Source organism: Tympanuchus pallidicinctus, unplaced genomic scaffold (assembly GCF_026119805.1).
Source record: "Tympanuchus pallidicinctus isolate F22 unplaced genomic scaffold, pur_lepc_1.0 scaffold13, whole genome shotgun sequence".
NCBI classification, from domain to species: Eukaryota; Metazoa; Chordata; class Aves; order Galliformes; family Phasianidae; genus Tympanuchus; species Tympanuchus pallidicinctus.
The window spans coordinates 13,725,810-13,851,311 of NW_026294648.1; the positions used below are offsets into that span (position 1 = coordinate 13,725,810).

The 125,502-nt window shown below is 45.3% G+C and overlaps 1 long non-coding RNA gene across 1 annotated transcript; it reads right to left on the reverse strand.

The window, feature by feature from the left end:
• Nucleotides 1–19,012: 19,012 nt before the first annotated feature.
• On the reverse strand, nucleotides 19,013–106,735 carry LOC128075780 (uncharacterized). The gene is made up of 3 exons (XR_008204109.1): nucleotides 106,546–106,735; nucleotides 22,319–22,444; nucleotides 19,013–20,479 (listed from the first exon to the last, which is right to left on the reverse strand). It is a non-coding gene; the product is annotated as an uncharacterized LOC128075780 (long non-coding RNA).
• Nucleotides 106,736–125,502: the final 18,767 nt, after the last annotated feature.

Genomic DNA, 125,502 nt, shown 5'->3' on the forward strand with positions numbered 1-125,502 from the left:
AGGCAACTGAGATTTTTATCAAAGCTTTTCTGGGCAGTGAGTTAACATGGCAGTCACAGTAAGATAAAACACGGTAGGATCTTTGAGGAGGAGTCTGTTATAATTTGACAGTTCTATGGGGTGCATTGTCCAAGAATTCAAAGCCCCTCCATTACGTTTCATTGTGCTACTGCGAGGCAGGTGAATATGATTAGATCCATTACTATTAGATTGGCAAAACGAAACACAGAAGCGATACGATTCCTCCGCCGTGCCGTGCACACTACTGGTGGCAACCCAGTGTTCTTCTGTTGTGCGAGCCCCGCGAGGCGGCGGCAGGATACCTGATCAGCCCTTTGTGCAGCTCCCCAGCCTCAGGTGCAGCTGTTTTTCTAGCGCCGTCTGTTCCCGCTCTCTCAGAGACTCAGCCCTGTAGTGATTATTTTACATATTTCACTTGATGTATCTGAAAGCAGAGTTCATTAAGCAGTCCTTGAAAAATCCCTACTGCAGCTCAGCTCCTTTGTTAGCGTCCATGTGCTATCTGCTTTCATCGGCCCCCACACGCACCTGAAGTTTTACCCCCACTGAAATCAGTAATCTGCGCTTTGCTCCCACCTGGTGCATCGTGGCTCACACCATCCCTTCTAGCCACTCTCCACGTCCTAGATTCTGGTAGCCCTGATGTTCTCATGTGCCTACCGCAGCTCCTTTTGATTACTGAGCAGCAGCAGCTGCCCTCCTGGGAACCCACATGCGTGCAGGTACAGACCAGAACTTCCTCTGAGCAGAGTATTTTTATTAAAAATTACTCCCATAGGCTGATTGTTATTATTACTCTTTTTAATCCTGTCATTACCTCCCTCAGGCCAGTCAAACTGAGAAGAGACAAACTTTAATCTGCAATTGTTTTTACACTTGCTTGTGTTTCACACCTACTGGGAGGTGCTAGGCTCCTGTGTCACTCTCCCAGTGTGCTGCTTCATTACATTCCTGAGATTCTTTTTGCAGTCGATTTTCTCCTTTTAAAGTCAACCTGTGCTCTAAAGGGAAAAACAACTCTTGCTTCATCCTGCCTTCCTTGTATTGTTGCTCTCTTAGTCACGCATGGGCTGTGCATGGTCTGAGCCCTTCCAGAGGTATGGTTTGGGATGGAAGCAGGACAGCTCTGTCTTGCTTTAAAGCCAGCTCTGATGAGATTTGGCTTTCTCTGGGATAAGGCCAACTGCATTATTTTACATTTGAGTTCATTCCAGCTCTTAGATCTTGTCTAATCTGCAGACACAGGGAGCTCAGCACAGTAGGGAGTAGTGATTGTCCTTCCAAGGGAGCCTCGGCCATCACTGCTCAGTGCCAGCCAAGGACAATGTCCGGACCTGCAGCTGTGCTCTAGAATATAGTCCAGAAACTGGTGAAGTGTAAATGAAAACTGAATTTGGAGTTGTGCATAACAGGAGGCTTTCAACTCAACCCTGCAGTCTGCTTACCTGGAACACGGGTGCATAACTCTGGCAATGGGAGTGTACATGTGAGCATAAGTGCATTGTGCGCAGGCCTTTGGGACTGCAGGACAATGGGCTCTTCGTGTTCTGTCTCAGAGGACAGAGAAGGGGAAAATGCAGTATGTCAACATTTTGGCTCGTAATTAAAACTACTAACATTGTTAGTGGCTTTATCCTTCAGAGCTTATACTACTCATCTTCTTATTTCCTCAGTTAGTGGCTCCATGGTAGGTCACACCTGCTGCCATGTTCCTAATGGCATCCAAAAGTCCTGGCATCGAGCAAAACATCCCCCTTCTTGTTTCCTCTTGCCATGGCATCCTGCTAACACAGGCATCTTGTCTCGCCCTGTCATCCCAAAAACTTTTTGCTCAAACCTTCCCAACCTCCCCTTTCTGAGCCCTTCCTCTTACAACAGCTCCTGTAAGAACCCCATCCTTTCCCGTGCTTCATTTCGTAATCCCTTACTCTGATCTCAGATATTCTATTATGGGTCTTGCTGTTTCACTGTTAAATTGAGCAATAATTTGGATTTTTAATAGTACTCACCTGAAAATAGTATTATTGATTAATCTCTCACATGGACCTGGTTAGGTATTTTCTGAGAGGGGAAAAAAAAAAGCATTTCTTCTGCTCTTTTTTTCTGACTTTTGGCTTTTGTGGCAGCACAATATTTGACTCTCTGCTACTTGTCTTGCTCTGAAACAGTTTATCAAATCTCCTTCAACAATTACTGTCTGTTCCTCTATTATTCACTTTCACTAGCTTGATTCTTTCCTATCAATCAGTGCTCCTTTCCCTCTCCAGCCTGCATTCTGCCAGCATAAAAGTCTCCTGCCTTGAAGTGCAATTCAGGTTAAATGCAGACTTTTAACCCTTCCCATGAGTGCCCAGTCCTCTGTACTTAATACAGCAATTAATTTCCTATCTCCTTGGTTCAATTTCATCTGTTCAAGCTTTCCATCATCTGCTCACTCTTTCTGTCCATTTTCTGAGACAATACAGTGGCCTTCTGCAGTTTTTGCTCACAACCCCAGTGATGTTCCATTGGCGTTTTCGTGGATGTTATAGGTTTTTATGGCTAAAGCAAACCCTACTGCAGTACTGTAGCTTCTCTCTGATTTCTTTCTGAATGAGTTTCTGTCAAATAACTCACTGCACTATGAGTATCTCCTCAATCTGTGTAATTGGTTTCAAGTTAGACTGTGGGGAGGCTCCTTTGCTCCTGAAAATGAGAGCTGCCTGTTCCTTCCGACCATGGAATTGGATTCTGCCTCTTGTGCTCCTGCAGCCCACTGTGTTCTTGTTTCTTCTACCTCAGAGTCTCTGCACCCTCCTCCCTTCACTCTGTTCCTGCAGTGCCAGCAGCACCAGCTACATTCACCTTCATGTGTTTACCTTGTAAAGGTTCTCAGAAAAATAGGTTTTTATAAGTAGGACACAAAATTCTGGCTTTATCATAATCATTAATAAAAGCAATTAATTTGGTCTATGCAGTACAGAATTCAAAGACCTTTGGTAGGTCATGCTTAGAAGTACGTGTCTTTTGTATTAGTGAAGTGATAAAATTCAAAGGGAAATGAGAAATGTGGGAAAAAATTGCTAGTATTTTACTGGATTATTAAAGGAAGTATGTTGTCAGAGTCCTGCTTTTATAGAATCATAGAATGGCTTGAGTTGGAAGGGATCTCAAAGATCATTTACATGCAACCCCCTGCCATCAGCAGGTTTGCCAGCTTTTCCTCAATGCTATTTCATCTCAGAAGAATATCTTGGTTTTGTCTATGGCAAAAATAAAGTTTTGTTAAAAAGCACTACGTTTATTTAAGATATAATCATTCTTGCAGCAGCTTTGCCACCACTCTGTATGTAGCAACATAAAACTAGGGTGAGCCCATGAGAGATGAATTCCTACACTCTAAACATTAGTGTCCACCCATATTGCTTATAGGGAGGGAACTGGAGAGGGAGTGATTTATCTGTGCTTCTTATCAATTAGAATCAAAGCTGCTTAGTTGGCTGAGCTGTGCTTCTTCTGAACCCTCTTTCTGGGTTTCTGTCATGCTTCTCTAATCTTCTACAAAGTTACATTTCCATAAAAAAACATTTTCATTCTTCCTGCTTATTTTTGTTAACTAAGTCTTCTTAATGATGCTTTTTTGGATTCAAAAACTCTTCATCTAGGTCAGCATTTTTAGAATGCCAGTTTCCCAGTTGTTATATTGCTACGCCTAAAATTCTTAATTTTAAACAATAAAAGTCTTGGAACAGTTCTTGCTTTTCTAGTTTCTTTCCTTCTGAGAGATGATTTTTTCCTCTCATCACAGTCTCCATCCCAGCTTCAACTCATTTATCAATTTATAAGTCTCGCTTCTTCCAGAATAGTTTTTCAGATACGTATTTTTAGATGAGCTGTTCCATCTTTCCAAAATGATCACTTCAACCTCAGCAACTGGAGCTCAGACATACAATATTTAAATTATTATTTATAGTACAGGAACATGTGGAGACTTTCATTAAAGATAAGGCATTAGGCATGTGCCTTGATGAGTGAAGGCACAATGAATGATGGTGCCTTTACTGCGAGCAGTTTGTTCTTGAGACACAGAGGACTTGCTGGGAGAATTTATAAAGATGTGTCACCCAGGAACACATTAGGATCACTCAGATGGGGTACTGTCTTCATGTCTTGTCAGTTAGCCAGCCCTGCCTTCCCAACCAGTACCAGTCCATCTCGGTATGGTCAGATAGCAGGATAGCATCAAACAGAGGGAAAAAGGGCTGAGTGCCAAAAAATCATGACCACTCAAGAGAGAAGCCAGGTGAGCACAGGTGGGTGCATTTGCCTCCACCATGCAGCAAAGGATCCCCAGAGCAGTACCTATAGCTTCAGGGCATGATGAGGAAATACCATCTTGAGATAACAGATTACACATACAAACATAACCAGACAACTCCTGATGCCAGGGTTTCTTCCAGTCATTGCTAGAGATCCTTTTTCTCCATTGTGTCCCTAATTTTTTTGATTCCTCATCTACTACCAACTTCTGATCTGTTGGGCTTAAATAGTCCAGTGTATTTCTGTACGGAAAGAAACCTTGCTACTTGGATCACCATTTATAGCTCCACTTTTTTTTCACTAAGTGGTGTATATTAGTTCTCTGCGACTTAATGGATTCACTCCCTCCCCCTTGACAACAGTGATAAAAGATCTGACCCCTTTCTGAGCATTTGTAAAACCAAACATACAGAATCTAATTTGTTTACAGCCAAGCTTTTAATTGCTTTACCATCACAATGCAGAACTGAGTGCTTTAGCAGTCTTGGGCATTGATCGACTGATTTATAACAAGGGACTTGACCTGAGAGGGGTTATCACCCTTAGATGTAATAATACTTTGGAGATGGCCAGGACATTCATACTGACCTCTGTGGGCCAAGATTTTGGTGCACAGGTTTTAAATCCTGCTGTGGTTGCTGCTAAAAGTCCCAATAAAATATTCTTCCAAGTTGCATTTCTTATCAGAACTGAACATTATAACGGAGAAACAAAAGTTTCGGCCACTGTTCCCCTCTGCTCCCAGAGGAAATCAGGCCGTTTTCCCTCATCTAAGGGGGTGGAGGAAGCCCTGTGCATGTTTGTGGGTTGGTTTTGGGTTTGGCATTTGACTGCTTAGCATTAGATTTGTAAAGCAAAACCAATACTTATGCACAGAACATTTGCTGTCTCAAAGTGTGTCTAATTAATTAAGGGCTCTTTGCCCTGGACCATAGATCATAAAGCCTTCTATAGCCTTTCAGAGGCAGCAATGTTTTAGCCGTCTGTGCTGATTAGTATCAAGTCAGAATAATTCTTTTTCCCCAGAGAAATCCCCTGTGTTTTACTCATAAATAAAAAAGAAAAGGAAGAAATATTCTTGATGGTATTTTTGCAATTTGACTTTGCCATCAGAATAGAACAGCACACATACAGCACTTGTCGTGCCTAAAACTTACATTTTGAAAGTTCTTTGAAGATGTAAATTACAGATCTTTCATATGAAAAGTTAATGAAGGACTCCAAACAAAATAAAATAGAAATGATGACATGAAAGAGCCTTCTTATGGCTTCAATGGCAAGATAAACAGTTTAATATTCCACATACTGCATTAAAAATAACAGCTGGGCTCTGTGGAGATGAATCCCCTAACTCAACCACATTGACTTTCACAGTAGCTGAGGACAGTTAAGGGGAGTGATGACTCTCCCTTAATTGCCACCTTCTTTTGGCCCCCAGAAACACTGAAAGCAGACAACACCTGCTAAGTTTTAGCAGACTCCAGAAGTGCACTGACAAACACAGCAGTAAAGTGCCATTACCACCACCACTTGAGTAGCATCCAAAGTGATAGACACATACGGTATTGACAGCCTAGAATTTTAATGAGCAATAGCTGTTTCAGGCCATATTGATTGTCCCTTTTTTCCTCTTCTTCCGATTCAGACAAGAGGAAACACGAACCAGCATTTCATTAGAAGACTTTGTCTGGTGATTCATATTTCATGAACACTTGCGAGCGAGCATGTCCTCTAAAATAACCAATTAATTCAGCCATGTTAGGACTGAGGCTGAAAGCTGAAAACTACATCACTGCATTTACAGAAGTCCAGATAGGCATAAGGTTCGAAACAGCCTCCCATATAAAACGTTCCCAGACAACACTTTGATCCACATCCCTTGGTTCACGTCACTTTCTCCTTCTCGTCTTCCCGACAGCCGCTCCTGTGTATTCAGCTCTAAGTGACTATTGCACTGTGCTCTTGGCAGCTCAGGATGTGTAAAGATCCAATGCCCTTTTCTCCGTGCATGTATTTTGGTGGTGTTGCTTTTGACAGCATCACAGACTCAAATCTAAAGTGACCACGAGAATAGGGGAAGGAGTAGCCCGCAATAATGATTTGCAAATTGTGTTAATTTCATAGTGGGACCCTGCTTTTTGATAGGATTTAATGCGTAATGAGCTCCTGAGACGTTATTTTTGCTTCAAAGCTTTGCTGAGTACTAGATCCTATTAAATTCTTGCAGTGAACACACCAAAAAAATACTTTGAGCTAATTTTAATAATTTTTAATTGAAGGAGTATTTTTATTCCAATTTGAATATTCAAGCTGTTTAAAAGTTAACACATTCTCAAAGTATTCATCAGTCTTTTCCTCCCATAGTATCTTTTTTTAGGCAGCCTGTGCCTTTTTTTTTTTTTTCATTCGGCTTTTTTTGTCCTGGATTTGTTTGTCAGACCAACTGGAAACAAACTTAAAATTTTTATTATTTTATTTATTTATCTTAAATTGCCTGCATGCTGCAGTTCAATCTCCATTCTTTTTATTGCCGTTTTATAGTCTACCATTACAGTTTGTTTGTTTCCTTTTTCCTCTTTGTGACAACAGAAACAAAATCTAATTTTTCCACTGGTCCTTTCTTGTGTCATAGCAGGAGCTGGATTTGTGCGTGTGTGTCATGCTCAGTAACATATGTATTTTGTTACGGGTATTTCTGCTACATTACATTAAATCTTATGGACCCCAGCAGAGACTGGCATCCCAGGTTGCATGACAGCTAGCAGGAGACCAAACAACACCATAGCCTACATACATAAGCAAGAAGAGTGTTTTTCTGCCATGCTGCAGGAAGGCAATATATCATAGAATCGTCACAGAATTATGAAATGGTTGGGTTGGAAAGGGGCCTTAAAGCCCACCCAGTTTCAACCCCTACCCTGGGACGGCTGACCCCCACCAAGTCAGTGTGCCCAGGGCCCATCCAACCTGGCCTTGGGCACCTCCAGGGATGGGGCACCCACAGCTCTCTGGCAGCAGTGCCAGGGCCTCGCTGCCTTCTGAGTAAAGAATTTCCCCCCTAACATCTAAACTAAATTCCCCCCCTTTTAGTTCAAAACCATTACTCTTTGTCTTATCACAATCTGCCCATGTAAAAAGTCTGATGTGCATCCACGTAGATGCAGAAAAATCCAATGAACTGTTTCAAGACTTCCTAAAGATCTGGGATTGGTTCCCATAGCCACAAGAGCGTTTCTCTGTTTGATTTATCCTCTCAACCTTATTCCTGTGCTTCAAAATCACGTGGAAAGCTGGAGGAGAGTGGGAAGTCATATGACAAATGAAACACAGCTGTGCCGTTTGTTTCATATGCAACTCTGCCTCCTTTTAAGCATGGTATTGACTCAGAAATTGATGTTAAAGTGACAGCTGTGCTGAAGGTAAGCCTTGACTAAACAAATTCTGTGCCTGAAGTCCTCCTGCCTGGTGGCCTCTCAAGATACATAGGGATTGAAGAGGTCCTGAGTCCCACACGTACCCCCAGCAGTGTTCGTGGCTAGCAGAGGTGAGTGCTGGTGAAGCTGCATGCGTGATCCCAGCCTGCCCATCATTTCCTTGCACAGTGCAGCTGGCCCAGGTGTTTTTTTCTGGTAAATGAAAGTGACCCTAATGAGTCCGTCAAACTTTCTCTCTCCGTATCCATATTAATTTTTAGGAATCAGAGAGACAGATGGTTAAGAGCTTTGAGACGTTTGGGGTGACCTTGGAGAGACTGTAAGTACAATGCAAAATTGCAAATGGCAAATGCAGTAAGCAGATTAAGAGTCTGGCACTCTGGCAAATCTCAAGATCTACTCTTATGTTGCTATTTTCCCCCTATGGCAAACTTACAGATTCCAGAATGACTTTGCTATGGCAGTGACTTGAAAATTATAGTGAGTGAGTGTTCCCTTTTAAATAATGGATTATGAGGCAAAGATTAATTTTTGCTCAATTTTCACACTAATTCAGTGCCTTGCTGCCAGCAGAAGCACAAAGAAGGACATGAATTCACAGTGGCTTTCATTTCTTTCAAAGTCTCGTCGTGTATTATAAGAGGGGACTGTTTGCAATAAAGTCCCATCATTCACATCTGGCTGCCTACCTAACCACAGGACTTTGATGTCTCTGGAACATCATTTGGTTAATGTCATCAGTGCAGATAGTCAAACCACTTCTCAACTTGCTTGACGCCTGTCTAAGGGAAACCAGTCCTCTTCTGCTACAGACAGAAGGTCATATACCAATAATCCCTATGACAGCCAACGTAGAAGCTGCCAGGCACTGCTTATTTTTAGACCAATTGAAAAAGGGTGGGGGGAGAGGGGGAAAGAAAGAGAAGGAAAGAGAGAAAGACAGACAGACAGCTGGGAAGAGGTGAAACCAGAAATGCTGTGTCCCAGAGGCATTTATCAGCCCAAATGAAATGGAAATAGTGAAAGGGAAACACTGCTTTGCTTTTCTCAAAATTGTATTTCCAGTTGAATGAGTCAAAAAAGAAAATATCCTTTCCTTTTCCCGTGATTTTGAGAGATCTGTTTGCTAAGGCTGCAAGCTTAGTCAGGGGCACAAGGAGTATTTATTTTCAGTGTATAGTGGTAATTTATGAGGTTACTATAAATGCAGACTCTATGGAAGCAAGATTGAGCCATGAAATAAAAAGCATTTTATTCAAATATCCCAGCCTATTAATTCTTTTTAATTCTTCACAGAGAAGGAGATGAGTGAGGATGCACACAAGGTTTACTGAATTTTATGAGGAAAGAAATCCAGAAAAGGAGCAAATGGAGGTATATTTTAAAAATAAAAAAGGGGAAAGATAAGTGAATTTTATTAGGGTGGAAATGTAATTGAATTTTTATTTTCCTATTTTGCCATCAAAGATGTCAGAAACAAGTTTACTGTTCTGGGAAAGAGGCTTGCATTGCTAACTAGCCTGCATAAAGTGGCTTCACCTTCTTGTGCAGTAGGGTGTGACTGATGGGATGTAAATGCAACTCTTATCTATGACACATGAATGGGTGGAGTGGAGGCTTAGAGCCTTGAGCAAGTAATAAGATGCCACAATTGCTTTCACTGAGAATCAGCGTCCCACTGGGAGCAGAAAGGGGGCAAACATATTGTTCTTTGAGAGCAATATTAGGTACAAGTTCCACTGAACACCCATCAGTGTGCACGGCTGTATTGTGTTAATGTCTTGCCTTGGCCTCCTAAAGCCACCAGGAAGATGGAGTAATTGGTTGGAGGTCTTCACCAAAACAAGCTTCCTATTCCCTCACTCTGGAAAAATGCAGATTGCCTTCTTGGTGTAGACAGCCCCTGCACTGCCTTCTCCCACCCCTCCCTCCCAGGTTTTGTAATATCTAAGTATATTTATTATTCCCTACTAGTTTCTAGGGTTTCTGTCAGCTTTTTTTTCCTTTAATTGCAAGTCCATATGCTTTTGGACAGTAGGGAGCAGGGTGCAAATAAATCCCATGGCCCTCATAGCTGAGCTGTTTTCCTGATAAGCCCCAGAGTGTCAGAGCAGCTGGCGACTGCAGTCACCGTTCAGCTCACTGGGCAACATCTAAAATGATTTTTTTTTTTTTTGAATTAAACTCATTTGGGCTCTGTAGTAGAGGCAAATTGAATGAAATGAGGAGAAGGTCCACTGTGATGGCTGTAAATGGAAGTATAAGCCTTCTTCTGTCTTGGCATCTCCTTGACCTTGTATGTCTGTCTCTGCTACTCATCTCTGCAGGGGTGAGCTGTGATCCCCAGTGCCCACGTGAGCTCAGCTCTGCCAGAAGGCGTATGAAAGCTGCTGGTGAGCGGCAGAGGGGCAGTGCTGCTCCCCTAGTGTCACTTGGCTGGATGACACGGAGCACTTCACTAGGCAGGAATAGTCTGGAAGTCTGTGATGAGAGCGTGGGACAGAAGGATGTAAGGGAAGAGTGGCTCTGGAGTTCCTAGTCCAGTGGTGCCTGCGGGGGGGCTGTGAGCAAGGCTGTGATGGCGAGATGAGATGGGCCGCGTCATGTAGTGCAGGAGGGCACTGGTTGTAAGGCAGTTGCTGATGCTTTGGTGTCTTTTTTTGGAATGCTTTGGAGGTGGCATATGACCTTCTGCATGAGAGATCTGATGCCTGAGGAATCTCCAGCTATAATGTTGGCTATCAGTCCCTATTCTCATGTACAGAACTGTTAGAAAGCCAAGAAAAGCCTTAGAGAAAGCTGGGTTTTCTACAAAGCAATTCCCATTGTTATGTTCACTAAGATTTTGGGATCCCTAAGGTATACAAGGGAGTGTCTGAGTTGTAAGTATCAAAAGAAATTAATTATTCTATATTCTAATTAAGACTTTTTAATTAGCTGAATAATTGGAAATTTTCTTGCACTACAGTGCAGCTTTTCACTTAACCAGATCATCGAAAACTTTAAAGCTATTTACCTGAGTAAAAGAAATTTCTAGCACCAACAATTCTTTCACCGTAATAAAAAGTGGCAAATAACAGCTCTACTGTAGCTGCAAGAAAGGCAGTTCACTTTAAAAGAAGTCTGTCAAGACAAACTTGTCCCTCAAAATGTATGTTTTGTAAAAGCCTTCAGAAGATGTTGGGTCGAACTGTTTAGTGTTATTGCGAGGAAATCAATATTTCCCTGCAGTCTTTGCAACCCCTGAATTGTAGCATGTTGTTTGTGCAGAAGCTGAAAGTGAAACTGTCTGAAAATGAGAGTGAAGAAAACTGGCCTGCTTCTATAATTTCAGCAGAAAGCACCCCAGGTAAACAAAATGGCACACTTGTGAAATCAGCAATGAAGAATTCTCCCTATTTAAATGGCAGTGAGACAAGTGGAGAGAGGTTGGTAGGATGTTTGTTTGTTTGTTTGTTTGTTTTTCTCTTTTTCTTTTTTACCTTTTGACTTTACTTTCAGCCTTTATCCCTCTTCCTTCCTCATTCAATGCTCCCTTACTCATAGGCTTGTACTTGATATTACTATGCCTTCCAGTGAAGGCATGCCAGTTCACTATTCATTTCAACACAGAAATTATTGAATTACCTGCAGTGACCCATTCACAAGTGGAAAAGAGGAAAAGCTTTTCTTATTGCTTAGAAAAGCCAGCAAAGTGTATCACACAGAGGTAGTAGCCATCCTACCTGTGGGGTAGGGGACCATGCTGTTCCATGGAAACTATACCTGTTGGATGGGACCAACATGATGCATTCAGGACCCGTGGGCTGGAAAACGTATCAACAACGCTCCTGTGCCTGCCTGATCCCTGATAGGAGCTGTACCACATGATGTGGCTGTGGGTCAACAGCTGTGCAGTATTAGGGCTGGCCAGGTGACACCAGGTGGAACAGAGTGGTCTGACTCTCAAACACTTTGGCTGTAGATGGGCGTTTTAAGCTTCTAAGTGTGATTTCAGAACACAGCCCCACTGGTTTGGGGAGCTTGGCTGGGACCTATTTGAAGAAAATAAAAAGGAATCTAGGAGACTTCTTGTTCACTGATATGCTGGGCATGGATGCACCAGCTTCAGAATGTCATATGTTCACTTGCATCAGAAAGAAGAAAAGGTTGAGCCAGGTTGTAGGAGCAGAAGGGCAGAGAACCACGAGAAAGAAAATTCTGTGCTGCCTGCCAAAGAGACTGCTCTTTTGTGTTCTTTATGATTGGACTGAAATATCTTCATAAGAATTTTTTTCTTCTACTCTGGAAATAATTCTGATTTATTTTAAGCCTTCTGTAAAAGCAAATCACACGGCACTGCCTGGCTGGCAGAAGGCCGTGCGTGTGCATGCAGTGGTGTGTGTGGTTCCAAAGGTGCTGCCTGCCTTCTTTAGTTGACACCACAGTCAATTACTGTGTTTTCAGTTATATATAAAATGCGGTGATGGCGTTTTCAGACTTTATAGCACCACAAATCCTAGGGTTCTTCAATGTACAGCAGGATTGCTGCCACAGTGTAACATAGAATATTCCTATGCAGACCTGCAGAGGAACCAGTGTTCCCAGATCCTGATTTGGACTGTGTGACTGGGGGTGTTTTCCTTTGAAACTGAACAATGACTGAGAATGTAATAATAGGTCATGGATATCACAGCCCTTGTGGGAAGCCAGATTTCTGAACTCACCACACTCAGCATTAGTGTTTGGGCATGTTAATGCACATATAAATGCTAAAGCATTGTCTAGTGCAGGGACAGCACTCTCCAGTTTTGTTAAGTAGAAGAGATATTCACCAAGCCATTTTTATTCTGCTCTGTGCTGGGGTGTCTGTTCGCATCATCAGATTGCATTTTACTTGTGGCAGATTGGTGGTAACCCAGCAGTCAAGTCCGTGAGAGTGAGTCTATGAGAGCCTGAGCAATGCAGGAACAGAAATCAAATCATTGCCACATAGAGTGAACAAGAGCACTTGAATTCTGGGACTTCAATAAGAAAGTAAGTGAAAAAAATAAACAGAAGTTGTCAGCTAACCTGGAGACATTGGCTGCAGTACAAAGTGGAGAAGTAGTGACCTGATGAATGGGATTGGGATATTTGGGATGATCCCATTTCACTTATCCATGCCCTCAAAATTAGCTTCCTTTGCATAATGAGCTGTAACCATACAAGTAAGGGAGATGCCATCACAACAGAGAATACTGTTTGTTCAGGGAGGTGGGGATCAGCATGAAAGAAACCACTGAAACAGTCACTGCTGAAATGGAGTTGGTTGACACCCAAGCTTAGATTTTGATATCAAAATGGTATCTTTAATAGGGATATTTGCATGGAAATGAATTGTATACTAACATATTAGTCTAACTGCGCAGGTAGACCAATTCAGATGAAAATACTGTGGCTAGGGCTGGATGCCCTCTGACTGGGTTCCATGTGCTGTGGAGCTCCAACAGCCCGAGGTCCTGTTGGTAATAACCTGGGACTGAGAATTGCAGTGCTGGAGGTTGAGTACAGTGGTGGGACCTGTGAACTCTGCTCACGTAATTGGGGGCTGGAAATAGAAGGATATGATGGAAGGGCTCTAGAAAGAAAAGAAACTAGAAATAAATCTAGCCAAAGCAACTCCTACCATTAATTATCCCTTTTTCTAATCAGTGTCCTAAGGTCAAACAAACCCAAAGCTCTTGAGGATGAAAGGGACATTTGACATTCTGCAGCCTATAGGACTCTGCCTGTGAGAAGGCAGAGGAGTTTTCTCTGAAATGGATGATTCCTGGAAATGGCATTTGAAGCAGACACGAAAAAGGGTTTGGAACTAGAGAGCCTGGGAAAAGATAGAGCTAGGTGGAATATAAAATCCATTAGTGTCTTAATGCATAAATTGGCAGAACTGCACAATGAAAAACAACATACTGAGAGACCAAACTCATTAGATTCTGGTGCCTTGGTGACTGTTGAAATTACTGTTTTGCAAGAGTGTGGGCGCCTGTGAGGTACATGATACAGGCAAAGGTATAGGGTGTGTATTGGCTCTGCTCTATACCTATTCCCACTGCAAATTGCTTACTGCAGAGTGAGGTTGAGTTTTGTTTTATTCAGCATCATGTGCAGGAAAAAAAAAGTAAAAAAAAAGTAGTTTTTGACAACCTATTCCTTAAACAAAAGAGATTATTTTAGATCTAGCTGACTGGAAGGATAATACAGAAATCTAAGGACTCATGACTGTCTTACTTGAACAAAGATTCCCGTAATTGTTCCAGAAGTAGTCAGAAGACCTCAGGATGAGGGTGAGTTACCTTTTTGTAAGTATAAGCTTGAGATAAGTTGGAGCACAGAAAGATTAATGCCTTTTCTTTAATAACAGGGCTTGATCCAAGACTACAGAAATGATGTAAGTAGCCAGGCGAAGCCCAGAACAGATTGTTGTCCACTATTAATAGCCTGGTAGATCAAGGAGTGCCAGTGCAATGACCCAGTGTGTGTAATTCCCCTGAGTGGCTGGTATTAAAGGGAGATAGAAAGATGCATCTGACTATGGATTTCAGAGCATTAAATGCTGTAACTCTACAAACATCACCTCTTCTTGTTAAAATGCCAGAAATTATGGCTGCAGCAGTACAAGGAGCTAAGTGGTTTTCAGTCATAGATCTAGCAAATACATTTTTCTTCAGCCCTCTAGCAGAGCGTTGGTAAAAGCACCGGTAAAAGCTTGGTTTTTACATCTCAGGAAACATAAAACTTCACATGAGTTCCTCAAGGATTCACAAGGTCCTGTGATCTTCCATATTCACATCATCCAATATGTGAGAAATTAGCCCACGTTTACACGAAACATGTATCGTCATACATGGATCACACCCAAATTTGTGGGATTCTGAGAAACAACTGTTTCAGCAGACAGGAATTTCTGGCTGCAATCCAACAGGAAGGATTGAAAGTCAACAGACAAGAAGTTCAATTAGTACAACAAGAGGTAAAATATTTAGAAGCAATTTAGGCACTGAGGCCAAACTCCTGATAAACAGAGTGTGGAATTAATTCAAATGTTACCCAGCCCCACCGCTCAGTCTAGCTAAGAGCACTGTAAGACCCATTTAATTGTATGCAGGATTTTATTTTGATGTTCACTGAAGTGAGTCGTCCTCCAGCTAAGCTTTTGAAGAAAGCTCGGCAGTGGGAGCAGGGCACAGAAAGGCAGGCAGAGCAGTTGAGCTGAAGGCAGCCCAAGGTGCAGTGGGGGAAGGAATCTCTGCACCTAGGAAAATGTGTGGTTTACCCCTCTTGGCCAGGAAGGAAGGACCAATTTGGCACCAAAGAGAGATGGTATTGGCTATTGTTTGATCAACTCAAATCTTAGTAATATCACAACTTTTTCTCAAAGGGAATGAGCAAATTTCTAGTAAGAAAAACTGGAGCAAATAGAAGTGAAAGATTTCGTTTTACTGAACAAGCTCCATGCTTTGCTAGGTATAAAGCCAGAGCTATATGTAGCATAGTGCCCACAAACCTCAGCACAGGGAGAATCTGGCTTCTAAAGAAAGCTTTAAGGAAGGTAGCAGAGATGAATGGCAAAAAGTGTGGTGTTCCCATCTGAATGGCTCTACAAATGAGTGCAGCCACCCATTACTACATTCATTTTAAGGCCACGACATGAAGGGAGATGTGACTCAGTGTCTGTGGTTAAGCACTTCCATATCAAATGAATAGCAGTTGAAAGATCTCACAGATTAATGGATAAAGGAATTTGACAGAAAACTGCAGACGAGTAATTAACAAATAGCTGAGAAATTAAGGAAAAATGTCCATAGAATAGATAAGAGATAGAAGATGGTAAATAATCAATGAAGAATGGCAAGCAGGGTGTCAAGTAGTGTATCATGAGTTTCCTGGAAAGAAGCACAACTTGGGCTCTAAATGGGGTGGATCTGGCACTCGCACAGATAAAGTCATTCCCATTATTTATTAGTTCCAGTAAGTTCTGACAAGGTGAGGTGGTGTCATCAATCTTAGCCAAAGCTTTGGAGAGCAGGAAAAAAAAATAATCCACAGGAAAAGTTATGTTAATTTTTCAGATAGCTTAAAGGAGTGCATTAACCAGTCCCCAGACCTGGATGAACACAGAAACACTGATTTACTGTGGTGTGTAAGAATAGCTCGTTCAGCTATGATATCAGGCATAAATATTCCCAAAATTGGAAACAATACTGAATAGTGTTGGACAATTTCTGTTTTGCCTGCTCAGTAATGGCAAGGTCTGCATGTAGCGTTGTGTTGCCTGTGTTTTGCAGAAGGGAGAACAACAGCAGAGCTATCAGGGAAGCTGCCTGAGTTAGGCACATCCATCTCCATGCTGAAGACATCCCACTTCATCAGGCCAGCATGCAGTGAGAATGCTGTAGACCAGCAGTATCGTTCTTGTCACCTCTAAGCATGCAGCGATCACCATCCCATGAAATCCCTTCCTTCCATCTGCCTTTCTCTGGGTTGTATGAAACCATTCCTCATCCCTCAGTGCAGCCTGAACCTCTCTCTGCTTTCTTAATCTTTGGCCCTTCCCATCCTGTGTAAGTAATCCACTGGTTTCAGACAGGGAAACTGGCTCATCGTGGCAGAGGGTCTCTAACTCGTGACATTTTCTCTTACAGAGGCTAGTTTCTTCTGCCATGAACTAGAATCCCCCGAGAAAAAGCAAGCTAAAAAAGTCTTTCAGCAGCCTTTTCTGTTTTGCCCTCCTGGTGCAGGTTGAAAGTAAGAAGAAAAGGGGAAAAAGATATTAAAAAGAAATAAAAAAAAAAAAAAAAAGGGAAAGTTTTCAAAAGAAAGACTTTTCCGGTGTCCAAACAATCAGTCGGACAATAGGCGGTAATGATTCCACCTCTGTGCTCTCCTGCTGGATGGGGATTTCAAAACCTGTTTCTGCCAGAGGTGGTGAAAGACCTGAGTGATCCTTCTGGGCTGTGAACGCGGAGCCTCGGTGATGAGCTCAAAAGCTTGTTGCTCACGTTACAAACAAAGACTTAGCAGAGGGCAGAGGTAAAGCCAACTGGGGCCCAGCCTTCTAATCAGGCCCACGCTGTGAGCTCATGGTATTAATCCAGAGCCAACGACATCAGGGCAGGAGGCCGACATGACCCCGAGCCCGTCCGACGGTGGCTCACACTGCCCAATGCCGTGTGTTCCACTTAATAAACTCCACTGATATATTTAATAAAGACACCACACACTTCCACAGTTTCATGTGTGACCTCTCAGTGGTTGCTACCAAAAACACAAAGCGAGGGAGTCAAGGATCATTAGCTGACGAGGCAAAACTGCCCCTTCCTTGCTCTTCTTTTTTCTTCTGAATATCAGCTGCTTGGGAGGCAGTGATTGCCTGTAATCCTCTCTGTCACCATTATAGAAAGTACGGCTTTCTGTGAGAGCTGGGGAACAAATCACAACGTAATTCCCCACAGCCTCCAGTCGCCTCATGACCATGCTCCTATCCTGCCCTGACCCTGTGCTGATGGGCTTCTGAAAGCCCACAGGGGCAGGGTGCTGCATCACCCCATTGCCACCTCTTTCCAATGGGCATCTGTCCACATCAGTGGCTGCAGGAGAGCCATCAGCAATCCCAGAGCACCTCTTCGAGTTCCCCTGTCTGTGCTGCCAGGGAATTTAAGCTTCCCTCAGAAAGGGCAGGGTTTGTACCTCTGTATATTTTCACTGTGCAAGGCTAATGAAAACCTTGTCAGAAAAATGTCTGCTTTAAAACAAACAGATAACTGGGTTTGTTCAGTAGGTTTTCTGTTGAGTTTTGGGCTTTCTGGATTTTTTTTGGTTTTGATTTTTTTATTATTATTATTTGGTTTGAGTTTTTTTGGTTGTTGTTTGTTGGAGTTGTTTTGGTGGTTTTGGTGGGGTTTTTTCACCTTATAAACAGTGCCAAACAAGACTTCTGATTGATTGGTCTGCTTTTCTTTTCTGCCTAGCTTTCAACATTCTCGAAGTCATCTAATTGTTCAGGACATACTGAGTACTTCTGCACTTACAGAAATCAAGCTCAGATGGAGCTCACTTGAAAGCAAGGCACTGGGAAGCCATGATGACTTTTCAGAAAGTAAGCCATTTTCATTTTTTGGTTTCTCGAGGACTTTCAAAGGACTTTTTCAAGCAGATGGCTATGGGATCCACAGAATGGAAACCTGCAGTTCTAATGGAGATGGAAAAGTGTGTATAGAGGGGGTTATTCATTTGGGACTTTTTTAGTTAAATAATCTCTTTGTTTGACAGCTATTTGTTCTCTTTATGCAGCTAAAATGCCAGTGCATTTTTGTGGACTCTTCATTTTCAACAGAGAGCTGAGGAAATCACGACACTACTTTTCTGAGCTTCCTAGCAGCTCTTAAATATAGGCAAAAGAGCAATTTCCAACTTTAAAATACAGAGGCAAACAAAAGAATAAAAGCATGCTCAGACCGGTTCGGTTCAGAAATCCCCCGGAAGCTCGAAGCAGCTATGGCTGTGTTCCCATGGCATTCAGAGTGGGTGCTTGGGCCTGTGCTCAAGACCAAGCCCTCCTCAGCTGCCTTATTGATCTGTTATGAAAACAGGTCTGCAGTAAACTTCCGTGCAGCCTGGAGCTTCCATCAGCCTGTGAAGATGGACAGACTGGCTGTGCCCAGGCAGTAGGAGTATGCATCTGAGAGGCTCTGCACTCTTGTGCATCTGAGAATCAATGACCACAGTGCGGCAGAGCACATGGGCATCTCCCTTGAGCACGGGCATTCCCAAGGCATCCAGCTCTGAGCCTGGCCAGCCAACGTATGGCACAGCCACACACCCAGCTCCCAGCACAGCCCAGCCTTTGTACCTTGGTAAGTGGAAACAAAACTAGACACCAGCAGATAAAGTCTTATCTAGTGCACACCATCTGGACTCAGCAAAATGCTTTGTTGCATTAGAAAAACACTACCAGCCTTGCATCTCCAAGATGGGAAACTGAGTCTTAGCAGTTAGGGGTGGTCCTGCTGGTTGGGTAGCCCCAGGCATTCCTCAGGGCCTTGCATCTCTGGGGAAGTGCACACACACACACTCAACCCCTCCATGTCTGTGTTTGCATGGATTTGCTGTATGGTTGTCCCACACACTCTCCTTGCTAGCCCGTCATAACCATTACTAAAATATGCTTATCTCATATATGCAAATAGCAGGATATTTATAAGGTTCTTTGAAATTTCCATAATTGTGCTGTAAAAAAAATCTCTTTGCTTATCTCACAAAGTGTTGTAGCCACAATGTTACTTTTATTGAAATCCAAAAATCACTCAGCAAAATAAGGATAGTTAAAAACCAACAGATTTTTATATTTTTAAAATGGAAAGAAAAGAAAGAGCAAAACGGATTTTATTATTTTAAATTAGAAAGTTTAATGCTCACCAAAAAGGATATAAGCTGTAAATGTGTTTTAGCAGTTCCCAGAGAAAAAGGAAGAGGCTTTAATAATAACACTGTGTGCTCCTATATCATTTTCATTAGAAAAATCTCAGAGCACTTTCTGCTTATTAAAGAATGCAATGCCTCAGAACACTCTTGGGATATACTATAGAAAAGTGAAGTAACAGATATAAATCCACATTATGCTCCATCCTGTGACTACCTGGAACTTCCTACATACAGCTCCCTGCTGTGTTCTGGGATGACAAGTCAACCTGGCTGTGGCTGCAGCAGTCTGCAGGCAGCAAATGCAGTGCAAGGGACTCATGTATGGGCACCTTGCTGGGCCAACACCTGGAAGGTATTTCATGGAATCATGGAATCCTTAAAGTTGGAATAGATCTCTAAGATCAAGTCCAACCATCAACCCATGCCCACCATGTCTTCTGACCGTGTTCCTCCATGCCACATCTGCCCTTTGCTTGAAATTTCTCAAGGTGATGAGAAGGAGCCTTGAGCACAAGTAGGCCAAGCAGTACACCGTGCTCATGTTGGCTCCTGTCACCTGATGTCTTGCCCTTGGGGACCATGTGAAGAGCTCTGTGGAGAGCCTGCTCTGGGGAGCCCTGGCCTCACACGTGTGGGTTGCTCAGCAGATATGAGAGCGTCCCCCATGCATCTTGGACATAGTCTGGAGAGGACAGGAAAAGAAAGATCTTATCCTAAATTTAGCTGGAGTCGTAAAATGTACACTGAAATAACAAAAGGAGGAAGAGAGGATGTAATGGTAGAGGATATTCCCGGGGCTGATGAAGAAAATAATGTTAAAAAATCTCTGGTGTTTAATTTCAGAAAATACAATAGGCTGAGTGAGTGCCCAGAAGAGGAACAGCGTGTTAACATATCTTAGATAAACAGGAGCCAAACTGTTAGCCTGACAGAAAAATGAGAAAACCCATCAATGCAATGGGGGAAAATAATAAATTAAAAAACAGATGGTTCGAAGATGTGATTGCATCTTCAGCTTCAGCGAGAGGAAAGAAGGGGAATACACACGTAACGCACGCAGGCCAGGAACACAAAAGCTGGAAAAATATGAACAGAAAAGCCAGACTCATCATAATGAAGTTAATTAATATTGCAGGACTTCAAGTTATTTTTGGTCTCCATGGTAGGGACCCCAGAATTCAAAGCCTCATTCTTCATTGATATGAGAAGTTTCCTATTTCATCCATGCTCAGAAAAGAGACTTCTTCCTTTATGAGAGTGAGTCAAGGCAGATGGGAATTATTCTGAGCTTGGAGAAAACAAAGAAGCACAAATTAATGGATTACTGGCAGAAAGGCAGTTAAAGCATTCTGCCAAGGCACATTTCAGCTCTACACTTCTTGTGCATACATATTTTTTTTTGTAATTCTGTTTAGATCAAAAGTACATGACCAAGCAAAGATACAAGTCTATACTATGGGAGTGGGCATTAAAACAAGCAATACAAAAACAAAGGAAACAAGTTTGAAATGACTAGTAAGGTGATTTACAATCAGTACGTGAAAAACAGAACAACTCCAGTTCATCCCAGAAGTTCTGTGTGGGTATATGTGCATCCGTACTCCATCATACATGCACACATCTATACATTACTGTTCCATATGCATGCATTCTGTATAGTGCTGTCAGTTGCATGGGGTCCTTACAGCCCCAGGGACCTCAGCCAGGATCCTTGTTCTATCAGAATGAGAAGTTTTGCTTTTGGGTTCAAAAGTGGCAGGGTTTCACTAGATTCTTTTGCAGCATGAGAGCCTAGAACCTGGAGCTTCCTCCTTCCGTGACTCTGTGAGAAATCTGCAAATGGCTTAACTATGCAAATTAATTATGCACAAATGATACAAGATATGATAGCAATATTTATTTCGGTCATAATTGGGCAAGATGATGGAGGCAGAAGCCTAAGCTGTACTTGTGTTTGTATGCTTTGACTCTTTTGTAACTCATAAGACCTCAATTTTATATCCCTGGGGAACAGAACCTCACTGTGCTTGGGGATTAGAAACATGAGACGAGGAGGTTCAGTTGTTATGTGACTTTCAACTGCTTCCTTATCTTCCTGACGCTTTTTTTCCCCTTGTGTAAAATTAGAATAATGACATTTCTTCATATGACAGCAGCTTAATGCATTTATGCCTAAAATACTTAGGTGAAAGGTGCTATAGATTTCAGAGATTATTGTTTATTATCATAACTGTTATTACTGCTGTTTCTGAGAGTTTCACTCTCACATATATAAGGGCAAAATATTATGAGCATTTTGCCTTATTTTGAATTTAACACCAATTTTATTTCAAATTAATTCCTTTGAATAGAATTATTCCTGAACTGCATCAACAGGGGACCAGCTGCTGACCCCAAGTGTTTAAGAACTACAGATAATCATGGATGAAAAGAGGCAAAAATACATTTTATCTAAGAAGTATCTACTGTTGTGATAGAGACTGAAATTAAAGTATAATCCAGAGAGAGAGAGAGAGAGAGAGAGAGAGGGAGAGAGTATTCTTTAATTAAAATCAGCTACCTCAAAAGATGGATATTCTCAGGAGTGAAATTTGCACTGTGCTGAAGGCTTCCCACTTAAACCCTTGATGATGCAGGGAAAAAGAATTCTCAAGGAGAAATATTGGCATTAGCTGATAGCCACTTGCCACTGCACAATACAGCAAAATTTGCAGAAAAAAAATATGTGGACAATAGAACGGAAACATGGACAAAATAGGAAGCTATCTGAAACACAAAGCCGTGATTATCCAGCAACAAATGAATAGTTTGGCAAAGAAAGAGACATAAGATAGGAACTCGGAGATAGAGAAAGAAAAATTAAACCCAAAGCAGTGGAGATCAATGAAAACAATCAGCACTTTCTGCCAGGAGATATGTTAAAAAGGCTGAAACCAAAGTTTCAGATAACGTGTTCAGAATGATCCATCGCCCCAACCAGCATCTCCATAGCAATTAATGTCCTAGGCAAAGACAGAGTATGACTGAAGCAGCGGAGGTTGCGTGGACCCCAGTGGCAGGCAGCAGGTGAAAGGCACAGCAGCCGTTTGGGTAGTTTGGGGCTCACAGTGTAATGGCCTCACCCTCGGAGATGGACTGCTTCTGGCAAGGCAGGAACCACAGCGCATGCCCTGAGGGAGTGCTTGTGAGGAGCGTTTCATAGCGAGTCCTCTCCTGTTCCCATTTTAGCTACCATCACAGATGGCTTCCTGCAATACAAAGAAGGCTTCTGGCAAGGCAGTTTGCTGCATAACGTTTGGATTGGATGTGATGGAAGTATAACCTTACAGAAACTCCCTTTCACCAGCATTTATTTCTTTGTGCTCAGCAGCTACTTTGCACTGACACTGCCTTCCTCACACTGTACTCACGAATCTCTCTTGCACGAATTTTACCTAATAGTTTTCTGCAAACAGGTGGTCTCTGTGCAAAGTGGTAATGCCACAGTGAAGAAAAAGATACCTTTCTTTTTTTTTTTTTTAATATTCTCTGGAAGAGTGATTCATTGCTGTGGTGGGATCAGAGCTCTTCAGCTACATCTGGGAGGAGAAGCAGAGCACCCTCCCTCTGCTGAGAGCACCCTATTGCTAGAAAGGATGCACACATCTCCACTGACTGTAAATTCACAGAATCACAGAATGACCAGGGTTGGAAGGGACCTCAAGGATCATGAATCTCCAACCCCACTGCCTCATGCAGGGCCACCAACCTCCACATTTAATGCTAAACCAGGCTGCCCAGGGCCCCATCCAACCTGGCCTTGAACACCTCCAAGGACGGGGCATCCACAACCTCTCTGGGCAGCCTGTTCCAGTATCTCACCACTCTGCATTTTTGCTGTATGTGATGCATTTATTTATTTTCAGAAACAGCTTAAATCTAAATTGTATAATATTGACCACACCATATCACAGCCAGGCAGGATGGGACATGTAGCAGGGGACTTCTTAATGTACCAGATTCAAAACCATGTATACATCTTGGCTGAGTCCCAGATCCCAAAGGGTCACTGTGGATTCAGAATGAGTTTCAGTTCAAGCAGAGCAGTTGGTTGGCCAGTCATGGGAGTACATTGTGCAGGTACTCCTTCTCCCAGACCTTTGAAGGTATTATAATATCCATAGTAATTCAAGTGTCAAAATATCTTAATCAAGCCTGATATTAGTTACTAGTGTTCTCCCGAAAAGAAAAAACAGTTTGAGGCAGTAAAAGAGCAAGGCCCTCTTGGCGATTTCTTACAGTGGAAATTGATGGATCAGTATACAAGCTGAGTTTCAAGTCTCAAAGTTACAGCTTCTCATAGCAGCTCTCATCACTCCTCATTCGCCCAGTTTGCACAGATGCCACAGTCCTGTGGAGCACCCTTGGGCACTCAAGATGGCTGTTCTGTGGGAGAAGACAAGTTCTGAAAGTCCAGCGATGGTGGAACATGCTGGCGAGCAGTATTCACATGTTAACAGATTTCCACTCAAACTGGCAAATAGGAATGTCTATGTTAGAAATGCTGTGTGAAAGCCAAGGCAACAAAAGTCAAAATGTGCATATGATAATATGTGGTACACACAGTATATGTCACAATGTTTACCATCACTTCAAAACATGCACCCACCCACAGTTCTTCACTAGCGGCATCCTGGAACTCCTCCAATTGGGATTAGCTATATGCAGCAAAAGTCAATTAAAATCAGCCATTATTGTACAGATCATGAGATCCATAGTGCAAGATACCATACTCATCCCAGATGCTCATTAGTAAAAGTGTGCTGCAAACAAGTCCAGGACAATTGCATGGGTTTTGTGTACTTTTCTGATTGCCTTATTTGCTCAGTTAGCATATAACATTTTCAAATGGGTTGGATTAAAATTTTTAGCAAATAGCAAACTCCCCAGAAACACATTCTGTTGCAATTTGGAACTGTTGTAAATGTAGGTCAGAGTCAGTAAGTAGGTTTCCATTTAGCAAATGGAAACAGAAAGGGAGAGACATGTTTGGGGAAAGGGGAATTGTGTCTACCCAGCTTGCTGGACAAAGACCTGTTAGCACCAGCTCACCTGTTAGTACCAACTTCTTTTACCAAGAGGCCAGCTGCCATACAAAACATGGTGACTCATCTCTGCATCATACTTGTCCTACATTTTTAGCTTCTCTTTAACCACCTGCTAAAAGCTTGGTGCGCTTGGTTGGGTTCCTTCCACATCTTGCAAAGCTCTTCCACGTTAAGAAAATGTAATTTGTCAAGGAGGTAAGCTGTGTAATCTCGCGTACAAGAGTCACACAGTCGTACAACTCCAACAGTTCTTCTGTTCGTGCCACACTTTTATTTAAAATAGTATTCACTGGCTCAGTTCAGAAAAACCTGCATGAATGTCCTTGAGCAGAGATCATTCTCCTGGGAGTGTGTAGGCTGCAGCTCCTGTAGGGAGAGCTGATCATGAACAAGTATCTCAGCTCCCAGGTAAGGGCTCACCACAATTACAGACCCACTGTGAACTGAGCCCTTGGAAGGGCACAAACAGATTTCTATTGAATAAAGCTTTGACATGAAACAGAAAGATTTCTCAAGCCGTGCATGGACATATACATTTCTAAGGCTGTTTTATAATATAAAAAATCTGTAAAAAGCACTATTTTATTTGTAATTAGCAGGAATAAATTGCTTGCTTCAGTGCTGTTACCAGGAGCAGTAGAAGCATACTCTTTGTTTTCTTACACTGCCTTTTCACGTTCAGTTGCAAGGTGAGATTAGTATCTGGAAACCTGATGCAATTTGTGCTGTTGTCACTTCACAGACTTCATCAAATCTACTCCAAGTAATGTATTATAACTATACTGATGATCAGAACTGAATTTGAGAGTGCACAAAGACTGGCATCAACCGCCACTGTGCTTCTGACCGGATCAGAACACTAACACAACAACTGCTGGCATCTGTTGTCAGAGGAGCTCCAGCACCGTTTTGCAGACAGATGTGGACGGTAAAAATTAACACATTGCTCGTTTTGTATACATACCAGACTTCTGAAGGTTTTGAGAACTCATCTCTCAATCTCTGTTGTATTTGTTCCCATTTGATTGTTTCAGCAGTACCCCTTTAAAAAAAAGCTTCCCTACTTTAAAGCCAAGTGCAGTCCTCCCCATTGTGATGGATTCCTTCTTTTTCCTTCCTAATTGGAGCCATTTCATCAGATCGAATTTTGACAAAGATAGTAATTGTCATCCAATTTTAAGGCAATGACAAGATCAATATGAATTCTCCAATGACAAGTATTATTACTGGCCAAGCACAAAGAAACAAAGAAAATGAAAAATCCATGTTCTGGGGATCAAAACAGTTTGAGGCACATGCTTGCCTTTATCCACGTGTGCGTGAATCCTGTTGACAACAATAGACATTGTGCATGTGGATGGATGGGTTAGAACAGATGGCCTTTGCCAGTGAAATAGCAAACGAAAGGCAGCACCCAGTGCTTTAGTGCATCACAGTTTCGATAATGTGGGAGTCAATTAACTTACCAAATAGGCTTGTGGGGAAAATTACCCACAGCCCCATCTCAGAGGATTCTGCTTCTCCTTAACATTTTGTTCTCCTTCTGTTTCCTGAGCACCAGGAATAAATACTCAAGAAAATCTGAGTTCTTTAAGGTAAATATATTCAATCTACTTATTTTTATGTAGGCAGAATTGCTTGATTATTTTTATAACGCTGTTTAAGTGAGATGATCTGATTAGTTAATGGCCCAGAAAGTTCAGATAGCATTCAACTGAGGATCTAAAATGTGTTGCAGCATCTTTAGACATTTCCCCCACAATAGTGGGGTAGATCCTCCATTTGTGTGTGACTATTGCCAGATACTGTCATTAAACATCAGTTGGTTTACCCTGGAACAAGAAATTTCTCCAAGGCGTTTGACCCTCAGCGCTCAGCTCTTGTTCCACATTTTCTGCTCAGTGTGCATTCAAGTTACCTCTATACACACATTCATTTTGCCAGGAAACCAGACCTTCTGCTTTCCCACCCCCAGAATGCTCAAAGGAAATAGACACTTTCTTTTCTTTTGCAGTATTTATATTCAAAATACAATTTAACTGGGGAAAGGGATTTTGGCAAAATAATACATGATTGTAGTACTAATTGGCAGCTGCAATGATAACAACCATGACAAGTTTTAGCTCTGTCCACTTCAATCCAGCCAAGTCATTAAAGGTTTCTAAGCAGAGGATTGTGTTATGAAGCCTCTTACACACTGGTAGCTACATCAGCATCCCTGGGTTGCTAAACACATTTTTACCACCCAAATTCAGGTTTAGAGGGATTTTGATCCATGGAGGAAGGTCTCAGCCAAGCACTGAAAAGATGCTCGTTAGCCTCCAAAATATAAATAAAATATTTACAAAGAGAATAATTGACTTTTGATGTTTACTTCAGGCTATGGTTAAGCAGGCAGTGTCTGTGCTGAGCAATGCAGTGACCACCTGCCACAAATGCTGTGATATTTGACAGATCCCTTTCTGCCAAGAACTATAATTCCTATTTAAATCTAAATAGAGGAGCCATGAATGCAGATTTCCCATCACAAAGACGCTGATGTTAATCCCCGGTACAGAAAAATAAGAAAAGCCAGAACGTTTTATTGGATTTTATATGGAAGATAATTAAACAGTATTTCTTCTTTACTTGTTATACAGCATCCCATCAACTTTCCTGAAATTTGTTTATAAAGGAAACCAGAAAGTTTCATTACATTTATATGTAAAAGAAAATTAGCATTTTGTATGTTTGGGCTCACATTAGAATAACAAAAAGGCAGGTAAACAAAAATGGCCAAAAAATGAGACCAATAAATGGGAAAAAAAAAAAAAAAAGAGAAAAGTAAGGCAGGCACAATGCTGTTCTCTATGTACAGCTTTATATTCCAAGCATGCTAACAGAATGAATGTTTATGTGCATACATACATATCATATATATTCCAATACCGAGCAGTTCTGAAAAGCTAAGCTCCCAGACGTTAGGAAATGCAGGAATTGCATGTGCTTGCACACCCCTCATTTGGCCTTTTTGCTTGTGTACACGGACGGGTGCTATTTTTTTCACACACGCATCGCACAAAATGGTGCAGTGTAGGCAGAAAATTGGCTGGCAGCATGATGTAATCTCTGCGAGCTGCTTTGCAGAAGCCTGCTTCTTTCTGCCCACAAGCCAGTTTGGTATTTTGGATGTACCCAAGGAAGTTCTCTTAGCATGTTTCCCAGCAGGTGGGTGCTGCCAATCTGAGTCTGCTAGCGACTGTGTCTAAGTGTGCATTTAGAGCGCGTATTAATAGGGGGAAGGGGGGTGGGGGGAGCTGTATCCAAGGTTGCATCCTCGGCATTTAAAAATGTTTCAGTTCAGGCTGTGCTGCCATTTACTGCATTATGTGATGTGTGTGGATTTTCCAAACAAAAGATGTTTATGAGGAGAGTATATTTTAAGATCCCTTTCATGACTGCACAGACCCCTCTCCAAGCAGATGGCCTGACAGTTGCAAGAAAACTATTCAGAAGCCAAAAGTGGCATTTATAATTCCTTTTAAAAGGCAGTTTGTTCCCCAGACACATGTACAGGGTAAGGAGGTATAACTTCATCTGCGGCAGCACCTTAACCTGCTTCCTGTGTACCTACTCTGTGTACTTGCTCTGCAGCACAAGCTGAGGGCTCCAGGCACATCCTCCATCAGCGCAGCTCAGCAGTGCCGTGCTGCATGTCCCAGCCACGTTCTCTGAGCTGCATTCAGCAGTGGTTGATGGAAAGAGGACCGTAAAATTCAGACTCCACTCACTGCTCTCTCAGAGCAGTACTGGAGGTCCAACAGTTCGTCTTTTCTACTCAAAATCATCTGTATCCACAGAGAAGATGTTTACTTTGCATCTACAAGTGCATAGAAACAAGTAGGATTAGTGAAGAACTTTCCAAGGACATGGATAAATTTAATTTCATTCTCATTCACAGCCTTGACTGTTACCTAGCTGTAATTGAAGTTCATTGGGGAAAATAGCCAGCTGAGAACAAAATACCTAACCCTGAGCCACTTGACCATTATTACATTTATGTTTTCTGGAAGGAATCTATTGGCAGTGACTTCATACAGATGCATTTACTGACTTCTTTAATTGCCTTCTACTGCTCCTCCTGCTCAAAGGAAGAGAGTGCTCCCTTATCATACACATGATAAATAAATAATGTCGTTCCTCTGGAGAGAAAAATACCATCCCTAACTAATCTAAGCACAAGGACAGGGACTCACCATCCTTAGAGTTTGATGGGATTGTTTGTTTTTGCTTTTCCTTAGCCCAGGTAACTGAGGCTTATTGTTTGTAGCATCGAAGACATTCAGAAATATTTCTGAAACATTTGCCTATTATCCTTCAGCAATGAGTTGCAGAGTTGGTTATACACTGCACGAACTGTTTGCAGAATTTTTCATTCACCTTTCAGTGCATATTTGTTCTTAGGAGAAAACAGAATAAATAGCCCCTTCTCTCTGCTTCTGTTATATCATCTTTTACTCCTGTGCTTTGCAAACTAAACAATGCTAGTCTTTTTAATCACCTTTTAAATGGAAGCTTCTTTCCTCATGTGTTTAATCATTTTTGCTGCACTTTTTTTGCAGCGGAGGTACCTGTATATGAGCATATTCACCTCCGGAGCAATCAATAAGTCTACAAAAAACAGGTTTTAAGGCTTAGCAGAGTTTTGAGCTTTGTTCCCAAAACGATTCCTGTTCATTTCATTTTAAATTCACTTTAAGAAACGGAGTCCACCAGTGCAGGTACTGAGGTGTGTGTACAGATGTGAAGTGAACAAGCAAAGAACAGGACAAGGAGGGCAGGGCTCCTGCAGTGGCACTCAGCAGTGTGTCCTCAGGCCAGTCCTTAATGGGGTGCAGAAGGGAAAGCAGAGTCTGGGCTGGTCAAGGTAGATGTAGGTTAGACAAGGACCAATCAATACTGTTTTGGCTTGGATTCTCATCATCTACTCTTAGCCTTCTGAAATTGCTTATCTAGTTCAAAGTTTTTCCTTAATATTCTCCTGCGGTCAAGAGGGGAGGTGGTTCATCCCACCATAAAACAGGGGTCTGTAGTAGGAGGGATGTCCTGAAAGCAGACTGTAGATTGAAAGTAGATTCTACCATGGCAGAAGATTGCTTAGTGATAATCAAGGCGATTACCTTTAAGGGTAGCAGTGCTGCATAACTTAAAAAAATCAGAAGTACTTCCTCACACATCCCATTTCTTGGGCCAGATAGGTCTTTGGTATTGATTGATCTTGGTATGAAAACCAAAGAGCTTTGGGGCTCTGGAAGCTCTTGCAGACTCAAGCTTCCTTTCAGCGGTGGCTGCAAAGACTAAGTATGGCCACTGCAAACACACACCCATTGCAAAGCAAGCTACAGCAGTTATAACATTTATAATGGTGATATTTGGTTATTAAATAATATATGCAATATTCAAAAAGGGGCTTGGGATTGAGGAGAGGGAGGGCTGTTTCTTCCCCTCGCCTAAGTATAGCTCATCTCTCTAAAGCTCTGTAAAAAAAGGCACCAGACTTTCCTTTCAGTCTTAAAATTGATTCAAATATATCTTGCCCTTGGAAAGTTCTTTGTTAATCTGTTTGTATTTTTTAAATGCTATGCAAACATTTTCATTGTGGATTAATGTACTGTTTCAAAGCAATCAAGGTTAAGATTTTAAGATTGTCGCTAATTCAGAGTAAGAGACTTCTGCTCCTACTCCAGTCCTTTTGGAAACCATTTCATTCAGTGCCCTTTCTGAAGCTTTGCACTACAGCTCCAAATGAATACTATAAAAGGCCATACTAAAGAGGATTGTATATAGTTGACCAAAGTTCATACCAGAGACTAGTTTTAGATAATGTCTTACATTGAAAATGTGATTCCTCAATTATACCTCCTATTGCCAAAATGAAATTACTTTGAATGCTTGGTCTAGTGGGCTTATTTCTTAGAATACAATAGTAAGTGGTCAAATTCCTCCTCACAGTAAAGCATATCTGATTTAAAAAAATGAAGTGTATCGAGAGAGAAATGTGAAAAGCAAAGTCAGTCACAGCAGCCCTCTGATCAGCAAAAGCACAGTGTGCACAAAGCCTCTACCCATGTGAGTAGCTCCAGTAATTTCAGGACATTCTGAATGCTTCCAGCAGGAACGTCTGAACCACCTCGTGTTCTGCCAGCTGATTCAGGGCACTGCAAATAGGGGTCAATGGGCCAAAGTGAGTATGCAGAAGCTCTTAAACACATTCACACTGTTCACAGATATTAATCAAAGTGATTTGCAAATACAACTCCTTAGAAAAATGTAGCTTCTTTGAGATCACAGTCATAAAAAATAATGATACAATTAGGGGTCCAATGATACATTTGGAGTGACTGCAGCAATTTATATTTATTACATTTTTAAGTGTTTTCTTGTCCGCTTTCCCAAGTCATAACATACATCTGATTTATTTGGCGAATAGGAGTGATTTATGGTCCTTCCCTGTTTCTTTTTCTATCTCACGATCTGTGCAGATGGTTTAGTTGTGGCTTCACGGTGCATGGGATGTGGCCGTGTGCCTCTTCTGAGGTCCACCCTTGTTGCACAGCTCCAGCTGGCAGTGCTGGCAGGTTGTCCTCGGCATTTATTGAGCTGAGAGCCTGCTGCTGCCGAAAACACACGCAACCTCAAGGCTACCTACTGTGGTGTTTCTAAACAGTCTGCTCTTCTAATTCCAGGATTACAGCGCTTAAAGGCACATAAGAATGATGAACATGTGGAAAGGATCTTATGTCCTTACATCCACAGGGAATTTTGTGCCTCTGTCCTGTTGGCATTAGTCATGTAAACCTCTTGTTCGTCTACCTTGGGAAGAGTGATTTGCTCAGCTTTTGGTGTTTTTAGCTGTTTTTGATGTGCTAGCTGAACTCAGTGATTGCTTATGTGTACGAGAATTAATTATAAATTTTGACTGCATAAAGCAGTCTTGTGGACTCAAGCTTCATTAGTAATCTGATCAGTCAGCCACTGCAATGCTAACTGACATCATTGGCGCTGCAGATATCATAGCCAGAAGGCAGTGGACATTTGTGTGGAACACAGGAGGCAGAGTCTCACCAGCTCCTTGCACTGAATTCGTAATATCTCCCTCGTACCAGGGTAGCATGTGATGAGAGGACAAGGCTAGGCATTGTGTGCCCTGCTGAAACCTTGGTATATGACAAAAATAAGTGGCTTTACTACACTGGGAAAAGCAAACTACTTGGACTGCAGTGGTGTATTGCTGGGCATAGACATGCACCTTGAGACTCCTGTTTCCTCACTTTCTTCATAGCCATAGTAAAATGCTCCAAGAGCTACTGCTGAAAAGTATAACACAAGAGCGAAGTGATTATTTTCTTCTTTTAAACACTCTCTTCCTTACTTTATGTGTAAAATAATTAAAATTATGCTTAGGAATACACAAAGCATTTTGAAACCTTGACCCACCACCTGCAGGAATCTCATTGTTTGCTGGAAAAGAATCTTTTTTTTTTTTTTAAACGAAAAACAAAAACAAAAAAAAACCACTAAGGAGTACAAAGAAACATTTATTTGCTGTCTGCATTAGTAAGAAAGATTAGACAGGCTGTAATCTTGGTCACTCTGACTTCTGCAATTATGGAAATTACAAAGATTGATGTTAGTTGCAATTTATCTTATTGCACAAATTTGCACAGGATGAATCTTCTCTTTTGAAATACATATTTTGCTAAAGCTAGCTCAGATATGAAGAGATTTCTATTTCTTTCTTTCCCCCATCAGATTGATAATAGACTGTGTAAGAAAGTGCTGAAGAACACAAAAAGAAAAAGTTGGAGCGATTTGAATTGTCATGGCAATATCCTAGATTTTTCAAGAAGTTTGGTTCTGTTTAGCTAGTCACTTTAATTTTCCTTCACTAACTTGTCTCCATTCTCTACCATAATGATAATTCTTTACATGACTGTCAGCCCTTTGCATTGTGACAGCTTAAATTAATGTTTTGATATTTCTCCCTTTGTAAGAATACAACAAAGAAGACAACTGCCAAGGATAGGACAGAAACTGTATGAATGTAAAACAGACATTGTGCACCAATAAAGCCAGAAGGAATAATTTTCATTTTATTGCCTTGTTAATAAGCTTTTGCAACAACTAATCCTGAGGACGGGGTTCTATAGGCTAGCACAGCCCTTCTGCTTCATCTGGATTGCAGTAAATTTCTTACTGCAGACCTTGGACTCTTCTGGGAATACTTCAGCCCATTTAGGTCAGGAGGTTTAATACCCAAAGCAGGCTGATTCAGCCTCTACTGCTACACCAACCATACATGTAAGCTTTGGTGGATTAGCTTGTTTTACAATCATAATCACAACAGCACTCGTTCGCAGCTAAAATCTTTTGCAAACTAATGTATGTTCATCTCATTCTTATATACCACTGCTCCAAAAGTTAAGAGGATCAATACTATGAATTCCAAAAAGAAGATGCAGGAGGAGTTGGAAGGATTTGTTTTTGCACTTATAAAAGGAATGGTGGTAAGGAATTGCCCTAAGATGTTGTTGAGGTTTACACCAGTTCTCATCAAAAGTTCAAGGCCTTCAGCAGCATCATTCCTGTTCTTAACTTATGCTTCAAATACCCCGACCCCATCTGATATTGCCTAAAATGGAACTTGACTTCAATGAGGATGGCGTTTTTTCAGTATTCTTTAAAAAATCCTTTTAAAAATATCTGAGATATTCAGATGCAGTTTAATGTTTTATTACAGCTGAGGATTTCATTCTCTCATTTTTATCATTTTCTAGCTTTTCCTCTCGCACATTCCTTCAGGACCTGGCCTCACCTGAGACATATGGAATTTAAATGAAAGTAGAGCAAAAAAAAAATCAATTAATCCATTCTTTGTGGCAGAAGCCACCAGATGATGCTGTTACACTTACAGCTTCTTAGCATGTGAGCAAGATTTCAGTTTTTGAAGGAATGCTGCGTTATTATGATTTTAGTTTTACAGCAATCCTCTGAGAGATGCTAGTAGCAGAGCGTGTTTTTTACTTTGTCCTCTGTACTGGGATGTGGTTCTTGGGACAATATAAAGGAGGCTCTAAAGAAAGTGCAGTTTGGATCACAAACCATGCTTTTGACCTGTGCATCCCCCTCTCTCAAAGAGTGCTGGTCCCAAAGAGCTTCAAACAATAGATCAGAGATGTGCAACATACTATTTGTCTTAATGGACTACGAGTGCTGAAAGCTGGAGGTGAAAAATTTAATATCGGATTTGTCAAATATTTCATTGCTGATAGGATCATTTTAGCAGAAATGACCAGTGACAGTGCTTATCCATCAAATTGAAGGTTTCATATAAAAAATAAATAATACAGGAGCACTGGGCATTTCTTGGATGATTCATTTATGGATTTTAATTAAAAATCTTGATTGTTTAAATGCAAATGAAGCAAACGCAGAAATGCCAGTGCATTGCATTGGCATGCTTAGAATCACAGCAGCAGCTGAGGATTGGTTCAATCAGGTATAACAATAATAGGGCCCTGAGTGAAATATGAGGAACCTCTGCTTCCTCTGGTTCTACCAGCAGGAACAACCCCCACAGCAGCTATCTGAAGAAAATGAGAGCTCGTGCCTGAGCCAAAGTGCTACTGGACAGTGATCTGTTAAAGTAGAAAGTTCTGCTGAAGGGCATGTGTCAATGTTAAAACATCTCCAGATCTGAGCAAGGCAACATTAAACTCTTCAGCATTTGCTAAGAGGAAAGAAGTGGCATACACATACCTGAGTTATATTTGCCCTTGAATTTCTAGGCTTGACTGCCATTTTATGCAAAATATGTTCTATTTACTTTTTATAGATTATATAAGAAAGAATGAGCTGGCACGTACAGAAATCAGGCAAGCATGTTACAGAACTAATGCACCCCAGGTTTGCTAAGACACTTAAGCAATCAAATCATGGTCACAGCTGAGTCAGACTCTATAGATCAATGAGATTGAATGGCCAAAATTAATACACCAGGAAATTAAATCAAAAGAATGAGGTTGAGACTAAAGCTGGTTCTTTCGTACTGGACTATGGGGAATCTATGTGGAAGCTGTTTTCCTTTCAGGCCAATTTTGAAACCAATTTTCAGCTCAGAGATACACACCTGGCCAACAAGCATGCAAGTACTGTAAGGGTGTTTGTGTCCATCAGGTGCCAGTCATTCCCAGGTGACACCCTCTAAAGCAAAGACCGATCCTGACCCGTTTAATTTAGGGAAGTCTAATGGTACAACAATCATTGTGATGTCAGCAGCTCTACTTCATTATCCCTTTCCTTAAATCTCACTACTGGAAAAGGTTATTAGCTTGCTGTTCTGATTTTCCTCTTCTAAAAGAGTAAAGCCTTCCATAGAAGTGACACAGATGACAGCCAAATCAAGCAATAACAGCTTTGGGGAAAAAAAAATAATAAATCCTGAAGAATCTCCCTAATTATGAGCAAAATATGCAGAGTTTGGTGTTTGCTTTTAGGGACCTGCATGTAGTGCTGTTTCTCCATTTTAGAGTGCAAATATGCAATTGCGTGTTTGAGATAAGGCGGTATCACCCTGGTATAATGAAAAGCAAATGAAAGAGTTCAAAATGCTTTATTTGGGGGGATCCTTTAGTTGTGGTGTTGAAAGCAGCTGTAGTGTTTCAGGTTGCTTGCAACTTACAGCTCCTGTTGAAGGTCTCTGAGGCAGTAGCACAACTGTTAACAAATCTCTTACCTCTTTCCCCATTAATTGAACAGTCACGAGAGGGAAAAGCCTTACATCCAGAAGCTGTCCGTGCTGGCAGGAAATGAGTGCTGTTTCCCATCAAGGTCTTCAGTTCTTTACAGGTCCTGCTCATGGTGATTAAGACCAGCTCTTCATGTGGATGCTGCTGGAAGAGCCTGGGTCTTGTGGCCACCAGGATGAGCACTCATCATCATGCATTATCTGCTTGTCTAATTGTGGGCTGCTTGTCAAAAAGAGAGATAAGGAGGGCAGGTTTTAATTACTTAGGTTTGCTTTCTTCCTTTCTTTCCTCCTTCGGCAGTAGGGGAGCCCTGAACAAGGCACGTGGAGCCTCTCCTCCCCTCTCTGCATGCTTCATCAGCAGGAATTAATTACCAGCTCTCCAGGTCACACCAGCCATCTGCCCCATCAGCACTGGCCAAGCCATAATGGAAGAGCATGTATGAACTTCGGGATTTTAACTGGAGCTGGAAGAGGGAGGAAAAAAAGGAATTTTTTTGCTGGTTGGCTTGAGTATGACCATGAGTTTGTAGAGCCTGAAGGCTGATTGCTGACCATGCATGCTGCAGATCAGTGCAGAGAGTGCCAACGGCTGCAACTTATGTGATGACTGTCATCCAGCACAAGGAGCGAGCTGCTGAGCCAGGCCTTCTGTTTGGCAAAGCCCGACAACGCCACTGAATTAAAGACATAATTGGGGTTTTGGCAAAATTGCAACACAGCTGCCCAAGGTCATCTCCAGTGAAAGTAGCCGAGGAGGTTTACACAGAAGATGTTAATTGGATTTTCGTTTTCTCTTTAGAAAGGTTCAGAGCTATCGGATCTCACCACACTACATGCTGCATGAGTATGTCCAATGATATTGAGAGCTGTGTTCAATCTTAACGGCTTTCCATCTCCGTAACAACGGTATTAGCATTAATATTGTGCCCAGGGCTCTGAGTGTGGGTACTAATGGAGCTCAATCAGCTCTAAAAGAACAAAGGATCTCTTTTATATCGCACCCTGTGACAGTCAGAGGATTGGATTAGCAACATGTCAATCCTTTGTTTTGCGGCTTTTTTTGATGCTTTCTGAAAGACGTTGGATAGTACGTAGAATTGTTTTATCTGAAAAATTAATACAGAACAATAAGTGAAAGCTATGTGCTATTCCCTCCTGACCTGATTATTGTAGATTATTTAACTAAGTAGCCAGCATACTCTCTAATTTAAGTAAGTGCTGAATTCCTACAACACAAAACGCTATCTTTTCTCATAAGCCCAAGAAAGAGCAAGCTCAATTGCCAATTATGCTTCTTCCATGAAATCTCTTCTATCCCCTTCAGGATAGGTTTGGGTAAAAATATAATTGCAGCGGATAAGGAAGCTTAAGAAAAGACGTAAGTGAAAAAATGTTATGTGTTGGCATCTGATTGATCCATTTGAAAGGAAGAGAAGGAGAATTTGATGAGATGGTAAGGAGCTCATAGTTTGTTTCGAAGGAACCCAGCATTTTTAACCTGTACAGGGTGCTGAGCTATAATTAAGAGAGGCAAGTCAGTGAAAAATCTATTTAAACTCCTGACAGCTTCTCCAGATTAGCATTTTTGACATCTACATTCACTCTGGCAAATCACTAATGTGATTTTTTTCAAATTTATATTTTTATTAGCTTCCTGCATATAATAACAAAGTGAAAATGATGTTACAGTCTGGACAGGTCTTTAACTCAAAAGCTCAGTACTTGCAGTGTGCTTAATTAGCTGCCTGATTATTGTTTTATTCTAAAGGAAATTTTGTAAATGTGCTTTCATCTATAAAGCATATTTAAAATGAAAGCAATTGTTTGATTCTGTTAGTTGGGGAGAACTATAGCAAGCCCTGGATTACAAAGCGCCACAATTAATTGATGTCAAGATACTCATCTCTGCCTTTTCTTTTTTTTTTTTTCGGAGATGGCTGAATCACTGAATAACAAAACAAATATTTGGGTGAACTTTGAGTTACATAAATCTTTCCCTTTAATAATTATTATGCAAGGGAAGAATAAGGCTTAGGCCTTGTATCTTGGGTAGAGGTACAGTAGTCTGAAGCACGTCCACAGTCTTCCTCACGCAGTGAAGAACTTGCAGAGACATTTAAGTCAGATGCTCTGTGAATGCGTTGGTTTAATTTGATAGCAAAGAAATACCATCATCAACTAGAATGCTTTCAGATTACTGTTTGTGTTGCATAATTCAACATTTGCCAAGGTTCAGGAAAGAAACGCACTAAATAGAAATTATTACTTTGATAATGCTGCTACATTTCTTCTTATTATTTTTAATATGGCTTTTTAATTTGGGTAATGAGTATATATCACTAATCATTTTGAAAGCCTATTACCAACACCAACCAATCCGTCAACTTGAGTTAATAATTTGCTTTATTATAAAAATTGGAACTGGACACAGCTGTAGAGGACTGAAGGAAAGAAAAATTATGGCTCCTTAGCAGATAACCTATTTTCCTCTGCTCATGCAGTGCCCCTTGTTCTGCTGGGACCTGTTTCCCCTCTGCTGGAATTCCATCGGTAGCCATTAAGCTCCTGCTTGAGACACTTTCCACTGCAGGGCATTTGGAAATTAAACGTTCAAGGAATTAGACAAAGACGGTCGCCTCCCATACTTAATTTTCCTGTGTATTATTAGTAGCTGCCTCTGCACTGCTAATGCCCTTCTCCCACTGTGTAGGCATGAGCTGGCAAGGTCATTTATTTTTGAACGTGTTTACTGGAAAAATGCAGTTGCATCTGAATGATTGTTTTGGGAAAAATAAAAATCTTTGGATGACTCATAAGTGAAGAAAAAAAGGTCGTTGGAGAAGATTTCAGTAAGAGAAGAAATTGATAAAGAATATGGAAATGCATTCTAATTAGAATGAAAAGTTTGAAGACTGCACCCTGTAGTGAAATTAGTGTCTGCAGCAGACAATGCTCCTCATTAACAAACCGGGACCTCATTTTTATTACACTTAAACCAAGATTCTTCACTGTGTCCTACCACTTAAAAATATGCATCAGTGACCACGATGCTCGCGACTGTGGTTGTTCTTAACCCTCTCTAGTCTTGAGCAGATACTCAACTTGGAAAGAAGCATGAGTTGGAGGAGAGATGCCAGAGAGATGTGGAGCATATTGTACTGAACTTGAATCTTCCTTTTAATGGTGGAAGAATAATAAGGACCGTGCCTACTGAATCATGCCTAAACTGCAGCATTTATTTATTTTTAGTACAGTTTCATCTAGTGACAATGCAGTCATTATAGCCTTTTGTTGTTAAGGTGTGTGTATTTTTCTATTTGAAAACCCTAGCATAAAAATGCATGAACAGTAAAGCTTTTAAAGCCAGACTTTTCAGACAGTCATGATTCCAGTTCCCTACAAGTTCTGGTATCTTCTCATGACTTTGGGTCACTGCATGGGAAGGAGAGTAAACAAAGCAAAAAAACAAAAAAACAAACAAAAAACAAACAAACAAAAAACCCTGAAATGAGTAAACTTTGAGTAATAGAAGTGAGAAGTTTTTTGTTTTTTTGTTTTTTTTTTTAATAACATCTTTGAAATTAGTTCTTGTCTGTATTAGAGACGACTCATGGTCCCTTTCTTTGCTGCAGCTTCTACACCTCATATTGCCCTTCTTGCCCTTCCCTCCCTTGCTGCTACCAGCCCAGGGGAGGAGTCCACCTCAAAAAGGCCAACATAGCCCTGGAAGTGGAGAGCTGCTCAATGCAGGCAGCCCAGGTGAATGCAAAACTAAGCACAGTCCAAACCTGACACGTTCCAGGTCAATAAAATACTTTTTCAGGCTTCCCAGGGGAAAATCTCACCAAAAATCAACTACTTGCAGATGGAGTTGAAAGAAAAATAAATACGGATTTCCACTTTGCAATGGAAAAGGATTTTCCTGCAATATGTTGAGCAGCACATCATCGCTGCGTGCAGCCCATGGGAAGCAGAACCGCGGCTGCAGCAGGTGAAGCACAGATGAAGCTGCATTGGTCACTGCTGGGCCATGGCCATAGAGCCTTTGGGCAGGGGCTGTCCTGCAGGCAGGTTCCCCCTCCACCTGTGTTTTCATCAGCAGCAGCCTGCAGTGAGCGCCAGGTGTCTCTGGCAGAGAGAAAACCTGACTTGCATAGCAAGAGAAGCGATTTCTATTTACTCCTTCAGCCCTTACGAAAGCAAAGGGGGGGGTGGGGGTGTAGATAAAGGTAATAAACAACTCCAAGCTCTGGTAGCATCTGAAACGATTGTGCTGTTTATGGTTTCTTTTGGCTACAAGTAACTCTGTGTCTGTTCAATAGCCAGTGGTGCCTTCCTACTGATAGGACTGAATCCCAGCACGGAGCCATCGCCACAGGCAGCAGGATGACAAACAGGAGGCACAACAGGTACAAGGCAGAAATCCGTCTTAAATTCACTCGACTTGTCTGCTGTTTTATGGGCCTTGTTGTCACCGCTCGCACACTTGTATTCCACTGGTGTCGGTACAGCAACTCCACTGAAGTCCTCCTGTGTAAGAGCACTTCAGGCCCTCCAGACACAGAAGAGAAAGGCTTTTCATGCCATGGCAAAGCCTGACTTTGCACACGCACAACCCCCAGCCTCGTGGCTTGTGGCTTTATTCTTGCTGCACTGCACCATTGAGCTTTGGGGTGGATGTTTTTAACTGGGTGGTTATTTTTGCTTTGTACCTGATCTGTACTGGCTGCTGGGTGCAGGCTGCAGCAGTGATGTGTGGAGATGCCCCGTGCCATACGGATGGAGCTAGAGAGCTGCAGCTAATTGCAGTCCAAAATCATAACTTTAGACAACTCTAATGTTTGCAGCTGGAAAGACTTAAAAGCTATTTGCTTCTAATCTCCCTCTGACAATCAATGAATTGAACAGTAAATGTTATTAGACTAATTTACTGTTCATCAAGAGTAAGAAATGAATAGAATAATTTACTATTCATACATCCAAGTGTGTGACGTGCGTACAGATCAGTTTGAAAGAAAAAGCAACATTAGGGTTCCAGTTCTCCTCCCATACCTTTTTTTATTCTAATTTATTTCCATTCTCATCTGTGAAGCTGCTCTGGCTTTGCCTCAGTGGCAGAATGACCACGTCTGTTTGGGAGCACATCTGTGTTGGAGCATAGAACGATGTGCAACCCACTGTTTCCTTGGGATTTCCTTGGGAGGAAGCAGTCAGAAACCCCCACAGTGCCCACCAACCATATCCATCACTGCCACAGCTCCACAGTTCTTGAACACCTCCAGGTGATTCCACCACCTCTCTAGGCAGCCTGTGCCAACACCTCACCTCTCCTACAAGGAAGAAATTTATCTTAATAGCAAACCTGGTGCATCTTGAGCATCTCATGTTCTGCTGGGGTAAACCCAGTGGAGCACACGAGGAGGCAATTGGATAAATTGCCCTTTCTGGACCAAAACTGGGGTAGTGTTAGACATTTAGAAATGCTAAAGTACTGCATTTCCTACAGAATCAGGCTAAATTCATATGTGGAAAAAATAGAGTAGTGTTATCTTTAATCGAATGATCTCTGAATGCATATTCTAGATTTTAAGGTGAGAATACTAGTCCTTTTCTGGATGCCACAGACCCGAACACAAAGTAGATGGAAAACCATATAACATGTTTGCAACTGAGGTTGTCAGTGGAATTCATGTTGCCCACTGTGTGGATTCTGTTGTTCTCAGTGATGGTCTGGAGAGTCAAAAACCTGGAATTCCTGGCTCTAGTAATTCCTGGCAGCACCAGTGGCTTCATCCACAACCCAGCACAACACCAGTATCCCATCTACTACTACTGTTTGTCTACACTCTTTTTCTTTTTGATTGCACCAAAAAGAATCAGTTTTTCAGTTCAGAGGAAATAGCTGGTTAGTGCACATGGACAACTTCTCACTTCAGTTGTATGGGCTTTCCAGCACCTCAAGAGATCCCACAGTTTTTGTTTTGATAAACAAGATGCTATCCACCATCTGCCATCTCCCATTGCCTCTGTCAGGAAGAACAGTGGAGAATTCTTCCAACTGGAAGAGTCTCAGCTGTCTCTGCACTTCAACACTATCCTTTCACGTAAACTCAAAGGTCTGTCCACAAGCTCTGAAATGTTAGCATGGAAGAACAAACAAGAAAAAAAAAAAAAAAAAAAAACAACCAGAGATCTGACCTTAAAGATTTAGGATTGATTTTGCTTTTAAAACTAGGAAAAATAAATGCCAGCAACAAAGCAGAAAATAGAATTTTAATTTTTTTATGTGTTAGAAGCTGCATCTTTTTTCCCAGGGCCCGGCAAGCTTGCTTTTTCTTTCTCACACAACAGCACCAGGCAGAGATCCCACCAGCCAAAAGCATCTTCAAATCTCCTAAGCAATCCTCTTTTCAGAGCATCCCCTTTCATGCACGTGAGATATAAGGAGAGCTCAGGAAGATCCTCCGATGAAAGCCTTCTTCCCAAATTGTCGCCTTTGAAGAAGAGCCCCAGTCCCAGTGAAGCTCCACTGGAATTTGCCCTTTCCTGTGATTCACAATGGGGATGTGATGCAGTTTCTGAGCCACGCTCCCTCTGGAACATGCCACACAGAGTCTGGGCTCGAGTGGGGCCAAGCATCTTGCAGAACTGTCCACATGGCTGACCCTCATGTCAATAATTTGCAGTGAACCAGGTGGGATTATGTGCAGTACGCTTGTAGCTGGTGGCAGCACAGCCAGTAGGAGAGCACCGTTACTGCTTCATTAGCATTAGCAAGAAATGGTGCCGAAGGCTGGATGCAATCATGTAAATAGCTCATGGAGGGGGAGGGACATGAGGATTATGACTACCTGGTGCTGCGGAGGGGAGAAAAGATGCTCATGCCCACAGGGGAGAGCATTGGTTGCCAGCAGGGATATGGGGTCAGTGCAGCTCCTGCCCTGTATGGCAGAATGTTGGACTGCAGGGCTGGCTGAGCTGCAGCCAGCTCACATTGCTGTGTGAGGCAATGTTTAAAAAATAGAATCAACACATCAAACGATGTGTCATGTTAGTTTTCCATGTCAAGGAAAATAGCCTGAGGCCCTTCTTCCCACATTTGCCGCTACAACAGCCAGACAACCTGGCCCCAAAATTCATTCTGGTCTTTAATCAGGAAAAATCACTGTGATCTCTGAGGTTGGGCTTCACAGTTTTGGAAAGAGATGATATGGTTCACCAGAAGGAAGGCTCTTGCCCACTGTTCTTGAGGTCTGTGGTCACTGTGAGAGTCGCGCTCATCATGCACCACCTGCTGTAAAAGTGGAAATGCTCTCATTTGCCCCAGTCATCTCTGTGCAGTAAACATCCAGTGTAGCAGCTTCAGAGCCATTACTCATGCTATGTTTCCCTCTGTATACACAAAAGCAGATGCTATCCAGCACCCAGATGACCCCAAGTTCTGCTTTCATCCTGCATTAGTTTTGTTTTATTTTTTTCTCCATACTCTTCATGCTGAGGTTTAGCTTTCCCCAGGATTTTGTTGCCCCAAGAACAAAGAAGCTGACCCTCCAGAAACCGTGCACAGTGAGGCTGTGCAGGATGCTCGTTCACTCTTATTCTTGTTCTTTGTTCCCTAATTTAGAGCACAAATACAATTTCCAAGTTCCGGAGCAAGATTGCCCCTCCACGCATGTCATCCTTCCCTTTGCACCTCAGGTAGCCATTGAACAGATTTCCTTTGATTCGGACCACAGTGATAGATTGGTTTTGCCTTTAGGAGAGGGCAGCAGCACAGAGGTGCCAACTCAAGGTGAAGGACTATCACAGGGCTCTCAGCACTCTGAGCCATTCGGGGCTCTTGCAAGGTCACACCTTGCAGGAAAGATAAACCCAGATATGATCTTGGGTTTAAAACCCAAACCCTAAACAGGCTTTGAGGCCAATGCACAATTTCTCTAGCAGGCAATATGGTTTTCTTGTATATATAATAAACCTCAGTCATCAGGATCGCCGTGAGCTGCCACAATGCATACTCTCCCGTGGTGCAGCCCTGGTCGCTCTCACTGATGTGTGCTATTTCTGAACTAAAGCATAAGGTTTATCATCCCTGCTGTTCTACCCTGCAAGCAGGAGTAAAAAAGGTCGACTACTGTGTTCAGGCAGCATCAAATTACTGTAAAACAAGTGAGATACTGTGGCGATATATGGTGAATCTCGGCATCTTCACTTCTTTCAGGCTTGCATTATAAATGGGTCACAAACTGTTGCTTTCATAATAGAAAGACGAGCCATCAGCTCACTCATCCCTTCCAAATTAATATTCAGTGAGGATTTGCAAATGAAACTGTTTCATACCTGGGCATGCCGTGGAGCACCTGGAGTGCTTTGTCTGAGCAATGTAATAGGGAGTTCGGTGTCATAAAGCAATTTACAGGCTGTCCTAGGGCTTCTTCTGATAAAAACGATGACAGACTGTACAACTAGGTAGAAGATAAGTGTTACAATGAAGTCTGGGCTGGACATAGGAGAGGAATTAGGCACTTTTAATCAGGTTTTTTGTCTCCCAAACCCGAAGATCTCCTACATGTCACCCAAACCTGGCCACAAAGAGTCACCGAGGTCAGGCTGCTGTTCTTCCACTGCTCACACCATGTTCCAAGTTCAGCCAGGTGTTGCTGCCTCTATCAGCACTGGCCAATATCAGCATCAATATCTGCCCTTCTGTCAGTGGAGACACACACCTTTATCTCCTCAAGCTGAAGGAGAGCCACTCAATAGATCAGCATCTACAGACTGCAATGCTCTTCTCATCCGTCGAAATGTATGTACCTACTTGTGTCAGAGGCCACAGATACAGCACTCAGCTGCAGCTGATTGCGGTGGTGCTGGGAGAAGCTGTTGGAGCAGCCCCATGAGTGTCCCCAGCCCTGACCTGTGCGCATCGCAGCTGATGGAGATGCCTCGAGCAGGAGCTCACGTCTGGCAGAGCCCAGTGGCAAATTGGAAGAGCTCTTCCCAGTGTGAGAAACAAGCTAATTTCTTACTAATTATTTGCCAAACAGCATGTAATTAAATAGCGCAGAACTGTCGACAATGCATCTTTGGGTCTTTAGGCCATATTTTTTCTGTTCGTGGCACGCTCCTCCAGCGCTTCAAGGCTACTGCATGCTGCAGAGCAGCGGAGGAGCAGAGTGATAATTGAACAATTAACAAGTGATGTCATAAAACATTGTACTTAAAATAAAATGCGTAATTAAAATAACTGAAGCACAAAAAAAGATGCAACGGCATACAGAAAAAGCACACACACTAAAAAAAAAATCCTTGAGAATAAGTAAGTCCCATGTAGGAACTAAAATATGCCATTTAAAGGGAAAAAAATAGCACCAGAGTGGTTAAGCAAAGACATGGAATAAACTAGCAAGCAACGATGATTTGCCAAAAACTATAATAATATTGCAAAAGAAGTATTCTCTGTAGCTAACAAGTTTGGGCCATAAAACAATCCTTCGGTGGTTCCCTATGTCATTATTTGCTACCAAGATGCTGTGCTGATGGGCTCCTCGGGATCCAGCGTTAGATCAGTAAGCAGGAAAGCAGAGGTCCCCCCAGATTTCCTGCCTGGAGAGCTGTTAGGATCTGTGCTAGTTCTTTAAAGAGCAGAGCTGCGTACAGTGCTGCACTCAAAATGACCCCGTTAGGAATATAATCTGCTACAAATGAGATGTTTGGAGGGAAAAAAAAAAAAAACACAACACAGGAAAGCCAAAAGAAAAGAGGAGAAAAAAAAACAATGCCTGCTTGACTTCATCTCATCCTAACAAACGTGGTCTGTGAAGAGCCCGTACCCTGCTTTTGGGAAGGCCAGAAAGGGATTTAAGCAGCACCACCTCCCCAAGGCTGGGCTCAGGCTGCTGCCCAGCAGGTGCCTGGCTGCAGCGCCTGTGCGCCTGTTCATTCGCAGCATGCACAGCCCTTTACTCCTGTTTCTCTGCTTTCCTTCAGCATGTTATTTCTTAAACTCTAGACACTAGCAGAGATTTTAAAGCATGAGGCAGACATGCTTTCCAAGAATAATTGCTCTCTGGCTGCTGCACAGGAGCTCTGCTCATGCATTTCTGGGAGATACTTGCAGTCTGCTAACTGCTCTGGAAGCCTCCTCAGCCTTTGCTGCCTGCAAATGGCATTATTAGTCGCTAATAGCCTCAGCTCACCATGTTGTCTCTTGGTTAGTTAGCAGCTATTCTGCAAGTCAGAGGCAGGGAAAGAAGCACATATGTTTAAGCAGGAGCCAACTTCTGATCTGTTAAAAAAAAACCTGGAAGGTTTCCTTAGAGCAATCCCACCATTAGGGAAGCTATGAGTAAGGAATGTTTCAGCACAGGGTGGGACGTCCACACCACCTCCCACTGAGCAGCTGCTGCTCTGGGGCTGGTTCCTGAAGGGAGGGACACAGAGGATGCTCTGCTGCTTACAGCTGGCACTAGCCATGGAGCAGGAGGAGAACTGGTTCCATTGCAGAATGAGGTGGGAAACACAGTGTGGTGCTAGGACCCAAAAATCTGTGGCATAGCATTTCCAGACCTAAAGGGCTGCCCTACTCAGAGCACTTAAATGACAAACATACCTACATCTCATTAAAAGTCAAGGGGTCTTAATAACAAGATCTTTGCTGCTGTGTTGTTCTTTTTTAAAGGTTAGGGATTGGGTTTGTTTTGTTTTGTTTCATTAAGGTTACTTGCTCACCTGCTCATTCCTTTCTGGATATTGTAGGATTCTATTATTTACTGTTCAAGCAATTCCAAGAACTGCTCTACTGACATTTCATGGTATTTAGTATTGACCAAACACTACATGATAAATCTTTATAATACTCCAGAGAGATCATCAAGGGAGTAGTTACAAATATATATATTGCAGCATGTTGTGTTCTGGGTTAAATGAAATATAAAATCGCATCCCCAGCCTGGGTACTAATGTCTCCATCATTATTCCATCACACTCCAGCTGTATGGCGGTTGCCATTAAGACATCACCATTTGTCTACTGCTGCTGATCGTATCTGATGGATCTTCCCTTCAGTATGTGGGGAAGGAAACAGGAACTGTGGTAACATTTGTGTCTTCTCCCATCCACTGCCTGAATGAGGAACAGCTGTATGGACAGAAGGATGGACAACCATCGCAGGCAGAGGCTGCACACTGCCATCCTGCGTGCTGTGTTCTTTGCTCCAGGAGATGGAGCATTTCCAAAGCTTCCAGAAAGTTCTGGATTAATTTTGAATTTTGGGTAATTTATAGCCAAGCTGATTTCACCATCATTAGCTTTTATACATTCAAACAAGGTTTAATTTTGTTTGGAAGATGCAGACGTGTGTACAGCTAGATAATGCCCTGTTTATTTTACTGACTAATTCATCACTTAAAGTGCAGGACTATAGGTTCGGAGACCAAGACTTATGCAGACTCCCGTACCCCTAAATCAAGCCAATAAAAGTTAAATTCACACTGTTTGCAAGCACTTTATGCAGATGGAAAATGTCACCTTGTCTGAAATACTTTATGGCATGATGCAGAAGCAAAAAGAAATCCCACAGTGAGAGATTAAAAAGCTTCACTAATGCTTAGCTGGGAGGCACACAGTTCTGCACTGCCTCCTTGCCGTGCGGTGAGGAGGCTTCCCTGGGAAGCAGCGTCCCCTCGAGCAATGCTCTGTGCAAAAACCCCACTGCAGCATCACCAGCCCTGGCCTCCTTCCCCCTAAGAAGATGAAGGGCTGCTCAACCCAGGTGGTACATGCTGTGCATGGGGTGAGGGGCTGCCGACATGGCTACAACGGGAGCTGGCGGGGTGGATCTGTGGGGTGTCCCAAGCCCTCGTGCCATGACATCACCAACTCTACACTGTCTTCTGCTACCCAAGACATTCCCATAATCATGTCTCTCATTGCCACATCTCTACATTTCTCAAACACCTCCAGAGATGGTGACCCAACCACCTCCCCAGGCAGCCTGTGCCAGTGCCTCACCACTCCTTCAGAGAAGTTTTTCCTAACATCCAACTTGACCCTTCCCCGGCACAACTTGAAGCCATTACCCTGCCCTCACAAAGGCTGGGCACAGCACAGCAGCAGGAGCTGGGCTCCTTCCTGCTGCAAACCTCACAAAGTTCCTTGCCATGGTTTCACCAAAAGGCAAAGGGCTGCTGTGCTCCCCGTGCTCCGGTGGCTTTGCCAACTGCAGGCAGAACATTAAATGATCTGAAAGCATTTTTACGGTGGGGAAGTAGAGACTCTGCAAACAGCTAATGGGTGTATTTCAATTCCCTATTAATTGCATATTTATTACTTGGCTGCTGCAAGGAAACGTCATGTTACGTTGATTAAAGCTTTGCAAGCTGTACAGTAAATATTTTAAACAAAAAAGGTTTTGATCTCAGTTGCTGTAGGGAAGGGTGGGGGGAAGCTGCCATTAGAGTTGCTATAATTAGTAGGCTCCATTACAGACAGTGTTTCCCACAGGCTCTGCAACATGCTTCGCATGTGAGTGTCTGCATGGATTTAGATGGAACAGCGTTTTATATATCCGTATTTATATAAATGATATATTTATATATATATATATAGTGTGTGTGTGTAAGGAGAAAAGGAGAAAGTCTATGCACACATCTTGCCAACAGGATGAGAGACTGAAAAGGCAGAAGAGACAGGGGGATATGTGTGCACTGATGGGAAGGCTGGGGGTAGGTGAGCAGCCCTCCAGCCCCAGCTGCCCACGTCACACATGTCTCATTAATTAAGCCATTGCCTTTGTTTCTAAATGCCGAGGCTCTGTACATATGCTTGTGGTCTCTCTTGCTTCCCAGTGTCAGCCTGGAGCTGCACATGCAGGCAGATCACACTGGGCAGGCCCCAGTGTTACAGGACATAGGATAGGTGGCCATGGCAGAGATGCTGAGCTTTCCCTCCCGGGCATCTGCCTGATGCTGTCAGCACATCACAACCTCAGCGATACAGAGAAAAGCCAGTCTGTGCTGCTGACACGCTGCATCAGTTTCATCACTCCCATTTGGCCCCTGCTTACCTCCTGCACAAGAGGCTGCAAAACCCAGAAATGATGGTGGGTCTCCACTGCACGACATGGCGCACAGAGGACCTGTCCTGCACTTAGCCTGCAATGCTAAACTCTGACAGCACAGGACCTCTCCTCTCCCCTGCTCTGCCAGCTTTTCCCTTCTCAACATCTGACATGAATTGGAGGAGGCATCAGCCCTGACCCATTGTCTGTGGGTACTGCAATGGGACAGGATAAGCAGCAGCTCCTGAATACAGGTGTGGAGGTACAGAGCTGTCTGTGTTGGAGCCAATCTTTAGCTTTTAGATTGAGGTAGGGAGGGCTTGGCCATGCGATGCAGGCCTTCTACTACGTGGTAATTTACTTTATTGTGTAGCCCTCAGAATAATCATGGTGTTCTGTATTCCCATGTTGTTTTCCCAGAGTTCATAGCTACTACAGGCAGACTAGTGGGTAATCTTTGGGGAAAAAAATTGTTGTTGTCAAGTCTTAGGAGTTTATTAAGCTGCAGTGTTTGGCTTGGCTCGTTTCCTACAGCAGCTCCCTCTTGGAGCTGTGCAATTGCAAGGGATGCAGCAGTTATTAACAGTAAAACAAGTTTCAGCTCTCACGATTGTGCATGAGGGCTCAAAAGTGGGAACCTTCAAAGGCACAAAACCAGAAATTATTCAGAATTTATTTTTTCCACAAGGTTCTTGAAAGCCAATTTAAAATTCAAGGGACCTTATGTCTGATTTTTGAAACAAACGTTGGCAGTGCTAAGACTAAATGAGCCATATTTACATCTCACTGATTTCTGTGAATGAAAGGGTGGCAGCGGGGCGGGGGGGACACGACTGCATTTGGCAAGTCCCAGTGCAGAGAAAAGAAATTAAATAAACAAAGCGGGAACAGAGTACTTTCAAAAAGAATCAAACAGCATGGACCATTAATGTTTCAAGAGATAGGAGCTGTATGTGAGCCAACTATCCCCAAGATATTTATTCCCTATCTTTAAAATAGGGAACTGCATTAGAACAGGTAGAATGTTTCAAAGCAGGGAAAAATTTTAAGGGCACTCACTACCCTTTAAAGAAGACTTCAAAAACCGTCTCCAGCATTGAGCTGAATAAGTTGGAGAGATTTGTAGGTTATAGCGAGGGAGAGTGATGGCAATACGTATGGAACAAGATGGTTACTGCAGTAAACAAACCTCCCCCAAACCAGCAGTGGGTGCATCAGCTCAGGAACAAATGGCTCCTCATCAAGAAATATGTATTAGAGACAAGAAATGGGTAAACACCAGCTTTCAGCCTTTGTTAGGGGAAGTTGAAAGCCAACTAACTAGCCTTGGCCACTGGGCTGGCGAGGAGGAACGTAGCAAGATACTCACTCCTTCGTAGACTGAGACGTAGCCTTGAGGAAGCTAACCCCTCAAGGCTTTGAAATTAGAAATGATGAAAAGGGAGAAGTTTTCATTACAAAGGAGGACAGCACGGCACAGCTATAGAGGCAGAGCTTCAAACAGTGCTGCTTTAAATCTGCAACAAAGCCAGCTACTGCACGGGAAGAAAGCGAATCCACGCTTCTATTCATCCTGCACCATCAAGGGCAACACGCAGCTCGGCTTTCTGTGCGTCCCGGCCGGTTTGTAAGAATGAACTATTTTATCTCAAGGAAAGAGACATTATCATTAATTGACTTGCATAGTGCTTTTCACTAATAGCTGGTGCTGTAAAACAGAGATACTATAATCATGCCAAGAGTTTGAAAATTAGCAAAGATTGCTGGGCTTTCCCCCCCCCCCGGTGATTGCTCCATCTGGTGAGGGGTGGGCAGGCAGTGGCCCAGGGCTTTCCCAGTGCTCCCAGCATCACCCTGTGTGCTCCTGGAGCTGCATCTCAGTGAGCATCCAGCCCAGCTGGGTGCCCTTGGCCAGCAGGAAGGCTGGACCAGGGTGTCTGCATCAGCCCAGTGTGTCTCAGCAGAGCTGCTTGCACCAGGTGTGCAGTCAGGGACACTTTCCCTGCCCTCCCTGAAGGCTAACGTGTTCCCAAATAGCAGGAAAGGTGCTAATATAATATAAGATCAGGTCCAGGACACTCCATTACCGAGGAGATACTTAACTAATGTTCTGCTTGTAGCAGGAGGTCACAGGAGATTTATCTGAAGAGATGCACATAGAAAGAATTAGCAGACAAGCCATTTCACAACCTCTAATACCCTCACCTTCTTAGTTGCTCAGCTGAAATGCCTTAAGGGATGCGTTTTACAGGAGCTCAAAAATGAACTGGAAACTGCTTAGATCACACAACTTATGCATTTTAAATAGCACTGTAAAATCCCATGCTTTACAAAAGCACACTGTTGTACTGAGTGGTGCAGACATGCTTTGAGCAGTGGTGCTGGGAAAGTTGCAGGGAGTACAACAGAAATAAAACACATACAGCCAAACAAATCTGTGACTTACTAAAGTTTATGATTAAAATTTAAAGACTGTTCAAGTTTTATTCCCCGTAGCTGCTGTTCCCCGGACAAGAAGAGACAGAGAGAGACTGACCTTGAATAATTAAGCCAGCCCGTGGCACCAGATCAATTGCTGGTATTGGCAGAACTCCACAATCAGGCATTTTGAAATGCAAGTGTCAAAGTGCATGTAACTATGGGGCTTTTGGTGTAAAGCAGCCAATATGAAGGAGGAGAGGTGAAGAGTGAGAGAAAATGGATTGTGGAGTTTTGAGCACTCATGGGGGAGGGATGGGAAAAGTTTCCATTTCCTCATTCTAACAGCACACAACTTGCAGGCGACAGAGACCTGGCGTGTGCTTGGCTGCTGTAACCTTGCAGGAGTCACCCAGTGCAAGCAGAATCTCTCCTGAGTGACTTAAATCCATCACCAGCTCTGGAGCAGACTCTGAACAAGTACCAGTCAGCAGTTTAATTGAAAATAAACTTTGTAAATCCAGGGAAACATCTCTGATCAACATCAATTACTGAACAAACCCCGGAGTGCTGGAAGGTGGCATTCGCAGACGTGGTGGGCATTTATCTGCTCTTCCTCAGATCAGATAGCAGTAAGTGACTCACCAGAATGGGAAGTAGTGAATTTTATAGCACTGATGGAATCCTTTGTGTTAATATCAGCCAAGAAAGACTTGATATTAATTTTGGGAGCCAGGGAAATTCTTGATTAAATCACTTCCCAATCCTTTGACCTACAACCATATACAGGCAAAAAAAAAAGCACTGGGCAGACAAGCTAATCACTGCATTCCCAGTACAACAGTGCTAGAAGATGGCCTTGAAATTGGCATTATTCCTAGTCCTTTCTGCTAGATTCTTCTATCCAAAATTCAAGATATTGGGTGGTTTTTCATAGAAAGAGCAAGGGGCATAGAGAGCATTTGCACGTATGAAGACCATGAGGTCTCCACACTCCTGCCTGGTGGCTTTCTCCGGCCTCGAGGAAGGTGGAAAGATGTTGGCACAGTGTTACAATGCACTGAGGACTTCTCTGTTCTCTCTGGCAGGTCAGCTACTGCCAGAGGAAAACAGCAGATCCACAAAGGAAGAAATAAGGCACAGTGATTTCACTGCCTGCCCCACAGCTTTCATGGGAAGTTTTGTGGTGCCTGATAGTTTCCAGAAATCTCCATCTCCTGGAGTTCTGAGATAAGACAACACCAACTTTCCTAGCTTTAATTTTAGAGCTCATAACAAGTTGTAATTTCCAGTTCTCTCAAGTATATCTTAAGGCTTCAAATTCCAGGAGGAAATCAAAAGCAACCCAAATATATTAAAAAAAGAAGAACATTGATTCTTAAACCAAATCATTATCTAACAGACTTAGCTTTTGATCAATATACTGGGGTGACAATTTTGCAGTGCTCCAAAGACATGGATTAACTTAAAACATGGGCCACTGAGGAGAGGTTGATAATGGGCAGCCACTGACCAAGAGGGCCAAAGAGGAAGGACCAGGATGTCTTCCTCACGTTCTTCCAATCCATGAGCACTCTTCCACGGCAAGGTTCCTCCCTGCACTCACTCCAGTGTGAATGTAAAGGAAGGCAGGATGCAGCCAGGAGAGTGAGGAGGAGAGATGGAAGAGTTTCTGCAGACTTAGGGACTGGTTGCTGCGCCATCCCTGTGCTACTGTAGCTCTCACTAATGCTGGCACATTACAGGCCTTTCACTGCCTTTGTTCTTCTCTTTCCATTTCATGGGCTTTTGGTACATGCAGCTTCTGCGAGGGAGTGAAAGGGAATCAGCAGCCCCAGCTCCCCTTCTCAGTGGAAATGCTTTGAAACTTTCAAAGAACCCAACTCTCTCCCCACATCCCTGCGTTAATATGCACCGACTCTGCTCCTGACGTACTCCATTGTAAATGATGTATGAAATGAAATCTCCTCGCTCGCCTAATGCAGAGAAGAAAGGCTCTGTAGGCAACACTACAACATTCCCGTCTGGAGAAAAAGGCAGCAAAACTCAGACTCCCTGTGAGCGATCTATTTTTTTTAAGTTGTTGCTCTTCCATGCTAGTGCTTCTCCCTTCTTTTTTTTTTTTTTTGTTTTTCAAGAGTGGGGATTTGAATTCAGATTTCACAGAGAAGCACAAACCACTTAAATGCATTTCTAAGCCCTTCACAGTGATTGTGCGACTGTCCCCATCCCCTCACCAGAGGGAATAGCAATGGTAAACTCATTAGCCCCACGGACAAACAGCAAAGGAAAAACAACGGCTGCAGCCCTGCAGGAGGGAGCAAGCTGGGTGCGTGGGGAAGCAGCGGGGGAAGTCAGCCTTGATCTGGATTTGAGACTTCCTTCTAGTTTTATATGAAGCTCTTTCAAAACCAGAACATGTCAGCAGACTCCAAAGGGACGAGGGATCAGAGTGGGCCAGGAGCTGCAGTGGGAGCAGCGCCTGAAGGTCGGCAGCACAAACAGCAGTAATGCTCCACGGAGCACTCCCGGTGCCTGCAGCAGATGATGGATTAGCTGAGGGCAAAGGAAAAGTCACTGGAAGGGAAAGCGGAGAAGGTGACTGAGATTGCCATTGCAGAAGGCAAAAATCTCCTGTGGAAAATTGCCCAGTGCAGCCCTCAGTGTGGGTTTCTGCAGGATGGATAAGCCTTGGAAACTCATGGGCTTGGTGAGACCATATGCTTTGATGGGCTTTGTGACTTCTTTGGACCAAAGCACCGCACTCAGACACAGACAGCCTTGATAGCCTTAGCATACAGGTCTGAAGGAGCCCTTTGTGCTGGCAGCACTCCAGTGCTGTGCCGATGGCTGGCTGTGCCTCAGCTCCTGCACACGGCTGTCACAGTGCTGCTGCCGTGAGCACAAAACTCTGCTTAGACCTTATAAACCATTAGTAAACTTCTGGGGATGATGTCTTTATAGCTGACAGATGAGCCACCTTGATGGATTATTAGACACCATTAGCCATCCTTGCTAGACTTTATGTTACTAATGAGTTTTAGGGGCTTTGCTTTCATTTTTCTTTTCCCTTTTGTTTGTTCTGAGCAGCAACTTGCAGAATGACAAAACAAAATGCTTCAAGGCAGCAGCTGGAGCTTGAAATTAATAATAAAAAGTAGTCGAGCTGATGTTTGGCTGCGGAGTCATGCTAGTAAATGCACGTATTTCACACGGCCATGTTACTCACAGACACTGATTTGCTGTCAGGGGAGTGAAGAAGGGTCCCAGGGCTACAAACAATCCAACAACTCAACAGAAAGTTTCCCTGTACACCACCAAAACCAAAGACGCATTTTAACAACATCACAGCAGCAAGGTCCCACCTGGCCTGGCTCTATACTGACCTCTCCTTCCGCATTCGTTCTCATCCCACGAGGCAACATGTGTCCTTTCTCCCTAAGCACAAGCAGGCTGTGAAGCCCACAGTTATTGAAGTACCAGAGCCCCGTTGATACACCTGTAATAAAGCTTCCATTTTTACACATGGAAAGGCAAAATCTGCATGCATAACTCTTGTCTGGAAGTCTTAAAAAAAGGGATTTCATAAAGCCTAAAAGCCCCAGAGCAAGAATAGGTAACCAGTTGTGGCATGAGTTCAGATATTCCTGACCTCCTTACTCCCCATTGTTCGCCAAGTTAACAGGAAAAATACTCATGTTTATCTGAGAATGTCACCATTATTTCATAAAGCTGCTTTATTTCCCTTCCTCTTTTCTGTACTGGAAAAATTCCCTAACATAAACTGAACATTTACTGCAGGCAGATTTTCTCCTCATTGTTCAAGGATAAGATGTGAATGGGAACGGCAGGAGGCCAGCTATTCTCTAGACATATAAAGTGAAAATGATATTTTGAAGAAGATCAAAACCAGTAGCAAGTATTCAACCACTTCCATTATGTGTCTTCATATTATTTGGGCCACAGAGAGGTGACAGCAACACAGCACATCAACACTTGTGAACAAAATGAGACACAAGTTTTTAATCAAGCTCTGCTCAGGAAACACAAACCTGTGAAAAGTAGAGCAAATAACACAAGCAATTCACAAGCAGGTTTACTTGAACTGTGATTAATAATAATAAACATAACAATAACAATAATGATAATGCTTTGCATTCACAGACTTCGTCTTATGCTGTAGTATTTTTGAAGCAGTGCAAGCTAAGAAGAAAACTATGCTTCCCCTCCTGGGACTTTGACAGAGATGAATCTTCCAACTACACAGCAAGGGTGCTCCTAGCTTGGTGGCACTGGGGATAAATGAGCACCTCTCCTCTGCCAGACATTTTGCAACTCATCAAAACAAGAGCACCCAGGAGTTGAACATACAGGAGAGCACATACAGCCGTTCCGACCATGCAAATTCTTTCTTCTTTCAGGGTGCAGAGGTATTCATGGCATACTCATCCCTCCTCACACTTCATACCCCAGGTTGTAGCTCAGGCACAGTAATACTGCTGGAATGAGCATCTCAGAAGGCTGTGCTTCCTCAAAAGTCTCCAGGAGATTCCTGGCAGCACCAAATAAACCAAGAGTGAGGTATTGCAGCAAAAGGACACCCAAAGCTTCAGAGACTTTTCATGTCACACAAGCCTGAAGTATGCTTTCTTGGAGATCAAGAATCACTATTTTAAGCTCACAAAATTCATGCAGGCATAGCTGAGAGGTACCATACAAGCTCAAGCACAGCATGCTCCTTGCCCACAGGTCACCACCATCATATGCAGAGGGATTTCACCTCCCCAGAAAGAAAGAGCTGGTGCAGACCATCCCTCTCTGCCTGCAGATACCCGTGTTGGTGCTGTCCTAGCACATGCAGACATCAGCCTTCCCCACCTACATCAGCCACCCTTGTCCACATCAGCCATCCCCACTTCCATCAGACATCCTGCATGCTGGCAGCTCTGCCGCTAACCTCATGTCAGGCCTGTCAAGTCAGATCGAGCCCAGAGGGCACCATGCAATTATAAAGAAAACCTCAGAGAGGATTTAGAGTTGGAGAGGGGCAAACAACAGCTTTACATGCAACTGCTCATCCAAGCCCGTAAAGTCTGCAAACCCTGTTCCATAATAGTCATCCTAATAATAATCATTAATCAGTTATTTAAAGTCTTTCACATGAAAGGCTATGAGTTTTGTTTTGTTGTTTTATTGTTGGGGTTTTTTTTGTTGTTGTTGTTGTTGTTTTTTTGGAGCTAGTATAAATCAACCTTATAGGCAAAAGAATAAATACAGGGAGACAGCTGTACAGATCACACTGTCACACCAATCACTGCTTAAAAGCACACACTGTAAATAGCAGACAAAATTCACCCCCAGTGGAATGCCATTGACTGCATGGGCTGGAAATGCAGCGGGGATAAATTGGCCTATCAAAAATACATAAAAATTTAGAAACAGAATTCCGTGACGTGTGGGAGCAATTTATCACTTAAAATGACATTATCGCTAGCAAAGCCATTAAATATTATGGGCTCCGTTCAGATTCCTAAGGGGGAGGTGATGGTTGTGTGGGGCAGGAGGGGATTGGCTGCCAGAGCTGTGGTGGGACCTCACTGCTCACCAGGTCCTGAGCCCTGCGTAGCACCAGTGCCATCAGTTCCTCAGTTTCTTTTCTCACATGTGGAGGAAGCAAACTCTATCAAAACACCGTGCTTTGGGAGCTGAACTGATGAGTCCTCAACCTGCCTGTCTATGTAGCAGCATCCCCCACTCCACCAGGACCAGCCCTGTCTGCTTTCCATCTGCAGCAGCTGCAGCCTGCGGGATGAGCCTTGGAGGGAGGGATGGAGACATCTTTTTCCATGCCTCTCGTGGTGTTACCGCGATCTTAGGCCTTTAGAAAGCCATCAGGCTGCTTCACAGACCGCTCATCACCAGTAGGAGCCAAATGTGCGGCGTTGTCTTAACAGCTGAGTACGGTATTTAGCTGCAGTAGGAGTCATTCAGTTCAATTCACGGGCTCGTCGGGGAGCATCGCCGAGCATTGCGGAGACATTGTGTATCACAGTGTGGATTTAATGACAGTAATTGTGCTTGCATGGAGACGGGCTGAGGAATTTTGCTGCAGTCTGGAAGTGGCCAAGTCTGGCAGCAATGTCCAAGGACCCATTGGTACACCTCGCATCCTGCTGGTGCTCACAGGCAGTGCTTGCAGCAGACAAGGGTGGGAAAACAGGGGTAAGCTGGTGGGATAAAAGAATGAGCAATTGTTTTCTCTTGGGGAAAAAAAAAAATAACACCTTGCTAATTTCCCTTACCAGGTTTTGATTATTACAGATCCAAGGAAAGACAGTGTCAGTCACAAAACATGTGTGGGAAGAAATTTTATTGGGGATATCAATATAAGTAACTAGAAGGAGTTTTCCCAGTGTGCTTCCACACTTATTTTGAAAGGCTCTATTCATTACACTCACAATAGCTGCTGATCATATTCTTCCACTCTCTTATGAGGCACCCATGGCAGTAACACGTAAGGCACGCCAGCTCCAGGCTGCACACCACTGCATTTCGGTCTGGTAGCTTTGAGATTTCACTCTCATTACTTCTTAAATTTGCTAAGGGCAGCAGGTACACAGGCACACAAATGGAAGCACTGCCCCTGCGAGGCCTCAGCAGAGATATCTGATGGCAGCACAGGGTGAGATCCCCCATCCTCGACTCCTGCCCTGCTGCCAATGGTCGCAACCAGCCCAGTTCAGTAGAGCAGGCACAGAGCAGAGCTGGGGGGTCCCTCCACATTTAATGCAATTGAGTGTCAGAATGCATTAGTTAGGTGATGTGAAAGAACAACAACTGCATCTTAAACTGTGATACTTCATTTATTATTGCAAACTGGATGGCAAAGTTGGAGAGGAATTTTTTCTACCTCCTATAGAATGTTATAGAACTGATACTTTTTTTTTCTCCCCCAGGGATACAAAAACAGAATGCCAACAGTAGCACCAAGATGAGAATTATATGTCCCATGACAGCTTATGCTGCTGAAAAATTCACCCACATTTTATAGCAGGAGTTGCTAGCAAACCCACTGTGTATGCCTGCCTGTTGTACTCCTCCTAATGAATGCTTTTACAACCAGTACTGCACCTAATCCTTTCCTCTTAAGCCAAATTTTATTATTTTTTTTAGCAACTCTACAATGACAAATAGCTAGTTTGGGCTTTTATCTATCTCTTGTTCAAAAATCCCAAAGCATTTCCCATGCATCCAGTAGGCCTTGTAGGCACAAGGTTTCTATCCTACGTGAGTGAAGGATACACCAAAGTAAAAAAAAACCCTTGTTGCAACCTAAATAATGTTATATGTGAACAAGCAGCTACCCTGGCAAGAGACTAGGCCTCCTTCCCAGCACTTGTCAAACCCACCAGAGACATTTTGCTTTGAAATAGAGCCACGCAGAAAGTATTATTTTTTTTTACATCATTCCTCTTCCCTCCTGACCACACTTTGTTCCTGAAAGAACCAAAATATTCCAGAAACAACCAATTTCTGGGGAGAAATATAGAGGATTCAGTTTTCTTTTGGGAAAGATCACCTCACAAATACATCTCCTTCCAGCACACTCTTCACCCACCACCATACACCCCTGTGCTGCCTTCCCTGAGCACCTAAAATGAAGCAGACGTTCAGCACGTGGCCCACACTGTATTTTAATAAAACTTTCAGAACAACACTAGAATGTAAAACCTGAACGTGTCATTTCTTTCATTCTTTCATTTCTTTCAGATCCTTCCTTTCCAAAACAAAGTATATACAACAGCGACTGCACAGTCAACAACTGCAACCCGTGTGCATCCAGAGATGCTTTGAAATGTTCATGAAACATTTCCATGCCCAATGGATTATGCTGCTAATCAAATTTGACGTATGTCTAGCCTGAATACCTGGGCCTTACTCGCAGCTGGAAACATATCTGGCTCATATTCAAACCAGTTTAATCAAGAGGTGGTCTTTAGATTAAAGACTGAGTAAAGCATTTTTCCAAATTTTGATTACTGTGGTAATCTGTGATACTGTGGGCACCAGGAAACTAAAATATGTTGGGAAAATCTGTGCATCCACACTAGGTGAAGGCAGTGTAAACGCCACCACAGACCATTTCAGGATTTGGAATAAGCACTGGCCTGTGGGCTAAATTACAGACTCAGACAGTGAATTTTGATGAATATGGCCAGTATGGAAAAAAGAGGCCATATGGCAGCTAAATAATGGAGATTTTCCCGACATCAGAAAGGCCCCATCTACTTCACAGCCACCCATCAGATATTTGTAGCCATTGATAAGATTCTCCATCAGTCATCTCTTCTTCGGCTGATCAGTCCCAAGTGTCTCAGCCTTTCCACATCAGAGAGATTCTGCAGACCACATCTTTGTGACCCTTTGCTGGACTGTCAGAAGTTCCCTATCTTTCTTGAGCCGGGGAGCCCAGAACTAGACATGGTGCTTCAGATACGGCCTCACCAGGGTGGAGTAGAGAGGTAGGATCTTCTCCCTCGAGTTGTTGGTCCAGCTCTTTTTAAGGCACCCCAGGATACCAGTGCCCACAAGGGCATACTGCTAGCTCATGGCCAACCAGTTGGCTGCCAGGACACCTTGGTCCTTTTCTGCAGAGCTCCTCTCCAGCAGGTCATCCCTTAACTTGTACCAGTGTGTGCAGTTTTTCTTCCCAAGGCACAGGACTCCCCACTTGCCCCTGCTGAACCTCATAAGGTTCCCATGCCCAACTCTCCAGGCTGATTTTCCTTTCTCAAATGAATATATATGTATAGGAATACACATACAAATTCATACACAACCATACATATGCATCCATATCCCTGTGCACACGCTGATCCACCTAGCCACAAAAGAAAGATTTCTTTGGATACTGACTCTGCATTTACTGTCCCAGGGGTATAGCACCTATTCTTTTTAGCATCACCCATGTAATGTAAGATATAAAATTCTCGATAGATGTTCTGAGTTTGTATTTAATAGACCTGGAGGCTCCGAGTGCCTTTTCACAGATTGCGTTCCAGCTGTCTGCCGATATTTGAATGTGCAGGTCTTGGTCCCATGCTGAGCAAACAGGCAGCTTCCCACGCATTTTGTGTACCAGGAGTAATTTATGAGTCTATCTATAAAGGAAATAACAGTGCGTTAAGAAGGGGTTATGTAAAGCTCGGAGATTGAGAAGTCACTCAGTTAACTCAGTACAACTTCGCAACATCAGTGTTATGTTTCAGCTGATTTACAAATACAGGAGGCCTTCATCTTGCGATTCATATTCCTTCTGAAGCAGATACGGGGGGGGGAAGCTATAATAACTGTGTCTACATAAATCTCATGTCACTGAGAGGCTCCTACCCTGAAACCTCATATTCATTAACCATCTTTTGCAAATAAGAGTATCTGAATTGAACTGCAAGTCCCAAGGCAGCGTGGGATATTCTGGTACCAACCGAACAGAGGAAAAATAAAATAAGAGGCATTGGCCATTTATTTTCAATCTCACACCATGGGGATTTCTCCACAATTGTCACTTAATGCAGATTCCATGGGCAATGTATTGGAATCCACACAATGAAAGCACACAGTCAGGCGTCCTTGAGTTTGGGCAGAAGTGCTCTAGACTGATCAATGGGCAGACACGGCTGCTTGCAGCACTTCTTTTTCCCTTTGGTGTGAGGAAAGCAGCCTGCAACAGTCACAAAGACCCCAGAGGCAACCCATTTGTGCCCCACTTTGCATGCCCAGCTAGCAGCTAACAGGGCCTGAAACCCCAAACCTTCCCTAACTTTAGGGCAGGTCACATTCAGCAGCCTGAAACCTGATCTCAATTGGAAAGAAGGCACAAAATGCAAAAGTTGCAATCTACTCAGCTTCACAAGTTCAGCATTCTTTATTTGATGCCTCTTAGAACATGAATATTTAAAGTGGGAAATGACCTGTAACCAGAAGAAAGTTATCAAAATCCATATGAGGCACCTCTCCTGCCAGAGGGCAAGCTGAGCTAGCTGCTCGACTCAGCTCAGAGGACACCAGGGCAGAGACTTCAGCCTTTTTTCTCAGGAGTACCACCCCAGCTGTCCCCTTCCTGGCACAGTACTACAAAGTAACTACAAACATGGTGAGTAGCCTGCAGCTACTTTTGGAGAATGGAGAAAGAGGAAGCAAACAAATAACGCAATGGATGGAGGTCCCCTCCCCCAGGCTGGTGCTCTGGCACATCCCAGAAATGCTGCCTAAATGTCAGCAGAAAACTCAGCAGATAGCCAGGACACGTGGCCAGTGATTACAGCTTCACAGTGATGGGAAGGCTGACCTGAGATATTGGAGGGAAGATTTTATTCCAGATTTTACTCCAGCTGAAACCAGAGTGTGGGTATAGGACAGCATCACCAAGCCCCACGGGAACAGCCAGTCTCAGGCAAATGCATCTGCATGAATTGGGCTCATCTGGAAATTAGAGAGAATAATATTTTCCTACCTCACAGGCCCATTGCAGGAGATATTCATTAGCACTTGGGAGGCAATCAGATCACCACCATGATGAGCACCATAAAAAGCTGCTGGTGCAATGTGTCACTGTGAGCCAGCCAGCCTGAGCCGAGCCCTTCCCTCCTGCCACCTGTAGCAGGAAGAGAAGACAGCCCGAGTCTAAAAGCCAAGGAGGTGCCTGCCATGTTCTCTGGTGTTCTGGCCACTGGGACTCTAGCTTTGCCAACTGTTAGTACCTAATGTTGCAACCAGCACATTTCAGCTTGTGCGATTCCTGGCATTTCACTTCAAACGATGCCACATTCCTACAAAAAAGCATTTCTTTTTGCCATGGCAGAAGCTTCACACACACGAGGTTTCACACCCATTTTTCATCAAAGTGTGTTGAAAGCCAAAAAAAAAAAAAAAAAAAAAAAGATGAAGAAGACAAGGAGAAAGCAGCAGCCAGCCAGAAGCACTGGAAGACCCCTTAGGGAGCTTGGGGCTGGCTGGTGGCACTGCAGTGTGATAGTATGATGGTATTATTTGCTTTGGAGACTGGTTTGTAGGGGTTGGAACCTCCATCTGGCCAAGAGGAGGAAGAACTGAGACAGCTACCACCAACTGAGGGCTCCACAGAACCTTCCCTTGGGCGGCTGAGCATGGTGCAGTGTGAGGATGCTGCTACCAACCCCAGGGACAGAAGCACAGCGAGCTGCAGGGTGCACTTCAGGAAAGAAGCACCTCCCAGGTGTGTCTGCAGCCCAGCAACCCAAACCCCATCTTTTCACAAGCCCCAGCACCTTGCTCTTCTCCATGCCCTGATGGAAATCAGGAGGGTACAGAGTACAGGAGTGTTTCTGGGTACAGCCTGACACCAGGCCAACCTGAGAGCTGGAAACCAAAAAGAACCAGAAGTAGACTCATTATTGGCTAATTAATCCAGCAAAAGGCTCCTGGACAAAGGTTGCTGACGTTCACTTCAGAATAATTTTGAAATAAATATGAGGATTCACAGAAGAAAAAAACAGCAGAGAAAAGATAATTTGGAAGCATAAATATAGCTCATATCTAGACCCCCTCCTCCACATATCAATTAATGAGGCAAATCATCCATCTGAATCAAAGATGTGGGAGAAAAACACAGTTATCTATTTGAACTACAAAAAAAAATTAAGGATTTAAAATGAAACATATAATTAGCCTGTAGGACTCTGCTGTAGGTTATTGAGGCACAAAAAATAAATAAATAAAATAAAAAAGCTTACTAACTTTGAAAGGGGGACTAGACAGCTACAGGAATCGTTCTGCCACTCGATGGAGGGAGAAGCACTCATCTTCAGGGACAGGAAGGGCAGCCAGAGCCCAGCCCTGGCGATGGGCTTTGTGAGCCATCAGCAACAAAACCTTTTGTGCGCTGGGTCCTATGATGCTGCTATCATCCAGTGATGGTAATGGCTGAAGCTCCATCCAGGAGGCCAGCCCCCTGATATCAGGCAATCAGCGGATAGCATCAACACAATGCCCGACATATGAGGGGTTTCATTCACTTGTGTTTGTGCTCTTCTGATTGAAGGCAGGCACTAAACGTGGTGATTTTCATCAGACCCCGGTGCTGCAGGACACATAGCTGATGAACACCAGCTGGCAGCGGGAGGACGTGTTCCCACCAATTAGCTGTATGATGATGCTCTGCAATCTCCTCTGAAGCATCTGGCACGGGCCACTGGCAGAGCCGGCCCTGCGATGAATCGTCGCTCTGAGCCGCTGCGGCAACCCTCACGTTATTAAAGTTTAGATTGAAATGAGGAGTTCAATGTCAAATCCACACACCCAGCCAAAGACTCAGCAGATGCTGCATATATAAACACATGCAAGGGTTAATGCTGCTCTGGACAAGGCTGGAGATAGCTTTCATGACACGACAGCCCTTAGCAGGCAGCTTTTTTCAGAGATTATCATTTGCCTAAACATGAAATACCTATGGGTCGCATCTGAAAATCCTTCTTTATCATCACTACTTGTTTGCAAAGGCAGTATCTGCGACAGACCCCAGGCAGGGCACCCACCACTTGTCTTCCACCAGGACCTGGAAACACGCCTAACTTCCAGCATGTTTGCATTGCTGCTCTTTGCATCGCTGCAGAGCCAAGTGGAAAACGCCATTGTGGGGAGGTGGGGTTGGTGCCTGCTGAAAAATGCCCTGAGCAGTTGGCAGGTCTGAGCATAAACTGGTCACTCCCAAAGAAACGGCCACTGGGCATTGCCATAGGTACAGCAGAGCTGCCACCAGCTCAATTAAAAATGTCCGAGTCACTTGATCACAATCTAAATAAGATCACTTCAACTAAGATCCTTGCTTCCCTTCAGAGAAGATTTAAGCTTTTTCTCTCTTCCTCTGCAATCTGGCTCCCTTTTGAAGTTAAAAGAAAGGAAGGTTTGGGGGCTTTTTTATTTAAGAAGAAAAAAAACCCTTCTCCTCTTTGAAAATATTTTTCTTAGACAATTGCTGTCTCGAGTTTTAACAAATACTCACTAATTTGTACCTTGTTCAAAAGCCAAACAGAAACTTTGAAATCTTTTTTGCCTACTGAATGTTACTCTGCCTTTCTTTGTCTTAGTGGCAGAAGGCAGAGCCTTAAAGAAATCAAACTACCAGCTCCCTTCCAGATTTCCACAATTTGTTATATAATTTCTTAAAAGGAGCCATAAGGCCACTTAGAGGGGAAAAAAAAAAGAAAAAAAAAAAGCTTTCAAGGGAAGAAAGAAAACAGGTTTTTTCACCCATCTTCTTGCAGATGAAGTAAATGAGACTTAAAAAGGCGTTTCATTTGAAATGTTGTATTCGAGCGCAAGAAAAAAAGCCGACAAGGTGTCCCTGTTTGGAACTTCATTCCGAGGGAGCAGGCGGAGAAAGGAAGAGACTTTCTTCAAGGACAAAGAGAGGAAGTTTTGAAAATGACGAGCTCAATCTAAGGCATCTTTTTTTTTTTCCTTTTTCCAGAGAAGAGACGTGGGGCTCTGCTTTCCCGAGGAGGAGGATTTGGGATCTGTGTTTGAGGCACAGTGGGTGCAGGAGAGGGGCGGGCACCCAGCTCAGCTTTATAATCATGGGAGGGCTGTAATTACAGCACTGTTTTAAGAGCCAGGTACTCAAGGCTGCTCCGCGTTGCTCCAGCAACAAGAAGCTGGCAGCCGAGAGGCCGGAGAGAAAAACCCTGATGCAACCTTGCAGCCTGCAGCAAAGCAGGTGGCCGAAAAATGGGGAGCAGGGAGTGTCAGCCCCTCGGTGCTGCTGTATCTGGCGCTTTGCAGTGGCTGCCTCACCCCGTTGAGTTCAGGGCCCACATCTCCTGATCATTGCCTGCTCCAAAGAGGCTGACCAGCCCCACTGCTTTACCATGGGTATGAGTTGGTCCAGCAGACAGCCGGACACATGAACCCCCTCCTCCATCTCCCACTGCACGCACACACACACAAGCACCAGCATGCTCCCTTCATACATATGCGTACACATGAGGGAAGCATAATGAAATGCATCCAGCCTGTCTTTCCCCAGAGGGAGCAGATCCTCCCGCAGCTCTCTTGATGGAGCTCCCAAACTTGTCTGTTTCCGCCTCCTCCTCGTGGTGGGCTGATGGCATCTCATCCCTGCATCCAAACCCATCCCAGCTCCTTACTGCTGGAGGTGAGCCCCATAGCATCACACAAACTCCAGGACTGACTGGAAAGTTAACAGCTGCTCTGGGGAAGATGAACAGATTTACATCAGGCACTGGAGCTGAGCAGGAGTGAAAAGGACAAAACACCCAAAAACCAATCTCAGATTTGTTATTTATCCATTTCTGAGCACTGGTATACGTTGTGGTGATTGTGTTTGCACATCACTAATTAGCTAAAGAGTTTGCATGGAGCCCAGAAAGGATGGCAAATTGACCTGGTATTCTGGTACCAGGGACATTTTGTGCTGAAAAGATGTGTTTGGTGGCAGACTCACAGGCTCCCTCCTGGATTGCACATTTGCATCCAGGATGTTTTCTCTCCAATGCAAAGCAGCTGAAAACAAAACCAAACAGCCAAGCAAACTTTCCAACAAAAAATAAATGGAGCTTGAGCATCAAAACATAGTTGTGCATTGCTGCTGTGTGCTCTTAAAAAAAAAAAAGAAAAAAAGAAAAAAAAAGTCAAAGCCTTCAGTAGTAGATTTTCAGGTGTTTTCAACTCAGAACATCATTTCATGTAGAAGTTTCCTTCAATTTTTAAAATGCTTTCAGGTGAAAATCAAACCCAAATTAACCTGAATGACATTTTCGTTTTTGTATTTCTCTTTTCATCAAGAAATCCCCCATGAGAGCACTCCCCCCATCGCAGGGCTGCTGCCCTGCAATTCTGCTCCAGGACACAGAACCACCACCACGGAGCTCCCATGCCCCACTCCTTCCAGCACCATGCTGCCTGAACTCAGATGCTGTAATACACATCGCAGTGCAAGCAGCATCAATGCCAGCCCACCTCTGCCTTTCTAAGCACATCTCTATTTGTCTCCGGTGCTGAAGAAGATGGACTGCATTTTTCCCAGCAAGTTCATCTTGGTCATCTTTCTTCAAGCTGCATCTTCCTATTGAAGACATCAAGCTGAGGAGCAGGGACACGTGCATCTGATCCAACCCTTTCGTGAATAACTCAGTAATGTGATGAAAAAAAAAAAAAGAAAAAAAGGAAAAAAAAAGAAAGAAAAAAAGAAAAAAAAAGCCCTGCTCTGCATTTGTACAGCTTTGCCACGATGCCATTAAAATAAAGATAATGGTTCTGAGTGAGTTAGCACCGCGTTAGGGAGCAGGCTTCAGCTACAGCTTGCCTCATTAGCAGCCACCCTGCCCCTCGTGCAGTCATTAAGGTGCACTGCAGACTCATACACGTGCAAAGCCGCCCAGGGGTTGGCTGAGCTTTTGGGGCAGAAGCAGAGGTCCCCTGCCCCATGCTGCCCACACCTCGATGCTCCAGGCAGGAGCATTTCCCACTGCCCCTCTCCACAGCTAATTGCCCGAGCTGTCTCCCTGGGGCCCAGGGGAGCAGAAAATACCATCATCCCTTTCAAAATGAGACTGCAGAGAAGACACGCTGCTGGTCCCAAGCAGCAGTTTAATTCCCAGGGCTAGAGTGGCCCTTTCCTGCCAGATTGCGGCTCCAGACCCAGCCAAGCAGCATGCAGAGCCCTACTGCTTTCTGCAGCAGAAGGGATAACATACCAGTGGTGTTAATAATTCTCTGGAAAAGGGGAAGGAAGCTCTGGGAATAGCCTCCATTACTGTTTCAGCACTCCTGGAGGGGGTTTGCTGGAGGGTTTGTTGCAGGGTGCTGTGTGCTATCACCCCTTAGCATACCATACCCCATGGAGCCATACCCTGAGAAATACCCCTGGGCATGGCAAGCCTCTCCAGCCCCATTTCCACACCTCACCCCATACTGGGGGGCAAGTGTGTGGCCACGTCCCTGATCCCCTCCCCATCACGATGCACCACCACTTTTCATGCCAGCAGCTGCTGCAGCCCATGAGCCCCTACGGCTTGTTTGGTTTGAAGCTGTTATGTTTGTTTTCTTCCCCTGTTAACTTTCAAGTACAAATGTGCAAGCTGGGGAAAGTGTTCCTAATGCCCCATATGTTTCCCCTTAGGAGCAGAGCTGTTCTTTCCCATGCCTTAGACTTTTAAGATGTTTCTGCCTCATTTTTCCTGTTGGTTGCTGCAGAAGTCTGAGCTGGGTGCAGGGAGCAGCATCCGTGCATCCTTTGTAGGACATGGAGTAAAGCCACCCTGAGAAGAGCAGTGGGATAGGAGGGCTGGAACCTCTTCCCAGCAACTCCAGCAAAATGCTTTGAAACTATATATGGAAAGAGAAAGGAAAGGGATGTCCCATTTCCTCCCCTGGCACATACATGTGGACATACTCCTGCAGACTTCTCCTTTGCCTGGTATATCAAATGGCCGCGTCTTTTTGAAGTTACCATGGCAGTGAGAGCAGAGCAACAGCACAACTCACAGAGGAGGAGAGAGTGAGGAGAGAGCGCGGGTGGCAGCACGGGGAGGGCAGCACAGGGCTGCTGGGATCCTCTGATGTCTGCACTGTGCAGTGTGGGAAAGGCTTTCCCACCAGAGAAATTAAAATAAGCAAATAAATATCCAGCCATGAGAGGGCAGAGCAAAAGTAAAGAAGAGAGAGATCTAAGAGCAGAGCTGGGAAAAGGACAAAGGAGGAAGAGAAGCAGAGACAGAAAATCAACTAATTATAGAACAAGGGGTGTACAGAGAGAGAAACACAAGAAGGTGAAAGAGGACTTGGCATCAAAATCTAGAATGAGACCAGTTCCAGGAAACAGTGAGTTTTGAAGACAAAATGCACAGAATTGCCAGTGACAGCCTCAGCTGGCGCCGGTGGGAGCCCCACTGCCTGCAACCACCTCGATCCACAGACACTGGGAAATCAGTGCGGGAGGAGAGGAGGGACAGCTGTGTCCTGGCTGCAAATCTCCACACAGCTCCGTGCCGTTTGCTCTCCATGCCACAGCAGTGCCAGCTCTCGGTTCAGAGTTCCAGGCTTGGTATGGGGGTGCATAACTCATCCTTCCCTCCACACCCCAACAACACAAGTCTGGGCACTCCTTTAGGGCCAACAAACCCAAAAGAAGGAGGTGACCTGCCTAAGAAAGAGATCCTTTGTACAACTGTTGGAAAGCCCTGCTGAGCTGTCTTTCAGCCAAGATTAGATATCTTCTAGTGAGGATCTAATCTTCCCCAGCAACAGGGACCTGACTTCTCCCTCTTGGGCTACTCCATGGATTTTGTTGCCAGAAAGTCATTCAGAGCATCATATTTTTCTCTGCATGAGTCTGTACTCCCAGTAGAGCCATGCTAAATAATTCTTTTTTGTTCTGGAAGTTTGAAATCTTCATATGTCACTTTGGCTTTGTACCTTATATAAAGCAGTTGACATTTCTGCATTCCCAGGCTTACCTGGAGGGTGCTAAGCAGAAGACCAAGAGACTGGAAAACTTTGCAAAGCAAAAAATCTTACAGAACAGGAATGTAGGATGAAAACAGCATCCCACGTGTATTTAAATACCAGCATCCAGAGTGAGCAGGATTATGATTGCCTGGCCTGAAACAAATGGTTCCACTTCTGCTGCCGCTAATACCATTAAATAACCAAGAGACCGAACACTGCTGATTAGAAAATGGCACAGAGTGCGACTGACGAACATTTGCAAACGTTAATCAACTTTACAGAAATGTTAGCTTTCAGACCAAAAAAAAAACCAACCCTGACAGTATCCCTGCTAAGTTCCGCAGGGTGAGGCTCTGCATACCGGGGCTGTCCCTCTGCATTAAGCTTGATCCCTGCTCACTGAGCGTGCACGCAGCACAGTGCACCCTTAATGCCTTCCAATTAAACGACAAGCAAAGCGACCCGTTGGTGCTCCCGATGTAAACGTCTCGATATTTTTCATATTTATGATATCTAATTACATTTGCTCCTGATAGTGATGTAATGTTTAGGTACTGAAGATTGAGGAGACCGCTCTAATGTTAATATATTTACATTATTAAAAAGTAATACATTACATAGGCGGACTGCTGCATAGGGCTGCTTTTCTAGATGAGCTCTCAAGGCAAATCCATTATCTTCTCCCTCCTCCTGTCCCCTGTTCAGATTCTGATAACTAGGACTGACTGGCAGTGGTTAAAGTGACTGCAGCTGGTATCGTGGTGCCAAAAGGGAAAAGGTATCTTATACTTGCATGAAATTAAATAGGCCCAGGGGTCTCAAAGGACCGCACTGTATTACCAGGCAAGGAATTCAAGACATTAGCTTGGAAGATCAGCATTGCAAAAATGGTTCCAAAAAAACCCTCAAGGGGAATAGCGAAAGGTGGACTCCCCTGTGCAGCTCCATCAGGAGTGCTTCCTGTGAAAGTCCATTAGCTGGAAGGGAAGGCTCTGCCTACCCCTCAGCTCAGGCTACCTCTTCCCCTCTGGTCAGAAAACTGCATGTCTGATGATCACCAGTGTGTACTGCAGTGCCCATTATTCTCTTCAGATGAGGAGAAACAGTGTATTTATAGGAGAGGGTGAGTTGTTCCGTTCCCTGCGGACCACCTTCCGTGAGGCCGTGTGCCCTGTGGGACTGCGTCTCTTCCCATGCTTCCAAACTGATCAGATCTCCATGAGTTCACCAGAGGAGCTAAGACCCAGGCTGGTGCTTCATGCATTTTACAGAGGCACCTCAAAGTAGCTATCTCAAAGCTAAAATGTGTTATTCAGGATTACATGTCGAGTCAACTCAGGGAGGATGTCAACCGCAAGGAAGAACTGGGGGGACAAGAGGCAGAAGCTGTGGTTAGCCTTCCACTGGGGGAATACGTGCAAGCTGAGCAGGTGCTGAGCATCTCCGTCTTCCGCTGAGATCAATGAGAACTGAGAGGGATCTGCACTTTCTGTATAAATGCAACATCTCAAATGCTGACTTCACATCAAAAAGCCCTTTTCCTCTTTCACAGGAAAAGAAAGTCACAAAATGCAAGTGGATTCAAAGGTGTCCAGCACTATCAGCTCTGAAGGATGCATTGAGAGATCAGCCCACTCGGGTTTTGCTTATAAATTCCTGATAAATGGTAAACAGGGGTTTTAACAAGCAGTAACTGGCAGTGATGTGGCTGCAGCAGTCTCAGTGCTTCGGTGGTTGACACTGCAAAAAGACAATTCTGAGACACACGAGTCCTGCTGATAAACATTGGACAACAACAGCTGCAGAATCCTTCCCAAATATAGTTCACAAATCACCCACAACCTACTAATAAACTACAGTCAATAACCCATTAGAAACCTGCTGTGTGAGGCACGGACACTAGAAAAGACATTCAACATCAGTCAGCAACTTCACCGGTGTTTAGAGCTTGGACAAATGAATGGGAAGATGAGGAATACGAAGAAGTGGACCTCAAGCAGGTGGGCCTCCAGCACCAGCTTCGGCGTGTGTTTGCCTTCAATACAACATACTCACATCTTTCAAAAGGAAAATACATGAAACTAGGTCTTCCTGGCTTTGGGTGTAATTTCTGTCTCCTTAGAGTGATGCGTGCTTACACCGAGGTATAGGAAATGACTCGAGTCAGTAATAGCAGTGGGGTGTTTGCAAGTCAGAACTGATCTGCATTGACAGAGAAATTGTAAGGCAGCTTCTGTGATTTCTTCCCAAATTAAGCCAGGCACAAAGGAGGATTTTCAACCTCTTCTTTTAATGAGCTATAAGGACAAGTACACTGAATGAAATAAAATTAATTAACACACACATTTGGGGACTAAAAATGGTTATTATCTAATATGTATGAATTTGACCTAGCTTAAAATTAATGACAGAGCCAGAATACACACAGCATTCAGGTTATATAAAACTGAGATAAACACGATGCAAAGAGAGATGCTGTTGATCCCTGTAATATCTGTGCAGTGAGAACTAGGAGTGGATGAAAGCATGTTCTGTACATGATTTTCATAGAGATTTGCTTCGCTTGAGCTTGTACTTTACATGTGTTTTAACAACTGAACTTACTGGCAGCACTGAGCTTGGCAAAGTGATTATTAGGTAATACTTCTATGAATATTTTTTCAAGCTGAAATTCTATTTTGGAAGAAGACTAGCACAATTCAGCACTTCACTTTCCGGGATGCCAATAGCACTTACGCAATTGATTGAGTTTGTGGTTGCCTGCATCCTGGCATTTCAGCCAGCACGCCTGCTTTAAATGCTTGATCAGGATTTTTATTCCTGGAAGATTCTTTCAAGGAGAGGCATGCATCCTACTGGAGAACAGCAGCACGTCATGTGGCCTACTGATCTAATTAAACTGACCAATACGCTTAAAACTCAGCATCAAGAAATGTGCAATTAATTAATCACTTGCATACAGTCGACAGGCCACAATGCACTCATCCAAGTTATCTAGCAAGAAACAACTGAATTATGAGGAAATTTGAGAAAATAGTAATTTTTTTGTGGACTGTAGCAAGACAAAGTTTATTAAATAACTCAGACCAAATTACTTTGGCAACTCCATGTACGACGGAATAATTTGGGTGTATAAGAACTTCTTGGATGATGTTAAAGGGCAATCCTATCCAGACAGTGGCTGTGAAATCACATTTGGCATCGCAGGAACTCCAACTCGGCATGCTCCTCTTATTAGAAAAATGTACAAGTGTGTAGTATTACGAGTTGTTCCAAAAAACGAGCTTAATGGAAGTAAGGCATCACACCACGGTCTGCCTGTGCTCTCTGATAGCAGGAAGAAAAGCCCCTTTGCAGACTGGAGTCACCAACAATCCACGTTTGAAACTCTTAGGCCTCCACTTGGATAGCGCTATCAAAACAAACAAACAAACAACAACAACAACAAAAAACACTAAAAAATGTGAAAAATATAGAAATAAAACCTCATATTGATGATTTTTTTTAGGACAGAAGATCTGTGTGAATCACAGGGCCCATTTCCTGAGCCAAGACAAGGATGTTTTCAGCAGCGATGCGCAAGGCGGGCATTCCAGTGCTTTCCCCCTCTCCCAAGTGGAAGAGGGAAGAGAATTGGATGCACATGGTTCAACAGGATTTGGACCAGGAAGTCTGAAATTTGGCATGGCTCACAAATCCAGCAGTCTCCTACATATACAAATCCAAATAAACTCGATTCGAAAGGAGCAAAATAGAATTTCCCCCATTTACTCATGCATGTCCGTAAGAGGAGACCCTGGACCAGCTGGGCAGCACAGGAAGGGCACAACACAGAGCTCACCTCCCCTCCTGGCATCAGCAGATGCAGTTGCTAAGAACTCCCAGCACAGCAGATTTCCCAGGGGCGGTGATGCCAAGGGTGGGCGATGGACCATGAGTGCCTCGCTCCCCATGCATGGGTTCCAGTGCTGTGCTGCACCACTGGGATTCATCTGCCAGGGAGGAGAGGCTCTCTGCAAGCCCTAAGTGCTCCTGGGAGGTGGGTCAGAGCATGGGGGTGAAGTTAAGGAAAAAGCGCTTCCTCATGGCTGACAAGGGTTGAGGGAGCTCTAGGGACCCAAGAGTTGTCCTTCAGCATCAGTGATAAGGATAAGCAATAAAGAAAGGATGAAGATGTGCAATTTCTCAATCGCAGAGCCAAGGATAAGAGTTCTCTGAAATAAGCCATAGGTTTATAAATGTAACCCCATCTTTCTACAGCGAAATCCCCTATATATAACTCCCATGTAATTCCTTATTCACTTTTATAATCCCATCTTTCTTCTGGGAAGATATCCTTCACTCCAGCTGCCCCCAGATTCACTTTGGGATATAGGCTTGATTCATTCCTGAGAGAAGAAGACTGCTCCCACTCCTCCCAGCTGCTACAAAGCAGCCCCTTGACCCTGCAGAGAAAAGACCCTTTCCTAGTCATGTCATTAGCATTCCCTGCTACCTGCATGTCATTTTTCTTTTTCCTTTCACTCTATAATTTTTTTTCTTCTTTTTTTTTTTTTTTTTTTTTTTTTTACCTTCTGCAGTGAATTCTGCTTCAACACCCACATGTCTGCTATTGAAGCCAATCAGCAGGATTGACTCAGGTAAGTTCTTTTATTAGGTACTGATTTCTTTGTGTCTGATGTCTTTATCCAGACTCCTTTGAAAATTCCATTTTGGCTGAGCATATTGAAGGATATGCCTCTCTCACTCTCTTTCATTAGCAATTTTAGGGCAGCACTGGCAGGTTTTTCACTCCTCTCTCTTGAACTCAAGAAAAAAAAGCCACAGTGGCTTTATCTCTTTTCACTATCTCCTAAGGATGTCCTGCCAACACTCTCCCACCTCCAAAATCGGACAGAAAATGTAGGGTTTTGGTAGGCTGATGGGCTGAAATTTGGAAGCAACAGCATTTCAAGACACTGGTTTTTCTCATCTCCTCAGACTGGAATTAGTTCTGCCACCAACATTTTGCCCACGGCCCCCAACCCCAGGAGTGCTCACAGTGCATCTCTCTCTCACAAATTATTATGCTCCAATGAGGATGTTCCTAGCAGAGCTCTAACGTGTCTGGCACAAATTCACGTTATATCTAGGTTTTGACATTGGGCCTGCTCCTATAGAAGTCAATGTCAAAATTCCCTGTGACTATTTGAGCATGAGGATCAGGCCTGTTCCCCTGATTTATGCAAGTTATTTTTATATGATAGTCAATTGGATGCAGTATTATAAGTCTGGAATTAATCTCCATTTTAACACTTTATTAAAAAAAAAAAAAAAAAAACAGGAAAAATATCTGAAATTAACATTCTCCTTAACCTTTATTTTTATCAAGTGCACTAAATCAACTGAAGAATAATTGCTCTGAGGACTATGCCAAATGAGTGCACATTTAGTTTACATATTCCCTAATGTAATATGAATTGATGAACTTTCTGAGATACACATGATATAAACGATCATGATGTGCCATTCTTAATTTTGTTCAATTGTCTCTGCAAAAACACTTTGCTCTCAAGATGAAAAGTGCGTTACATGCACACCGGCCCCACAGGAGAAAAGAAGCTCCCTTGTAAGTATTTGCCCTTTTGGCAAAAAGAAAAAATATTCTAAACATAAAGGTCAAAGCCTTGCTGTACTGAGACTTGCTGGGACCGGATGACAGCACGGGGCATGGAGTGTCTGTGAGCAGACCAGGGACCAAACATGCTCATCTCCAGGAAGAAAGCTGAGCCCACTCCCCCATGAACATCCCACCCCAGCCCCAGCCAGCAACTCAGACCAATCTCATAGCTCATGTGTGAGCAGCCCAGGAGGGCAGCACCTCCATGAGAGTCAAGACCTCACAGAGACCTCCTCTGTTTCTCCAACTGACCACCCCCAGTGACTCTTCGCAGCATTGATTCACTACTGCATGCAGTTACCAGATGTTTTTCATTCCCTGTGAGTTTCCCAACCTTGTCTGACCTTGGGCACATCTTCTTTGGTCCTCAGTTTGCCATCTGTTAACTGGGGCATAATAATGTGTTACAGGTTTTAAAGCCAAGTAGGATAAGCGATCATCTGAGTTGGAGCACTGCATCATAGGGGCCACTGGACTTCCCTGAATTCTCTTTTAAATCAAAACAAACCTCTTTGAAAATGTATCCTGCTTTGATTTGCTCATTGCTAGACTCTGAGGATCCAAAGGAAATGCGGTAAGTGGTGCCAATGTTAATTACTGTCACAGATAGATATGTCTATGCTCAGCTTCCTTCACGGACTCCTGCACTTAATCTGCTAAACAGAAAAGCCCAACAAAAAGGTTTGTTCCTTACACAGAGACTTACAGATCATGATCAAATCACACCTTACTTTTCCCTTTAGGATACTGAGTTATAACAGCAACACATTATAACAGTAATATTTATTAAACGTTCCAGTCCCTGCTTTCAACCATATGCTTCTCCCCCAAGTCTTGCCAAACCCCCCTCAGTGGATTGTGCACCAAGGTAGGGATGCCAGCACTGAGCTCACCCTTCCCATTCCCTCTCCTCTGTGCACATCCTAACTTCTCCCCATCAAAAAAGGGGGTGAGTCTCCATTAACCTTGAGAGGCGCTCCTGCAGTGCCAATAATAATGCTGATGGTTATCACAGAGCTTGCTGCCTAGGGAGAAACTTTTCTTCCCTGACACCTGTGAGTAATCTGGAGCCATTAGCCATCTCACTCCAATACTAATGACACTCCCTTCAGTCATTATCACTTTATTTTTTTTGTAGAACCCTACAGTAAAGCTGAATCTAACAGGTCATTAAAACTCCAAAGAAGCTCTGACTGACTTGATCCCAGTTGTTCCTTATGTCTGACAAGATTTTCCCTATTGAGCATTTGACTTGCATTTTATGTTGCCTCATTAAACTGTGCTAGACTTTAATCAAGGTCAAATGGGGGCAAATTTGTTTTTCCAGAATCCAAACAGCTTTTGCCAGGGTGCTGCTCTGCACCTTGCAGTGCTTCATGTGCTCTCCCCATGGATGTGGCCCTACAGAATTCCATGTCGTGCCCCACACAGGCATGACCTGCACCCCATGGAGCCCAGGGTAGAACTAGGACCCACGGTTGTTTACACTGCACTAAATTCTCATTCAAATCCTTCCCCAGTGCCTCTGAAGTGAAATGCCCAGACAACGAGCTCAGTGAAGAAAGAACGCGGTATCACAGCATGAATAAAACATGTTCTAATTTTATCAACACCTAGAATCCTAGTCTTTAAAAACCCGATGTATTTTTTTCTTTTAAAAGGTATATGATGAACAGCCGATTACATTTTTGATGTCTTTTAATGATCATAATTAACTATGATCTATCATTGTAATTTCATCACTAAATCACAGTAGATCACCATAACAGTCATGATAAATCATGCTCTTTGCACAACTTTTCCTGAGGTTGAACCAGAAAATGAAGTTAGAGGACTTCAGAACCTCTCTGCTCCATCAGCAGAATACTGAGTGGCAAGAGCGTCCTGAAGGCGCAGACACGACGTGCTATGGAGTGGAAGCCCTTGAGTTCACAGGCTTGCTTGACTCATGTCAAGAGCTGTGCCTTCCTTCTGGCCTTTCTTTCCTGCATCTTATGAAATCCATTCTCAGTCACCATTCTGTGTGTTTTCCTTCCTGAGAGCCAGGGATCCATGTTTCCAATTTACAGGGAGGTGGTAGCTAAGAAAAACAGTTCTTCATGCCATTCTCTCTGCAAACTTTCATTTTAAATAAAACAGAGATTTAAATAATATAAATAACTGCACACCCACACCAGCCATGATTAAAGCCAACGTCCTCACCATTGAAGGTCAGTAAGGACCCCTTGGCAACACCATAGTAATCAATACACTAAATTAGTCTGCAAGAAAGATCAGGATGGGGCATTACATCCTCTTGGAGAAATTAGGGCCCTATTTCAATTCTGATATCTCATCATACATTGCTTAAGGGCAAAAATCTGATTGTGCTAGCAAGATGGATTTGCTTCAGATGAATTCAGGTCTGAGGATCTATGTGGACTTTTCCTGACTTTGCTCTGTAATCTCAGTTCTGTTAAACACTGTTCCACAGTGTTAGACACCACAGATGGCTGCCTACCCAAGAAACGTGAAGAGAGCTCATGGGACTATAAAAAGCAAAAATCTTACACAAGTTTCTCAGCCCAAAAGTTGAGGCAATAAGTGCTGAAGTATCCTGTTGACTGCCCAAGCACCCTCTGGAGTAAAAAAAAAAGTTATGCAAGACAGCAACATTTACTTTTCCATGTAGCTCTGTGTGAGCGAGTTCACCAGCCATCACTTTCAGCAGCTTGTATAAAAGATGTAAAATATTCACCAACACACAAATGAAGAAACTGAGTTTCACCACTGTGAAATGGTGTTTGTTTCACTAGCAGGGCTTTATCCACTAGCCATCATTTCCTCCTAAAGACCACAAAGAGATCAAGGTCCCTTGAGAAGACAGTAAAGACAGCAAATTCCCCTCATAACAGCCCAAATGAGAAGTACTGTAAAGGTGATACATCACAGCTAGATTCCCCAATCTCCTGTGAGCTAGCAGAGGGCTCCCATCACTCTTGGTCTCCTTTCTCACATTCATTTTAATCATGTCTCTGTCATTTGCAGGATCGGGTACAGCACACTCAGCTCGACCTGCCTTTGGCTCTGTGTCAAGGGTGTCATATTATCCATCTGTGTTACAATGGTAATGCTTGATAGCCAGGAAGGTCATTTCATCTCTAATAATTCCCCCCAAAGGGGATATGAAGGTAGAATGATTACTGAGTCATACACCTTCTTGCAGAATACCTCATCCTCTTTGTTGCTAGATTATTTAAATGATAAATGGAAATTGGCCAAGAGAAAATCACTTGGAAATGAATTGTGGTCACGAGCCATAGGAAACACATTATGTTTCCAAAAAGACAAAATAAAAACCATCAAAGTTTACTCTCCTTCCTAGAGTCAATCTAAAAACACCTGCTTAAAATACTTAACCTTGCCGCCTGTCGTTAGGTGGACACTGGTTCCACTGAGGGCCATCACTGCACAAACGGCCCAAGAAACTGCAAGAACTTGTCAAAACCTGAGGCTGGTACACTGATGATCTAGAAAGAGATCACATGCACGGCTCGGTGTATGAGCCAGAGGCACTGACGTGCCAGTGTTTGATTGTGCCAGGCAAAGAGGAAGCAGCGATGCTCAAAAAAAGCTGCGAGCTGAGATCTGAGCTCCTTCCAACACAGGATGACAATACTGTAATTCAAAAAAAAAAAAAAAAAAAAAATTATAATTTTTTCTTCACACTGTCACCTGAAGTTTTGCTTTTGTTACTGCCTTTGTTCACGTTCTTTGAAATACAGCTAACTGCATCTCACAGTCATCTCCGCACGGTTGGCTGGGAGACGTGAGCAGGGGAATGGGGAGCTGAGGAGCAATGGGGATGATGAGGTTCATCTCCTAACATGCCACTGCCCAAACCAGGAGCTGTGGGCTGCCCTGCCCAGCTTTGCAAAGCTGTCTACCTCAGATATTCCCATTTCAAAATGAGGACTGTAATATTACCACTGTGGCTCGACAATGCTTAATTAACATTTGGGAAGATATCTCATGATGTACGCACTGTCAAAGCGCCAATGCCTTTGCCATGTTGCTTACAAGATAAGAAAATGACAGCAGGTAGGCTGTGGTCGTGCTGGGCCAGTCTGTGCTGCACGGATCGGCCCTCACCGGTACAGTGTACACGCTCATCTGTCTGTTCATGCCCATCCGCTGTCTCTTGGCTAATGTTTAAATCATAAGCTCTTTAATGCGGAGGCATTTCGTACTCAGGATCAGTGCAGTGCCTAGCAGTGTGGGATCCTGGTTGGTGGCTAAACCTCAGAGGCATTGCAAGAGGACAAATATTAACAATGTAAATGGTTGCTCTAATCTGTGGTGTGGGTTTAGTTTGTGGGCATGTACTGCAACCCACCCGCTTTCCCCCCCTCTCTGTTTCTTCTTTATTGACAGCTTAATCACCTTTATGCTGCTGCTTATCTGGGAGGGTTTTGTGTGGATTGCATTCACTTTCTTCCACTGTGACAATATCTACGCTAATAATTAACCACCTGGTGGACATCATTACAAGTCACAATAAATGTTTTCTGTATCAGAGAATAATCATGATGCTGCCGATTGACCCTAGGGTTTTTCACAGCTTTTATTTTTCCCTTTTTTTCCTTCTAGTGTTGGGACTCCATTGGCCGTCTCACTGCAAATGCAAACAGATGTTTCACATCTTATGACTCAGTGACCCATTCCACACACCTAAAACAATAAAACTTCAAGCACTGATGTTTTTATCAAATGAAAAGTCCATCTACTCCTTCTGGCCTGGTACAAGAGATGAAAAAATAAAGGTTAGCCTAGGGGAAGTTAGCCTCCAAAACCACCGAATCCTTGGAGACTACCAACATTATTAGGAATTACTGCTTAAAGCAGAGCTGAGTTGGCATGGAGACCACCATGAGCCGGGTCTTTGAAAGATCAGCTCCTATTCAACACATATATTAAGTGCTGTATTAAGCACCTACTGAACCCCAGAAAAAAAAAAAAAAATGTAATCACAGAATTATTTTTTAGTGGACTTTTTAGTTTTTCATAAGTCAGGAAAGGGAGTCATGAATAGAAAGGGCAAAAATCATCATGGAGAAACATTTACCTCAGTCTCTCTGGATGCCATTAATCACCTTTTCTGCAGAGCCTTGTACAAAAGCCATTAAAATTTAAGATAGGAGAAATCACAGCTATTCCTACAGCTATAGCTATTGCTGCTGCTACTACACTTAATTAAGGTCTGAGAGCAGTTAAACATTTAAATACAATGGGGCTTAGAGGTGAGCTGCCAAATGGAGAAAGCAAACACTGGTAAAAGGGATTGGGGAGAGGGGTCAAGCAGCAAGAGGGGATTGGGATGCACTGCAGGGTCTCCTCCCAACAGGGGAAACCAAAGCTGGACTCTGGCTCAAGCAGTCAATACAGACACAGAGACACATGCTGATTCTGTAAAGGTTTTTCTGCTTGGGTGCCCCAAGGCATGTCTCAGCGGAGATGGTGTTTGCAAGAGCCACCTAGCATGGGGAAGTGAGGAGGTGTCGAACAAAACTGTGGAGATCCTTCCCTTGGGAAAAGCCCCGGGCCAAGTGCTGAACAAAATGAGGAATAAGAGCAATTATCTCCAAATTTTCAGGTCTAGAAAGCCGGATCTGGCGGAGCTGTGAGCACTAAGGTGTTGTGCAGCCACCAAGGCACAGCTGTCTTGATGCAGCCCGCACTCAGACACGGTGCTGAGCATTATCCAGGAAGTTAGTGTCGCATTGTATAATCCACATCTGCTTTATGATGACACAGTGTCTTCCCTGCCGGATCTTTTACCTTTCAAGCAGTAAGACAATAAACTACAGTCCCTGACAAGAAATGTTTTCACTGCCATTGTTTTAGAAACACATGTTTTCTCATTCACTATCAGCGCTGCCTAAATCAAAAGAGGTGACTTTCACAATAAATCAGATAAGAGCAGCTCAGAACTGATACCTGCCAGCTAGTTTTCTCCCTTAATGGTACTCCAGAAGCAGAGATGCCTTCTCCCAGAGCAATCCAGAGGATGGGTGTGATGTGGACAGGACAGAGCATAGCACCGTGGTACTCCCCAGCCCGGTAGGTGCTCAGCATCTTGCACACCGTGAATTCATTGCTGGGGCTTTGATACTCACAATTAAGGAATGAGGATTCCTTCCCTTTCCCTGAGAACAGTGGCATTACCCTGGGGTGCGCAGGGTGAGGAAGATAGAAGTGACCACCAGAATCACCATCCTTAGGAGTCTGAGCAGATGCTTGCCCAGCTGGAGATGTGCACAGGTTGCCTCGGCAGCTGTGAGCCTTCACTGCACACCTGCACACTGCATCCACAGCAACACTGCAACATCCCTTTGCTCAGCCACTGTGACGTTTCTGGGAGCATGAAAGAAGGGTAAACGGAGGAGCTGCGTGCTGCCACGCTTCGTCTCCATCTGCTGCAGCTGCGAAGCACCATGCCACAGCAAGGCACTACTGAGAGAAGCAGGTGGGTGGTGATCAGAGGGATTTCTCCTCTCGCCACAGGTGAATCTTTTCCTATGCTAAAAGGATGTTTCTTACATGCAGGCAGACAACTTATTCTTTCCACCATACAGATCTGTCACTTCCCCCGCGCACAGTAGATCTGGCTTTCCCCTGGAAGCTGTGTGTTTGTTCAGACACCTCAGTCCCAGGGCTGATGCTCCCATTTCTCCCCTTTTCTGCATACCCAGGAGCTCAGCAAGAAATACCGGGAGCTCAGGCACTTTCCTTACAGCTCCTGTGCTCTTGCTGGAAGTGTTCCTGACCTCTTGTGATTGTCCCCTTCTGTCACTCTGTCTGCTGGATGTGCAGGCAGCCTACCCAGACACCAGCTTCCACTCTGAGCCTCTACAGCTTCTTCTCTGGAGCATGTCTGAATTTTAAAAGTTCTTTATTATGTCTCCTTGCATTTTGTATTCAGCTGCATAACTGGAGCTGTTGTCTGCGTTCTCATTGTCTCAGGCCTCCATTAGCATAATGTCTTCCCTGATCTTGAGAAATTAAAGCTCATGGCAAACACAGCTGCCAAAATCAGCATCTTGCCTGAGCATGCCACTACTCTGTACATCCTCCCCATAGCCCTGATCCCCACTGCACCAAACGTAACATGTACATTTCCTGCACGTGTTCTCCATACAACTCCCATCCAATCTGTTGCTCACTCCCACCAGCACACTCAGTCTAAACTGATACTCAATTTTTTTAGCCCAATGCTGTCCCACTTCACAGAAAATACTTTCTTACTTTCTTCCACTGCCCCTCACTATTAGAGAGATTCTTTGCAAGCATTCATTTTGTTTCTCTTCCCAAACTGTTCATTAATATTCTAGTTTCTGCTAACAAAAAAAAAAAAAAAGCATTCATTAGACTTCATTAATTGTGTTGCAAACAGCATCTAAAAAGCTGCCTAACACATCCAGATCTCTACTTTTCCATCTCATTGGTCTGCATTTGTGATTCTCTCAAGTTATAAGTTTGGAAAGGTGGGGACAATCTTTCTGTATAACAACCAGGACTTGTTCATCACAGCCCACTCCTGCAACCTGAGCTGATGCTGCAGCAGTAGCAAGGAAATGGCTCTTCCCAGGCACTCTCCCACCTCCCTCTTCTGCCTTCCCACTGACAGCCCCCATCACTCCCACTCTGCTCATCTCCTGAAACACAGGAACATCTCATACAGATGGAAATCAAAATATATGAAAATAGGATGAGGGAGGACAAGGCTCATGCTTTGTCTGGTCCAGCACACTTCCACTGGCACCAGCTGTTCCAGACAAGAATATTAAAATCCCATGATGAACAGCCCTAGGATTCAAACTCCTGCAACAGGAACATTTAGCTGTAATCCCTAATAGTTACAGATCATTCTGTGTCTTAAGGCAGGAAGTTTTATACGTGTGTGTTAAGTTATTAACATTCAGGAAAAGGATATCTCGTTAACATACCCAGATGTGGGAAGTACAGCAAGACTCGCTGCTTCCCACATCATCATTTATTGCAAGGGGAAGGACGAGGGTCTGTACTGCTCCTGCTGTGCAGATATGGAGCAGAGAGGGAAAAACCCCATCTCCAGAGGAAAGACACAAACACTCACATGCCACACAAAGTGGCATCCTGGTGACACCTTTCAGCACAACGTTCACACCTGAAAGGTGTCCCAGATTACATCTCCTAACCCACGCAGCACCACTACCTCCCATAGGGGGCAACAACCTCCTCAAATTTCCCTCCGTTTTTGCCGAACCCCCCCACATTCACCATCCTGTCCAATTGCACTGCATGGGGAAGGGCAGCTGGCAGCAGCGTAAGAATGCAGTGCCACTGAGAGCTGGCTCCTCTCGCCGTGTTATGCACTGCTGGTGGTCACCCCATGGGCTGCAGCCACGCTGCCTTGACCAGGGAGCCCTGCTGTAACTCCGAGCCCTGCTGTAATTCTGAGCCATGCTGAGCTTCCAGGTTGCTGCAAACTCAAGTCGATGCGTTATGGAGCTCATTAAAAAAAAAAGGCTTTGCACAGCTCTAATTTTCATTTCAACATTTTCTTTACACCTCCAGGCTCACTAGAAAGCTGTACCATCATAGACTTTAATTTGTTTACAGAAACAAAACAAAAAAAAAAAATCAAAATTAAACATATGAATTCAATTGCTGAAAACACCCTGTTACTAAGGGTTCAAATGTAATGACACCATCATTTAGAATAGCCTCATGTGGGTGTGTGCCTACTGAGAGCTGCAAGAAGAAAATAAGCTACATTAAAATACAATTCCTCCAGCAGTTCTGAGGCACAATCAAAACCTTATAATAGGGATTTTTCAGAAGACAGGATTCTACCTCAATAATATCTATGGATTTGATAGTCCCAAATGGCTCGTGTGGAATTTTTGTTCTGATCTACAGACAGAAATAATCTTTGTGTATGCCTGTGTGCATATAGCGCTAACCACCAGAATAGCTGAGTCCCTGAAATTGCATTCAAGTCCTTCAAGACCAAAAATCACAAAACCATGACATTCAGACTGTGCAAAACTGGAAATTTGAGGCAGAGATTAAGACATGTGGCTCATACCACCCATGTGCAAGCTCCCTGTTTAGCTTTGTTGGCAGGCTGCTCCCCGCAGGTCCCCTCCCAGGACAAAGATGCTCTGCTGAGAGCCTCCTTGTTTAGGTGCTGGGATGCGCTCTGAAGTGTCACTGCTGCAGGAATAACAGGCAGACAGCTGGCATAATGTACAGGAGCCTTCAAAGTGCTTTTGGCAAAGCTTCTCACCAAAGGGCTTTAAAGATACTAAGGAGTTGTGGCAAAAGAGAAAAGATCTTCTCTTGAAATAACAACTGTTCAGTAGAGGCAAAACTAAAAAAGAAGATAAATGGTCAGTACTCACAGCGGAGGAGGTTATCTACAGGGATCTGCTCCGTTCAGTGCTGCCCAGTGTATTTGTATTTGAAATGGAAACGAGGGTGAACAGCTACCTGGCAAAGTTTGTTAATAATTTAAGATCTGACTGGGAAGAGCTGCAGAAGGACCTCACGGTGATGAATGACTGAGTAGTAAAAAAGCAGGCAATGCTCCATGCTGACGGATGCCATGGGGAAATAAAGCCTCACCATGCACACACCTCAGGGGCTGTTGTAAACAAGCTGTCTGTGCTTAGGAATGGAACTGGAGCTACTGGTGATGTTCCCTGAAAACATCAGTGCCGTGCTCATCAGCAACTGAAAAAGCAAATCAAATGCTAAGAATGATGAAAGAAGAAAATTAAATGGAGAATGGTGTTACCAAGAGCACTGAGCACTTAGAATTGGAAGCTACATGCCAGTTTAGCCAGCCTGTAATGGGAGGTAATGACCTCCACTGCATCACCCAGCAGATCCCAATCAGCCTGCCCCAGTAACAGCTGCACTGATGGGACATTTGCAAGTGGGGACGTATTAATTAGTAAGATTACACTATGAAAACAACACTTAAGTACCCAGCACGTCCAGAACCTTCTGTCTGTTCCAGCCAGAGCTGCCATGATGCTCTGTTGCTGAGAAGAAGCTGGAAGACCCCGATAGAGTTCTCAGAGAATCTCTGTGCGGCTCTCAATCAGATCTGCCCGCAGTGGCTCAGCTCACCATGCACATGACTCATTCCCAGAACGGTAGGAAGCATGAAACAGAACAACATCCATAAAGGATTAGATCACAATCCCAGTGACAGCACTGACGATTACTAAGTGGGGGGAGAAAAAGGGTTCGTGTTGAAGGATTTTCCTAGGATGAGTAATGTGTGGCATGTGCAACTAAGGCCCTGACAAAAGATGCTCTTGCTCAGAAAATGACAACCTTCGGCCTGCATTATACGACACAGCGATGCGGCCGTCTGGATTTTGCCTTCAATCATTTTCATTGATTCAGAGGCATTTGAAAACGCTTAAGTTACTACATTGGATTTAAATTTCAGATCAATGCTGTCTTTGCAGAGCTGCTCTGCACTGAAACACATCTGAGCACAGCGCAGCAGTGAGGGGCCATGCCCAAGCACATGGGTGCTGGCAGTCAGCAGCAGCTTCCTCTTGGAGCCCAGCATGTTCGTACTGCTTGCATCCTTCAAAGGTCTCAGATGTCCTGGATGGCACAAGACCTCTGTATATTACATTTTTCTACGTGTAACATCAAAGATGGTTCCAATTGTTGTTGTCTTGGCAACTTATTAACTGGAGTCAAGAGTCTCAAGGTTCCTTGGCTGGGTCTGTGCGTGCTCTGCATCCACTTCCCATTCACCTTGGTGCCCTGAGGTCAGACACTCAATACTGTGGTTGTTTTCCATATCACCTGAATTACTGCACATTGCAGGATCAGTCTGGTCTTGACTGCTCCTCTCCTCATCCCAGAATCTGCACAGGACAAGCCCCAGGTTTACAGGGCACAGCAGAAAACTGGCAGGTGTGATGCTGGGAGCTATCCTCTTGTGCTCATAGCCAGCCCCGGGCTCTTGCTAAATTATCCGCTTCTTGTAGCAAAGGTAAGCTCCTCCATTAGCCCCCTGGCACATAACCCCACCTGGCCTTCCAGCCTGGGAGCTTCCTTACTCCACCCTGTGCCAAACCCTGGGGCCACATTCAGCTGAGACTTCTTGTTGAGTCTCACTCCTCCTCCTCTGCTCCTGTCCACTGCTTTGCAGGAAGTCCCTGCAGAAGGGATATTAGCTCAATTCCCTGGTGCCTCTTTTCCAACGCTTGTGCAGGGAATGATGCTAATTACTATGTTACATCCTGCAGCTTGAAAGGAATTCACAATGAAACTGACAGAATTGGACTGAGAGCTGCCTAAGAAAGTGAAACTTGACTGCCAGCAGGGCCGTGAAGACACTACAGGACACAATTCAGCCAAAAGCACCCGCCTCAGTAGGTCTTGTGCCCCATAGGAAAAGAAATGAAGATTTAGTTGTAAGCAGTAGCCTTACACTGGTAGCAAGAAATACAGCTCCGCCTGGCTGTAAGGGGCTGTCGAGGCTGAACCATAAAGACTTCTGCTAAATTACACATGGACAGGTCTCAGCCGGGATTATATCTTTCCTTCTGTATTTTGTACAAAAGAGAGACTCTTTTACAAAGCTGGAATAGGAAGAAACGCTTCTTCCTTTCAAGCAGCACACAGTCACTAAAGCTTTGTTGTTCCCTTAAATACCCAACATCAAAAATTTTGAAATCAGAGGTATTATCATTTCCCAAAGCTTTCAGGGCTGTTCTACAGGGGTAAATTGCTGGCTGAAGCATAGAAAGCCAGCAAACCTCAAATCCATTTTAGGAGATTCTTCTTCTTTTTCTGCAGCTTCAAAATGTGCATTTAGGGATTAGAATCCAAGGCACCTATCATGACAGTCTTTAAAGAGGATCAGTAGAAGGAGAAATGCATAATCAATGTATCGATGAGAACAACTTGACCTTTCTACAGAAAGTGGGGGGACAAGGAAGCATTCAAAGAAAGTTTTTATACGATTTCTTTGAAAAAAAAAATCTCAGATTTGCAGAAAGTTCTCAACTCTATGTAGGTCAGGATGGGAGAGCAGACATCAAACAGTTGCATATGCAAAAGGCCTCTGGCCAGGTTCTGGTCCAACCCTGCCACACAGCCCATGTCCCTGCTCATTTACGTGGCAGCCCAGGGTGAAAATGCAAGATCAAGCAAGGAGGTGAGGGGAAAGAAATCTCCTGCTGCGGATGCAGAGAGCTATCCTCAGGCACACTGAGCCCCTCACCAGCATGGCAGGCTGAGGGCAGGCTCACAGGAGCCAGGGCTGCTCCATCCTCTGGAGAGGCGGCCCAGGAGCCACCCGCACCTCTGAGGAGGAGGAAAGTGCAGGAGCATGGCAAAACCCTACCCCAGCAGTGCTGGAGCTGCTACAGCAGCAGAAAGGCAGGGCTGACCCTGATGATTTGAGATGGCGTGCTATCACTGCAGTGCCCAGGGCATCGGCAGAATAACTCCCTGGGAGAAGTACACTGCTAATTAATTCCCCACGTACTGTGCTGCTGAGAAGCCCCCATTGCAGCCAGAAATTAGTTCAAGAGGGGATATGGTCGAGTAGTCAGGAGCTCGTTCATTCTTTGCAACCCCAGCCACTCATCAGCATGGCAACATGAGCCCTAATGAGAATTAATGACAAGCCACCAACCAGGGAAGCTCACCTGGGCTGGATGACAGGTTGCACACCAGGACCTGGACTTTTCCTTAGCTGAGAGAGCAGGCTTCTGCTCTGTGTTCTGATTCTCCAGGGGAAAAGCAAAAAAGGAATGGGGTCAGAGGTATGGTGCTTTTTATGACAACAGGTGGGCGCCTGTGTGGGGCACCTCGCATCTACCTGGGTGCAGTCAGGACTCAGCAGCAGTCTGAAAGGCATTCCAGGAGGCCTAACTGCAGCAGCAATCAGAGAGAAGAACTGTATAATCTTTTGCTATGGGTGATTTTGCAAGAAATGATATAATTACTGCTTTCAAGATTAGCATAAAAGTACCATAAAACCATGCCAAACTGAGCTCAAGACTTAAAAACATTTGGAAACCTTTGATACAGACAAGAGGTGGGATGGGCTCATATCTGCTGTGTTTGGAGGGGACTCAGTGACAGGGCATCAATTTTTTATGCTGCGCAGATTTCCTGGATAGTACCAAATGTATCATTTATCCCCATCTCCAGAATGGGAATAACCTTTAATTTAAAGCAGCACTAGAAGTTGCTGAGCACTGCCCACTACAACAGGGTGTCTGGATGCCATTATAATGAAGACTTGAGCATTTCTAAATGTTTTCAATGTGGGACTGGTATGACATGCTCAGACTTTGGAAATTCCTGACAAATTCAGTGAAATATGAGGTTCTACCTTGCACTGACAGCATATTTGATTTACAGTCTATTCTAGATTTATAAATAGATATTATAAAGTACATATTTATGCATATATACATACATGCATGCACACTTTTTCTTTAAAGCATCTCTGTTACATTTCTTCTTTTAGTGTAATTGCTTTCCTGTGCAAATTCAAACCCAGAACCAGATATTTTAAAGCGAGGAAATTATGACCAACAATATAAACACGTCTCAGCATACCCTGACTGACAACATGAGCTTCATTTTCATGCTTTATAACACCACCTGAATCACTAAATATATTTCTGTTCTTGTAAGACAGCATTCCACATAATTTTTATTTGTGAATAAAAGGCAGAAAGATGCACGCACACTACTGGAATCGAGAATAAATTATTCCAGGAGAGTCCATTACTCTAGGAAGCAGCCTGAATACCAAGCCTGGGACATAAATACAGGCTGAAACTAAGATTATTCCAACACGCACATCTGCAGCACTCAGGTATCCAGGTTGTCCCTGCTGAACCCCAGTGCAATCTTTCCACTGCTGCCTGCAGTGGGTCCAGCACTGAGGAACAGGTTCTGCTGCCATGTGCTAAGCAGTAGCATTGCAGCTTGGTCTCACTCACCAACAGCACTTAAGAGAAGCACCAAAGCATCATTCAATCACTCTGCTTTTCCATTACATACAGTTTTACCCAAGCAGGGGCTCCCACTGAGCTCTGTCAAGGGGTCACCGCAGCTCTACCCCCCCACGTGTGATCTCCTGGCTGGCCCATAGCAGCGCGGACCACAGCTCTGGCCATGCTGCCAGGCCTGCCTCCAGCTCTTCCCAAATTTTAAGGTGACCACATTGCTTGTGCCTGACCCAAAGGCTCCTTCCAGCTCCAGCATGCTGGGGACACCCCCCATCATCTGTTTCTGCTGGGAGCACCTGGTTTGCATGGGCGTCAGACACAAAACGGATGATGTACTCAAGAAATGCCCCGTGATGCTGATTAACGACAATGATATATGGAGTCACATCCTCACTGTTACACCTGCATTGTAATCCCCAGTCACGTCTTACTGCACATTAGAACAAACCTGTTTGACCCTCACGTATTGCACTCAAAGGTGAACGTGGAGTGATTTCAGTTTGGTGTCAGCCCTGTTCCAGCCATGACACTGAAGGTCAACAAGGCTACGTGTACAAGAGTGTTGCCTGGGTTTAAAGTACCTAAGTCCTGTTGTCTGAGGTACGTGCAATCATTTATTTCAAATGCTGTTCTGAAGACTACATAAATAATCATAGCAACCATGTCTACCCACCATTAATGCATTTTTCACTCCAGTCTCCCCATCAGCAAAGGATACCTTCAGGGCATCCTCATATTTCTAAATATTCCAGAAACTGCAGATGATTTACTCTCACAGCACTAATGTAGTTCAATCCATTCTCATTTTCTATTCATGACAGCAGTAGTTTGCTAAAGAACATCGGCTCCTATCAGTTCATATCATTCATGACAACTTTACAGTATCTGATATAATTTCTAATTTTTGTGCCTCGAATGGCAATGCGCGTCCCAGCAGCTGCGTGTTCCAGGGAAGCGCAAAGGCACAGCCTGCATCCTGCCACCAGATGGTACTCCATATGGACACAGCCAAGGAGGACATACTAGTGTTGCATCACCAGTGGCAATCCAGGCCCTTCCCCCTCACCATATTCCCTCTCAATCATGTTCATGTTGGAAATCATAGAGCTCAAGTTCTCTGTCCTTTTCTAAGTGCTACACAGGCTTCAAATGTGGCGAAGGCCACTTCACTTGGTGTGTTTTAACATTTCAAGAAGTTGCAGGGCAGTAGGGCAACCATATTTGTGTGCACTCTCCCAAGCTGGTTTTCTGAATTTGTGCCATTTCCGCTTCATCTGCAATCTCCTAACACCATCAGTACAGTTATAAACTCCATGTGGAGATAGATGGCATGTCTCCAGGGACACAAGTGTCCCAGTATGGTTTGGAGGCCACAGACTGGCTGCCATTTGGATGGTGCAGAAAACCAAAGCCCTGCCTGCTGCAGGCCAGAAGAAATCCCAGCCTTGCACCTTCTGCGAGCATAAAGGAGGGAATCTAGCAAGATCCCAGTTTCTGTAATTACTTATTGACTTAAATGTCTCCATTCATACCGTCAGGTGGAATATCTGTTGGCATTGTGGAGCACAGTCATCCAGACAGAACGATTGGACTGTCACCAAGGAGGTTATTTTTCAGTGAAGTAACATACCTATCCCTGCATGAGCTATGGATCTCACAAGCCTTTCACTGGCAGGTACGCAGCATGTGGAGGTGAGTAACAGGCACTGGATTAGTTTTTACTCTGTTAGAGAGACCAAGACTTTTGCACCTGGGTTTCTTACAGACCTTGTGCTAAAAAGCACATTCCACATCCTTCTTCCTCTGACAGCACTAAACTCAAAGGAACATCAACCTTGTATGTGTCAGAATACATGGCTGGAGGCTGGACTCAGAACAGGGATACGTCTACTTTTTTGCTGCATGAGGAAACGGAGCATCTTCTGAAGCATCCACACAGAGCAATGCCCATTAATAATAAATGTGCATAGATAAGCTTTTCTTTAAAGTAAATACCAGCGGTCACCAGCACAGAGATCACTGCAGGAGGTGAGCTACTGCCTCTAACCATCGGTAGCGCAAATGTGCCTGAATGAGCAATCACTGCTGAGAAACAGAGCTGTTGGAAGTGCTGCTGAGATTTTGGTGCTGTGTCTGAAATCCCACCAGGCACCCAAAAGCCCAATGGTTTGGGACAGGTCCCCACAAAAAGCAGCTCCCGGCCCTGGCTCTGCAGTCCTGAGATGCCCCCTGCCTGCACAGCAAGCCATCCTGTGTTACATCCCCTTTTGATCTTTTCCAAAATGTAAGGCTAAACAAGAACAGATTGTTTTCCTTAAATGCAAGGGGGGAGGAGAGAGGAAAAGGAGGAAAGAAATTGGCCTGCTAGGTTCATCTCAACCGCACTAAAAAGTCCTTTTAACTTCTCTTAATGAGGACTACTTTTTCCAGATACTACCTAATTACTGCAAATTGCTTCATCTTTTAATTGTTACTGCAAGGCAACTAAACATTGTTATGTTGATTGCTCAAGAGTGGATTGTTAATGGCTTTAATCATTTGATAATCCAGTAATACAATCAATGTGACTCTGCACCTTGTAGGAATAATTTTTGGGTCCACATGCTAGGAAACATATATTGCCTCACCATATGTCAGCCTCTGCGGGCCGGATTCTGCCGCTTTTCTTCAAATGCAGCTGTATTCCTGCACAAAGCAGATCCCACAGCTTCCCAAGGGAGCACCCAAGCAGCAGGGACTCGTTGCACATGGAGTTGGCCATACTGGGTAGGCAAAGGGGAAGCCTATGGATTTTGGCTTCACATGGCAGGTGGGTGATCTATCATCGTGGGAGAGAGGAGATCAGTTTGCATTTGAGCAACTGTCATCACAGCTAGGCTTTTACTACAGCACTGAGAATTATCCCATAGAGAAAGTTTTGTAAAGAGAGCCCCACAGCTCTGGAGCTGACAAGCATATAGTTGCTGCCAAATGCCTGAGCAGGAAAGAAAGGAGGTGGCAGGGGCTGCTGCTGGTGGCTGGCAAGGGAAGAGACCCTCTTCCAGGAGATTGTGCCTGCAGAGATCAGCCACCACGTGGGACAGAGCCACTGACAGCAAGGCAGAGTTAGGTGGAAGCTGTGTCTGTCTCCTTAATGCCTCAGCTCTCACTGTTGGTCAGGACCAATGCAGCCGGATCTAGTGCATCCCTCGTGCGAAAGCTGAGATCCATGATGTATTCTGTAGGGAATCCCAGAAAACTAAAATCAGACAGCTATTATATGATGTAAAAATAACAGCATTTGGCTCATTAATAGCATTTAGCTCTTAGTGGATCTCTATCTCTTTGGCTTTTATTCCCTTTGCTATTTTGCGGGTAGAAACTGTTGCTTTTCTGAAGTCCGACAGCCCTGAAGGAGCCGGGCTGGCACAGCCAACTCGTTGGGCACTCAGCCATCTCCAGAAGGCCAGGAGTCCTACTGACCACTTGTCTGTGTGGAAAGCACAGAGCCAACCCATGCAGCCACCGCTTCCAGGGACAAGGCCTTCCCTGCACAGGCACCAGAACCTGTCACTGTGGGACCGGGCTGCGTGACACAGAGAGAAGAGGACAGGAAGCCGCATGCACGTCCAGAGAGATGCCGAGCAGATGAGACAAGTGTGCAGCAGGAGGAGGGGACACGTGGCAGATGCCAGCAGAGGCCAGGAGGGGACCTGTCTGGAGGTGGTCGGACGAGGTGCTTCTGCCCAGGGGACCAGACGCTTTGGCTGAGTCACAGCCAGGTGTGCAGCTTGGGGCCAAGCACTTTTGGAATCTCCATTATTCACCATTCACCATCAACGCGGGACAGACCAGCATGTGTGGGACAGACCATCCCTGCCATGTGCTCGTGCAATTGGAAACCATTCTCACTGGGGACCACAATGTCCTCAAAATGCAACTCTGGGGCATGAAAACATCCCGGGAGGGCGAACTCCTCTGGAGCTGCCTGCAGAGCAGAGGAAGAATATCACCTGACACAGGCTCAGTCACACAGTGTCAGCTCTGACAGACAGCGAGGAGACTAATAAACTAAAGAGTTGCTTTGATTTAGTCTTTCAGGAAACTGAGACAATTAAGAGGCTTGTATAATTCAATAACAGTTAGCAGGAAAAGGAGCTGTCATTGGCAGAGGAAGGCACACAGAGAACTGGTGCAGCCACGCTCACCCATGGGAACACGGACCAGTGTGGCACGAGAGGCCTCACACTTCAGGGCTGAGGGAGGGCAATGGGGAGCTGTGGTGATCACAGATGAGCTGCCATTTGCTTTCAACAGCTGATAAAATGAAAAGGCATGTAGCGCATGCAGCAGGGGTACCCACCAGTAAATTAAAAAGATGATGTTGAACGACAGACAAAGCTTGCCAGAGACATTTATCCCCAGCATTTCTAGAACACCCTCAGATCAATGGGGTTCATTTTTATTAAAACTTGATTTTCCCTTATGTTGAGAAGGTTTTCCCTCAGCGACCGAGGGACTGGCTGACATTTGCTAGCCAGGAACGCACATGTTGGTCAGGACCAAGGCGAAGGGTCCCTTCCAGTGAGCACCAGCCCTAGGGGCTTCTCTCACCATCGAGAACATAACAGAATTCAGTGCTGGCAAACAGCAGTAGTGTGAAACACACAGCCTGGGTCTGGCCGCCAGAAGCATGCAAACGAATTAGTGAGATATTTTTTCTCCATCACCTCTCCTTTTTCTTAGAAGCAAATTCTCTCACTGACAGGGTGACGAAAAGCTGTTAAATATAAGCTTTTTTGGAGGGGCAGAGTGTCTGCTTGAGAAGTGAGACTACAGAGGTGCTGAAACAGCCAGAGGAGGGGCGAGAAGCTGCCACCCATCCAGGTGGGGGTCTCACTCTTCAGGTTATCCCCTGACTCCAGGAGCCAGGCTGAGCGCCCAGAGCAGGCTTGACACAGCCTCTGCAAGCTGCCCCTGCATGCACAGGATAGGATACTGTGGGCAGAGCCAGGCAAAGCATGAGGTGTTCCTAGATTATTTTTTTTTTAAATGCAAAAGAAAGCCCTTTGTTATCTCTCCAGCTTCATGTTGGTGATTGATCCGAGTCAGCAGGACTCTTGAGTAAGCCATGTGCTGATACACCTCCCCGGGGCAGGACCAGAGAGCTGCTGCACACAACCACAATTACACTAGTCAGAGCCCCCAGCCTGCCCAGGGCGACGGGTGGGAAAACTCTGGGGAAGGGGAGGACTCATTACTGGATCCAGGCCTTGGAGGGTTTTTTTTTTGTCTGATATGATGTTTTAACTTCAATTTTTGGGTTTTTCTTTTCTTGTTCTTTTTTTTTTTTTTTTTAATAAATTCTGCCCACTGCTATTGGCAGCTCATCTACAGACAAGAGCTCAGAGACCATCGTGTCAGATACCATATCTATCACCGGGCAGATCCTCAGGCAGATGGCTGGAGCTACACAGATCATCATTTTTATTAATCAAAACATCATGTGGCTCTTTACATCACGTAAATAAGATGAAATACAAGAACAAAGATGTGCAGCTGATTAAAAATAGATGTGTGCATACCTCAACAATTCAGAGCCCTGTGGATAGAAATGTTAAGTGGGGTCCTACTGAGTGCCCTGCAAGGTCAATACAATTCAATAGTTTTATTAACAACTTGGAGACTGGACCAGGAGTATGCTAATCAAATCTGAACATTTTACCAAGATGGGAGGGTGGCAAATAATGCGCAGGACAGGAATAAAATACAATACGAGCTTGATAAATTAAAGAAGTGGCCTGCAATCAATACAAAGAGATTCAGCAGGACAAATGCGGAAGATTAACACATAGGAAGGAATAAACAAAAGGACAGAGGCTGTATGGAGATATCTGGCCAAACAGCTATACAACAGAGTGGTCTGGGGGGATGATCGATTGAACAGAAGTCAATACCATCAGGCTGCTGCAGTCCAGCAAGGTAATTATTCCACTCTTCACAGCGCTCATCAGGCTGCTGTTTGGAGCAGCGTGCCCAGATCTGGGCATCGCATTGTAACAAAGACAGACAAGCTGGAGGGAGTTCAAAGAACAACGAAAAATGCCAAAAAGATTTGAAAAACGAAATCTTTGTGTATATGTGAAAAATGAACCGCAAGCGTGAGACCTGACGCTGCTTTTGTTCAGTTTCATTCCCAGGGGCCTGCTGAGGCTGGAGGAGCTGCAGCCCGAGAAATGAGGTTGGTCAGAGGGGACTGAGTGCTGGCTAGGGAACGTGCTGCTGGGGAGATGTGCTAAACAACAGGAGGCTACAGGTAGACAAAAGGGATGCAACAGATTTACAGGGATTAATGAGGGCTCATTTTGCCCTTGGTGAAATTGCTGCATTGGGCTGAAGCTCCAGCAAAGAAAACTTCAGGGAAATTTGACTCTGTAGTGTCGCTGAAAATGCAGGCAATGAAAAGCAGTAAGAGACCAGAACCTTCCACTTGCTTGTGAGCTGTGATCAACCACACCATCAGCAAAAAAGACAGATAAAGGGGAAAAAAAGAACACCCAGACAAGTCTGTAAAATCACTCCCAGTGGAAATGCACTACCTGCTACACCAGAAACAAACTCCTTCATACTCACCCCCTGCAGGCCCCCTCCCTATGGGGGAGCAGCGCAGCCCATGCTGCAGGAAGCACCAGGCTCTCAGGATCTCCCCAAATAATCCCAGAACTGAGACCCTGCCATCTCACTACAGAAATAGCGCTGTGTTTACAGCTCCCCCTGTAATCACACCTTGCCTACAATTAAAGCAGAAAGGAGTTCTCCACCCTTTGGTGGTGGTTCAGAACTGACAGAAATCAAAGCTCCCTGGTTGCAGCGGGAGGAAGGAGCTGCAGGAACTCCCTCTGCCCCAGAGGGCTCTCCCAGCACCCAGAGCTGGAGGAAGGAAGAGGTTGGAGAGGGGCCAGAGCACCGCTCAGCGCTCCAGCATGGAGACAGAGGTCTGTAACTGCAGCACAGTGTGCAGGCTCCTGCCAAAAGCCCAATTGCACCATCTGCCAAATTAATATTCCTATTTTTAATATCTCGTTTAAAGGGAAGCATTAAGGGGTGAAAGGAGAGAAAAGCAGAACACCACCACACTGATTCGGTTTCTCTCTGTAAGAAATCACACCAGACATCAGGGCTGCTTCTTTGCTGTCCTTCTGTGATCAATCCTCTCCAGAGGTGCAGGGCTGCTGGGTCGAACGTGGGGAAATGCACCACTGCACACCATGCTGCTGCTGCCACTGCCACTTAGCAAGGAGGCTGGGGAAGATGAATCAACATGGATCATGTCTTTGTGAGGAGCTCCTTCCCCACCCTGTTTCCACACTGGAAGCAGCCCCTGCTTCCTTGCTTGTCTCCGAAGGCGTGTTGTAGGGCAACAAGGATTTGCTTCCTAAAAATAAAAGGGAAAAGAGGTGAAAGCAGAAGAGATAGGGAAAATTCCCCCCAACAAACAGCAATGAAGTGCATGGGCAGTGCTTTGGGAAGGAGACAGCCCGTGGAGCGGGCAGCAGCGGTTGATGCTGAATTAGCAGGGGGATGAGATCAGGAGGCAGATGCTGTGATCTGCAGCCATGGCTCAGGGACTGCTGCTGGCAGATGAGCTGGGGCAGGGCTCCTTGGCCCTCAGCCAGCTGCGGGGTCCCCTTCCAAGAGTGGCACCTCCTGAGGCTCGCCTCAGCAGCTCCTGGGCTGAACAGCAGCCACAGCTGCTGATGCTAATGGAATTAAACATTAATATGCTAAACAGAACGAAGAGTGAGAGAGGGGCTTGGGTTTCTCTAGGTAGCAGACATGTCTGAGGTTAATGCCTGCCAATTCTTATTTGCTCCATGATGTCAAAATCCATGTCCTTATTAGCCAGCCCATTAGTCCCCAGAGGCTAGTGGCCCATTAGTCCTGTCCTGGTCCTCACTGGCACTTAGTGCTCACAAAGAGCCCCACTTCTGCTAGCCTGACTCTCACTTGGTGTCCACACCAGGGGTCTGTGCACCAGCTCAGCTTCCTGAGTTGTTTCCAGGGGGTGAGGAAGTAGGATTCAAGCAGAGTGCTCAGGGAATGCAGATTTTCCCATCTGACACCCCAATCTGGCTGTGAGTGGGGTCACCTCAACCACACTTACCACTACAAATAGGTATGTGCTGTCAACAGACTGTGTAGCACTCTGATAGTGAGACCTGTAGCATCATCCCCACCTTGCAGATGGGGAAACTGAGGTGTGAAGGACAGGCAGGTTGCCAAGAAATGGGGCTGGACCAAGGTCAGCCAGCAAGTAGGGAGCTTTTCTGCAGTGTTCCTATTTCCTGGCTTTAAATTAATCCTAATATAAGATTAAAAGAGTGGAGAGTGCCTTCTTCACCTCCTCCCAAGAGGGCAGTTACTCACTTTTGTAGTTTTCTTACATTTACATACCAGGCCACAGCAGTGAAATAAATTTTCTCCTCCTGCAACCACCAGAGTAACTGGTCCAGGCTCAGTTTGGAGCCACATGCTCAGCACAGATAACTTCCCAAAGAAAGATTGCTGCAGACGCCAGGATGTAGATAGGACATTTCCCTCGGACTGCATCCGCTGCTTCTGGAGTAAATATTTCCCCAGAATTTCCCCCCCTCCGCAGGCAAGTTCCTTCCATTTATTTCTATTCCCAGACCTCAGATTTAGCAGAGCACTGAAGCAGGTACTTACCTTTAATCAAGCACATTAGTCGCCCCATTGAAGTCAATGGGACTTCTCGGGTACTTAAGGCAAGGAATGTGCTCCGAGTGCACCGCTAAGCCAAGGGAAGTGGTGGTTGATGAAGACAGAGAAAAAGCAGTCAACAAATGAACCAGAACCATCTGCAAATGACTCCCAACTGAGCAGACTCCCTTGTATCTCCTTACACTGCTTTGCTTGTGGAAGGATTTTTCATTATGAATACAGAGCTCCTGCTGCTGCTCCTGCCTGCAAATGGTGCTTAGTGGTGCCAGCCTTGGGTATGCCGCAGGGCCAAAATCCTGCTGCTCATTGCTGGGGCACAGCCAGCTGGGGAGCAACCCCAGAGCCCGTGCAGAATGGGGAAAGCAGTGTTGGAAACACTGCTGCCAAAACTCCTGCCCAAACCTGCAGATTATGGTCTCCAGAGCAAACACCATGCGGTGCTGCATCCCACAGCATTACCCCATGTTTGCTCATGGCTAGAAGAGCTGTAGCCCGTGAGAAGGCACGTTAAGAAACTCTCCCACAAAGCTTTTTCTGAAAACCCTCCCCCGTCCACCTTATGTGCTTTGTTCACTAGATTCCTCCATATGTGATAAAAGCAAGTCAACAATTTGGGACCAAAGCGTGGTTCACTGGATTTGAAAGGCAGAATGCAGTCATTAACCGAAGTTACAAGTGGTGGTTTGGAAACTGCTGCAGGAAGATGGCTGTGGACATCCAATATTGCAGCTCTGCAGCAGGAGGCGAGCTGGCCCAGCACTAACACTGCACCTCGCTCAGCCACCTGTAACCCTCAGAAATTGCACCTGCTGTACGGCTCTTCCTAAAAGCTCAAAATGCATGTTTTACAAATAAGCCCTTAAAAATTCACCATTTTCTGTCAGCAAAATATTATAAAATATTCACAGCATTCGAAATGGATTGAATGCAAAACAATTTTTTCTTTTTTCAAGTGATAAGTTGCAGAAGATGCTACCCCCAGCTCCAGTCCTGAGGGGCTGAGCTGTTTGCAGGAGCTTGTATGTGCTCTCTATTGCTTTTTAAAGACATTATAGGTGGCAGATTGATTTTTATTAATTATTTCTATTGCAGCAACACCTAAGGCTGATCTGATGTTGCTCTTATACTGTGTAGGAGTAGTAAATAATGAGATTATCATGTTGTGTACTGTTTCTGAAAGTGCCTTATTTGGGACTTGTATCATTTGTTGCAGTGTACCCTGTAGACAGTATTTATTGGAACAACACAAGAAGAATCCATAATATTCATCTGGCTGTTGCCACCTCCACGATAAGATTTTGATGGCAGCTCAGGAAGGCACTTGAACGTGTTTCAGAGTCCAGCCCATAAGGAGCACATGTGATGACTACCATGGACAGGAGGTCTCTGATGGGCACCAGGTCATCCATCTCCGCTCCCAGGGCTGCAGGGGCAGTGTGAGCAGAGGTGGCTCCCCAGGTGATGACTCCAGACACATCACACAGATAGGAAACAGTGGGCCCTGCATCAGCTCCCACTGCTTCCGCCAGATACTTGCCTTTACTATCACAGATTCATATGTGCCCAATAAAAGACTGGTATCTGCTCACGAATAGGATGCACTATACATGAAGGGAGACAAGTGCTGACAGGGAGAATGCAGCTTACTATTTAAATCCCACTTTAAAAAAAAAAAAAAAAGGTCTTTTTTAATAAAATTTCCTCAGAAGAATCTCTCTTGTGTACACAAAGCCATGGGGAAATTTCCCAATGGGTACAGAGGAGATTACAAGATACAGCTTAGACTGGAACATCAGGGGGTGGATGCTTTGAACTCAAGGGGTTTCTGAAAGCACGGGGGAAATTCTTCCAGAGTCAGAGTATTTCACAGTGTTTTAATAAGGGACAAATTACTCTTCTTTTTTTTTTTCTGCCCTCTGCAGATCTGCCCAAAGAATCACAAACAGATTTCCTCCTTCAAATCCTTCTCTGGTGAGAGAGATAACAATACACCCCCAATAGTCTAACACCACCGGTAGATCTCAAAGCACTTGATAAAGTTGCACAGGTTTCATGAGAGCTATTTTTCAGGGGCAGAGAGAGGTGAAGTTACTTCACTAAAGAGCTAACCTAAGTAGCTGAATCAAAAAAGACCTTATTATAGTAACACAAAAGCGTCGTTTGAGACACTACGATTTGACATCATCCCAAAAAATATAATGCTTTAGGGCATGACTCCATAGCCATTAACGTTTGTGTAAGGCTTTCCATTGACATCGGTGGAAGCTGGGTCTGCCTTTTAAAAGCTATCCGTTCATCCACTCAGACAAGGTTTTTTTTTCATTCCCATTTGCAGCTGATGTTCTGCAGCCTGTTTTCTGGAAAGCGACAACTTTTCCATTTTCACATAGAGCAATGTTATTTCCATGGTATGCCAGTCTGCTTGGGATGTCATGGCGTGGCTCACAGCAAACACTAACGTGACATGACAGGCAGATGCAACTCTCTGAGCTCTGCCTCAGCAGGACAAGCTGGGGAAGAAGTTTAAAGCAGGCTTTTCTGAGGAGTGTGATGGAGAGGGAGAGAAGGAGGGGAGCACTCAATCCACATTTTCTCCTTCTGGATGGTGAGACCCCAGTGTTACAGCCCAGCAATTCTGTGGGCCCAGTACTGCAAAGGTGCTGACACCATTGAGAGCCAATTGGGTGGCAAGGGCACCACAGGCCAGCTGCAGCCACCAGTGTCCCCAGCTGGGTGACGCATTTCTCTGCCTGACCTCCCAGCTTGCAGTCACACTGCTGAGTTGTGTGAGAGCCTGGTTTTGCCTCTCAAAGCACCCAGGAGACATCCTTTAACAGAAGGACAAAAGGAATAAATCATGTAGCTACCCGGACTGTAATGCCCTGGAGCAAAGCCAAGACACTAAGGCACAACACGCGAGTACAGGAAGAAGGAAACGTCCCACATCTGATGGCACAGAGCGGCTCGAGGATGTCCGAGAGGCAGAGCCCATCTCCAGGTCAGGCTGAGCCTCAGGGAGCTGGAGAGCTCTGGCAAGGAGCTGATCAAGCAAACTGCAGCAGCCACTTCCCAGCTCCAACCCTTCCTTGTCCTCCTGTAGGTGCTTCCCTGCTTCCCTGAGAAAGGAAAAATCCCAGCAAAAGCAAGCATTGCATCAGGAATTTAACAGCACCATCCAACCTCGGGCTAGCACCTGTTTCATAAGGTGTTGTATTCCGGCCACAGCTCTGATGCCATCACTCGTTGGATGGGGTGAGTATTTATGATGAACCCAGAGCCTGCATTAATTCATTTACCGTGATCCATCAACTAGAAGACATCCCCTTAGCTTCAACAGGGTATTGGCTCGAGCCCACATACATCAAACTATATCTGCAACATCCAAGCTGTCCCCATCTGTTACCCTGACTGTGAAGTTTACAGATGAGAAGCAGGAAGAAGTTATAAAATGCAGTGTGCAAGCCCTGATTTTGTGCAGCCATACAACATACACAACTTAATTTCTCACAGCATGCAATCTCAGATGTCCTGGTGGACAAGCAATGACGCAGAGATGTCAGCACACACGCCAGGATTTCGGCGCATATTGCTCAGCCACCTGCAGAGTGCAAGCACAATTAAGGTCAGCTCACATCTCACCGAGCCCCAAACGTGCACTTTCCATGAGCTTCAAGCAGGTTGAGACAATTAATAACAGTCGTTATTAATGCCCACTAACATCCACTCCGCAGCCATCAAAGGAAACCGCAGAAGCTGGAGGAGCGCTCAGCTCTGCCCCGTGGGGCATCCTTGCTGTCTGCTGCAAAGAGGGGCTGTATCAGTCTGCAGCCCACAGCCTCCTCTCACCCCTCCAGCCTGGCCTGGAGAACAGCCTCCAAACTTCCCATTGCAGAGGCTGCCTCAGTGAGATGCACGACTCCACGTGGCTTCACAAAGAGCCTCCAAAGAGGTGCGATGGTTTACAGATCTCATCCCAAATGCAATTCAGGGCATTTTGAGCCCCAGCTGCACAGGAACCCGAAATGCAGAGCCCCAAGCAGAGCTGGTGTTGGGAGAACAATGAGCAGCAGCGCCGGGAAGCGGCACAGCACTCTCGGCACAGAAATTACTCTAGGCACAAAGAAAACACCAACAAAGATCACACTTGACAAAAAGAGGCAGAAATTTCACAGCAAAAGAGAAGAAAAGGCACTTTAAAAGCTGCTTTCATTTCACTCCACAGCTCTGTACACGGACAGTCAAGCACCAAAAACATTAGGACTCGGGGCACATCGCAGGTCACCAGGATTTCCTCATTTATTGCTTATTTCTTACATAAACTCACTACAAACACAGGACTCCTCTTCCTCTTTGTATTGTTTGGAAACAGCGAGACTGAATAGGATCTCTTCTTTCTCTCTCCTCTTCCTCTTAAGGGCTGCAGTAATGAGCTGAGGATATAGTTCACTTCTCTGAGAGGAGGCTATTAATGCTGCTGCTAAACACCTACATCAGAGAGGCTGCAAAGCAGAGGCTCAGTCCTCTCCTCCTCTGGGAAGTCACAGCTCAGCTCTACAAGAGCACGAGGCACTGGTGGAGGGATTAACTCCTAGACATACTGTGCATGGGAAGCCCTCACTGCAGGGCAGGCAGAGGGGTCACAGGGCAGGCAGATCAGTAGGAACACACTGCCAGCTCTCCTGCCTGGAAAGGGGCAGCAGTGGGGAGTCCTGGGCAGATGCTGGCAGCTGCCTAAGGGAACAATTCCCAACCCTGAGCAATTTAGGTTTGGGAAGCATCTGTCACCAGGAGACGCCAAGATCAGTCACCCCCCAATCCTGCTGTGACCCTAAAGTGATTATCGCCTTAAAGTAGGTTAGTGTGCTAATAAATTAATTGAGCAGCAGGGTAGCCAGTTGTCTGAGGAGAGAAGGATTAAATTACCTCTCTGATAAATTCGGAACAGGATGTCCTGAGGGGAAGGGAAGAGCTGAACCTGAAGGAGTCCCACAGGAAACCCAAAGAATAGACTGGAGGTGAAGCCCTGCTCAGCCCGGTGCCTGGCCTTGGTCGGGAGCATCCCAGCAGGATGCAGAATGCCTTCACCCCGGGCAGGAGGAGCACCAGCTGCAGCCGGAGGCCAGGCAGCAGCACCACCACCACCACGCAAATCAATCGCACTGGCAGCAACAGATAGCAAAGGGGATGCCGACTCACAGCTCGAGCTGCCACAAATTCAAGGGCTGTCACCAAACTATCAGCAGGATGAGATAAATGTTCCAGGAGTTCTTCTTCCCCTCCTCCCTCGAGCAGGCGGTGATTACTAAGGACATTTCCATGAGCGGTGTATGATCTTTATTTTTTTCATGCACAATGACCTTTAGAAGTACTGGCTAAGCTATTTGCATTGCCTAGCCCAGAGTTTCAACAGACAGCAGGAAGACGAGCATTAACCTTAATGGCTAAATCACTTCATGCCACTCCGAAGATCGAACACTCCCATGAGCAGGCGAAGGGCCGCTTCCATTTCATTATTACATATTTAAACAGCAACAAGCGCCTCTCGAGGCTCAAAGCTCCAGGTCTGCCACTGCTCCCTTGGTTTTTTGGAGGGTGAACACCCAGCCCACGGCGTAAGCAGCACCTTGGGCTGGCCTGGTGACCCCATAGCGCCCTGCGGGACTCACCGAGAGTTCGCATCGCCCTGGGATCTCGTTGTATATTTTGGAGAAAAAGAATTCTGTAGTGCCTAAGTAAAAAGGCAGCACAAAGAGAGTGGAAATAAAATCGCAGCACCTTCAGCACACTGCTAGGTGGAAATACCTGCTTTGGAGTGAGTTTATTTGCACATTCATAAACATGAAGCCCAAAAGGAGTGAGCGCTGCTGAAATGAATTCCTAGAAAAATGCGGCGCTTGTGGCAAAATGTTTTTTGTTATTCAGCCAGCTCTGATAATTAAAACTACACACAGCCAAGGTCAAAAAATGGCCCTCTTCCAATGGGTATTTACTTCCATGGAAGGGTTTGCACTGATCCTGCGATTTCCCCACATAAGAACTCTTCATGCTCCCTCCAGCAGGCACGCGGCCACCTCTGCCCATGCAGCTGTTCCAGCAGCTCGCAGCTCTGCTAGGCAAATCATTTCAGATGGAATGAGAGTGAATACCACTGTAACCCAACTGCTCAAACCCACAACGGCACTACTGAATCCTCTCCCGCTTTGTCAGGGAGAGCTTTCAAAGCTGACAAAGCAGAGACACGGCCAGTCCCTTAATTTGGTTTCAGGACACTGTCATGAAGCCTCTGCTCTGAGGTGCTTTGCAGCCCTCCCAAGAACCAAGCACGTGCTGCTCCGACAACCAGGTGTAACAGAGCAGCCCCTCTATCTCCATCCATCTTTGCATTCAAAGAGAGCGTGCTGCCTGCCCACGTGCAAAGCAGCACTTCTCACCCAGCTCCTCACTGCTCCCACCCACCTGCCTCAGCCAGGGCTACTTCAGTCTCAGTGACTCAGGCTGCAGAATCGCACAGTGAGTGGGGATTTTCTTGTCCCAGCCCAAATGCAATATGTTTGCAGACATGAAGCCAGAAAGCAACCAGATGTGGGGCACCAGGGAGTCACGAGCCCACGAGTGTCCCACGGAGGGCATGGAACGTGGGTACCACAGCCAGCTGCCACAGGAAGGTCTGACGGGAACATCTGTCAAACCCTCGTACTACAAACTACTGGAGAAGAAGCATGTGATGGTATTATTGGAGCTGGTATTGTGCTGCTGAGCAGTGCTATTCTTCGTGTCCCTTTGTCATCTGAGAGAGACTTTTGTGTCAGAATTTGCCTATTGCTTGTAATTCTGTGCAGGTTGGTGAAGTGCCCTATTTAAAAAAAAAAAAAATGTCATCCGTTAGATTCCTCCATTCTCATTTTTCTTGATGTGCAATGCTGTCTAAATCAGTTTAAGATCAGGCCTGTACATCATCTCTGGAAATGAGTACAAATACCTCTTATTCCAAGTCAAATTAAATAATCAGGAAATATAGAGGCCACTCGCATATGTAATACAAAGAGATGCACAGGCTGGAGCTTCCTGCAGTGCCCACATCGCATCCATCCCAGCACAGCAGCACTGAGGGATAGCACCAGCCCCATGCCCATGGCACACCCAGCTCAGAGCTGTGGGGTCAGCAGGAAGCAGCCACTCTCCTGCCCTGTACTGCCTGCATTCCCCACAGCCCCAGCTGGGATCGCTTAAGTCCGAGGCAGCGACTGAGGGAAGTGGACTTGAGCATGGGACTTGAGTAGCAGCTTTTATGAGCTTTACACAAAAAAATTATGCCTTTATAAAAGCTTAACAGCAGGTAGGCATAAGGCCATGAGAAACAGGGAGGTGGTAATGGTCTTTTGAAAGTAATTCCTTTCAACCATAAAACCAAGACTTGATGAAAATGATAAGCCATGGGATGTGGCTGCCTGATAGTGTATGAACATAAATGCTTCAAGAGGCAGCCGCAGCGGCCTCGCCAGCAGTGGGAATGGGGAGCAGCAGCCCCAGCAGGCAGTGCTGAGCTGCACAGAGAGCCTGCTGCATGAGGGCAGTGGTAATTGATTACTGGGCTGGGATCTGACTGCATGCAGGGGCAGAGCAGCAAGAGGGTGCTGGGAACTAAAATGTCTTCATGGCCCAACCCAGCTCACACCAGCCCATGCCCCCCCATCCCACACTACTCCATCCCATGACATCCCATGACACTCTTCCCCATTACACTCCATCCCATACCACCGCATCCCATGATATTCCACGGCACCCCATGACTCCCCATTGCACAGCACCCCATCCCACGACATTCCACCCCACTCATTCCAGACACAACACCCAACTGCTCAGCGCTTGCCATGCAGAAGTGAGGATTTTGTTTCCACCTCATCTGCCATCTTTGCACTTTGTTCCTCACTTCTCCCAGGGAGAGAGGTAGACATCCCTGCAAAACAGGCTCTCAGGAGTTGGGTTCCCAAATTCCCCCAGAGAGCTGCTCCCCCACTTCCCTCCTAGCCCATGGCACTACAGAGCCACACCTGCCCACTGCCCTTAATGGACTGATGGTTACAAACCCAACTTCTGACAAATGATTTTGCAGAATTCAAATGTCCCCTTACAAAACTAATATTCCAGTTCACTGGTATCCCTGCTAGGAGGATGCAATTTGGCTGCACAGTCTATTATGTTCCAGAACGTGAAAGGTCAGGCTTAAATGGGATTTTTCATTGTAAAAGTCACCTACATGAATGACACACAGTACCACCAAAAGGCATTTGTAAAGCGGAATCCGGGATTACAGATGCACCATTTACTCCTGTTTATCTCCCAAACAGAAAACTGGAAAATGGTTGCCTTTCCCAAGCATTCAGCTTAAGAAATTTCCTGGAGCTTTGCAGCCCTTTGGTGAGGTTGGGATCCATTCTAGTGGGCATGAAGTGGGCTGTCACCCAAGGGCTGTGAGCATAGGGGATGATGATGAGCTAGCTGCCTTGATGTGTTGGTGCCTGGGTGCCAGGCACGACCCATCTCTCCCCCAGGACTCAGCCCCATCTCTCCCCATCCTCTCTCAGATTTCTCTCCATGCTTCTGATTTTTACTACCAGGATAAAAGGCGTTTGAATGCAGCCTCCTCCTAGGAGTGAGGAAAAAAGGATCGAGATGTGAGAGTCAGGCTGAGAGGGGAAAGGTTTTGGGGACAAAAGAGAACAGAGCTTCTTTGCACTTTCAGGATCACGCATCCTGTTCTGGCTTACTGCAGAAGATCCAGAAGAAAGGGAGAGCCCTTTCAGCAGGGAAAAGCACTGAAAGGTTCAGCACAGAGAGCAGCGGGAGAGAGAGCAGCACCATTATCTGACAGAAGTAGAAATAAGACTGGGGGAAAGAATGACTTAAAAATAAAAGGAACATTAAAACCAGCGTTTCTAGGAGCATACATGTGTGTGTTTCTTTCCACGAGGAGGGCATTTGGAGGAATAAGCAGGGTTAAAGAGCCTCATTCATCTTCCCTTTACAACTGTGCTGACTCAGAACCTGGTCAAACAAGTTTAATCTTTTTAGCAGCAACAAAGAGAAGTGGAAGGAGGGTGGAAAGAAGCGAGCCTGGACGGACGGAGAGGCAGAAAAGGAAAAAGCACAGAAAGAAAAACTTCCTTTCTATGGTTTTCAATTATTCCTTCCACCATGGCAATCTAGTTTGATAGGCTAAGAGGAAAAGACAATGCTATCGGAGATGTGAGGGCATCTGTTCTCTGGGAGAGTGCTGTCCTGGGGCCCTATGGGGACACCCCACTCTGCAGCCCCCGAGCCATAGCACACTGCTGGCTGACAGCCCATGCACCCCCTGAAACGCAAACCCAAGTTAGCCTTAAATCCCTTAGCCTGGGCCAGAAAAATGTCAAGGTGGGGTAAAATACCTCCTTTTCTCCTTTTTGGAGACAACAGCGTGAGGATTCTGCCTTGTTTCAAAGGGAGGCATTCATTAGTAGCACTGCTCTGTAAAACGGCCATCACCCACCAGGGAGAGAATAGTTTAAAAAAATCAGCCACACCGTACAAAACAATCCTACACCGGCTGGAAGATGAGGCCTTTTTCATCCTTAATTTCTGTAATTCCCAGTCACGCTGAGTATGATGCATCCTCATTTATAATGTAAGAGTTAAGGTTGGGGCAACAATTATTTTCAGGATCCTATAATCTCAACTGTAAAATTTCACCCCAGGCTGAAAATGAAAGAGCAAATCCTTCACTTTGGCATGAGCTGTATAAGACACAAAGCATTTCCACTGCTAGCGAGTTACGCAAATATAAATGCACATTAGATTCCCCACTTAACGTTTTTTTTCTGATCTTGAGCCAAAAATAAGATCTGAACTGAAATATGAATTTTTCATCTCATGTTTCTGATCCAAAATGTAAAAGCAGACTTCCGAGGCTGCAAGCATCCACCTGTCCTCACCCACCTCCCCAGCCCTGGGGTTGGAGCGCTGAGCACACACCCTGCAGCCACCGCGTTGCAGCGCTGCCAGCTCCCAAACAGCTCGTTCCCATCCTGTTCACAGCCCTACCTGCCAGCGAGCTCCGGAAATTCAAGGAAAAATCCAGCCTGAATGAAGCAATATTAGCAAATGCTGCAAAACACAGAGGTCTGCTCGACAACAGCAGTGTGCACAAACGCAGCCTCCCAGCTGAGCGGCTGATGTGCAAAGCAGCACCTGCACTCACCGGGCCTGGTGCAGAGCCCTGCAGTTCCCTTGCTCTGCTGCAAGGCTGAGAGAAGGCGTTTTGATGGGAAAGTTCATGCTCTGCCCTGTCTCCTCCCTGGTCAGGCCACAACAGAGCCTTTTGGGTCAGAAAGGGAATGTTCTGACACGACCCTGCTTTGCAAATGCAGCCATGTGAGCCCTGCAAAGCACGGCACGTACCAAAACCGTGAGAACCATCAGCAGTGGGAGCTGGCTCTGTGGCTCCAATCAAGCTCCCACCTGGGGCCTGATCCCGTTCCTGTTTGCAACACCAGGAGCGACAGTGCTGTGGGGTGAGCCAAGAGCCCTGCAGCCAGACCCTGCCCTGCTCCTGGCCCCGTGCAGCATCACCGCTCCACACAGGGTGCTGGCAGAGGGCACCTATTCTGCATCCCCTGCAGAGATGCTCCAGTAGGAGCCTCAGTGCATGGATGATGGGAGCCACTCCATAGGGAAATTCCCGGCGGTGCTTTCTGCCCTCTGCTCCTTCCATTCAGTTCGATTTACTTTTTCTTCTTCTGCAAGGCAGAGCTCTGTGCCCTCCCGGCCAGACACTGCACAGCACACAGATACGGAGAGGAGCCTGAGGAGGCCACAGGACTGAAGCACTTCTTTCGACCGTAAAACTCGGCGGAGTTATGAGAGGCTTGGGAAGCATTAATTACCGTTATTGTTGTTCCAGCCATTAAAAGGAGGAATGGTCCCTGCTCTGGAGAGGTCTGCGCTGCTCTGATTTGGGAAGGCATCCCAGGCCTGCCCTTATGGCACTGCTTAAAATTCATCTCATGTTGAACCACTACCCTAATTTGGGCCACAGTAAGCAAGTGCTTAAGTGATTTTTTTTCTTCCTCCAAGCAGAGCCAGGGAAGAAGAACAACAAAAGGGGATTTTCCCTTTCAAACCACCGTGCTGTTCCAACAGCCACAGTTGGGCTTTGCCTGCAGCACGGTGCACAGGGAGACCGCAAGGAGCAGGGGTCCTAAAGCAGCTCCATGAGTCTTGGGCTGGAAAGGGAGAAAAGCACTGATTGTAAACCTGACTGCGGTATTTACACAAGGCTGAGAGATGACAGAATTATATAATTTGCTTGGTACAGATTTGCTGCTCAATTTTGCAAAATGTAGCGTGTGATGCAGATTGCTATGAGTGTTTGTTTTTAAATACCAGATTAAATGGGCACATAAAATTACCGTAGCCTTGAGCTGATCCATTGCTCTATGACATTTAACGTTGGGTTGCATCAGTCATGCCGTGTTGCGTTGCATCACATAATGTAATGTGACATGACTGATGAATCCAGACCTCCTGCTTCACCACCAGGGAAGCCTCACCAGCCCGAGAGCCATCGCCCGGACCACTGGCGCAGCTGGTGCTGCCGCGCTGCACCACCTCCTGGGCTCCCATGTAGAGCCCTGCAGCGTGCACATACACAAGGGAGAGACCAGCAGGGTTATCAGAGCCCATATATGCCATAATAAGATGGTGTAGTTTTAAATTCCCTCTCCTGACTCTGAGCGTGGTGACTGCACAGTGCCTTGTGCACCCATGGGTGGATTCAGGTTGGGATGCTTCCCATCCCAGCTGGGAGCTGTGGGCTGCCCAAGATGGTCCTGCACCTCACAGAGCTGTAGGAGGAGTAGCTGCACAGCTGAATGCAGAAATCTTAATGCTTTCAGATCCACTTTTCCTGCAAAAGCCCCTCAGAGCCTGGCTGCAGGGTGCAATTCCTCCAGTGCACATTGCAAAGTGCTCTGCATCCCAGCCCTGCCAGGCAGCTCAGAGGTCAGAATGGCTGCAGGCTGGCAGAGGGCTGCACTTCCTAAGTGGGCTGATGAGATGGGGATGGAAATCCACACTAAGCTGCGGGGAAGCAAAATGGATTGGAGAGAGCATTAGCTAAATCTCCCACTGAAAGGAGCAAGGGGTTTCTGTGCTGCAGGTTCTGCCTTTGAAGCAGGGGAGATAATGCTCCTCCTTAGGCTGGGGGCCTTGTGCTAGAGGTGAAGGGATGTGCACAGCTGCAGCATGTGGAGCTGCACAACATGCCCCCAGTCCTACAGTTGATCTGAGAAGGAAACAAAGCAGCTGATGGCAAAACTACTACAAGTGCAGAGAGACGGTGAGACATGCTGTGCACCTATGGGCATGGCCATTCAGCAGCTCCTTGCCGCACAAGAGGGGACCACTGTGTGCCTCACCACACCTGCCCACACCTCATGGTGGGCACAGCCTGGAAATAAGATCAAGGAAATGATCTGGGCTAAAAACAATCCAGATATAATTCTTTAAACTGCTGGAGAGGCGATCAAAATTGTGATATTTATGGATTTGCATGCAGTAGCTAAACAAAGATTGTGGTGTTTAAACGAGAAAGAGAAGGAAGTGTTCCCGGCAGGGCCAGAGCACCAGTCCCACAGGTCATGGAGCTTAGCTACCAGCCAAGAGCAGCACCCAGTTGGTGCTGGATCCCCTGCTCGGCACAGAGGCAGTTAACACAGGGAAACTGGAACGAACAAAGGCAGCCAAATTGGCTTTGAGTACTTGGAACACGCTATCCCCGGCAGAGCCTACAGAGAGCCTTCCAGAGAATGGCGAGTCGCAGGCGTCCCAGGGACATTCCCTAAGCCAGTACTAAAAAAACACGATTTATTCATCTGCTACTGCTTGGATATTTTTTACAACTGATTATCCCCTATCTGTGCCACTCTGGCTGAGTGCCCCGCAGCCCACTCCCAGCGCCGCATTGCTACACCCAGATGGGCACCGTGTTGCATTCACTGGGTGCTCACTGTCCGTGGCACAGCACATAAAGCCCCCTTGAGACCCACAGGATTTAGGTACCAAAATGCTGTGGGGTTCAGAAGCTTCAGCCCCCACTGAGCCCTGCTATGAGGGCTGGGATGCAGGAGCAGATCAGCTGTCACATGCGTAGAAATGATCCATAGAACAAGCAAATGGAACCAGAAAATTTCACAAAGCCCAACACGGGGTTAAGCTTTGGAATTTCTTGTGCAGGATTCTGCAGATGATAACAATTTGCTTGAGTCCAAGAGCAGAAAGGAAGTGAGCAGAAGGCTGTTCCCACATGGACTGAGGCTGCCCACCCTGCCCCAGCCCCACCACGATGTCCGGGGGTGGACAGTGCTTGGGGAGTCCTGGGGTGGCTTCGCCTCCTACGCTGTTCCCAAGGTTGGGCCAGAGGCCCCTCCCTGGAACTGTGGAACAGGCTGGGTGGACCTTTGCCCTGACCCGTTATGATTGCTCTTAAATCCTTAAAACAGCTTAGTTTAAATGTCAGTGAAAGATCACAGAGTAAGAGCACATCCATACTCGGCTATCACGGTTCAGCTGACAGGAGGTAATTTGTTATGCTGCTGTAACCTGATCCTATCTCCGCCATGTCCTCCGATGCTAACACAAGTCCTCATAAAGGGGCACGGGCAGTTCAGACATCAGGGTGTTGGAAAATCCTGCACACACTGCCAGCGACCTCCCCTAAAACACAAACTCCCTCCACTCCCTCCTACCCACCTCCTGTCGGCAGCAGTGGGGCTGGCCATCCCCCTCCAGCCCTCCATGACCCGTGTGCCACGCAATGACTCGTCAAGAACACCCACAGGTTTTTGCAGCTCTGGTAGGTGGCTGCTTGGCCACAAGGGGCTGGACACGGCCCTGCTCACCCCTTCTTTATGACTCTCTGGACAGCGTAAGTAAAATCCATTTTGAAAGTCTGAAACCAATGAATTTTCCCCGTGGATCTTTACGAAGTTATTTAGCTCAAGTGCCTTCGTAATTGTGATAGATTGAGACAATTCTTACTGGCTGGAGAGTGGGCAGCAGGAGAAAGCAGGCATAATGTGGACGTTGGCTGAAGCCCCTGTAATGGATGTTCTCTGTTCTGGGTGCATTCAGCAGAGCAAGGCAGCTCTGTCCCTCCTGGGCTGGTAGTGGCACAGCCCTGGGAGTGAGCTGGGGCAGTGTGGGCTGGGGATGCCATCCCCTCTGCAGGGCTTGGCATGGCTCAGAGGCAGAGCCTCCCAAATCCAAGATGGAAAACTAGCAGCACTAGGAAAAAGAAGTACTTAAAACAACCCAGCTCCTGAGAGCCGGCCAGCAGGAGCAGCAAGGGGTTTGCTAAGGCACAAGCTACGGTAAGTTCTGATGCTAAAAGGAAAAAGAATTAAAGGTATAATTTTACACAGCACTTAAAAAAAAATCTATTTTCATTTTCAAAGATTGGATTTGCTCCTTGTCCTTCTCCTAGGTCGTTTTCTCTTACCCTGGTGATTTCTCATTGCACTTCCAGCAAGTGTGAATGGTGTGCTGCTTTGCAAACTCTGTTCCCCCTAGACTTAGATTATTATTCGCTATTGATTCATTGCATCCAACCACAAAGATGCATGTTGCAAAATATCCAGGAGCAGTACAAGAAAAACAATACAAAATACCATTAAAAATGTAAAGAGCCAGTCATCCAGACAGGAGACAAGAGATGAGCAATGGCAGACTCACTAGGCTGAGGCCCCAGCTCCCAGCTCCCTTCGACAAACCCTACGGAGTTGGAGGCAAAAGAAGACAAAAACAAGCTGTCTAATCCTGGCATTATTCACCAGTTTCGCACAGCAGCAGCCCTGGTAGGAAGGAGGAGGCAGAGGCAGAGCAATCAGAAGGGGACACGGTGGCATACTGCTGCCATTTCATTCACTGTGGGCATTCATCCCATGCAACCCACACTCCATGGCTGCCCACAGCAGCGGACGATGTAAGTTCCTCCCAAGTGATTGCATTTCCCACCTCCTTCCCCATGCTGCTCCCTGCATGGCTGCTCCTCCTCTTAGCCTAGGCACACACAGAATGAAGGAGAACGGAAGGGGAAAAATATATTGCTCGCTGTATTCTCCAAGCAGAGAAAGCTATGTACACAGAGCACACAAATCATCTAATTCAGGGCTTTGTTTGCAAGAATTTAATATTCATAATGCACCTATTTTTATTTAATGCTACCCATGAATATAACTGAATAATTGCAGCTGATTAAAGACAAAAAAAGAGAAGAAATGTTAACACTGAGACAAACAAACACTGGCTGTGTGGTAAATAGAAACACTCAAGGATTTAATTCCCCAAATAAAGGAAGGGAGGGGGCAGTGCAAGTCGGGAGCTCCTGCCATTGCATGCTTCAGAATTGTCAGCAGCTAGTGTTTCTGGTTGTAGTTTCCTGCAAATAATTTACAGTGCTAATGTAGTTTCTGCTGTACAAACGGTTGTAGTGCCAGTGTAATACTGGAAGCTTTTCTTTTCCTATCAAATGCAAGACTGAATTCATGCCTTCCCTCCCACATGGGCATCACTGCCTCATGCTCGTGCTCAGCTGTTCCCAGCAGGATGGGAGCTCTGCAATGGGGCAAGGGCAAAGCCCTGCAGGGGAAAACAGCACCAGGGAAGATCCCTCTCCCCACCTTCCATGCCTTTGTCTCCACCCTTGTGCCATTGGCACTTTGGTTCCCAGCACCAGGAGGTGCGCAGTGCTGCGCTGCACCCCTCATCCTGCACCAGGAGCATCCTTGGGTCCTGCTTCACTGTGCCACTGAAATAAAGGCATCCTCATCAGGCACAAATCTTAAAAAAAAAAATGATAAAGCAATTGATTTTCAGAAGAGCTATTCACCTGGTAACTTCCTCGAGACACTCCTGGTCAGATTTTCCACCAAATTTAACACCCTTTATGTCATACTGGAAATACAGGCTCTAAGAGCGTCAGGCATTTATTGTTAAGGTTTATTTTATTATACAATATTACAGCCATTCGAGATAGATTGTATCCCCTGGCAGTTTCAGGGAAGTTTTTTCCTTGTATTCATTAGAAGGAAAATAAAGTGCTTGCAAAAACTGGGAAATCCCCAATTTCAGTTAAATTGAGAGCATTTCAGGGACTTCACCTTCAAGAAGGCAGCAAGATAATTTACATTCTGACCTAGATTTCTAACCCAAATGTATTTGCCTGAATGTGAAATGACATTTCATTTGCTCAGGGGTTCTATTTATTTATTTAATAATCGGGGGAAAGGAGGGGAAAGATCCTACCAAAAGAATCGGGAAGAAAAGAGTAATTCTCTGGTCACGCATAAGTAAGGGATGAGCAGTCCCTGGGAGGTCACTGTGCCTCTGAAAATCTGCTCCGTGTGCTTTGCACGTACAAAAGCATAACTTCAAGAAGTTCATTTGCCCTGTGAGACCTCAGGCCATGGTCACCTCTGTGCCAGTACCAGTTCATGTGGCACCAGGACCTAAGCTAACAGCGGAAGAGCCCATAGATATTTGGGATCATACAAGACACTTCCTAATGTTTCTGGAAAGCTGGTGTCCCAAACAACACGAAATTAAGATTTACACATGGAGGAAAAATACTATCTCCATCTATGGGAGTCCATGAAATAACTCTTCCACCAAGGAACAGTCTGGAACATCAAACTCTGGAAGCTTCCAAGTTTCCTCCCCAGCAAATTCCACCCTGCTAGCTCAGCAGTCCGGCTCTGAAGGGGACCAACAGCTGCTGTTTTGCAGGACAGAAAGCACAGGCAGCAGATCGGCAGAGAGGAGATTCCTGTTGGCCTCATGGGCACCTCCACTTCTCCTTCTGAACTCAAAACTCCTCTAAATAAGGGCAGTGCATCACCCATAGAAATATCTCACCAAGGACAGCATTTCACATTATGTTTGTATCCCAGTTTCGTGCAATCCTTCCCTGCACCCCTTCTCTCCATAAATTTCTGATGGTTTCTCAGTGTACTGGATGGCTCTGGAAGAATAAGGACAGCTGCAGATCTGTGCCAGGCAGTGGCAGGACCCTCCAGAAAGCCCTTCGCATCTCACCACCTAACAGATTCTATGAAAGACACATAAGGAGGAAGAAAGAGCCTTAATGGTGCACCGCAGAGCTAATCATCATAGCGAGAAGCCTTTGTGCATTGTGAAGTGCAGGTCAAAGCAGCTCAGCTCGAGTGCAGTCAACAACCCCTTGTTCTGACACAAACAGATGCTCATCACAGAGAGAAAGATGAAAGGAAAAAGCTGGAGAAAATGACATAATCACAGAGTAGCACCTTTGAATATGAGTGTGCTAAGATAAAACTTGCCCCTGCCCTCCATCCACTTACCAGCAGGTCTCTGGAATAGTTATGCCTAGTACATGACAAGAATTTAGTCATTAGCTCCATATTTGCTGGCAGCCAATGCCTGACCTGCTGAATTCATCTGGCTAAGAGGTTTATTTTCCTCTACTTTAGTCCTGACAGTCTCATCTTTCAAAAGGCACATACTTCTCTGTCCTAGAAGAAGCTTAACATGGTCTGTCTGAGGATGTGAGGAGCTCAGAAAGATTTCTAAGGCAAATGCCTGACTCTCCAGTTGGGACCCACATGTGGCTACCAACACCAACCATTTCAGACCCATCACACTCTTCAGTGACTATGGGGTGGGCTGTACAGGTGGGCTGTAGCGAACATGGGACTATTCCCGTCCTTGCAGCCTTTCTTATAGCTTTTGTGGAAGTATCTCCAGTGCTCACTTGGCTGCTGTCACCAAAGCTGTGCTGTGTCCCTGCACAAATGCTTGGAGCCTGGCCAGGAGGGCCTTGTCCCTCTCACCAGCTGAACATCACCCCCGGGTTTCATGCTTCAGGTGCCAGGCAGACCTCACTACCTCGCTCTATAGCCCCAGTAATTAAGACTGTTTTGACTCTGGATATCCACAGCTCAATCCCCACATATGATTCATCTGAACTCTGGGTGGATAATGAGGAGCTCCCATTGTTCCCTGGCCCTTTGTGTCCCTGCCTGATGCTCCCAACCACCTGCCTCCCTCCCAGCTTTTGAAGAGGGATTCTCTGCTCCCTTTGTTGCTCTCCCTGTCCCAAGCTGCTCACACAACAGTGAGGCACATTTGGACCTCCAAAATCAGCCAACAAAGAGGAAGGAAAGGATGGGCAATATCAGCCGGTGGGCACGCAGCTACGGTGGGCACTGAGCTAAGTTCAGGATGGAAGACAAGTCTCTCCAAAACAGTGCACTGAAATAACAAGCCATCCATTCAAGTCTGCAGACTGTGAATATTGCTAAGGGAATAAATTGCCCCCAGCTACCTTACACCCTCCTGGCCCCAGCCCATTTACTTGTTCATGCCTGCAGGTCACAGGCTCATTCATTGTGTCTCACCTGATGCATCCAGAAATACCAACCCCCTCCCCCTGCAGGCTAAGATCTCACGGCCAAATTAACTGTGTTAATCAGCAGCACACAGTTCTCCCACCAAGCTGGGCACAGGGCTGCTGCTCGCTGCTGTGCTCCTGCCCAGGTGCAGCTGCCTTCACAACATATCCCCTCCCCACTGCAGAATGCCTGTGTAGATGTAGCACTGCTGGAGGAGATAACTGCTGCTGGGAAGCTTTGCACTACAAGGAGCACTTGCATATACAAAAAGGCTTATAAAAAGCTGTAGTATGAGGAAGCTACTTATTGCTGTAGCTTCAACCAAGTACGACATGTACGGGTTCCACAGTGCAGATCTGGTAAGACCTGACAGTATAAGGTTATTTTTCAACTAGGTTATTTGTTTAGCTCCCTCTGGTGCTTCCTTTACACCGCATGGGAAGTTCACTGCACTATGAGGAGCCCTGGAGCCTGCAGAATGCTTTGAAGAGGAGTGCAAGAGAAGGGCAGGATGCTCAGCAAAGATGAGCACCCACCCAGACACCAGCAGTGGCTATTTCGAGGGCTGCATGCAACTTGTATGGAATGCAGGAAGGGCTGCGGGAGAGACCTGCAATGGGTTGCAGCTCATCCCTGGCCACGGTCAGGGCAGGCACTGATGGCCTTGGTTCCAGGAAAATGGGACCAGAGCTTTTGCAGACACTTCCCACGTGACACATCTGCAGTGGTGGGAATCTGCCTGCGGAAATTCCCCCGTGTCAGCAAGGCTGCACGCAGAGCAGGGCTTCCCCTCAGCCAAGCCCTCCACTGATCACATCCTTATTCTTCCCATTCCCACACTGCTCTCACATCGTTATCCCAGTGCCTCGTTAAGCAGTCGGCATTCGCCAGCTTGCTAACCCCATTCAAACCAGCAAGCTGCTGCACAAAGAAACAAGAGCAGCATCCAACCCCCCCTTTCAGCATCCACCCAGACGCTTGGCTCTGCCTGATCAAAGCCTCCCAAGGAGCTGCTCACAGCGCGGACGGTGCAGACAGCTTATCTGGGAGGCCCGATGCAACAACCAACACACACGGCTTTAGCCCAGTTTCCTCAGGAAATGAGGCTGGTTGAGTCACAACTATTAGTCACAGTGCCTAATAGATGCAGAGCCCTTTGGCTGATTTCAGAGAAAACTGACAAAAGGGGAGTCCCTGAGGCACCGAGTTCTGGGTGATTTTGCAGCCAGCAGCACCCAGCTGTGGGTGTGGGAACCAGACAGTGCCCACTGACATGAGCTAAACTTTGAACCTCTGAGATTCACCTCAAATAGGTGACATTGGGATGGGACACGTCCCATGGAGGGGCGGCCAGCAGGAGCAGCCGGATGTCAGCTCGCTCTGCCGCAGCCCACAGTTTGCTGATTTATGTTTAAAACACAGACAATTAAATTACATGGGAGCTGATGCCGCTTAATGCATAAAGGCACTGAAATGCCAGGCCTCATCGGGTTGCCATGTAAATCACCATGGTTAACAGGGGAAGTGGGCGCACAAAATAGCATGGGCTGAGCATGCATCGCCCAAAGCCCTGCTGTTGCAGAGCTGGTGTGTTTCATAGGGATGAGCAGGGCTGCGGGGACAGCCATGTGTTTGAGGATTATGCCCCAACTCAAGCGGGCAAAACAGAGGGCAGAGCTGGAGTCCAGCAAGCATCCTGCTAGGATGAGGCCTGCTGAGCTCCAGCTGGGGTGGGCATGAGCAGAGGGTGCCATCCCACATCGCCCTGCCTATCCTCAGCTTGCTCCATGGGTGCTGGGGCAGGCAGCTAACAGACTAATTAACCCCTTCTCTCAACTAGTCTTTCCTGTCACGTGTCCCTGAGTGTGGGATGACATGGGGACCAGGGCAGTGACTGTTCTCACAAGGTTCTGGATGCGTGGACTTGGGGGATTTCACAGGAAACATTAGCGCTGTCAGAGGTCACCCGTTCCTGTGAGAGCTGTGCAGCTCCAATGAGCAGCCCTCGCGAGCCAATTAGCAACAAATGTGACAGATCTGGATGCTATTTATTTAGCATTTAGCAAACAAAACCAGATTTCAGCTGTCTACACAGGACGCAAAGGCTGGCAAGGTCCTCCTAGTCTGCCTGCACCAAGCTCACAGGGTGTCCCTGCAGAGGTGCAGATGGTGATGGGCAGGGGTGAAGGACACACCCCACAGCTACCACCATCACATTCCCAGCCCATTCTCAGGGATACAAGATTATGGAACAGTAAATTGAAGCTAAAGAAAAGGAAACTCTTTTTCCCCCAGAATGCACAGTACAGCTTATTACCACCCGGTGTGGTAGCCAAGGGCATAAGGTGTTTCAAAAGAGGACAGACATATAAACAGGGAGCAGATCTGGCTATCAAGCATCCCCATGCTTCTTGCTGCTGGATAGTGGAAGCTTTGCCTTGGGACAGCTCACGGGGCACGTGTCTTATTTTTCAGAGTTGTCCTTAGCATTTGCTTCTGGCTGGTGTTGAAAGAAGAGCAGAGAGCAGAGGGCTGAGCCTTGAGCTGTGCTGACCCGGCACGGCCATGATTGCATTCTCCTCACACATGGGAAGAGTGCTAAGAAGCAAGCTGAGACTCAACAGTGCCCTGGGAGGAGCCTGCAAGCAAGCTGGCTGCATGCTGCAAGACAGGTGTGCCAATAAGCAGGGATTTAGATGCAGGTATCAGCCTCCACTGGGCACAGGGTTTTTTCTCTAATTAGTAACATGTGCAACAAGTCAGCCAATCCCTTGAAGAGCCCTTGCTCAGCTTTGGCACTGCAGCAGAGCCTGGGGGTGAATTTCCCAGCATGTGTCAGTGCTGGTACTGCTGGGCATCGAGAGCTTAAAGCTGAAACCTGTCTTGGCAAACAGCACGAGCCCCTCGCTGACAGCCCAGGTGGGCATCTCTCCTTGTAGCAGTGGGAAAAGCCTGCTGGAAGAGTGGGTCAGACTGTTCTCCTGCCTGTCTAAGGGACAGGAAAATGTGAAATCCCCTTTGCCACCAAAATAAACCCAACGTGCTGCTGCTTTGTCCATATGGCAGCACGAGGTGCAGCTGGATTAATCACTGCCACTCACTGGTGTGGTTCACACACACATCAGCCCAGCAGGAGTAGTACCAAGCTTTGTCATCGCAGAAGTACTTTTCAAATATACATAGAGCAAACCTAACTTCAAAGATCCTGAAAGAGAAACTTCTTTCACATGATATCCCAGGCTCAGCCTCTACAGAGCACAAACAGAAGGGATGAATGATGCTGGAAACAACAAAGAGAAGTAAATTGTCTCCTCTGGATGAACTCAAGCTTAAAATCTAAAAAAGGAACTTGTCTTGCTTTTGTCTCCACTAAAAATCCACCTCCTGCCTGGACAATACACCACTGTTCGGGAGGCCAGAGGCAGAGAGGGAGTTGGGCTGCAGCTCTATTGACAGCCCCAATTGCCAGGGAAACAACGCAAACCGAGCATTTGCTTTGATCGGCTCATTCAGATCTCCATCATATTAATGTGATATGTTAATTAATAGTAATAGCTTGCATCTCTGAGGTGCTCATTATTTATCCATCCCAAGACAGCTCTGCCAGCGCTCACTCACAGCCCTGAGAAGTGAGGTGAGCAGGGGGCTTGTCTCTCCTTCCCAGGGGATGAAGCAGGGATGTGAGCCCCAGAGACAACAGGGAGTTCACGGGGCTGGGACAGGCTTGGCGTGCCCCGCTCAAATCCCACGAGATGCCCACCTCCTCTGGCTCACACAAATGCTGAGCAGACAAAGCAGGCGGGGTTTGAAACACTCACTGCAAGCCTCTCATCACAGCGTGGTGAGTGTGACACAGCCTCACCCAGAGGGGTCACATTCCCTCCATTCAGCACACTGGGGCAGGGAACATGGGCAGCGCTTCAGAAAGCAGTGGTGAGCTGCAGGAAGGTGGCACAGCACCCAGCAGCCGTGTGTCACTTAAGGAGAGGCATCCCCAGCCATTATATAAATTGCTGATTCTCCATTTAACAAGTTAACATTAATATTTATTGCAGCATGTTCACAATTGTAAAGATCTTCATTTAAAATGTTTTGTGCCTCACACCCTGTCAGCAGGGAAAGCACTATAAGGCAGAAAGCAGGCTTGCAGGCTCTAATGCAAAGTGATGGCTCCAACTTCAGAAGGGAAGCCTATTTCCAGCAGGAACATCTGCTCTCGGCATGGTAACCCTGTACCTCATCGCAAAGGCTGGGAGCAGATGGAACAAGAAAGTTTCTTCTGCTCTTGCTGCAGAGCTGTGGCAAGAGAGGTTCACCACCTCAGCAGATTGCTTGCTGGGCGGTGCAGGCATCCCAGCCTAGATCTCTGCAGTGTCTTATGCTCTCGTTGCAAAGCAAGCAGGGAGGAAAATGTGCTTTAATTGTTTCGTGCAGCAAGAGCAAACCCAATTTAGCTCCTGTGCCAGAAGACATGCTGCTGGTGGTGACGCAGGTTTCCATCTCTCAGAATCGCAGCTCGTCTGCTGCAAAGAGCTTTGCTTGGTCTGAGTCACAGACATTAGGCAGCAGGGAAGTGAGAAGTGCCTGCAAGTCGGGGAAGGCAGGAGAGGAGCCCGGGTGAGCAGAACCGGGCAAGGGGAAGGTGAGAGCGCTGTGAAGCGAAATAAAAATGAAGGTGGAAAAGTGAGAAGAACTTAATGCTAAGATCTGTTAAACCTCCCTCTTGCAAAGCCTTCTGCAGGTACTTAACTTTGCAGACTGTGAGTAATCCAATTAAAGTTGTTAAATCCCGCAGAGGCTTAAATTCAGGGGAATTAATGATAGCGCGCAAAGTTAAGCGCACTCTTACTGGGTGGAACAGTGAGAAAAAGACTTTTCTGGAGAGAGAGCTTCATGACTTGGAACTTTTAGAAGTGGAAAAAAAGAAACACCATCAAATGTCTCAAGAAATAATCTTTCTCTGGCTTGGAAGAAGCGTTTGATGTGACCTAAAAGTCTCCTCCATCTCTGACTTCTATTAGTCCATGACAAGACTTAAAAGGTCATCTAGTCCACCTCCTTGCTAATGCAGGATTATTCCCAACAGCACACTGCCTGTTACTTTGTCCAGTCCAGTTTTAAATGAAAAGCCTTGCAAAATTTCCTCTTACCAAAGGACCATTATCCCTCCAATTCTAATGTGTTTCTTTTTGTCAATAGTTCTGTCAGTATAATGAAATCCTTACTGTGCTAAATTGCTAAAAAAGATCTAAAAGTCGAATCTTCTTCTAATATGACATGAAAGTGCTAGTATAAAAATAGGATTGTATTAGCGATTCTCCACTGTATTGTATTAACATCCTATTTCACTTAAGAGAGGCAGGACTGAATTATCTGCGGATTCTTCCAGCCACTACTTTTACAAAGCTGTGTATTTGGGGTTCAGAGCTGCATGACTTCCCATTACAGCGATACAATAAAACTTGATGAGGCATGCAAAACACTGAGGCAGGAGTTGAGGGCATGTGCCAAGCTGGGAGCCCGACCCCTTCTGCCTTGCACTCAGGCAGACACAACCTGGTCCTGGAGGCTCCCAGGATGCTTGGCCTGGGATGCATGGGGAAATGCAATATGGGTGATCTGTGCCCCCGGGTGATGGGCAGCCCATGGCTCTGGGGTGCTCCGTGCCTGGGTAATGGGCAGCCCATGGCATTTAGACTCTCTGTGCCCCTGGGTGGTGGATACTCTGCGGTTAAGCCATTGTATGGGAAGGTAGTGCTTCTGTCACAAGTGTCTGCGATCTTGTCCAGGCTATTTCTCCGTTTTATCCCTCTTGTTTTCCATCAGAAAAGGGACTAATCGTCCTTTGTTTGTCACAGGGTGTGTCCCTCCTGTCTGTCAAAGCCCTGATTTAGGGCAGATGCGGCACCTGTGCACAAAGGGCAGCACAGCTGGCTCCTTGCAGGCGTCAGGGCCCCAACTGAAAGCGCAAAGCCCACCCCGTGCCTTTCATCCTCCCTTTGTGCCGCTGCATTCCTCCCCCCGCCACCCTGCTCCTCCTCCCCCGGGCGGACAGAAGGATGGGGGGCACCGAGCAGGTAGAGGCCCCGGGGTACCAAACAGGATGGACCAGTCTGAGAAAAAAGAGATTTAAAAGCTCCTTTGTGGAAGAGCTGTGTGGAGGCTGAATGGGAAGAGGGGCTCCGTTTTTGCCGTTCCCAGCCAGGTGAGAAGCGTTTAAACGAGGGGCTGCACCACCACAATTCACACGAGTTTAATGCAACTTGCATTATATCGTAGTAGAATCCAGCACTAACACAGTACCTTTTCTATTTTTTTTTTTTAATCCTTTTAAAAACCAAGTCGGGATTCTTTGAAGATCCCCGAGCTCCACTGAAGCCATAGCATCACTTTTACCAGGAATCCAGAATAAAAACCAAGCAGTTTCATCTTGTTTCAGCCCTGTTCTCGTCGCCATTCCCAGCATGTTCTGCCGCCGTGCCCTCCCTGGGATTTACAGGGGCTTATTTTCCCAACACATGCTCCCTCGTTGCCATTCTTTTTCTTTCCCTTTTTTCTTTTTCCTTTTTTTCTTTTTTTTTTTTTTTTTTCCCCCTGCATAGCAGAAAGCTATTGAGCAGGAAGCCAGTGGGAAGCCACAGCTATTGTATCTCAGGTTTAGTTCCTTATCTGCTGAGGGGTCCTTTTGTGATTGTGTGAGGAAGGACGTGCAGACAGAGCCTTTTATCACCAGCACGGCATCTCCAGCATGAAAGGAGAGGCAGCGGGAATGCAGATGTGACGTTGGAGTATAAAAATCCACCATATGGTAAAGATTACTTCAGCTACGGTCTGGTCAAGATGTTGACACTTTGGTTATGAAAAGCAATATGTATCTCTCTCTTGGTGGTTTCTGTTCAAATTAAATGTTTTGTATCAGGCAGAGAACTAATAACGAGCCAGGTTTTCCCTTGACAGAGGAGTAGTAACAAATACGGAGTAATGTGAAAGCTGACTTGAAAATTACTATTCCCTAAGATGCAATAAATGTAGAGATAAGATTTGCTTAGAGGCCTTGAATGAGATAAATGCTAAAGGTGCTGCTGGTGGGAAGAGAATCCAAGGGGAACAGGCAAAAGCAGAAAAGTAGCACTTTGAAGACACAGGTTGACCTGCCAACATTGCTGCTAACAGAACGCCAGTGGGCACCGCTTTGTCCCCAGCAAACATCCCACCACGCCGATCTATTGCTGCCACATGGCCCGAGCCTTTGCCTCACAGAAACCAGCCTCCAACCAATTACATTCCAGAGGCACAGCCTAAAATAAACTTTGTGCATGAAATATTTAAAGCCCCCAAGCCTCTCCCGGAGGCTGAGCCCGGCAGCAGGCTCCCCACCGCCCCGCTCCTGCATGGCACCGGGCTGCACGCACCCCGTGCTGCTTAATGCAAGTTAACAGCGGTCGCAATGACTTATTTAAGAGCAGATCAAGAAACATCTCGGATCTCTTTGGAGACTTCAAAAGCAGCTGAATGCTACCGGTAGCCTCCGATAAAGACACAGTTTTGCTGTGCTGCCTATCTCCAGGGACCAGGTGGAGGGATGGTGAGGATGGATGCAGCCCGCTGCCCCCCGACCCATCAGCAGCCACAAACACAACAGAGATGAGCAAGATGAGCCTTGGGGAGGTCGCCCATAGCTGTACCAAAGACCTTCAGCTGGGATTGAGAGCAGATGTCTGCCCTGCCTCAGTGCCAAACACAGCCAGGAGGGCAGAGGCTGGGATGTCCTCCATCAACAGGTGACATACCCACTGGGAGCCAAAGCTCCATGGCCAAAATCTCCACCCCAGGCTGTTGTTGATAGGAGATTTGATATTGATTCACTGAGGCCCAGATTTCATCCTGTGATTTAAATCTAACTCCTCCAAAGAGAATAAGATCAATTTTACAGAGAATCAAATAGATAAAGAACAGCCTTTGAGCCTCTGCAGAACAGGCAGAGAGGAGACTTAAAAAAAAAAAAAAAAAAAAAAGATTCTTTCCTTATCTGGAAAGTGAAAAAAAAAAAGAAAAAAGAGAGAAAGAAACCTGGAGAATGTTGTTTGCTCATTTTTTCCTTTTCCAGTCAAAACAACTCCGCCTCTGTCTGCTCTCTGCATGGGCACCAAGGGAGCAGAGCAGCAGAGGGCTTCTCTGCATTGCTCAGAGCAATGCCAGGGGATCCCTCTGCCACCTTTTGCCCCAGCCCCCACACGGGGCAGTCTCCATGCAGACAGGTAGCCCTCAGCGCTGCACTCGTAGAGCAGTGTTACTGTGCTTGCACAGCCTGGCACAGGTGGAAGCTGGAGTAATGCACTGGCATTACAGCACCAGTGGGTGTGGTGGGAGAGCAGCCGTGGCAGGGAAAGGCAGGGATTTGGGATGGAAAGGGGGAATCATGGCACTGTGCTTCTCTCGCTGCCCCAGGCACCTTCACTCACCCTGTTGAGCCCTGCTCGCATTCAGAAGAAGTCTAGAGACTATGAGGAGTGCTCTGAAAGTAACGCCTCCTATTTTATTACGTTGGCATACAACATCAGAGGTGGTTGTTCATGGTATGGCTATAGAGGTTGAACCTTCCCAACAATACCTCATTCCATTCCGTTGCCATGTGACAGATGGCAGCAGAGGGACAGTCTGACAAAGCAGGTCAGACATGGAAGTGTGGATGAAGCAAAGATGTGAAACTGAATTCTTCCATGCAAAAGAAATGGTGCCCACTGACATTCATTGCTTGCTGCATGTTTATGGAGACCAAACAGTGGGATGTCAGTAAGTGAAATTTGGACTTCCTGGGCAGCATCTTCCTAGCAACAAAACCATCATAGCAGCTGTGAAAGAAACAATCACCTCTGCTGGTGCAGATTTTTATGAGTGCAGCATTCAGGCTCTCATTCATTGCTGATGAAAACATATAGCTCATGATGGTGACTATGTTGAAAAGCAGTGTTTTGTAACTGAGAATTTGCTCTATCAAATAGTGTCATTGTGCCCTTCGGATCTGTTGTAGCTTCCATGACAATAGATAGGAGGTGTTACTTTTGGAGCAACCTACTTATTTTTCTTGGGAAAAAACCCTAAGCTCAGTTCATGATGGGGTGAATATTGTTCACCACTCGTCTCCATTTACTTTTTTATTCAGGATTGTCCACAACACTGCAGCACAGCCACGTGCACACAGCTTCCCAGTGATGCTGCCCACAGCCTGCCAGCTCTGTGATGTGTGCCCTAACGCCCAGCACTCTTTGTTTCCAAAGAGCCTTCTTTCCTGCTCCAGCTCTTCCCCACCACCTGTGAGAGGGCAGGGAGCTGCTGACAGGTGAGCTCCATAATTGTGCACCTGCTGATGTTTGTTCTCCAGCGGCTCTTAAGGGACCAACAGGTTGCATCATCTTCAAAGGACAAGAAAACAAAACAAAACAAAAAAGAAACAGATGCAAGTTAAACAAGTGGATGGGTCCTTGGGACTGACAGCCAAAGTTATACTCCAGTTTCAGCCCAGGGTGAGCAGCAGCATCACCCTACCTGCACAGGGCTGGGATCCAGCCCATGGAGCTGCAGGGACAGGGGGTGACCAAGGAGGAACAGCCAGCTTCCCATCCACATCCTGCTGCAGTGGGCACAGCTGCCCGCATTTCCTTTCCTGCAATGCCCTGTGTTTGTAGAGCCACGCTTCAAACAAATACATATATTCTTGCTCTGTGCTTTCAGAGCTTTGATTCCTCCAATTTATTTGTTCTTGTCTTTGTGGGCTTAATCGTCAAAGTGTATGATAATTCATTGCTTGTTAATCCAATTTGGCTCTCTTTAGATATTCCAGTTGAACATCAAATATAAAATAATGTCTAGAAGAAACAGAAATGAGATCTGTGTCTGTGAACCGGCTCTGAACCTCAGCCACGAGGGCCGCCAGCTCTGCACACTGATTTATTCCCTCTCCCATCTCACAGTCCCTGTGACCAAATCCCTGCAGCTCCGCTCCTCCACTGCAGGGTGCACAGCACCCATAGGGGACACATTCCCCCAGACCAGCACCACTGTTAAGAAAAATCTCTTTGTTTCCTCCTCTGCAGAGGGCTCTAAATTACCCCTTCCCTCCCACTGTCTACCTCAGCCCTTTCCTGGCACTGTTATTTATACAAACTCAGGCACAGGCGCTGTCAGGTGCTGTATCAGCAGAAGAGATGCTGCAGGTCTCAGAGGTGTGCCAGTGGGGACAGAGGAGAGGGACAGCTGGCCGGGGAGCACGGTGGGGACACGTCGCTGTGCTGACATCTCCAAGCCCCCAGCACGCCGCAAGCAGCAGCACGGCAGCTGGTACAGCGAGCTGCCCTCCATCAGGGGCTGATTAAATCACAGCCGCACCCGGTGCCCACAGGGCCCTGCAGGTTGTGCCAGCGAGCTGGGAGTGCTCTGAGGGAGCATCCCCAGCCTTTGTCACTGCTCGAGGGCAGCTCCCCTGCGCTGTGCACTGGGAGCGTCGGCTCCTGTAAGCCCAGCCACAGGGATACTACGGTGCCACATTCCATTGCAGGAGCCTTCCTCCACCTCA